Below are 144,179 nucleotides of genomic sequence, written 5' to 3'. Positions count from 1 at the left end.
AGTTTATACATGCAACCTAAAGGTAGTTTTATATAATTTTTAATAATTTTGTATACATAGTACCCTCAGAAAGAGTGTATTGTTATCAGAAATGTAATATATGTTGTTATAAACAAATATAGAGCATTTTTTAATAGGAACCCCCCCCCAAAGACACAGGCAGAGAAGACTGTAATTTTTGATAAATATTAATTAAAAAGTTTGGATTTCAGAATGTTTGGATTTTGGAATTCCGGATTTGGAAATTTTTACCTATATATACATGTTTTGTATTTTTGTATGTATGTTTATTTGTATTTTGATACATGTGTTAAGCCACATGCATTTGATTAGATCATATGATTGGGGATTGATAATCTTAATTGACCATGAAGTTTGAGTGAGCATGAATTTAAGGATTGAGACAGATCAGGTAGTTATCTGACCTTTCCCTCTTGAGAAAGTCAGTGAGAGCAGTGGATTAAACGCGTAGAGGTCTCTTGACCCTCACAAACCATCATATCCAAGTAAGACGCTGTTGCAGTAACTCATAGCTCTGGTTTTCCGTCAGATTAGCCAATCACGTCACTTCCGGTGACGTGAAATCAGCTGCATCACCACAAATTCACTCACTGCGCATGCACTCCATTGTGTCACCGCATTCCAATCGCCACACGTAACTGTGTTGTTAATCAGACATATATATGGCATACTGTGAATCCACCATCTTCACTATCTTTTTGCCTCTGCATGGGCGGTTTGCCCCCCTTGTAAACTTCATTCCCCGAGGTTCACTTGGAGTGGATGCCAGAGGATCAGCAATTTGCTCCCCTTGAACCCCCCAGGTAGAGTAAAAAAAAATAGTGAAGATGGGGGAATGGCAGTGCAGCGTATATATGTCTGGTTTACAGTGAATACAATGGTAGCAGGTGATCAGTTCCATTGTCAAGATTTGCTACCTGCGGTGGAGAGCATGCACAGTGAGTGAATTTATGGTCAGAATTGGCTGATCTGACAGACGTGTGGCGATTAAAATGCAGTGACTCGCTCTGGAAAGCAGTGACAGCGCAGTGAATGAATTTGTGGTCAGACAGCTGATTCCACGTCATCGGTAGTGACGTGGTTGGCTAATCTGATAAATTGGCTAATCTGTTAGAACACTGGATCACGATACAGAACTGCTGACTAGACTGCTATACGCAGGGTGAACAGGAGCCTAGATAAGAGTTTATGCTTGAGTCTATCTAGAGTTACAGGAAGTCGTGTGGAGATCTTGGCATTTTATGCTTTTAACTTCTGAAACTACTTATTGTTTGCAATATATTGTTAGAAAGAGTCCAAATAACATGAGTTTATTCTCATTCAATCCTATTTTTATTTCCTATTTAATAATGGGAAGGTTGGGCCCCCCATCTAGTTCTGTTCATGATCATAAAGCTTCTCCGTTTGCTCTGACTCAAGCTGAATGGGCCATGTACAGGCCCAGAATTATGGTAGTTATTCGGGCAGAACAGGAAGTATTTGAGGGTAGCAGCTAGAAAGTGCCAGTTTAGATAAGCAAAAGCTTTTTTTAGCGTTTGTGGTGACCAATACTGTTTTGGCGTTTGAATGTTTGACATATTCTATCAATTTAAGTAATCGAAGTGTTGTCCTTGGCAGCCCGGTCAGGTACAAACCCCAATTGGTAACATTAAAGGGACATAAAACAAGTTGGGATAGATACAAAATATAATAATATGCACTTTAATTACTTTACTTGCAAATTTATACTGCAGTGCCTCACCATTAACCCTTTCTTTTTAGTTTCTGAATTGTAAAGCTCTAATTCCCCACGCACATTTCTATAGCTGTATCTATATCTATTGTTGTTTTGGTAGAATGCAAAAGTGCATAGGGATTATCTGCTGGAGCATGCCTAGAAGCTGTGAACTCAGTTGAAATACAATGCCTGTATCTAAACACTGATAAGGGGGGTGGAGTAGACTGCTCCAGGCAGCATGACTTTGTAACTAATTTTGCTTATTTTTGACAAGTATTTTAAAATACTTGCCAGCAATTTTTAAACAAATTTTTAATGCAAACGTTTTACTTAATTAGTCCTTTTAAGATATGCACAGATTTTTTTTTTATTGAACAGATTTTTCATTACATGTCAAACAATAAAAAGAAAAAAAAAGGAAAAACAAAGGAAAAAAAGACATAGAGTACACAAATGACATAATCGACTTTACAGTAAACTAAAGCGATAACATAACTATTTACCGGGTAAAGGCTTAGAGGACGTTGAGGGAGGAAAGAGTTTAGAAAAGGAAGAAGATTACAGATGGAAAAGAGAAGAACGAGAAGGTAGAGGCGTAATTATCAGTGCTATGGTCTCGGTGGATTTATGGTTTCCCAATAAAATTTGACATTGTGGTAGTGGTTTAATTTATTGTTCTTAAAATAATAATATTCCTCCAATTGTATTAGCTCTTGCGTTCGGGCTTTCCAGGTCTCAATCATGGGTATAGTGGCCGTTTTCCAGGCCCTAGCAATCGGTGATTTAGCTCCGTTCAAGCATATCTGGAGGAGATGTGACCGTAATTTACAAAAATATTTAGGTTTATCATTAAATAATACCATGAACGGCATGAGTTCAAATGATACATCAAATAGTGGGGCTATAAATTGCTGTAGCGCTGTCCAGAAAGGTTGCAACTTTAGACACGACCACCAGATATGCGTCATGGTGCCAAGAGTCCCGCAGCCCCTCCAGCACTTGGGAGAGGAATTAGGGTATATAATCTTACCGGTGTTAGGTACCATCTGGAGATGATTTTGTAGTTCATCTCCAGAATTCGGGTGGATGTGGACGAACTGTGAGTGCATTGATATAATCGCTCCCATGTCTAGTCAGAGATCCCCAGGTCTAGCTCAGTCGACCAAGTCTGTGTAGATTTAGGTAGTTGTTTATATAAGCAAGTGTCTAAAATTCTCTTGGACACAGCCAATGTTCCCCTTAGGGCCTTCCCATGTCTACAAAGGGATTCAAAATGTGTGAGGGGGCGAAGAAGAGATTGTTTGTGAGGTGAAGTAGCCAGCAAGTGTTTTAATTAGGAGTATTTAAGCCAATGCGTAAAAGTGCCATTTAGTATATCTGACAAGTCGAGAGCAGGTTTCAAGGTGCCCAAGTGAATGAACTCACAGATTGGAGAAGAAGAACCTAGTTCAGAAAATCGAGTGCCCCTATCCGTTGTGTGCATGTTCTGTAACAGTTCTGTATTTTGAAAGATCGGTGACATAGGTGAAAATATAAGGGCGATACTTTCACTACTAGCGGTCGATAGGCAGGTGGTAGCCAACAGAGGGGACCAATTTGTGGGGACTGAAGTATGTATGTATCCAGGGATATCCATGCTTTATCCAAATGGCCCAAATGCCAATCTAAAACACGCTGCAAGGTGCTCGCTTGATAGTACTGAATAAGACAAGGAACAGCTAGCCCGCCCCTTACCTTTGGACGATAGAGAGTGTGTCTTGCTACCCTAGGTCTTTTACCTCCCCAAATGAATTTGTTAAGAAGTGACTGTAGTTGAGCTATGTATGTTTGGGGGAGGTGGATAGGAACTGTCTGTAGTGTATATAAGATAAGAGGTAAGATAGACATCTTGACCACTTGTATTCTGCCCCACCATGAGAAAGGTTTAGACTGCCACCTTTGACTATCAGTTTGAATTCTTTTAAGAAGCGGGGAATAGTTGGCTTGAAAGAGTGAGCTGATCTTGGGTGTAAGATTGATACCTAAATATTTTATCTGATCTCTGCAAAGCCGGTATGGGCAGATCTCAGACAGGGCTGCGAACTGTTTTGGGTTCATATGTATATTAAGTATATTAGATTTTTGATCATTTATATGAAAATGTGATAGCTTACCAAATTTATAGAATTCTGTTAATAGATGCGTAATCGAGCTGCGGGGGTCAGTCAGGGTCAGTAAAATATCGTCTGCGTAGAGGCTAATTTTGTATTCGTTGGGGCCTATTACTATTCCTTTGATGTCTGGGTTGTTTCTGATGTGTGCTGCTAACGATTCCATTGCCATTGCAAACAGCAACGGAGAAAGAGGGCATCCCTGTCGGGTCCCATTGTGAATCTGAAAGGGGTCTGAGAGAGTATTATTAACTTTAATCTTCGCAGAGGGGTCACTATATAAACTAAAAATTCTGTTTATGGTTGATTTACCAAAGCCAAATCCTGTCATGGTCGAGTGTAAATACGTCCAATTTAGTCTGTCAAATGCTTTCTCCGCGTCGGTAGAGACCAGGACTGAGTCAATTTTAGCCGTAGATACATATTCTATTAGGTGAGGTGTTCGTATAGTAATGTCTCGAGCCTCCCGACGCGGAATAAAGCCTGTCTGGTCAACATGGATAAGTTGAGGTAAGAGTTTGTTGATTCTGGAAGATAAGATTTTAGCAAAGATTTTTGCCTCTGTATTAATTTAAGATATAGGGCGATAACTACCCAGCAAGTTGGGTGGTTTGTCCTGTTTATGGATCAAAGCAATATTATTATTATTATCATTTATTTGTATAGCGCCGCCAAATTCCGTAGCGCTGGGTAAAATGATAGGGGTATACATGACAAATATTTGTGATACAATACAAAACATAACAAGACTAAACAAATCTAGCACAGGAGGAAGAGGGCCCAGCTCCGGAGAGCTCACAGTCTATAGGTTTAGGGTGCAAAGACATAAGGTTGGGGTAGCTTGTTACATCGGTTGTATTTGCAGCAGTGAGTCAGGCAGTTCATGTACATGTATTAGCTTGGTTCGGATGCAGGATGGAGGAGAGATGATAAGCCTCTCTGAATAGGTGGGTTTTCAAGGATCGTCTGAAGCTATACAAGGTTGGAGACAGTCTGATGGAGCGGGGTAGAGAGTTCCAGAGGACAGGAGCAGCACGTGCGAAGTCTTGGAGGCGGGAGTGGGATGTAGCGATAACAGGAGTGTAGAGACGTAGGTCAGAGGTTGATCGAAGAGGACGGGATGGGGAGTATTTCACGATGAGAGAGGAAATATAGTTGGGAGTTAGACTGTTGAGTGCTTTGTAGGTTAGGGCTAATACTTTAAATTGTATTCTGGAGTGTATGGGGAGCCAGTGTAGAGACTGGCAGAGCGGAGCAGCTGATGTAGATCGTCGACTTAGGTGGATGAGTCTAGCAGAAGCATTCATAATAGATTGGAGGGAGGAGAGGCAGTGTTTTGGAAGGCCAATTAAGAGTAGATTGCAATAATCTATGCGTGACAGGATGAGGGAATGAATAAGTATTTTTGTAATTTTTTGAGTAAGGAAGGGACGAATTCTGGAAATGTTGCATAGGTGTGAACGGCAGGATTTGGTAAGCGTTTGTATATGTGGGTTGAATGTGAGTTCTGAGTCTAGTATGACCCCAAGGCAACGGACCTGGGGTGAGGTGTTGAGAATAGAGTCTCCAACCATCAGAGAAATGTCAGGTGTCGGATGTCTCGAAGAGGGGGGATAAGAAGCAGCTCAGTTTTGGACAGATTGAGTTGGAGGTAGTGTGAAGACATCCAAGAGAAAATTGCAGAGAGGCAGTCAGAAATCTGGTTGAGTAAAGAGGGAGAGATATCAGGAGAGGAAAGATAGATTTGGGTATCATCAGCATATAGGTGGTAATGGAATCCAAAGGAGGCTATAAGTTTTCCAAGGCAGGATGTATAAAGAGAGAAAAGCAAGGGACCCAAGACAGAGCCTTGCGGTACTCCAACTGAGAGAGGCATAGGATCACAAGATATGTTAAAGGAAACTGAAAACGAGCAGTTTGAAAGATATGAAGCAAACCAGGAGAGGGCTGTGTCTCGGATGCCAAATGAATGTAGTATTTTTAGGAGGAGAGGATGGTCAACTGTATCAAAAGCTGCGGACAGGTCAAGAAGAATTAGTAAGGAGTAATGGCCTTTTGCTTTAGCTGATAACAGGTAATTTGTTACTTTAGCAAGAGCGGCTTTTGTTGAGTGTTTAGGGCGGAAACCAGATTGTAGTGGATCAAGTAAGGAGTTAGTTGTGAGAAATTCAGTTAGCCGATTATAGACTAGTCATTCCAATAATTTTGAAGCAAAGGGAAGTAAGGAGACCGGTCGATAGTTAGAAGGCGTGGAGGGGTCAAGCGAGGGCTTTTTTAGGATTTGTCAGAGTATATAAATATTATGATGAATATTACATATGTGTATATATATATATATATATATATGTATATTTTATACACTGTATATGTTAGATGAGACCTCAGGATTAATTAAACATGAGTTTGTTGAACACAGCTTCTAATACACGTCTATCAGGATTGACGATCAGTAGAGCCTTTTTGAAACACAAACATTTCTTTTCTAAAGGAAATAGCTCAGTGACCCTATTCATTTGACTATATATGCAGATTTTATAACCTCAGAACATTTGGTGAGGTGAGAAAAGAATGTGTTCAAGGACCCCTTTGGAATTTGACACGTGTGATACAACAGTTCTATCTCACTGAATCTCTATTTGAAGACTTACTGCAAAAACCCCTCTTGGGGGAAGGTGACACAAATAAAATCAAATACACATCTGCACTGCTGGCTAAACAGGAAATATGCTGTTTTAAAGACTCTTACAACTCCTCATGGATTGACCCCATGTGGAGCAATAAAGGCCTTGGAAAACACAGACAAATGCTAAGATGTGACTCTGGAAGTCACGTAAGCAGACAGCAAATAAACATTTTTTTTTTCTCTCTCTGTTTAAATACATGCCCCAGAATGTATTAAATATAGAAATTTGGGAAATTGTCTAATTCTATATTATTATTACATGGGTATTTGCTAAGCTTGGGAGGTAACTGTTTTAATCAGTCAAAAATGTGTAATAAATTCTGTTTTGTTTATATTTTTCAGACAGATAATCTCAAATCTACATAGAAGTGAATGTGCATGTATGTGTGTATATATATATATATATATATATGTGTGTATATATATATATATATGTGTATATATATTTATATGTTTTGAAAACATAAAAGATCTTACTTAGCCTCTGTGTGTTTAAAAACATGAATAGATGTTTATGGACCTGAAGAGAAGTGATTATTAACATTTATTTTCTTATTTCAGATCTACATAGACAGGATTCACTTGGAATACAGTACAATACTGAATTAAAAATAAGCTATTATTCACATATAAATGCCAGGATACCGATAAAATTGTAATGCATTTTAAGCTACTAATTAGCAGTATTAAATTGCCTTGATATAATAAAATGTTAATAATATAACATATTTGGTATCAGAATAATCAAAAAAAAAAATAACCTAATATTAACCATCTGTAATTGGGGTTATATATGATTAATGCAGAGAGTGTAATCTGATTAAATAACCATTTTATGAAAAAAAAAAAAAAAATTAACTTGCTTAAAAATGTCAGAAATGCTGTATTGTATTGCTATGTTGTACTGTATGCTGCCACCTGGTGTTATGTTGCGAGAACTACAGCCAGAAGGTTCTTTCTGGCTGTTAAAAATGAAATTTCCAAGGGCCAATCCGATTTAGACTTCCCAGATAACCAATGGGAAGGTCAGCTCCCGTAGTGCCACCCACATGATGTCATCAATGATTATATAATGGGAGTGTTGAATGCACAAGAGAGAGTTGTCTGTAACTTGTTGAAAATTAGTGATCTGATTTTGGCTGCGATATACCTAAAAAAAAAAAAAAAGTTCACTTCAGCAAGGAGCTTAAAACTTATCCTTGATTTGTGCAAAAACCTTCTTTCAAATGAGATGACCTAAAGACCGCTACGAATTGGATCTGTTGCAAAACATTGGGAACCGGATTGCTGTTTATTTGGGTGATGTATACAAGGGTTTTGTAAGATAAGTTATATGCATAGTCAATTTGTATTTAATAGATTTAAAGAAATAGTGTGTTTTAATTAGCATTTCACAGCCTATATATATATTGTTTAAATCTGCGTCTGATTGACCAAGTGACTCATCTATGCAAGTTCTGATATTGTCAGTTAATTTTGTATTAGGATAAATTGCAGTTAAATAGCAGAATATATATTATCCTATTGTTTTATAAACACTGTTTAGAATTGTATTGCTTGGATGTTAAAGGTTTTTAGTCCCATTGTGTTAAATAAATAAAAGGCTGAATTGTGAAGGTATATTTTTCTGGGTTTTGTAAGAAGGATAGCATATCTTAAGAGTTGGTTTTACGCATATAAACTTTTATTTAGTTTCCTTTTACTGCAAATATAGTTCAATATGTTTATGGATATTAACTAAATAAAAGAATTCAGATATTTATATTAATTGTATGGTCTAGTAGGTGCATGGTTGATAAGGGTTTCTATTTCTTTGTATGGTGTTTATAACCCTGCCATAAACTTATATATATTATTTGGATAGCACTGCTAAGATTTTCATAAATATACTGACATAATAATTGGAGGCATTGCATGAGATTTAATAATATCCATCATAATTGATATAATATATTTGTAAGTAAATAGAAATTATTATAAAAGAGAAAAAATTCATATTTCGATATTAATATTTTGAAGATATATTTTTTTTTTTAAAAGTTGAAATATTAATTTTCATATTTCGAGATTGACATTAACATCTTGAAATATTATTAAAGATTAATTTTGAAAAATTAATAAAAATATTAATTTTTCATATTTCAAAATTGGTCAAAAATATTAATTTTTCATATTTTCAAAATAAATCAAAAATATTAATTTTTTCATATTTCGGAATATTAATTTTTCATATTTCAAAATTAATAATATTTTTTTTGAAATATAAAATTTTTCCTTCTCTCTTTTTATTGGCAAAAATTGTATTAGCGTTTTAGTTAAATAAATACTAAACCAATACAATAATGTCTGTAGCCAGAAGTGACTCATTTAATTCTATACATAGCAATGAAATTGGTCCCATAACCATACCTATTACTAAAGGTCAGGTCCTTAAGAAAGATATCTTAAGTTACCTTAAAGGGAAGTTTAATATTGCGGGTGAATTAAATGATTTTATGGATATGCTTGAAACTAGGGCTAAAAATATTACCGTTAATAATAATATGTGGAATGAAGAGAATGAATTCTTCCAGGAATTATTAATGATTAATCAATGCGAAGCTCCCAAAAAGCGAGATGAACTAATACTAAAATCCTGGCCCCTTTTAATATGCATAATTGACGAAATGTCGTTTTGTGTCACAGACAAACGATTGCAAATACAGGAGCTAGAAAATAGTATTCGTTCCTCGCGCAGACGCGAAGAGGGTTTAAAAATAGCCAAAAATAAAATGGATGAATTTGCCCAAAACCTAGCCACCTTAGATAAGCACAATATGGACTTAATCGCGCAGATACAAGATTTAAATAAACAGCTTGCGCAAAGCCAGAGAGAATTAAGCGATTTAAAAAGGTCATATCGCCATAATGAAAACCCCTATATTAGCAATGAGAATAATACAGATAATGCTAACTCCTTTAGCGAACGCGTCAGGGACGAGGTACGAAAATATATAGAACAACATAGACAAATGACCCCTAACGGGTCAGAAGTAGATTTCCCAAATAGACAATCCCCTCAGGATGTAAATCCAGAGGACAGCTGTAGCGCAGCTGATGCGGGGGAGGGAAACTCTAACAGAGAATCCCAAAATAAGTCTGATAAAGTCTATGATTCCCATAAAATAATCACTTTCGTACAACGCGCAGTACCTATATTCTCCAATAAGGGAACAACATCTGTAATTGATCATTTACAGGCTTTTGAAAATGCGTTAGCTATAATGAATGTTACAAGTGAGAAATTGAAAATTGAATTTCTGCCTTGGGTATTTGACAGTAAGCATCACAAATTCTTTGCTTCACTAAAGGATATGAATATTCATTCCTGGAATGGGGTAAAACAACAATGCAGAAAAGAATTCGGGCAATATCGCACTAAAACTGCCGCGAAAATAGCGGTATATGGTTTAAAGTGTCGTGCGAATCAGAGTCCAGTCGAATTCCTTTCTGTATTGAAAAATGCGTACAGTATGGCTGAAGATAATCCCAGATTTGATGGCTCAGAATTTGTAAATTTATTTTTTGAAGCATTGCCTACACCCATCAAAATCAACTTAGCTAGAGATTTTGATGAGGACTGCTCATTGGAATGGCTGATCAAAGAGAGTACGAAGTTATACTCTATTCAGCAGTCCAGTGAGCAGGGGGTTAAAAAGGAGTCAAAACCCAAAATTGTGGCAGAAACTAGGGTGTCACCTAGCCCCCTCAATTTGGAGTCCAACAAGAGGACTTATGCAGAGGTGGCCAGTCAAAACAGGCCATCTCCACAGAGGTTTAATTCTGCCCCTCCCCCTACACAGGTTGAGGCGCAGGGAGACTATAACCAAAGTGGGGGACATAATCAGGTGAATAATTACTCACAAAGAGAATACTCACCAAATAATTGGTATCCGCGCAAGGGTAGATACAATAGACGGCGAAGATATTCTCAGGGTAACCAGACACCCCAGGTATATAATGCTCCCCAAAGTACTAATGCTGAACAAGCTGAACCCCAGGGGCAACCACGCCAGAATAGAAATAGTGGCCCTGATTCTGAGGGAACCCAATGGTCCAGGAATCAGTACAATGGGGCACCAAGAGATAGGCCCAGGGGTAGAGGTAACTTGTACAATCAGGTAGATATGCTGTTTACCCAATTAAATCGGTTGAGCGAACAAATCGCTAATATGAGTCAAAAATCTACGGCTCAGCAACCGAACAATACTTTTTTAGGGGTACAGCCAGTGGTCAGCAGTGGACCACAGGCACAGTCATAAATACTGCAGTATCACCTGAAGGGGAGGGGAGAGATATACAAAATGTAGTAATAAATATCAATGATACTAATCATGTTATCTCCCCACAGACCGGAAACGGACAAATTAGCTGTGACAATGAGCGACATCAGCCGGAAAAAGTTAACAAATCTCTTCCTTTGCAGCTCTCTCTTAACCTTGTTTCCACAGATGCAGTACAAAAGAATCCAGCCGACCCTGTCATAGAGGAAACAGGTAGGTATGAAGCTTCTTCTGCATCGGAAAGCATGGCAAACTCAGGTAATACGTGGCGAAGCCCACAAATGTATGAGAATGCAAATTTTATGTGTGAAATGATAGAAACTGCAGGAAGATATTATGTACTAGTTGAGCTGCAAGATTCAGTCTCCAACCCTATCAGGGGATTAATTGACACTGGGTCACAGGCAACTATCTTATCCCACAGATACTACACACAGCTAAATGAGCTAACACCCCACAAACCTAAAATAAAAGAATTTGACGGTTCTCTGATAGGTGTTGGGGGTGATTCCCTAAAAGTCTACGGTACTGCCTGGTTAAAATTTAAATTGGGGAACAGGGTCATAAGACACCCTGTCATTATAGTGGATCTGCCAACTGATCGTTTAATTATTGGTAGTGATCTCCTGAAACGATTAAGCACCATAATTGATTGCATAAATAATGTAATTTGGTCGCAAGTTAAACGGCCTATCAATTATGAAAAATCTGGTACATCTCGCGCCCGACATAGCTGTCACGTGGTGGAAGAGAAACCAGATGCTGTGGAGATTCATTTCAGAAATAACTCTGTACCTGAAATCACTATTCTACAAATAGATGATCAGACTCCTTTTAGTGGCTCTGATGGTAATACTTTTAAAATTTCGCCTGGAAAGATAGCGAATATTTCCCTAGATGGCGATGTATTAACCATATCACTCCACAAGGGGGATCATAAAATCCCTAAGGGGGGAGGCCACACTCAATACCTCACAGGGATTGAGAGAGTTAAAGAGGATCTATTTATCCCTATACAAGTGCATGACCTTGGTAAAACCAAGTATGCTAAAATAAATTTAAAACAGGAAGCTAGCTATATAAGCGAAGGTTTATTAGCGCAAATAGCTGAACCTAAAGTGATTAAATATCTTTCTCCCCAAGACCACTGTGTCAACGGCCTGGATGACAGGTCTGAAAGCTATAACATCACAGCTAAGTGCTTATTATCTATCTCTATTGGTAATAAGTCAGTGAAGCACCTGTTTTTAGTTTTAAATACTCCCCATAATCAAATATACATTGGCAATGATATCTTACATAGATATGCCATACAAATAGATTTGATTAATTCTTGCCTCTGGAGCAGGTTAAAGGGGGACCCTGAAGTATTTCAGGATGAAAATGCAGCCCTGAAATCAAACCAGCAATTGCCATATGCTGTGAATATGCAGGTATCTAGCGATGTTATAATTCCTGCTGGGGCTGATAAATTTCTTTTACCCTTACAGGTAAAGAGAGGTCAGAAATTAAAAACTTCTGAAACACTGATTTGCCTCTCCCATAGAATACAAAATCTGGGTGTCTCAGTAACCTACACTCCTATGGTGAATATTGGAACTGTTCCAATAAATATTATTGTGCATAACATGACCCCACAGGATATAACATTATCCAAGGGAACTACCATAGGATATGCACTGGAATCAAGTTATTACACTTTTGGATTCCAGAATAATGTAATTGGGCTAATACCTGAAGGATACCTAACTGAAGAACAATTAATAGAACAATCCTTTGCATCTATGCCAGAGGGTCTATTTAATATTCAGTCTATTTATCCCTTCAACTCAGAGGAAGGCATCTGTAAAATTGAAGAAGCCTCTCTAGTGTTTGATCAGCCAATCAAACAGCAAGATTACCCCAATCCCCAGAGTCATGGGAGCAATATAAATTATAATCAAGGGGATCTCACCTCTAGGTTGGAAGAAGCCTATGAAATAGGACAGCCTGAAATCTTTCCAGGATTTCAGCAAATAGTCGAAGAGCAAATATCCTTAGCCAATGGCTGTTCTAGCGATGATGAACGCCAACAGCTGCGAGAACTCCTGATGGAGTACAAGGATATTTTCGCTAAGGATTCCTATGACTGTGGTACTACAGACTTGCACATTGCAAGAATACAAACAGATCCCGATGCACCACCTGTATTTGTCAAACAATACAGACTTCCCTTAGCCTCATATGATTCTCTTGCAGAGATCATAAGGAATTTGGAAGAAAGAGGTATTATCAGACAGGTGCACAGCTCTTATAATAATCCTATTCTAGGTGTCCTTAAGCCCAATGGACAATGGCGTTTGTGTGCTGACTTAAGACAGCTAAACAAACGAGTATACATGTCTGGCTGGCCTGTACCATACATTGACCAGTGTCTAGCACAAATGCAGGGATCCAAAATATTCACTGCCATTGATTGTGCACAGGGATATTGGACCATAAAGGTACATGAAGAGGACCAATATAAGCTAGCATTCTCCTTCCAAAAGATTCAGTATGCATTCCAGAGACTTCCATTTGGATACATAAATTCTGGACATGAATTTGCTGTATTCATGCATAAGGCTATGCCTGACGCACTGGAAAGGGGGACCTTATCTTATGTGGATGATGTTTTAATCAGAAGCACAGACTTTGAAAAACACATTGCAGAGCTTAAACACATCCTCAGCCAACTTAAAAGGGCAGGTGTCAAATTATCCCTGCAAAAAGCTCAATGGTGCCGCACTCGTGTAAACTTCTTGGGACATGAAGTTACCTCTGACGGATTAAATCCCCAGAAGAAAAAGGTGGAAGCTATAGTGAATTCTAAAAACCCGACTAACTTAAAGGAATTGAGATCATTCCTGGGTATGACGAATTATTCTCGCAAATTCATTGATAATTATGCGGAATTAACTAAACCACTACTACTTCTTCTGAAGAAAGATGTGAAATGGCACTGGAGTGAGTCTCAAGAGACAGCCATCAGAGAGCTGAAGAGAAAACTCACTCAAGCACCTTGCTTAGCGTACCCTGAAGGTGGTAAACCTTTCTTCTTAGAAACAGGGTACACAGATGTAAGCATGAGTGCTGTGTTATACCAAAAGCAGGATAATTTGAACAAAGCCATTGCTTATGCGAGCAAAAATCTATCCCCAGTAGAAATAAAGTTTAACGATTGCGAAAAAGCCCTCTTATCTACTGTATGGGCTCTACAAAATTTCCGCAGCTATATACAGGGCGAGAAAATTATTGTAGAAACGGCCCACCAGCCTTTGCTATATTTGCAAAGTGAGAGAATAAGAGATGGGAATCTGTCTAATAGCCGCATAACAGCGTGGACTCTTTCCTTACAAGGCTGGCCCTTAGAAATTCGCTACAAACAGAATAAAAAGAATCCAGTCGCACAAGGGCTTGCTGAGCTCCACGACTGTACTGCTAGAGATCCTGGGGAAGAATTATCAGAAGATGATTTTCTGGAGGAACAATTGCTTTCCCCATATAAAATATACAATGAGGACCATTGTCAAACATTACCTTGGGTATATGTTGATGGTTGTTCTTACCATGCCACTATTGATAATGAGCGCAGACTAGTCGCTGGCATTGGTATAACTGGGGCAAATGGATTCTCAAATATATCTGTAGGTTTCAACATTGGACCAAGATCCAGTCAAGTTGCAGAACTAACTGCTGTTTTCAAAACCATTGAAATGGCTATTGAACATGGTATTCATGAATTTGTGATCATAACTGACTCAAATTATGTGCGTGACAGTTTTGTTGAATACCTGCCAACTTGGAAAAGAAATGGCATGCAGAAAAGCAATAACAAACCAGTCAAGCATGGCAAATTGTTCTGCGAGATTGATAATCTGGTAGTATCCAATGATTTAACCATACACTGGAAAAAGACCAAGGGTCATTCCAGAGTTTTAGGTCCTGATAAGGAAGGCAATGACCTTGCGGACTCATTAGCCAAACAAGGAGCCATAACTGGAGAACTCCTTAATATTGAACACTTAATGGGTGCAATTCAGGTAGAAGCCATTACCAGAAACCAGGCAAAACAACAGAGTGAGCCTAACTTGGTACAATGGAGTCAGGATTCTCCTAGTGAGGACCTGATCACTAGTCAAAAAGAAGACCCCATTGTAGGCATCTTCTATAAACACATAGAAGATCCTGAAAGCAACCCCATCTCAAAAGATGATTGTATTGGCAAAGAAGATCTGAGAATCTTAATAAAATCTAAATCACAATTCAAATTACAGGATGGTTTGTTAATTAGAACCTCCAAAACTGGCATCCAACAGTGGGTAGTACCCACCAAGTTCAGAGGTCTAATGCTTCAACATGCCCATGATGCTCCCACATCTGGTCATCGCGGTGCCAAACTCACGTACGAAATATTGCGTGACTACGCTTTTTGGCCACACATGTTGAAAGATGTTCAAACCTACTGTCAAGGGTGTTTAATCTGTCCACAGTTCCAACCCACTGCACCAACGCATAGAGCGCCATTGCAGAAAAGGGGGATGGTAATGCCATGGTCAGATATACAAATTGATTTTATTGGTCCGGTAACAAGGTCATCAAGAGGTAACAAGTACATGTTAACAGTGACATGCCTGTTCACTAAATGGGTAGAGTGCATTAGTGCACCTAACAATAGTGCTGAAACATGTGCAGCATTGCTCATCAACCATGTATTTTCCAGATTTGGTTTGCCCCAAAGAATCGAATCAGATCGGGGGACCCACTTCACTAGCGAAGTGATGACAAAAATGTGGAAAATACTAGGGGTTAAAAGAAAGCTCCATATTGCTTATAGAGCTGCCTCAAGTGGTGGTGTAGAGCGTTACAACCAATCCATTGTTAAAATCCTCAAAAAGTTTGTGAGTGAAACAGGTAAAGACTGGGATATAAAACTACCTCTAGTCTTAATGGCATTAAGAGCAACTCCAAGTAGTGCTACCAAGATGTCACCTTTTGAGCTGATGACTGGTAGAAGAATGGTTCTACCTCAGCATCTGCTGTACCGTACATCAGACCAAAACTTGATAAACGCTGCCAATACACATCAATATGTGGAAAACCTAAGGAAACACCTGCAACATGCCTTTGCATTTGCTCAAAGGAATTTAGAAAGAGCCGCAACTGCCACTAAAACCTATTATGATCTCAAAACATCCAAAAAGGAATATGAAATAAATGATAAAGTTTATCTTTATAACTTTGGAAGAGATCAGGTTAGGGAGAAGAAATTTCTTCCCTCATGGAAAGGTCCTTTTGTCATTACTGACAAAATATCTCCAGTGGCCTATAAAATACGGATCCCCAAAAATGAAGGTTTCATAGATAAATGGGTACATATAAATCAACTGCGGGCATGTCATCCCAGGTCCCAACTACAAGTCATAGAGGGAGAATGAAGTGTCATATCCCCAAATGCACTAAAGACATACTGTAATTTAAAGATGCCTAACTGATAAACATGAAAGCTCAAAATAACAAACTTTCTTCATAAGAGACTGTCTATGAGGTATACGGTTGATCCTCATCAAATACCACTGACTTTAAGCCAATTCAAATACATGTGTCCTACATCTATTTGAAGTTGGAAGGGGGATTTATGTCAGAGTATATAAATATTATGATGAATATTACATATGTGTATATATATATATATATATATATGTATATTTTATACACTGTATATGTTAGATGAGACCTCAGGATTAATTAAACATGAGTTTGTTGAACACAGCTTCTAATACACGTCTATCAGGATTGACGATCAGTAGAGCCTTTTTGAAACACAAACATTTCTTTTCTAAAGGAAATAGCTCAGTGACCCTATTCATTTGACTATATATGCAGATTTTATAACCTCAGAACATTTGGTGAGGTGAGAAAAGAATGTGTTCAAGGACCCCTTTGGAATTTGACACGTGTGATACAACAGTTCTATCTCACTGAATCTCTATTTGAAGACTTACTGCAAAAACCCCTCTTGGGGGAAGGTGACACAAATAAAATCAAATACACATCTGCACTGCTGGCTAAACAGGAAATATGCTGTTTTAAAGACTCTTACAACTCCTCATGGATTGACCCCATGTGGAGCAATAAAGGCCTTGGAAAACACAGACAAATGCTAAGATGTGACTCTGGAAGTCACGTAAGCAGACAGCAAATAAACATTTTTTTTTTCTCTCTCTGTTTAAATACATGCCCCAGAATGTATTAAATATAGAAATTTGGGAAATTGTCTAATTCTATATTATTATTACATGGGTATTTGCTAAGCTTGGGAGGTAACTGTTTTAATCAGTCAAAAATGTGTAATAAATTCTGTTTTGTTTATATTTTTCAGACAGATAATCTCAAATCTACATAGAAGTGAATGTGCATGTATGTGTGTATATATATATATATATATATATGTGTGTATATATATATATATATGTGTATATATATTTATATGTTTTGAAAACATAAAAGATCTTACTTAGCCTCTGTGTGTTTAAAAACATGAATAGATGTTTATGGACCTGAAGAGAAGTGATTATTAACATTTATTTTCTTATTTCAGATCTACATAGACAGGATTCACTTGGAATACAGTACAATACTGAATTAAAAATAAGCTATTATTCACATATAAATGCCAGGATACCGATAAAATTGTAATGCATTTTAAGCTACTAATTAGCAGTATTAAATTGCCTTGATATAATAAAATGTTAATAATATAACATATTTGGTATCAGAATAATCAAAAAAAAAAATAACCTAATATTAACCATCTGTAATTGGGGTTATATATGATTAATGCAGAGAGTGTAATCTGATTAAATAACCATTTTATGAAAAAAAAAAAAAAAATTAACTTGCTTAAAAATGTCAGAAATGCTGTATTGTATTGCTATGTTGTACTGTATGCTGCCACCTGGTGTTATGTTGCGAGAACTACAGCCAGAAGGTTCTTTCTGGCTGTTAAAAATGAAATTTCCAAGGGCCAATCCGATTTAGACTTCCCAGATAACCAATGGGAAGGTCAGCTCCCGTAGTGCCACCCACATGATGTCATCAATGATTATATAATGGGAGTGTTGAATGCACAAGAGAGAGTTGTCTGTAACTTGTTGAAAATTAGTGATCTGATTTTGGCTGCGATATACCTAAAAAAAAAAAAAAAGTTCACTTCAGCAAGGAGCTTAAAACTTATCCTTGATTTGTGCAAAAACCTTCTTTCAAATGAGATGACCTAAAGACCGCTACGAATTGGATCTGTTGCAAAACATTGGGAACCGGATTGCTGTTTATTTGGGTGATGTATACAAGGGTTTTGTAAGATAAGTTATATGCATAGTCAATTTGTATTTAATAGATTTAAAGAAATAGTGTGTTTTAATTAGCATTTCACAGCCTATATATATATTGTTTAAATCTGCGTCTGATTGACCAAGTGACTCATCTATGCAAGTTCTGATATTGTCAGTTAATTTTGTATTAGGATAAATTGCAGTTAAATAGCAGAATATATATTATCCTATTGTTTTATAAACACTGTTTAGAATTGTATTGCTTGGATGTTAAAGGTTTTTAGTCCCATTGTGTTAAATAAATAAAAGGCTGAATTGTGAAGGTATATTTTTCTGGGTTTTGTAAGAAGGATAGCATATCTTAAGAGTTGGTTTTACGCATATAAACTTTTATTTAGTTTCCTTTTACTGCAAATATAGTTCAATATGTTTATGGATATTAACTAAATAAAAGAATTCAGATATTTATATTAATTGTATGGTCTAGTAGGTGCATGGTTGATAAGGGTTTCTATTTCTTTGTATGGTGTTTATAACCCTGCCATAAACTTATATATATTATTTGGATAGCACTGCTAAGATTTTCATAAATATACTGACAGATTGGTATGATTGACGCATGCTTGAAAGTGTCAGGAAATGTGCCAGCAGTGAGAGATTGGTTAAAGAGATGAGTTAGGGTAGGGGTTAGTGAAGCAGAGAGAGAGGGAATAAGTCATGAAGGAATAGGGTCTCGTGTGGGCAGGTTGTGAGATGAGCCGATGATAGGAGTGCAGAGACTTCTTCCTCTGTTACAGGAGGGAAATAGCATAGATTTTTTTTTAATAGAAGGGGTGGGTAGGATCGCTGGGTTTGCGTGGTGCGAGGTGCAGATCTCTTTTCTAATGGTGTCAATTTTATTTTTGAAGTGATCAGCAATAATTTTAGCAGTGAGGTTAGTAGTGGGCGGGGGGGGCAGGCGGACGTAGAAGGGAGTTAAAGGTTGAGAACAGTTTTCTGGGGTTGGATGCGTGAGATGACACAAGGGAGGAGAAATAGATTTGTTTTGCCAGGCTGAGCGCAGAGTTGTAGGACTTAAGGGTGAATTTATAATGTTGGAAATCAGCAAAGGTGCGTGATTTCCTCCACTGCCGTTCAGCGGCCCGTGAGCATCACTGAAGATATCTGGTCTGTTTAGTGTGCCACGTCCCTGGAGAAGGATTTACTATCGTCTATCGTCTACTGATTTAAACAGAGCAGCTAAGTGGGGGGCTAATATGTGCTTGAAAGTTTTATAGTAGGAGTTAGACAGACCGTCTGGGCCTGGGCTTTTGTGATTTGAAAGGGATTCTATAGCTGATAGAATTTCAGTTACTTCTATAGGAGCATCTAATTGAGTTGATTCTACCTGTAACAACATTGGGAGATTTGCGCGCTGGATGTATCTTTCACATTCCGATTGGGCTAGACTATCATCAAAAGGGGAAAGATGGTACAAAGTCTTGAAAAATGTGTGAAAAACACCAGCAATACCTCTACTGTCATGGACATCAATGGATTCTGGAGTTGAAATTTTGTGAATGAAGGAATTGAGCGTTCTTTGATGCAATGCTCTAGCTAGTAAGGTGCAACTTGCAATGGTAGATGAATACAGCACTTAGTGTAAAGGTGGTGCACGGTGTGGGAGGTAGCTGCAATCGCCTCTGTGATAATGCATTCGTAGTAACACCAGCACCAATATCTTGAGTTCCAATATTTTTATTAGAGGTTACATAAAAAGCAACGTTTCGTGGTGAACCCACTTAATCATGCTGTTTGTATCACATTGTTTCAAACAATTTATATCTTTCTTTGGCGCCAACTGGCTTCAATTTTGGCAGTTTTACACCCCCTAGTGGTTACCAATAGTAATGTGTATACAAAAATGTTAAAAACAAATGTATATGACTAAACAGATTATATATGGCAATTATAAACGTACAAGTACTTTAACATTACTGTGCATACTTATATTATCACAAATATTTAACATACTTATATTGATTTTTCAATTTTAATATCTTGTTGTAATATAATTTCAAATAATGTAAACACATAGGTAAAGTATCTTTGTTGTTTTTGACTTATCATATGAAGAAAATTTCTATACCAAGAAATCTTTTCATATAGCGAACTCTTATCATATAGTGAATTTTAATTCTGCATATAGTTATAATTTGAATGGTAATAATGTTAAAGTTATAATTTCATGGTTTAAGGGAATTTCTTTAAGAGAAACAATTCAGATCAAAATCCCTGTTCAACCCCCTGGGAATAAGAGTATCCAATTGATATATCCATCTCATCTCTTGTTGTTGGAGGATTTTTTCTCTATTAGTCCCATTGCGCTGAACAGGGATATGTTGTATGATCTGCCAGCGTAGCTGGCTTACACTATGTCCTTTTTCTAAAAAGTGTTTGGAAAGGGGGGCCTCCAAATTCTTTTTCCTTATGTTTGACCTATGCTGACTCAATCTATCCTTTACTTTCTGTGTGGTCTCTCCTAAGTAATACATAGAACATGGGCATTTTATGAGATAGACTACGTAACTAGTGTCACAAGTGTAAAATCCCCTGATGTTGTAACGTCTGCCATTATGTGGATGATAGAAGTTTGGACCTTTTATAACTGAATTACAACTAACACATCCTAGGCAGGGGTAACAGCCATTCCTTTTTGCTTGCATGTATGTTTGTGTATCTTTTCTCTCTGATCCCACATCACTTCTTACAAGATGGTCCCGGATATTCTTTACCCTCCTATATGCCATTAAGGGATAATCCCTAAACTGTTCAATACTAGGGTTACAATCCTTAAGAATATGCCAATGCTTTTTTATGGCTTTTGCTACAGCTTGGCTGTGTGGGCTATGTTGAGACACAAATACTAGTCTATCTTGTTCTTTAGTTTTTTCTTTAGGTGCCCTAGGTGTGATGATATCTTTAATTGTTTCACTCAACAATTGTGTAGGATATCCTCTCTGTTTAAATTTTTTTGACATTTCCAACAGCCTTCTATCCTTCACTTCTGGTGTACTTACTATTCTCTGTACCCTTAATAATTGACTCTTGGGTAATGAATTGATAAGGCCTTTTGGATGGAAGCTGTTATATTCCAATAAGGTGTTCCTATCGGTCTCTTTTGTAAAGATATCTATATCTAGTCTGTTATGTCCTTTAGTAATCTTAGTGTCAAGAAATGTTATACTCTCTTCACTATATGTCAAGGTAAATTGTAAGCCCCTTACCATAGTATTAAGTTCTCTTGTGAATTCTTCTAGTTCTCCAATGCTGCCCCACCACACGCCAAACACATCATCTATATAGCGCCACCATACTGTGCCATACTGTCTAAATAGATGATTTTCATAAACTTGGCGCTCTTCAAACTCATTCATATAGAGGTTGGCGTATGATGGGGCAACATTGGAGCCCATGGCTGTACCCCTTATCTGTATGTACCAGTCATCCTGGAAAAGAAAGAAATTCCAGTATAGTACCAGACGCAGTAAATTTTCCAAAAAACAACATTGTATTTGTGAATAGCCACCACTGACCATCAGCACTTTTCTTATAATTGCAATACCTGTTTCATGACTTATAGAGGTATATAAACTCTTAACATCCATTGTGTAAAGTATATATCTATCAGACTGCAATTCTAAAGATTTTATTTTATCCAAAAAATGACCTGTGTCTTTCAGATAACTGGCCATTTTTACCACTTCTGGTTGTAGCAGTTTATCTAGGTACATTGCTATATTGGTATATACCGAACCTACACATGACACAATAGGCCTGCCTGGTGGTCTAGTGGGGTCTTTATGGATTTTGGGGACCGTATAGAAAATAGGTATTTTTGGGTCCTCTACCTGCAAATAATCTGCCAATTTCTTATCAATTATTAACTGATTTTCTGCCCATTTCACAATATGGTTGATTTCTTTTTGTATTGCTCCAAGGGGGTTACTAGATATTTTCCTATAAGTGGAGGTGTCACTGAGCTGGTCTCTTATTTCACTAACATAATAATGTTTATCCATCACTACTGTGGCACCTCCCTTATCGGCCCCCTTAAGTACAATACTATTATCACTCTTTAAACTTTTTAATGCCTGCTGATCCTGTTTAAAAAAATTGATAGGCTTGAACTTTACGTTGTTTTGTTTTTTTACTTTATTTTTGAGTGATGCAATTTCTAAATCCACCAGTTTAGTGAATGTATTAAGGCTATGGTTGGCTAAATTAGGGTTAAAGTGACTCTTCTTTCTAAGCCCCAAATTATCCAAATTTAACATGTTGTGTTCTTTATCTTTTTTTCGGTTGTCAATGGAAATATCGTGTATCTCATTAAACCAAATTTTTAGCTTTACATTTCTGTAAAATTTATGCAAGTCTTTAGTTAATTCGAAAAAATTTAAGTCCTGGTAAGGGCAAAAAGACAGTCCTTTGTTCAAGACATTCAATTCATTAGTGGTAAACGTATGCTTGGAAATATTTACCACTGTGTCTTGTTCTTGGATCACTTCTTCGGCTGCGGCTTCCGTTGTGATTTGCGCTGTTCCCCTTGGCCTCTCACATTCTTCATTTTCTTGCCTCCTCTGGCTCCTGTGTTTGCGGCCTCCCCGGCGGAATCGCTCTCTCCGCTGCTGCTGGAGTTTCCCAAAGGGGACTGTGTGGCGTCGTCTGATGACGTGTCGGTTCCGGTTCCGGTAGTGATGTTTGTATCACGTGGGTGCCGGTTTCTGTTTCTATTGGATCTTTTCGTGTTGTTGTATCTGCGGACCGATTGGTAACCATGGTTACCACAACGCCATCTATACACTCGTCCTGTGCGGTAATCTTCTTCATCACGTAGAAACTTGACTCGCTTAGTTTCCTGGATGATCGTTTTCTCAGCTGTGATTTTTTCTTCAATCTTGTCCTCCAATTTCTTCAGCTCCTCTGTGGTAAGCGTTGTATGTAATTCTGTGCGCTGTCTATTAGCTGTCTCAGTTTGTTTTTCGATCTCCTGTAGTAGTGCTTCTACCGTACAGACCATCAAGTCATAGGAGCATTTATTGATAATGGATTCGAATTTGTCACAGTAGTCCACATTGTCCCTAAGGAGAGTGGGTGTTGTACTCATCCTTAGGCCTCTTGGGATTCTTTTCACTCGGTAGTATTCTGCGAGTGTTATTGCATGCAGGTCCCAACGCATCAGTTTGACTTTTAGTTGTTCATAGTCCTTTGCTGTAGTGGCGGATTCTGTGGTTCTCAGGAATTCTCGTGAGCCTCTAGTTAGACTTGTGATGCGGGCAGCTTCAAGTTCACTATATGCAAACATTTTATTGCCATCAGTTCTGTTAGTCACCTCTTTATCCATTCTTCTTATAGTATACACTGTGTGCACGTAATCTTGCAGCCCAAGGTACAACTTGCAATGGTAGATGAATACAGCACTTAGTGTAAAGGTGGTGCACGGTGTGGGAGGTAGCTGCAATCGCCTCTGTGATAATGCATTCGTAGTAACACCAGCACCAATATCTTGAGTTCCAATATTTTTATTAGAGGTTACATAAAAAGCAACGTTTCGTGGTGAACCCACTTAATCATGCTGTTTGTATCACATTGTTTCAAACAATTTATATCTTTCTTTGGCGCCAACTGGCTTCAATTTTGGCAGTTTTACACCCCCTAGTGGTTACCAATAGTAATGTGTATACAAAAATGTTAAAAACAAATGTATATGACTAAACAGATTATATATGGCAATTATAAACGTACAAGTACTTTAACATTACTGTGCATACTTATATTATCACAAATATTTAACATACTTATATTGATTTTTCAATTTTAATATCTTGTTGTAATATAATTTCAAATAATGTAAACACATAGGTAAAGTATCTTTGTTGTTTTTGACTTATCATATGAAGAAAATTTCTATACCAAGAAATCTTTTCATATAGCGAACTCTTATCATATAGTGAATTTTAATTCTGCATATAGTTATAATTTGAATGGTAATAATGTTAAAGTTATAATTTCATGGTTTAAGGGAATTTCTTTAAGAGAAACAATTCAGATCAAAATCCCTGTTCAACCCCCTGGGAATAAGAGTATCCAATTGATATATCCATCTCATCTCTTGTTGTTGGAGGATTTTTTCTCTATTAGTCCCATTGCGCTGAACAGGGATATGTTGTATGATCTGCCAGCGTAGCTGGCTTACACTATGTCCTTTTTCTAAAAAGTGTTTGGAAAGGGGGGCCTCCAAATTCTTTTTCCTTATGTTTGACCTATGCTGACTCAATCTATCCTTTACTTTCTGTGTGGTCTCTCCTAAGTAATACATAGAACATGGGCATTTTATGAGATAGACTACGTAACTAGTGTCACAAGTGTAAAATCCCCTGATGTTGTAACGTCTGCCATTATGTGGATGATAGAAGTTTGGACCTTTTATAACTGAATTACAACTAACACATCCTAGGCAGGGGTAACAGCCATTCCTTTTTGCTTGCATGTATGTTTGTGTATCTTTTCTCTCTGATCCCACATCACTTCTTACAAGATGGTCCCGGATATTCTTTACCCTCCTATATGCCATTAAGGGATAATCCCTAAACTGTTCAATACTAGGGTTACAATCCTTAAGAATATGCCAATGCTTTTTTATGGCTTTTGCTACAGCTTGGCTGTGTGGGCTATGTTGAGACACAAATACTAGTCTATCTTGTTCTTTAGTTTTTTCTTTAGGTGCCCTAGGTGTGATGATATCTTTAATTGTTTCACTCAACAATTGTGTAGGATATCCTCTCTGTTTAAATTTTTTTGACATTTCCAACAGCCTTCTATCCTTCACTTCTGGTGTACTTACTATTCTCTGTACCCTTAATAATTGACTCTTGGGTAATGAATTGATAAGGCCTTTTGGATGGAAGCTGTTATATTCCAATAAGGTGTTCCTATCGGTCTCTTTTGTAAAGATATCTATATCTAGTCTGTTATGTCCTTTGGTAATCTTAGTGTCAAGAAATGTTATACTCTCTTCACTATATGTCAAGGTAAATTGTAAGCCCCTTACCATAGTATTAAGTTCTCTTGTGAATTCTTCTAGTTCTCCAATGCTGCCCCACCACACGCCAAACACATCATCTATATAGCGCCACCATACTGTGCCATACTGTCTAAATAGATGATTTTCATAAACTTGGCGCTCTTCAAACTCATTCATATAGAGGTTGGCGTATGATGGGGCAACATTGGAGCCCATGGCTGTACCCCTTATCTGTATGTACCAGTCATCCTGGAAAAGAAAGAAAAGAGTCACTTTAACCCTAATTTAGCCAACCATAGCCTTAATACATTCACTAAACTGGTGGATTTAGAAATTGCATCACTCAAAAATAAAGTAAAAAAACAAAACAACGTAAAGTTCAAGCCTATCAATTTTTTTAAACAGGATCAGCAGGCATTAAAAAGTTTAAAGAGTGATAATAGTATTGTACTTAAGGGGGCCGATAAGGGAGGTGCCACAGTAGTGATGGATAAACATTATTATGTTAGTGAAATAAGAGACCAGCTCAGTGACACCTCCACTTATAGGAAAATATCTAGTAACCCCCTTGGAGCAATACAAAAAGAAATCAACCATATTGTGAAATGGGCAGAAAATCAGTTAATAATTGATAAGAAATTGGCAGATTATTTGCAGGTAGAGGACCCAAAAATACCTATTTTCTATACGGTCCCCAAAATCCATAAAGACCCCACTAGACCACCAGGCAGGCCTATTGTGTCATGTGTAGGTTCGGTATATACCAATATAGCAATGTACCTAGATAAACTGCTACAACCAGAAGTGGTAAAAATGGCCAGTTATCTGAAAGACACAGGTCATTTTTTGGATAAAATAAAATCTTTAGAATTGCAGTCTGATAGATATATACTTTACACAATGGATGTTAAGAGTTTATATACCTCTATAAGTCATGAAACAGGTATTGCAATTATAAGAAAAGTGCTGATGGTCAGTGGTGGCTATTCACAAATACAATGTTGTTTTTTGGAAAATTTACTGCGTCTGGTACTATACTGGAATTTCTTTCTTTTCCAGGATGACTGGTACATACAGATAAGGGGTACAGCCATGGGCTCCAATGTTGCCCCATCATACGCCAACCTCTATATGAATGAGTTTGAAGAGCGCCAAGTTTATGAAAATCATCTATTTAGACAGTATGGCACAGTATGGTGGCGCTATATAGATGATGTGTTTGGCGTGTGGTGGGGCAGCATTGGAGAACTAGAAGAATTCACAAGAGAACTTAATACTATGGTAAGGGGCTTACAATTTACCTTGACATATAGTGAAGAGAGTATAACATTTCTTGACACTAAGATTACTAAAGGACATAACAGACTAGATATAGATATCTTTACAAAAGAGACCGATAGGAACACCTTATTGGAATATAACAGCTTCCATCCAAAAGGCCTTATCAATTCATTACCCAAGAGTCAATTATTAAGGGTACAGAGAATAGTAAGTACACCAGAAGTGAAGGATAGAAGGCTGTTGGAAATGTCAAAAAAATTTAAACAGAGAGGATATCCTACACAATTGTTGAGTGAAACAATTAAAGATATCATCACACCTAGGGCACCTAAAGAAAAAACTAAAGAACAAGATAGACTAGTATTTGTGTCTCAACATAGCCCACACAGCCAAGCTGTAGCAAAAGCCATAAAAAAGCATTGGCATATTCTTAAGGATTGTAACCCTAGTATTGAACAGTTTAGGGATTATCCCTTAATGGCATATAGGAGGGTAAAGAATATCCGGGACCATCTTGTAAGAAGTGATGTGGGATCAGAGAGAAAAGATACACAAACATACATGCAAGCAAAAAGGAATGGCTGTTACCCCTGCCTAGGATGTGTTAGTTGTAATTCAGTTATAAAAGGTCCAAACTTCTATCATCCACATAATGGCAGACGTTACAACATCAGGGGATTTTACACTTGTGACACTAGTTACGTAGTCTATCTCATAAAATGCCCATGTTCTATGTATTACTTAGGAGAGACCACACAGAAAGTAAAGGATAGATTGAGTCAGCATAGGTCAAACATAAGGAAAAAGAATTTGGAGGCCCCCCTTTCCAAACACTTTTTAGAAAAAGGACATAGTGTAAGCCAGCTACGCTGGCAGATCATACAACATATCCCTGTTCAGCGCAATGGGACTAATAGAGAAAAAATCCTCCAACAACAAGAGATGAGATGGATATATCAATTGGATACTCTTATTCCCAGGGGGTTGAACAGGGATTTTGATCTGAATTGTTTCTCTTAAAGAAATTCCCTTAAACCATGAAATTATAACTTTAACATTATTACCATTCAAATTATAACTATATGCAGAATTAAAATTCACTATATGATAAGAGTTCGCTATATGAAAAGATTTCTTGGTATAGAAATTTTCTTCATATGATAAGTCAAAAACAACAAAGATACTTTACCTATGTGTTTACATTATTTGAAATTATATTACAACAAGATATTAAAATTGAAAAATCAATATAAGTATGTTAAATATTTGTGATAATATAAGTATGCACAGTAATGTTAAAGTACTTGTACGTTTATAATTGCCATATATAATCTGTTTAGTCATATACATTTGTTTTTAACATTTTTGTATACACATTACTATTGGTAACCACTAGGGGGTGTAAAACTGCCAAAATTGAAGCCAGTTGGCGCCAAAGAAAGATATAAATTGTTTGAAACAATGTGATACAAACAGCATGATTAAGTGGGTTCACCACGAAACGTTGCTTTTTATGTAACCTCTAATAAAAATATTGGAACTCAAGATATTGGTGCTGGTGTTACTACGAATGCTAGCTAGTAAGGTGCCCACTTTATTCCCCTCTGTGAAATAGAGCTTTCGTAGGAAAAAAGCATGCTTCAATGCTTCTTTATTAAGGTAAGCATTGAGGTCATTTCTGGCTTTTGTCAGCTTGCCTGCTATTAGTGTATCGAGGGGGGAATGGGCGAAATCTATCTCGAGTTTGTTTAAGTTTTTTGTCAGTGAGTCAAATTCTCTTCTCCTTAGTTTGACTAAGTTTGCTTTATATTTGAGAAGTCCCCCCTAATAACCGCTTTATGTGCGTCCCACACAATATGGGGTTTTGTATCTCCATTGCTATTAAAGAGAAAGTATTCTGTTAATGAGTGAGTGACCTCTTCCGTCAATTGCACATTTTTAAGGAGTGAGTCATCAAGTCTCCAGCAATACTGGGACACAGGAGCTGTAGGCCATGAGATTTCTATGGTCACTGTAGAGTGGTCTGACCAAGATGTAGGAGTTATGTACAAGTGTTTCACTAGGTGTAGGTGATTCTGGTCTAGGAAAATATAATCAATCCTGGATGAGGATCTCTGAGGGTATGAATAGAAAGTATATGATTTTGTCTGAGGATGTTGAAGTCTCCAAATGTCTACTAATGATAGACTCTGCAATTTGTTTTGAATGAAGTGTAGTGTTGAAGAGGGTAAATGGCTACGCCCGTGTGAGCAGTCCTGCGTTGGTGACAAAGCGACATTAAAATCACCTGCTAGAATCACTAAGTCTGTGGCTATGGGAGTGAGCATGTCTAGGGCCTTTCTAAAAAATTTCGCTTGGCATTTATTTGGGGCATATAGATTTACCAGGGTAACTGGTTGATTGTATAAGGTGCCTGTTATTATTAGGAGTCTACCTTCTTCATCTTGGAGTTTAGATGTCACGGAAAAGGGTAATCTCCTATGGAGTAGTATACCTACACCGTTTGTTTTGGATTTATTGTGAGCAAAGTACCCTATGGGGTATGTGCTGGAGGAGCATGCAGGAGCCGCCAGCATGTTGAAGTGCGTTTCCTGTATAAAGATCACATCGCCTCCCTGCCTGCGGAACCAGTTTAGAGCTATAGATCGCTTGGTCGGAGAATTAAGACCTTTTACATTTTGCAGTAGGACTTTCACACTAGGAGGACTCATGGTGGATATGTAATGTGGCATTCACAGCATAACAAGATACCACGTCACGTGACATATGTGTTGTAGCGTGTATGTGGGTGAAATTGCATCCCTCTAAGAGGTACTTACTGGTATACCTGAGACCTTGTGGAAGGATAGAGATGGTAGGAGATAGTGTAGGGGAGGAAGAGGTAGAGAAGAGAAAGTGAGAGCCGGCATACTGTGGAAAAATAAAAAAAAACACAAAAATTAACCCATACAATAGGCAATGCTCATACATCATCAATCTTGGCATTATTGGGTAAAAAGCATAATAATAAACATCAAAGTTAGCATGAACAAAAAAAAGAAAAAAACTATGTGTTATCATCACACTGTATACGTACAGATTCCAAACAATGAATAGGGGGAAGTAACTTTAGGAATATAGAGCTATATTCAATGCAACGGTAGAACTATCTGAAAGATTCTATAAGAGACTATTACTTTGAGGACGGTATTGGGACAAAACTAGATATGTTTATTGGGATAAATAGCATAACTTCGTGTTGAATCCCTTTTAAGGGGTGTGTCTTTATATAGTATCTATCTGGGTGACCTAATGAAAATGCGTGACCTATATCTAACCTAAAAAAAAAACCCTATAAAAAACCCTCTTCGTATACTAGCTTACACATTTAAAAGTGACCTATAATTATCTGACTTAAGGAAGGAAAAGAGCATAACTTGGGTCCTGGCTACCTGACTCAATTCTGTTAAGTATGTACAATATAACATTTACAAGACAGTCTAAACATCAACAAGGAAAAACTAAGCATGTGCATATATTGTGGCATAAAGTTTGTTGCTCTTAGTGCAAAACCAGGCCTGAAACAACATATCTATCAGTAGGCTTGTTTTGAGTACCTCTCACACAGTAGATCTGGATTAACTAGTCCACATATTTATAGTCATTACTGTAACTAGAAAATAAACATCTAGGAGGGAAATAACTTAGATTTGTCTTAATACAGTAAACCTGCACTTTAAGGATTATACTTATAATTATTAAACTGCTAAAGTACTTATACGTAAATACTCCAAGGCCATCCTATTGGAGTGATCTTGCTCTGTGTATTAGGTAACTGGCTAACAATAAAGGTATATATCATACTGCACCATATAAGATGTAAAGAAGTTCAGTTCAATCTTCCAGAAAGGATGATTCAAGTAGGTAATGACGGAGAAAGAGAGGAAAGCTGTGGTGAATCACAGGTATTCCTGTTTCTTTTCCTGTTTACTTTTGTCCAGCTCTGCCGTTGTGGTTTGGGATGGGTAGTATCCAATGCTGCTGTGCGAAGAGGATGGTCATTCAAATTAGGAAGATCTGGCGGAGAGATATTAAGACCTTTACAAAAGGCCTCCAAGTCATCTGGTGTTCTGTAGGTGTAGGTTTGAGATCCTCTGATGACTCTGAGGCAAAAGGGGAAATTCCATCTGTACTGGATACCCAGATTTTGAAGGTGCTGAGTGAGGTACCTAGCTTCCCTTCTTTTAGCCAGGGTAATGGGGCTCAGATCTGCGTATATCTGAACTTTGGATCCGTCGAATAGGATGAACTGTGATTTCCTTGCAGCGTTGTAGATATTTTCCTTATCCTTATAGGTCTGGAATTTCAGGATAACATCCCTGTATCTTTCGGAGGAGGTCGAAGGGCTCTATGAACTCTGTCAAGTGGCATATCTGAGATTACCTCTGGATCTGTGAGGTGTTTAAAGAGCTTCTGTAAATATTCATCTAGTTGCTGATGAAGGATACTTTCTGGAATGCCGCGTATACGAAGATTATGTCTTCTGCCCCTATTATCGAGGTCTTTCACGTGGTTTTGTAAATCATCAATAATGGTGTTTTGCTGATGCAATTGTCTTGACATAATCTCATGTTCATTATTGATATAATCAGACCCTTCTCTAAGTATTCCACTCTATTACCTAGCTCATTTAGGTCTTTTCAACTTCCTTTAAACCCTCCTTGATAAGCTGACTGACATGTGTCATTAATGCTGCAAAGTCCTCTTTGGTAGGAAGTGTGCTTAGGTCTGCTTTAGTCAGGGTTCTAGGTGGCGTGTTTTGTATTTTCGCTACCATCATCCTGTGTACCCATGTGATCAGACGGCATAGAATCCAGCGGCTTAAAATAATCCTTCATGGCCAAATTGGGGCCTTGTGAGCTTTTAGGATTTTTTGAGCCTTTTAGTGACTTAGGGACCCTCCTGGTTGACATAGTGGAATAGATGAAAGATCTGACGTACAGGTGTGCTATCAGTAGTGAGTTTACCTACAACCCCAAAGGGAAGTCCTTCTGCTGTAGGCGCAGTTAGTGGGGGGGGTATGCCCTCTTTAGGCCTTGCTCTTAGTGTAAATATAGATGAGCGGTGAAAGGGTAGTAAAGCTTAATGAGCTGGAGGGTATATAATCGTGATATAGTGCTTGGCCGTATCTCAGGACCCTGCAGGGTATTATTCTTTTGCCCTTCTTGTTTGTGAGTGCTTCCGGCGGCAGTGGATGCGGCCACTGCAGATCGCTATGGGGATAAGTCCGCTAGAATGTAATTAAGCCTAGGTGCAATTTTATGGAGGCTGCTTATATCTGGCCACTTAAAGTTAGCTGTATAGCGATTCTCTGCTAACCCGGACGGCCACGTGGGTCTCTGACAGCTCCGGGTGTTATGGCGCAGTTCAGAGTCAGGTACCTGTGTGGCTGTACTTCTAACTGTTCCTCCGTAGCGATTTACTCAGGACTGTGATCCAGAGTATGTTCCCCAACACCGGGTATATTGGTTGCGGTCAGTTGTCTCTTCTCTGCAGCTGAATGTTGCATCGAATCGCACGGAGCTCACCCCAACACGACTTCCATGTTGGGCTGTTGGCTCCGCCCCCCCTCAACATGTTTTATAGCACTTGAAGTTTATTCTTTCAGCTAGAATTTTAGAAAACGTTTTGAGATCTGACTTTAGAAGTGATATGGGCTGTTTTTTCTAGTGACAGTTGGTGATTTACTTGGCTTTGGTAGGACTGTTATGTAAGCTTCTAAATGTGATGCTAAGTGGGGTGCAGGTATCTCCTTAATGAATTTATAATGTTCATTACTGAATCCGTCTGGGCTGTGCTTATCCCAGTTGGGAGGTTATCAATCACCTCAAGTACTTCCTGAATGGATATGGATTCTTCTAAGGCTTTGGCTTTATCCCTAGTTAGGGTCGGGAACTCTGCTTCTCATTTATAAGAATTCATTAGTGATTCTGTAGAAGACTGGCGTGATTGGGTAGTTGGTACAGATGCTCGTAAAAATTACAGAAAGAGTTGGCTATGGCTAAAATATCATGGATTTCACCAATAGGTTGTGTATATAGTTGCTAAAGGTTTTTTGTTTCATTAACTTGACTAGGACTGGGCCTATTTTATCCTCCTCTTTAAAGTTAATATTTTTGAGGAATAGGTCTCTTCTCTGGGTATCTTTCTGAAGCCACGTGTTTAAGTCAGCCCTAGCCTATTGTAGGGTGTTAGTGAAGGTTATATCTGTGGGGTCATTCTGGTGATCAAATTCCACCTAGTCATTTAATAGCTTTATGTATTTTGTTTTGTTGTCTTTTAAGAATTTCCCTTAGTTATATCAGCTCTCACTATAATACTGCCTTATGTGCTTTCGACAGGGTGAAGGGGTTATCTGAAGAGTCATGGTTAAGAATAAAAAATTCACACAATATAAAGACAACCTTTGCATTATTGCTGGGTAAAGTAGAAGCAACTCGTCTAGCTTCCAAATGTATGGCATCAGCGGGCCGATGACCATTGTATGTCTGACTTCACCATCACATGATCCGACCAAGTAATGTTATGAATAACAGACTTGGATATATGTGTAGGCTGGTTTGGTCTATAGAGTTAATCTTTGAATAGGATTTTCAAGGATTGAAATAGAATGTATATTTCTGTGTTTGTGGTGGATTCACCAATTATCTTCTAAGGGCATTGATGAAAGTTGCTCTGGAGGGTTGTCTTTGGGGTTTTGCTAAAGGAGCAGTTCCTTTGTTGTACTACTGCCAGATTAAAATTTCCTCCCTGTATCACTGTCCCAGTACAAACCTCCTGTAACTTATTGGATACCTTAGTGAAGAAGGGGTGACTGACATTTAGTGGATATACATCAACTATGGTGAATGGTATGTTGTATAATAGCCCTGTTAAAATAACATATTGGTCCTCCTTATCTCCATATTTTTGATTAATTTGAAAAGGGGTTAGCTTATTAATGAGTATTCCTACCCCATTTCTCTAACATCGGAGCAGAGGAAGCTGCTTGGATATGTTTTTAGGTAATTTTAGGTTCTGTGGAGAGCGTGAAATGCATTTCGTGTAGTAGAATGATTCCGGAAACCAATTTATGGCTAGGGAGCTTTTTGTGGGGGAAATCAGTCCCTTGGTATTTTGGGAGATTTTGCTAAAGGCATGTGATTTATGTGTATTGGACCATTCTGATGGGCGATCAATCTTTTGAACTACTATTACACTGGGTGTGAGGGTTGTTGGTGGTTGTAGGTGTTGTGTCACCCTCTATGTGACCACCACGGGCCACCAAAATCCTTATCTACAACACACACACAGACAACTGTACAACTGATTCCACATCCAGGCTACAGATGGGAATAATGTTCAGTTGGAGGAGAAGGGGAAGTAAGGGATACAGAATAAGAAGAAACTCTCCAGCTTGGTGCTGTCTGGGGTGCAAATAAATAAAATAAATTCCTTTTGGGAAGTGGAAAGAGTTACTTATAGCCGATGTAAGTCTGGTCCAAAGCTCCTATAATTTCTGAGTCATCCTAAGGCTAATTTTTTTTGACAACATTAAAATAAAGGGACAGTGTACTTGAGTTTTTTTTTTTTTTTATTGTTTAAAACGATAGATAACGCCTTTACTACCCATTCCCTAGCTTTGCATAACATTTTCATGTGTGTCATATAGATAACATTGTGCTCACTCCCGTGGAGAATAATAATGTTTATACAAGAACTACTACTGATTGGCCAAAATGCAAGATTGCAAAAAGCACTGAAATAAGGGGCAGTCTGCAGGGGCTTAGATACAGGTAATCATAGAGGTAAAATGTAGACCAAAAGTACCCCATTTCTGGTGGCGCCTACCTGTTGATGCCTCTCACCCAAAGGCAGCCAGTAATCCCCAGTCCTCCATGACCAAATGGTTAATTTGAAGAGGTCCAACATTCTATCTGTCAGCATATGATCGTTGAGGTCCTAGACATCATCAAAGTCCAAAGTATTCCACAGCACCAGGATTGTGAATCAAAAAAAACTTTTATACATCAGAGTCATCAGACAAACATGCAACATTTTGGACTCTCAACCCTTAATCATGCAGTGCTAATACACCTATGTAGGTGCCTTAAATACACCAACAATTAATCCCTGTTACCAGACCATATATCCTGTATAACAATACTACAATACTCTTATAGTGACCTCTAGTGGTTAAACATGCATATTACACTCATCAATACAATATATATAACAAATTGGAATTACTATGCTCTATACACAAGGTATTAACATAATATTCAAAGTTAAAGCAGCATATACAGTATATATATATATATATATATATATATATATATATATATATATATATATATAAATATATATATATATATATATATATATATATATATACACACACATTTTTCCACCTTAATTGAATACATCATTAGCAAACAATCAAGTCAGAAATTAATTTCCTCTAAAAAAATTATGGATGTTAACCGTGTTTAAATTGTGGTAACTGTAATTCAGTTATTAGAGGCAAAAAATTTCTACACCCCAGAACAGGACATAAATATTATATTAATGACTACTATAACTGTAATTCTACTTATGCCATCTATTTGATAAAATGCCCATGTTCAAAAGTGTACATAGGTGAAACGACACGTAAGGTACGGGATTGGATTAATGAACACCAATCTAATATAAGATGCAAGAATAAGGATGCTCTGGTGTCATCTAATTTTTAGAGGCTAGGCATGCTATTAGTCAACTGCGATGGCAGATTATGGATAGTGTTAAAAAACCCAGGAGGGGTGCTAATTGGGAAATGCTACTAAAGCAGAGGGAAGTTTTTTGGATAAGTAAATTGGACACCATGATCCTTAAAGGTCTCAATAAAGAAAAATATTTGTCAGTGTTTCTAAAGTGATGTATTAAATTAAGGTGGACTAATGTTTGTATGTGTATATATATATATATATATATATATATATATATATATATATATATATACTGCTTTAACTTTGAATATTATGTTAATACCTTGTGTATAGAGCATAGTAATTCCAATGTGTTATATATTGTATTGATGAGTGTAATATGAATGTTTTACCACTAGAGGTCACTATAATTGTAGTATTGTTTTACAGGATATATGGTATGGTAACAGGGATTAAGTGTTGGTGTATTCAGGTGCATTTAAGGCACCTACACAGGTGTATTAGCAGTCCATGATTAAGGGTTGAGAGTCTGAAATGTTGCATGTTTGTCTGATGACTCTGATGTTCCAATAAAAGTTTTTTTTATTCACAATCCTGGTGCTGTGGAAAAATGTAGACTTTGATACACTGTGGGGTGTCTGCAGTAACCCCTTCCAACGTGCACAGGAAAAGTGGTGAGGTGCTGTATCTATTGTGAACCTAGACATCATCAACCATGGCAGATCCCCCCTCTCCCGTGAAGTGAATAGCACTTCAGTTATGTCAGTACCTTCTGAGATGCAAGTCTGTCCCACTTCCTTGACAACCTGGCACAGGGATGTCAATGCAGTTTGAGTGAAAGTCTAGCTGAACACTGTGTGAAATACTTAAGAGGCATACCTGTGTAGGCAGCAATCAGCAGATAGCTCCCAGTAATGCATTGCTGCTTCTGAGTCTACTTAGTTATTCTTTTCTACAAAGGATAACAAGAGAATTAAGCAAATTATATAATAGAAGTAAATTGGAAAGCTGTTTAAAATTTTATGCTCTATCTAAATTATGAAAGAATTGGGGTTTAATGTCCCTTTAATCTGGTAGGACAGGTAGTCTTTATCTTTGGCCATGAACATTTTCATTCCCCCAGCTGCTCCGCTTTGTTACCAAGTTCAGAGATGTGTTTTCACTTCTGAGAGATATTCCTTGATCAATGGCTAACCTGTGTTAGGAAAGCAGTGAAGCCCGTCCTGGTGGGCAAAAAGCAGAGGTTGGTTTTTGTGAGAGGTGCATGTTGCCATTCTGTTATTATTAGGGTAGGATAACCGGATATATAAATTATTTTATATAAAGATGGAGGAAAAATCACACAGGCACACATAGACTTCTATGTCTTTATTTATTTTTTTTAAATAATTTTTTTATTGAAGTTTAACATTTAGATTAACAAACAAGCTTCGCCTTGAGGCCAAATTTACACCAGTGTAAATAATACATTGTCTATACATTGGCATTATTAGAAAGAGATAAACAAGAAATATATGTAGCAATATAATTACATATCAAATCGTAACCTGAAAATAGACAATAATTTTAGGCGAAGTGGAATATAACTTCATTTTATGTTATATGATTAAAGAATGATCTCCCCAGTCTTATAGAAAATAATCCATAGAGTATCAAAGTTAAAGAAATCTAACTGTGGAGAGTTAGCTTGAGCATCAGCCACTTTTGGGCTGAGATATATAGGGGGGGGAGGATATTCAGCGGGTGAGCACCGCTATACATATAGGAGAAGGGGGGGGGGGGGGGGGGGGAGCCTTATATGGGTATGTAAAGTTCAGAGTATGAGCTGGGAGCTTAGAAATATCCAAGACATGGGGTCCCAAGACTGTCTAGGGGTTATTATATCTAATAAATAGCGGATTTTGGTATGTCCTATCGAGAAGCATCCCCTCCATTAGCTGGGAGTTTAGAAATGTCAAAGAAATGGGGTCCCAAGACTGTCTAGGGCTACAATGTGCCATTGTTTAAAACCTGCATCTTTGAATATTATCTGTATAAGCTGTAGGGCGTCACTAAGAAATATCTACATTAATATAAACAGTCCTACTTAAGATTAGAAATCCCCTTACATACAAAACATTAAACATGAGTAATAGAATTATGAATTTGTTCATAAACTAGCTATAATGTCTAGCACGCTGACAATTGGAATCTAAAACATGTAGATGCCTTAAGGGAGCACATGCTTTGTATACCCACAGTGACAAGTTATGTCATAGCAATGACTAGTGAAAGATAAAAAGAACTGCAGGAGGGAGCTGTGTGGACGCACTAAAACAGTGATAGGGCATATACTTTAACCATATACATATTTCTAAAATAACATTTCACATATTGTAAAGGTCTGTGAAAGGAAAACATACATCCACATCTATGTACATCATTCTTTCAAAGCCTATAACCCTTGTAGTTATCTATTAACAACAGATAGAAAATCACACTTGGTATTGTCCCATATATTTGTAGGCTAGAGCAAATCATCAAAATGTGAGGCTCCTATTCTTAAAAGACAATGTGAATATTATAGGTACATCCAGCTAGCGTATAGTTAATAATCTCCAGGGATTTTCATTTGTGGAGGAATACATGTATTAACATTGAGCTAAAGCAAAGACATAACTGGGATGAGCAGTTCTAAAACCATTGTAAATCAGCAGTGAACATATCTTAATAAATTGAGTCCCTCATTTTTGTTGCTAATCTCTAGGAAGCTCTAATCACGATAGCTATACCAGTTCGGCATAGTAAAATACAAAGTTGTTGCTGAGCCATGTGGGAAGTAGGATAAAGTGTAGTATATTTATAGGCTATCTAGGACCTCTCAATCTGTTAATGGTCAAAATATGGCGTTAAGCAGGCATTAATAACATTGCATACTCTGCCAAACCATAGTAAGCCTTTAATTTGGAGTCTACATAAATCTACAGAAGGGTATAGTGAGGAGTGTTACTATATCTAACCACGTGACTAGCCTAGTAAACATAATAAAACATTTTTAAACCTATTTTAAATTGAGAATACATGGGAAAACCATAAAGATCAAATTTAAACTCTCGAGGCTGGTAGTTAGTGCAGCAGCTTGACCCTTCAGGTCTGTCCCGTTGTGTCCTATTTACAAGGAGTGCTACAGTGCTATGAGGGCAAAACAAATATGTATCATAGTAATGAAAGATTGTACAACGGTATTAAATAAGATATAAGCAATAACAGAAACTTGAGGGGCTATCTTACTGTGATGGAATGTATAGCCAGTGTAAAGTATATTAGTTTACCCATATCCTAGTTATCTCCATTACATAGTGAGCTTAATAACAGAACCCACATATATTAAAGCAGGCAAGCCCTCTGGGATGGGAGGTTGGTATGTGGGTGATTTGCCCTCTCTACGTTAATATAATCCCATATCATATTGGCGGTTGAATATGGCTGCGTGCAAAGACAAAGTTAGCATACTAGGGGTACTATAGTAGGAGGGTGCGGGGTGATCTATGTCTTTATTTTACTACACTGCTTCTGCTTCCTGTGTCAGGAGGAAGGAGGAGGTAACAACATAAAATAAACTTTATTTACCACTTCTGTTAACATACAATGTATATAGGCTACAACACTGTAAGAGCACTTTCAGTTTATATCTCAACAACCCCACTTGCTCTCAAGTGTTTAATTTTGCATGTTTGCCCCTTTTAAACATATTTATACATTACATGACTTACATTCCAAAAATATAACTCAAAAACTTTTCTAACTTGAACTTTGTTGCAGGCTTTGTCATAACATCTGCTACCATCTTGTCAGTTGGACAATACTCAAGAACTATGTTACCTTCACTGATCAAAAGAAGTGGTACTTGATATCAATGTGTTTACATCTGTGACTGCAAACAGGATTCCTTGAAAGAGCAATTGAACCCTGATTGTCTCCAAAGATTTGTATTGGTTCATAATGACACTCTTTATCCATTCCTTTGAGTAACTGCATAAGGTACAGACTTTCCTGTGTAGTCACAGCCAATGCCATGTATTCAGCTTCACATGTAGATAAAGCTACTGTGGGCTGTTTCTTTGATTTCCATGCACCAGTGGAACATTCTTGATTAGGCTAAAGCAGTATCCAGTCATACTCCTCCTATCATTCACATCAGAGGCCCAATCGGCATCACTATACGCCTCGAGTTTCAAGTTTTCACTACATTTTCTGTAGCATAACTCATAGTCAATAGTACGCTTTAAGTACCTCATCACATGCTTAGCTGTGGTTAGATGTTGTTCTTTTGGCTCTGATAGGTATTGTGACAGTTTACTGATCACCCAGCTTAAATCTGGCCTTGTACAGGTCATAACATACAGAAAGCTACCTACTATCTCTCGATATTTTCTTGCATCTACTGAATCATTGTGATCATTTTGGTCTAGTTTTTGCTCACATGGTGTCGATCTAGGTTTCTACCATTCCAAACTTCTCCAGAATCTTTAATATGTATCTCTTTTGATTCATCTTTACCAAACAATCACTTTGTTCAAAATCAATACCTAGGAAATGCTGTAAGCATTTTTTTCACGTCATTGAGTACTGTTTCTTCATTGGCACCGATAATTAGATCATCAACCCATTTTAACAGTATTACTCTATCATGTCCAAGTTTTTTGACATATACACAGTGGTCTGCTGGATTTTGTTCAAACCCATTCTCATTTAAATAATCATGCAGCATCTTGTTCCAATTTCTACCAGATTGTTTTAGACCATACAATGACTTCTTCAATTTTAAAACTAGTTTCTCATTTTGTTTGCACTTTACCTCAAATTCTACAGGTTGTTCCACATAAATCTCACAATCAATTGGGGCATGTAAGTAGGCTGTTTTCACATCCATCTGGTGAAGAAGTAAATCATACTGTGCTGCCAGTTGCATTAAAATACTTACTGATGTAATATTTGCAGTTGGAGAAAAAACTTCCTTGTAATCAATTCCCTTTACTTGACTATAACCTTTAGCAACATATCTGGCTTTGTATGTTTCTGATCCATCAACATTGTTTTTTAACCACTGAACGTTTACCTTCTGATAAAATGATCAAAGTGAATGTGTAATTCTCTCTTAGTGAATCCATTTCCTCTGTCATAGCATTAAACCAATTCTGTGACTGAGGTGTGTGGTACATCAAACACTCTGTAACAATAATCAATGTTTGTTAGTATCTGATCATCACATTCAAAATCTGATACATAGTCTTCCAAGTATTGAGAAGTTTTTCTGTCTCTTTTAGGGTAACATGTATTATGGCCACTCCCTGCCTGTCCATTGTTCTCACTCTTCAAGGTTTCTATTTCAGAAATTTGGGCTATCTCTGGACACTTAATTTCAGTCTGATTAGTCTTTAGTATAGTGGGTGCATAGCACCCCCTATGGCAATCATCATTATCATGTAACAGATCAGTTTGAGTCTGTCTTTAAACAACTTTCTTTGTGATAAACCTCACAAGCCTGTGTTTAAGGACCTTTCCAGTGTCTGGATAAAACACTAGATAAGAGGGGCTGTTCTTGTCATATCCAATAAAAATCCCTCTCTCAAAATTTGAATCTAGTTTCTTTCTGTCATATTTGTATGCAAAACATTCTGACCCAAAGACTCTCATCTTAGAAAGGTTAGGTTTTTTTGCTTGTCAAAATGTAATAAAGGGTTTGTGCTAACCAGTTATTAAAGCACCTGTTTTGAATATGAGCGGCAGTCATTACTGCATATGTCCATAACTCTTTTGGTAATTTACTCTCAACTAACAGACATCTTGCCATTTCAAATAGTGTTCTACAATTTCTCTCAGCAGTCCCATTCTGATAGGGTGAGTAAGGTGCTGAGGTCTCATGTCTTATGCCTCGCTTACTTAGCAGTGACTTAAAACTATTTGCTGCAAACTCAGTACCATTGTCAGATCTTATACTGTGTCAGCAATAAACCTTTCAGTGGCTAACACTGCATCACTCTTGTTTTTTAGAAAATATACAAATACTGCACCAGAATAATAATCAGTGAATGATATTGTGTATCTGAAACCTTCTCTAGCTTGTGGTTCTATAGGACCTGCTAAATCATGTACTAGTTCTAATGTAGCTGTGGCTAGTGTATCAGGTTCTCTGTTCCTACTCAAAACAAATTTTCCCTGAGTGCAAACTTCACAGTTTAGACTAGACTAATCAATCTTACCTTTAATTGTCATTCCTTCTACCACATTTTGTAGTTTTGCAATATCATCATAAATACAGTGACCTAAAATTTCATGCAACATTTGAATATCATAACATCCATGACAACTGTCATAATTTTCAACAAAAGTATTCAGATAGTAAAGTCCACTGTATTTCTGGATCATGAATTTGGTACCGTTCTTATGAATGAGTTCATTCCTGGCTTGCTGGAAATTAACTGTTGCTGTCTATACAGAAAAGATGTCTTGAGGGTATGTAGGTATGTACAACGTATTATTCAGTGTCATCATCATTCGGTTCCCCTCGCTGTCAAGTAGACAAACCTCCGCATCGCCTCAGTGCCACGCCTGTTGTCTTTTTCCCATCTGTGGGCTCCATTGTATGTTTCTCCAGTTTAAACGTTTTGTCAAAGTTCTTAAACTTTCCAATATCAGTAATTATATGGGATGTTGCTTCTGTATCAACTAGGGTTGCACCGATACCATTTTTTTAAGACCGAGTACAAGTACCAATACTTTTTTTCAAGTACTCACCGATACCAAGTACCGATACTTTTCTATTGTCATGTGACAGTTTCCCAAGCACATTACAACAGAGTCAGACTAACTAATGTTTTAAGATAGCTTCTTTATAAGTATGAAGAACTGTAACTCAAAATACATTATGAAATATATAAAAAAGGCAGCTTTATTGGCTTGTTGTAACAACTCAAGTAAATTTCACAGAACATGTTAAATAAAACATAAAAATAAATATATAGCAAGCCCCCACTGATTCTAATAAAATAAAACACAAATACTACCTTATTTACTGCACGTAATTAAACTTCGTATTCTAAAATATTTAAGCATTCAACAAGCGTACGATCACTGGAAAATAGGTTTGTTGTATGTGGTTGTGCAATAAAGCTACTTTTTTTTAATGTGACTTTAGTGGGAAGCTACATTAATGATAAGTCTCTATCTTATTTAGGGTTTCAAGGTGTCCAATATATAACTGGGAGGGGGGGGGGTAGCTAGGGTTGCCACCTGTCCTTTAAAATATAGAACACTAGTTATAAGTTACACATGCTGCAGGTTGTGCAGGAATGAATATGAATAGTGCTGTCCAGAAACACAATACATTTTCCTCCCTGCACACGCTGCAGCATGTGTAACTCATAAGTGTCCAGGAAAACATGGCTGAGGTGGCAACACTAGGGGTAGCGGCGGCGCAGTAGCGGGTGGAGCCACCTCCCTGAAATGAGCTTTTGCAGGTTGGAATGTCTGTGATGGGCACAGCATTCTTCAAGAAGATATAAAACATGCACAGTAATGCACTGGGAAGGAGCACAAACAAATCACCAGACTATATTAGAAGAATGGCCAAGCCACTGCCTTTTGTTATATACTTTTTTTTTTTTAACTTTCCTCCATTCTCTGTTCAAATCTTACTACACTACTTGTGTAAATGGAATGGTGTTCCTCAATCTACAGCACTTAATCAACCCCTGCACTAGTATAAGCTAAATTATATGGAACTGATCACTTTATATTTGTGTTTTAACTTAAAACACAAATATAAGGGGGGCGTGTCCGTGCAGCGTTCTGGTTAGGACGCATCTTCTGAATGCTCCGGCAGAAAAACTAATAATCCGCTGATTATTATTAACAACAGCAAGATTAATACCACATTACATCAAGGCATCACTAAGTCACTAATTGTGGCCTGGCATTTGAATTCTTGCCTGTTTATATGACCCCGGGGACACAGATCGGAATAAGGAGGCCTAGGGCGGCGGCCCACTATTAGGCATACACTCCCCCCCCCGAGAAGAAACGGGGTATCAGCGCTGTCGGTATAACCCGGCTTGCTGAAATTTCTTCACTGCATATCAATAACAGGAGGGTGGGTTGTACTGGGGGACAGCGGTATCAGCACCCTTTTTTCTCTGGACATCCAATGTAATGGCCATGGCAGAAGTATGTCATATACGGCAGCCAGACAACCACCTACAGAAATTTGAGCTTATCATGCAAAAATTAATAGACAGGGCACCATATGACTACCTGATACAACGCATGCAAGCAAGCCCACCCAAACCTCTAGAAAAAGAAAACCTTGTTGGTACAGCACCTCCGACTCCAATAAGTATACCAAAGATCCAGCATGGCCATCCGCCATTACAGAGAGCCCTCATGGAGTACAGCAAAACACCTTGCAGAGTACCGCATACGAGACCATTCTCACTGCTGTTACCTTCTGCCGAAATTATAAGGAAGCATTATCACCACATCACCCAGCCACAAAAGACGCTTCCAACAGTAACCCCGGGGCCCCGGGTGGGCAAGAAGAAGACGACACGCATTACAGCAGAGGGGACAGCAGGACAACGCAACTTCTTAACGCCGGCAACGCAGCTGCCAGTTGAGAAGGTGAGGAGACCCGCGACCATATTTCAAATCAGCTCCTGGCGAAGCATTTTCTACTCACATTGCGGCGGTCATATGCCGAAGAAAGGTGTGGGGTAGCTTGCAGATGCCCCTCTGAGACAGCATGGGGCTGGTTTTGCCCCTCAGTGCCACAGACGCCTTCAGCCAACGCTTCACAAAATGGACTCTGGTAACCCCATAATAGTTCTGTCTACTTTACATGAGATGTTGTAATGTTTGACGTTTATATTTGAGTGAAAGACACACTTCTCATTGATTCTCATCTTTTCCTTCTCCTGCTTGGGGACGCATAAGTATCACCATCAAGAAGCTTATCGATATATTAAATGTTTAGATTAAGCCAGCAAAATACTGGGGAATGATAGTGATCATTCCTATCTAAAGCCACATTAAATGGCCGTTAATAAAATTAAGATGGAGATGTCATACTGTATGTTGAAAGTGTTAGATGCGTATTAAGAATATTTTTATGTAAATATTGAATAAGGTGTTTATGTTTGGTTGTATGGGCTCTAAAGTATGTTTTGAACTATGGGCAAAATGATTTATGACTTTAGCGACTAGCACCTATCACATGAATAGATATAACACCCCATTTAGATCATGTCGCTAAATAAGTAATCAAGACATACCCCAGGATATATATTGAGAGGAGCTAACCTGGAGCATAATTCCTAAGCTCCTTTCGTATTTTGTAGCTAATGCTCCCTAACTTCATATCCACTCATCTATGCATACTTCTGACAGCGAGATAGTCATACTCGAACACTGCTTATTAGGAATTATTTACTGGGTATGGTTACTCGCTATAGTAAAACTGCTATACTTAAACTGTTTGTCTTCCTTGCCCCCAACTCTCTTCCTCATCCATGTATCTGTCACAGACCCCAGAGTGGTCTATATAGTTTTAAAAATGGGGAACAATTTACTATACTAAAATTGTTATACTTAAATGTTTTGTTTTCCTTACCCCCAGCTCTACTCCTCACCTCCACATATTCCCAATACTATTCATATGTCTACTTGTCACAGACCCAAGAGTGGTCTATATAGTTAGAAAACTGGGATCAATTCACTATCTTAAAAATGTTATACTTAAATTGTTTGCTTCCCTTACCCCTAGTTTTCCCCCTCACCGCTATATATTCTCAATACTGTTCATATGTGTATCTGTTACAGACCCAAAAGCGGTCTACATAGTTAGAAAATTGGGACCAATTGAGACATACACTGAATTTAATAGGTGTCTTCAAATGCTGAAATGAATGTTCCTAAGCATTCCTCACAACTTTATACAGCTTGTACAATGGATTATTGTGACAAAGCATTTTACTGTAATAGCTTTGATGTACTAAGTGCACATTTAATTCATGCCGTGTATGTATTGTTTATCAAAATAAAGCTCTTTTGAAAATAAAAAAAAAAAAAAAAAAAAAAAAAAAAAAAAACACAAATATAAAGGGATCAGTTCCATATAATTTAGCTTATACTAGTGCAGGGGTTGATTAAGTGCTGTAGATTGAGGAACACCATTCCATTTACACAAGTAGTGTAGTAGAAATATATTTTTGCAGACTCACTTCTTTTGCAAATCACAGCATCAGCACTGAGCACCAAGCAGCTCCTTTCCACCTCTGAGCTACATGCTAGGGGTAGAACTCACTCATTGTCCTCCAAGACAGCTCCAAGTAATACACACAAATACAGTTAACCAAATAGCTGCCAGAAAAGCTGCTATGCACTGTAAAGTGTAAAGCAATTCACTGCAGTCCTCTGGTGGTCAATGGGTTAACAATTGGATTATTTGAAACTGTCTTGGAGGACAATGAGTTCTACCCCTAGCATGTGGTGCAGATGAGAGGAGAAAGTTATTTTCTTTTGTGGCAAATGTCTAAAAAAGAAGTTTAATAGTCAACTCCTTGTCTAACTAGAAGAAATGCCTGGCCACTTTTGTATCAGCTAATCAGACCAGTCAGTGAGACATTTGGATGGGAACATTGGGGGGGAAAACATTATGCAGTGGGACACATTGGGGCATCTACCTTGAAATCCTAAACAGCTAGCAGGCAGCAGCATTGTGTTCCTGTTCCACTTCCTAGTCAGTCTGGGCTCACAGTATGACACGGTAAGTCACATGGGGCAGAGGCACAGGGGAGGAGCACATACGGAGGGGAGATGCTGCACAGTGTGTTACTGGGCAGTGAAAAATAAGCTCACTAAAACGTTTTTATTTAAACAAGAAAGCATTTTTTAAAAAAGGTTAAACATTAGTATTTTTATTGTACTATGTGACTTTGATGCAATGTGCCCTTCTCTGTGTACTGTAACAATAAAAATACTAATGTATAACGTTTTTCAAAAATGCTTTCCCTTCGTTCTCCACCCTGGTGTCAGACATAGTTTCAGAGCACTTTAACATAGTCCCAGGAGTTGGAGGTACTTAGTCTTGTTTATTAATTATGCATTAAAAACGCCTAAGCAGCGTAGCAGACATAGCAATTTCCACTGATTCTAACACCGGAGTGTGCAGCCAGAAGCATCACAAGTACTGGCACACTCCGGTGTTAGAATCAGTGGAAATTGCTATGTCTGCTACGCTGCTTAGGCGTTTTTAATGCATAATTAATAAACAAGACTAAGTACCTCCAACTCCTGGGACTATGTTAAAGTGCTCTGAAACTATGTCTGACACCAGGGTGCAGAACGAAGGGATTCACATCACGCAACTCGTATGGATTACGTGTGTGTCTTGATTGGGAGTTGGTCTGCATGAGCTGGAGCCGCTGGGACTACGTATTGCAGAGAGACATGGGGGTATTTATATATTATTTTAAGCACTAAGCACTCATTCATTGATGGCTGAAAAGATAGCAGCCAGGTTAGGGGATATTGTTGCTTAAGCCATTATGTCTTGCAAGTCCGTTATTAACTGGAAACAGGGTTGAAAAACACAAACAGCCTTTGAACTTAAGCTAACAGTTCAAACGCTGTTTGTGTTTTTCAACCCTGTTTCCAGTTAATAACGGACTTGCAAGACATAATGGCTTAAGCAAAAATAACCCTTAACCTGGCTGCTATCTTTTAGTAACTGCTGATGGCTGCAATATTTAAATAATAAAATAATGCACACATAAGCAAAATCCCCTAACCTTGATACAGTCTGACTCCTCCACACGCCGTCGATCTCTGAGTGTCTGTCTACCTTGTTAGGCGTTAGCTCCCTGCTGCAATAGCGCGGTCCCTGCCCCTCTCTACTGTAGCTCTCTCTGATTCTATTAGCACAGCAGGAGCTTCCTCACGCAAGGCTCCCTCACGTCCCTCCTTCCCCCACAGGGTTCAAAAAGTATCGGCTGAGGCATCGGAGCATTGTAAACAAGTACAAGTACTTGTGAAAATGCTCAGTATCGGCACCGATACCGATACTAGTATCTGTATCGGTGCATCCCTAGTATCAACCATTAGTCCTTTTGGTATTATCCCATCTAGCTGGTTATCTTTAATTTTGAAAGCAAATTAGTGTCTGTTGTCTGCGTCATCTGTTGCTTGCCTGACATTGTCTCTCTTTTTGCTCCTGCAATTTGCATCTTTGTGTGTTGAGCTCTTGCAATACTACACCACAGTGATTGACCTTTATTTGTATTGTTTGAACACTCTCTGGCCCTGTGTCCCTTTTTTCCGCAATTGTAACACACAATGTTAGTGTCATTTCTCACTTTAAATCTTGAAGTTGTGTTACTCACTTTTAACACATTATCTTCATTTGTACTAGTGCGGTATTTTTCAGTATCCTCAAAACTTCTCAACTGTGTTTTAAACCCTGCAAAGGTTACTTTTCCATCACCATGTGTAATGTGTATGGCAAACGGTTTAAATGATTCAGGCAAACCTTTCAAAATCATTGCAATCAGCAATCCGTCACTTAATGTTTCTCCAGCATTTCTCAGTGCTGTAATGGCTGTCTCTGCACGTATAATATAGTCTGTCACACTCTCATTTACAGTTTTCTGAAGATATGTTAGTTCAGTGTATAAACTAATTATGCGGGGCTTTCCTTTACCTGCATAATAGTCTCTCAATATTTGAAGAGCCTTTCTTCCATCATCAGCTGCTTCTCTCATAATCAGAGACAAACTTTTATCATCTAAACACTGAATTAATTCAGCATAAGCTTCCTCATTCTTATTGTGATCTTCATCCTCTTCTTCACTGTCTGCAGGCACACTCAGGATGGTTTCTTTCAGCTTCAGCAATCTCAGATGCCCCAAGAATTTAGTCTCCCAAAGTTCATAATTCTTTTCATCTCCATCAAAGCAAAGTCTGCTCCATCGGTTTCCTGCATCCCTCCTGGGCCCATAACCTGTTGCCATTCTATTATTATTAGGGTAGGATAGCCGGATATATAAATTATTTTATATAAAAATGGAGGAAAAATCACACAGGCACTTCTTGCTTCTATGTCTTTATTATGCTACACTGCTTCTGCTTCCTGTGTCAGAAGGAAGGAGGAGGTAACAACATAAAATAAACTTTATTTACCACTTCTGTTAACATACAATGTATGTATTGTGCGCTACAACACTGTAAGAGCACTTTCAGTTTATATCTCAACAGTACAAAGTCATCTGCTGCCTGTGCCCTTCCTCGTCTATCACCTCCTGCGGGTCACAAATCAAACCAGTGTTCATTTATGATGAGTAGGTGAAGTATCTTAAAAAAGGAGTTTAGTTTTGGGCCTGTGGTGACTATTCCTTTTGTTGCTTTGTCTATGTCAGGGCATCTGTAAATGTCAGTGGACAATACATATAAATATATATATATATATATATATATATATATATATAAAATATAAGATAAAATAAGTATGAAATCTCTCAAATAGTAAGTTTGAGCATGCTCATTTTATCCCTGAGTACATCCTGTGTATTCAGTATCTGAAATCAGACATAAGGCACTTTTTCCTGATTAACATAGCATTTGAAACAAAAGGTTTAGCTTTTGAAGCCCACAGCCCTGCAGGGGGTAGCAATCAGGGGCCTGATAATCAAGCAAGCCAGCATACATCATGGAATGTTTGGAGACGACATTCTGTACATAAAGTCAGATAAGCAAATAAAATTCTGACTGTATAGTGATTAGCATAGACTTGTTAATAACCCTAGAGTTTGAATCCACAAATTCTGGACAATGAAAGTTGGCCAGGCAGAGACACATATGACATTACAGCCATTAAATTCATTTTAAAACTACAGCCTGCATAATTTAAATAATATATAACAATGTGTAATCTGCTGTGTTTTTATATGAATATAAGGGAACACTCAAATAAATAAATATATATATATATATTTATATATATATATATATATATATATATATATATATATATATATATATATATATATTCAGACAACATATTAAATATAAACAAGTCTTAACCTATGTATTTTCTTTTTAAACATAGAATATCTTAAGGATTAAAAATGTCTCAAAATTAATAACACTATTATTTTCATTTCAGATCTGCATCTGGTATTGCCATGCATTCAAAATTCATTAGAAATATGAAATACATTGCATTCCTATTGAGACGCAATAAAATGCCAGAATGCTGTGATTATAGGAAGAGTAAATGATTAATAGTGTAACTGTTTATTAATATGATTATTAAAAATATGCTTATGTCTGGTATTGAAGTGATCAGAGAAAATAACACAATATAATCCTATGAATATTAAACACATAGTTTAATAATATCAAATTATAGTGTACATATTAAAAATATACAAGAATCTGTAATTTTACTGTATAGAAATAATTGAATGAAACTGTTTGTCTCTGTCTGCTGCCCCCGGTGTTGTGATGCGAAAATTACATCCAAAAGATTTGACTGTTAACAAAGATGCGTTTCCCTAGTAACCATGCATTGCCAGGGAACCAATGAAGGGTGGCGTCTCCCAAGTTGACCTATGAGATGTTCAGATCCAAAGGGCCTAAACAATTAACAAATGATGGTACAGAACAAAAAGGGGTGGGGTTATATCACATGATTTAACCCCAAGCATGGAGATAGTCTGGGAGGCTGGCTAGACTTTTTGCTGAACCCCTGGACTGATAACTGCTGCGTAGGGACACAGTTATTATAAGCAAAATAGCTACCCTTTCTTTTCCACATGCAAAATACTCCTTTTGTATTCTGAGGTGAATTGGATATACAGTGAAAATTCTGGAAATTGGAATATTCATTGGTTATCATCTGGTAAAGTATAAGAGGTTGCTAAATATAGTAATATTTAAAACACACATCCATTGTTGCTGTAGTTAGCAGTCTTAAAGGAATAAATTGTATTTTAACCTTGTATTTCATAGCCTGTGTATTTTAAAACTAATCCTTAGTGCTAAGTAATTTATATTTGCAAATATATATATATATTAGAATTGGTCTTAATTGTAAGTAACTAAGAATTTATTTCAGCTTAGATAAATTGGCATAGGAGTTTGGTTGTTGGCACAAATAATATATACAATTTCTTATGTTTTAAATTGGAATTATATAAAATGAATTGTGGCTATATAGCTGATTGTATTGCTTGAATGTTAGTGGCTCAGATTCCGGTATATTATTGTGGTATTTTAAATGCAACTCTGATTTGAGAGACTATTGTGAATAAGTCAACTTTTATGATCTTTGCATAGCATATTATAATAGTTTAAATGTTTATAGTATTGATTCATATCTGGTTTCCTACAAATATATTTCAATGTATCTATACATTTTTACTAATATAAAGAATTTAGGAATTTACATTAATTTATTGTTTGGTATATGCACATTTATTGGGGGTTTATTTCAAAGGATAATTATTAAATATATTGTATCATAACCCTGCCATATACTGACATATTATTTGAAGGCACTTGCATGAGATATTATTAATATTTATCACATTGATATGATATATTTGTAGTAAATAGAAATTATTAAAAAGGAAAAAAAAATATTATTACATTTTTTTGTGATTAAATATTTCAAAATTAATATTAATACCTTGAAATATTATTAAAAATATTTTTTTGAAAAATTTATAAAAATATTGATTTTTCATATTTCAAAATTAATATTAATATCTTTAAACCTCTTTTTTTCTTCTTCTCTCTTATTGGCCAAAATTGTATTAGCATTTTAATTTAACTAAATACTGAGCCAATATAATAATGTCTGTAACCAGAAGTGAATCTGTACATAGTGTTGAAATTTGTTCCCCGAAATTACCCCTTACTCCAGGCGATGTCCTTAAGATGGACATTATAGGCCACATTAAAAAGAGGTGTAATATTGTGGGTAATTTTAATGATTATATGGATATGCTTGAAATTAAGGCTAAAAATATTGCTATTGATAATGGAAGGTGGAATGAAAAAAGTGAATTAGTCCAAGAATTATTAAAAATTAATCAATGCGAAAATTTAAAAAAACGCAATGAACTAATACTAAAATCTTGGCCCCTTGTAATATGCATTATTGACGAAATGTTGCAAAACCTCAAAGAAAAGGAATTGAAAATGAAGAGAATTTAAATATAGCCAAAAATGAAATTGTCACATTGAAACAAGACATGGCCACCTTAGATAAGCATAACCAAAAATTACTAGCTCAAATAGAAGATTTACATAAGCAACTTGCCCAAAGCCAGAGACAGTTAAGGGGTTTAAATAGGCAGTATCATCATAGTGAAAAAACCCCTCTGTTAGCAATGGGGGGGAAAGCTCTAGTAGTGAGTCAGAGGGCAGAGCTAGCTACCCACATAGCCCACGCAGTACTAATGTACGTAGGGGGTCTCCCCATAATAAATATAGGGAAGATAGGGAACATTCCAACCCAAAAATAATGTTCCTAGGAAAGGCCGAGATACGTCTAATATGGTATATGACACCCCTAAAATAATTGAAATTTTAAGTCTTGCAGTACCTATGTTCTCCAACAAGGGAACCAATTCTATAATTGACCACTTAGAGGCCTTTGAAAATGCTTTATCCATTATGAATGTTAAAAGTGAGCAGTCAAAAATTGACTTTCTACCATGGGTATTTGAAGGTAAATATCACAAATTCTTTGCTTCACTAAAAAATATGAATATTCATTCCTGGAATAAGACAAAATGACAGTGCAGAAAAGAATTCAGGCAATATCACAGTAAAACTGCAGCGAAAATAGCTGTATACGGTTTAAAATGTAGTGCAAATCAAAGCCCTATAGAAATCATTTCTGTACTGAAAAGTGCGTACAGTATGGCTGAAGATTATCCCATATTATGAATGCTCAGAATTTGTGAATTTATTTTTCTAAGCATTGCCCGCGCACATCAAAGTTAATTTAGCTAGAGATTTTGATGAGCACTGCTCATTAGACTGACTGATCAAAGAGAGTACAAAGATTTACTCTATTCAGCAGTCCGGTGAACAGGGGGTTAAAATGGAATCAAAACCCAATCCTAAAGTAGTGGCAGAAACTAGGGTGTCACCTAGCCCCCTCAATTTGGAGTCTAAAAAGAAAACGTATGCGGAGGTGGCCCGAGAAAACAGGCCATCCCCACAAAGTTTTAACTCTGCCCCTCCTCCAACACGGGCTGAGGCGCAGAGAGACTATACCCAAAATGGGGGGCATACCCAGGTAAATAATTACTCCCAAAGAGAAGAATACCCACAAGATAATAGGTATCCCCGCAAAGGTAGATACAATAAGTGGTGAAAATACTCTCAGGGTAACCAGACAACCCAAGTAAATAGTGCTCCCCAAAATACTAACACGAGACAAGCTGAACCCCAGGGGCAACCACCCCAGGATAGAAACAGCGGCCCTGATTCTGAGGGGACCCAATGGTCCAGGAATCACTACTATGGGACATCAAGAGATAGGCCCAGGTGTAGAGGTAACTTGTACGATCAAGTAGATCAGCTTAGTACCCAGCTAATTCGGTTGAGCGAACAATTCGCTAATATGAGTCAAGCGTTTATGGCTCAGCAACCTAACAATCCTTTTTTAGGGGTACAGCCAGTGGCCAGCAGTGGACCACAGGCACAGTCATAAATACTGCAGTATCACCTGAAAGGGAGGGGAGAGATATACCAAATGAAATGATAAATGTCAATAATGGTACTAATCGTATATTCTCTCCCTACAGACCGGAAACGGACGATTTAGCTGTGATGACAAGCAACCTCAGCCGGGAAAGCATTAACAAATCTCTTCCTTTGCAGCATTCTCTTAACCTTATTTCCACAGATGTAGTACACAAGAACCCAATCAGCCCTATTATAGAGGACATGAATGTAAGAATGAAGTTTCTTCTGCATCAGGTAACACGTCGGATTCAGATAACACGTGGCGAAGCCCACAACTGTGTAACCATGCCAGTTTTATGTGTGAAATGGTAGAAACTGCAGGGAGATATTATGTATTAGCTGAGCTGCAGGATTCAGTTTCCAACCCTATCATGGGATTAATTGATACTGGGTCTCAGGCAACTATTTTATCCCACAAGTACTACACACAGCTAAATGAGCTAACACCCCACAAACCTAAAATAAAAGAATTTGATGGTTCACTAATAGGTGTTGGGGGTGACTCTCTAAAAGTCTACGGTACGGCATGGTTAAAATTTAAACTGGGGAACAGGGTCATAAGGCACCCTGTCATTATAGTGGATCTGCCAACTGATTGTTTAATTATTGGTAGTGATCTCCTGAAGCGATTAAGCACCATAATTGATTGCATAAATAATGTAATTTGGTCACAAGCGAAAAGGCCTATTAATTATGAAAAATCCGGTATATCTCGCACCCGACATAACTGTCACGTGGTGGAAGAGAAGCCAGATGCTGTGGCGATTAATTTCAAGAATGACTCTATACATGAAGTAACTATCTTGCAGATGGATGATCAGAATCCTTTAAGTGGCTCTGATGGTAATACTTTTAAAATTTCGCCTGGAAAGATAGCGAATATTTCCTTAGACGGCGATGTATTAACCATATCTCTCCACAAGGGGATCATAAAATCCCTAAGGGGGGAGGCCACACTCAATACCTCACAGGAATTGAGAAAGTTAAGGATGATCTATTTATCCCTATGCAAGTGCATGACCTTGGTACAACAAAGTATGCTAAATTGAACTTAAAACAGGAAGCTAGCTATATAAGCGACGGCTTATTAGCGCATATAGCTGAACCTAAAGTGATTAAATATCTTTCTCCCCAAGACCACTGTGTCCACGGCCTGGATGACAGGTTTGAAATCTATAACATCACAGCTAAGTGCTTATTATCTATATCTATTGGTAATAAATCAGCGAAACACCTGTTTTTAGTTTTAAATACTCCCCATAATCAAATACATGTTGGCAATGATCTCTTACATAGATATGCCATACAAATAGATTTGATTAACTCTTGCCTCTGGAGCAGGTTAAAGGGGGACCCTGAAGTATTTCAGGATGAAAACGCAGCCCTGAAATCAAACCAGCAATTGCCATATGCTGTGAGTATGCAGGTGTCTAACGATGTTATAATTCCTGCTGGGGCTGATAAATTTCTCTTACCCTTACAGGTAAAGAGAGGTCAGAAATTAAAAACTTCTGAAACACTAATTTGCCTCTCCCATAGAATACAAAATCTGGGTATCACAATGACTTATACCCCTTTGGTAAATATTGGAACTATTCCAATACATGTTATTGTGCATAACATGACCCCACAGGATATAACCCTATCCAAGGGAACTACCATAGGATATGCGCTGGAATCAAGTTATTACACTTTTGGATTCCAGAATAATGTAATTGGGCTACTACCTGAACGATACTTAACTGAAGAACAATTAATATAAATTTACTATTCAGTCTATTTATCCATTCAGCTCAGAGGTAGGCATCTGTAAAATTGAAGAAGCCTCCCTGGTGTTTTATCAACCGATTAAACAGCAAGAATACCCCAATACCCAGAGTTATGGGGGCAATATAAATTATAATCAAGGGGACCTCACCTCTAGGTTGGAAGAAGCCTATGAAATAGGACAGCCTATTATCTTTATATATTTAGCTAATGGCTGTTCCAGTGATGATGAACGCCAACAGCTACGGAACTCCTGATGGAGTACAAGGATATTTTTGCTAGGGATTCTTATGACTGTGGGACTACAGACTTACACATTGCAAGAATTCAAACAGATCCCAATGCACCACCTGTCTTTGTTAAACAATACAGACTTCCTTTAGCATCATATGATTCTCTTGCAGAAATCATAAGGAACCTGGAAGAAAGAGGTATTATCAGACAGGTGCACAGCTCTTATAACAATCCTATTCTAGGTGTTCTTAAGCCCAATGGACAATGGCGTTTGTGTGCTGACTTAAGACAGCTAAACGAACGAGTGTACATGTCTGGCTGGCCTGTAACATATATTGACCAGTGCCTTGCGCAGATGCAGGGATCTAAGATATTCACTGCCATTAATTGCGCGCAGGGATATTGGACCATAAAGGTACATGAGGAGGACCAGTATAAGCTGGGATTCTCATTCCAAAAGGTCCAGTATGCATTTCAGAGACTTCCTTTTGGATACATAAATTCTGAACGTGAATTTGCTGTATTCATGCATAAGGCTATGCCTGATGCACTGGAAAGGGGGACCTTATCTTATGTTGATGAAGTTTTAATCAAAAGCACAGACTTTGAAAAACACATCGCAGAGCTTAAACACGTCCTCAGCCAGCTTAAAAAGGCAGGTGTCAAATTATCCCTACAAAAAGCTCAATGGTGCCGCACTCATGTAAACTTCTTGGTTCATGAAGTTACTTCTGAAGGGCTAAATCCTCAGAAGAAAAAGGTGGAAGCTATAGTAAATTCTAAAAACCCAACTAACTTAAAGGAATTGAGATCATTCCTTGGTATGATGAATTATTCTCACAAATTAATTGATAATTATGCAGAATTAGCTAAACCACTACTACTTCTTCTAAAGAAGTATGTGAAATGGCACTGGAGTGAGACTCAAGAGACAGCCATCAGAGAGCTGAAGAGAAAACTCACTCAAGCACCCTGCTTAGCATACCCTGAAGGTGGTAAACTTTTCTTCTTAGAGACAGGTTACACAGATATAAGCATGAGTGCTGTTTTATACCAAAAGCATGATAATTTAAGCAAATTTATGCGAGCAAAACTCTATCCCCAGTAGAAATCAAATTTAGCGATTGCGAAAAAGCCCTCTTATCTACTGTATGGGCTCTACAAATTTTCCGCAGCTATATACAGGGCAAGAAAATTATTGTAGAAACGGCCCACCAGCCTTTGCTATATTTGCAAAGTGAGAAAATAAGAGATGGGAATTTGTCTAAAAGCCGCATAACAGCGTGGACTCTTTCCTTACAAGGCTGGCCTTGAAATACGCTACAAGCAGAATAAAAAGAATCCAGTCGCACAGGGACTTGCTGAGCTCCACGACTGTACTGCTAAGGATCCTGGGGAGGAATTATCAGAAGATGATTTCCTGGAGGAACAATTGATTTCCCCATATAAAATATACGAGGACCATTGTCAAACATTACCTTGGGTATATGTTGATGGTTGTTCTTACCATGCCACTATTGATAATGAGCGCAGATTAGTCGCTGGCATTGGTATAACTTGGACAGGTGGATTCCCAAATATATCTATAGGTTTCAACATTGGACCAAGATCCAGTCAAGTTGTAGAACTCACTGCTGTTCTAAAAACCATTGAAATGGCTATTGAACATGGTATTCATGAATTTGTGATCATTACTGACTCAAATTACGTGCATGACAGTTTTGTTGAATATCTGCCAACTTGGAAAAGGAATGGCATGCAGAAAAGTAACAACAAACCAGTCAAGCATGGCAAGTTGTTCTGCGAGATTGATAATCTGGTGGTGTCCAATGATTTAACCATCCACTGGAAAAAGACCAAGGGTCATTCCAGGGTTCTAGGTCCAGATAAGGAAGGCAAGGATCTTGCAGATTCATTAGCCAAACAAGGAGCCATAACTCCTTAATATCGACCACTTAATGGGTGCAATTCAAGTAGAAGCCATTACCAGAAACCAGGCAAAACAACAGAGTGAGCCTAACCTGGTACAATGGAGTCAAGATTCTCCTAGTGAGGACCTGATCACTAGTCAAAAAGAAGACCCCATTGTAGGCATCTTCTATAAACACATAGAAGATCCTGAAAGCAACCCCATCTCAAAAGATTATTGTATTGGCAAGGAAGATCTTAGAATCTTAATGAAGTCCAGATCACAATTCAATTTACAAGATGGTTTGTTAATTAGAACCTCCAAAACTGGCATCCAGCAATGGGTAGTACCCACCAAGTTCAGAGGTCTCATGCTTTAACATACCCATGATGCTCCCACATCTGGCCATCGTGGTGCCAAATTAACATATGAAATATTGCATGATTACGCCTTCTGGCCACACATGTTGAAAGATATTCAAACTTACTATCAAGGTTGTTTAATCTGTCCACAGTTCCAACCCACTGCACCAACGCATAGAGCGCCATTGCAGAAAAGAGGGATGGTAATGCCATGGTCAGATATACAAATTGATTTCATTGGTCCAGTAACTAGGTCATCTAGAGGTAACAAATACATATTAACAGTAACATGCCTGTTCACTAAATGGGTAGAGTGCATCAGTGCACCTAACAATAGTGCTGAAACATGCACAGCATTGCTCATCAACCACGTGTTTTCCAGATTTGGTTTACCCCAGTGAATCAAATCCGATCGGGGGACCCACTTCACTAGCGAAGTGATGACCAAAATGTGGAAAATACTAGGGGTCAAAAGAAAGCTTCATATTGCATATAGAGCTGCCTCAAGTGGTGGTGTAGAGCGTTACAACCAATCCATTGTGAAAATCCTCAAAGTTTGTGAGTGAAACGGGTAAAGACTGGGATGTAAAACTACCCCTAGTACTAATGGCATTAAGAATAACTCCAAGTAGTGCTACCAAGATGTCACCTTTTAAACTGATGACTGGTAGAAGAATGGTTCTACCTCAGCATCTACTGTACCGTACATCAGACCAGAACTTGATAAATGCTGCCAATACAATCAATATGTGGAGAACCTAAGAAAGCACCTGCAATATGCCTTTGCATTTGCGCAAAGAAACTTAGAAAAGTCTGCAACTGCCACTAAAACCTATTATGATCTCAAAACGTCCAAAAAGGAATGTGAAATAAATGATAAAGTTTGTCTTTATAACTTTGGAAGAGATCAGGTTAAGGAGAAGAAATTTATTCCATCATGGAAGGGTCCTTTTGTCATTACTGATAAAATATCTCCAGTGGCCTATAAAATAAGGATCCCCAAAAATGATAGCTTCATAGATAAATGGGTCCATATTAATCAGTTGCGAGCGTGCCATCCTAGGTCCCAACTACAAGTTATGGAGGGAGAATGAAATGTCATATACCCAAATGCACTAAAGAAATGCTGTAGTTTAAAGATGCCTAACTAATGAGCATGAAGGCTCAAAAATGATGGACTCTCTTCATAGAAGACTGTCTATAATGCATACTGTCAACATCCTTACCAAGTACCGCTGACTTCAAGACAATTCAAATACACGTATCCTACATCTATTTAAATTGGAAGGGGGAATTATGTCAGGGCATCTGTAAATATCAATGGGCAATACATATATATATATATATATATATATATATAATATAATATAAAATAAGTATGAAATCTCTCAAATAGTAAGTTTGAGCATGCTCATTTTATCACTGAGTATATCCTGTGTATTCAGTATCTGAAATCAGACATAAGGCATTTTTTCCTGATTAACATAGCATTTGAAACAAAAGGTTTAGTTTTTGAAGCCCACAGCCCTGCAGGGGGTAGCAATCAGGGGCCTGATAATCAAGCAAGCCAGCATACATCATGGAATGTTTGGAGATGACATTCTGTACATAAAGTCAGATAAGCAAATACAATTCTGACTGTATAGTGATTAGCATAGACTTGTTAATAACCCTAGAGTTTGAATCCACAAATTCTAGACAATGAAAGTTGGCCAGGCAGAGACACATATGACATTACAGCCATTAAATTTATATTAAAACTACAGCCTGCATAATTTAAATAATATATAACAATGTGTTATCTGCTGTGTTTTTATATGAACATAAGGGAACACTCAAATGAATATATATATATATATATATATTCAGACAACATATTAAATATAACCATGTCTTAACCTATGTATTTTCTTCTTAAACATAGAATATCTTAAGGATTAAAAATGTCTCAAAATTAATAACACTATTATTTTCATTTCAGATCTGCATCTGGTATTGCCATGCATTCAAAATTCATTAGAAATATGAAATACATTGCATTCCTATTGAGACGCAATAAAATTCCAGAAAGCTGTGATTATAGGAAGAGTAAATGATTAATAGTGTAACTGTTTATTAATATGATTATTAAAAATATGCTTATGTCTGGTATTGAAGTGATCAGAGAAAATAACACAATATGATCCTATGAATATTAAACACATAGTTTAATAATATCAAATTATAGTGTACATATTAAAAATATACAATAATCTGTAATTTTACTGTATAGAAATAATTGAATGAAACTGTTTGTCTCTGTCTGCTGCCCCCGGTGTTGTGATGCAAGAATTACAGCCAAAAGATTTGACTGATAACAAAGATGCGTTTCCCTAGTAACCATGCATTGCCAGGAAACCAATAAAGGGAGGCGTCTCCCAAGTTGACCTATGAGATGTTCAGATCTGAAGGGCCTAACCAATTCACCAATGATGGTACAGAACAAAAAGTGGTGGGGTTATATCACATGATTTAACCCCAAACATGGAGATAGTCTGGGAGGCTGGCTAGACTTTTTGCTGAAACCCTGGACTGATAACTGCTGCGTGGGGACACAGTTGTTATAAGCAAAATAGCTACCCTTTCTTTTCCACATGCAAAATATTCTTTTTGTATTCTGAGGTGAATTGGACATACAGTGAAAATTCTGGAAATTGGAATATTAATTGGTTATCATCTGGTAAAGTATAAGAAGTTGCTAAATATAGGTAATATTTTTTTTAAAAATCCATTGTTGCTGTAGTTAGCAGACTTAAAGGAATAAATTGTATTTTAACCTTGTATTTCATAGCCTGTGTATTTTAAAACTAATCCTTAGTGCTAAGTAATTTATCTTTGCAAATATATATATATATATATATATATATATATATATATATATATATATATATTAGAATTGGTCTTAATTGTAAGCAACTAAGAATTTATTTCAGCTTAGATAAATTGACATAGGAGTTTGGTTGTTGGCACAAATAATATATGCAATGTCTGATGTTTTAAATTGGAATTATATAAAATAAATTGTGGCTATATAGCTAATTGTACTGATTGAATGTTAGTGGCTCAGATTCCGGTATCTTATTGTGGTATTTTAAATGCAACTCTGATTTGAGAGACTATTGTGAATAAGTCAACTTTTATGATCTTTGCATAGCATATTATAATAGTTTAAACGTGTATAGTATTGATTCATATATGGTTTCCTACAAATCTATTTCAATGTGTCTATAAATTTTAACTAATATAAAGAATTTAGGAATTTACATTAATTTATTGTTTGGTATATGCACGTTTATTGGGGGTTTATTTCAAAGGATAATTATTAAATATATTGTATCATAACCCTGCCATATACTGTCAGTCTATTTTGGCTAAACATTTTGAAGCCATTGTGATTGATAGAGGCACAAAACAAACTAGTCTAGGAATAAAGCAGCATTGTGAAAGGGATAAAAGGGATCTCTTTGGATATAGTGTGTCCACCTCATATTGTGCGCACAATTTTGTGTAATAGGCCTCAGGGTTGGATTGAGCATCTGAGGGGTATGGGAAAAGGGCATTATAAGGGTATTCTAAGCACTTTGGATGTTCTTCCCCCATTTAGGAGTAGCTGCAATATTCAAGGATGGCAATTTATCACTGTATTCTGGTCATACTTCAGAAATGTAACTGATCTTATCAGAAACATAGACAGTGCTGTATTCAGGACATAGCTTGTTTATTATCTGTTTTGTGCATCCCACAGGGGTGATATATGCATACTGTTCTTGACAAAGTGATGCTGTTTTGTTAATATATAACCCCCTATTGACCAATAGGGATGTCCCTTATGTGTTTATAGCATGTGAACATTATCCCCTCTTTAAGGTGCTGGGCCTGAGTCTATATCTTTTAAGTGCAACATTACAATTGTGAGGTCAATCTGCCTAGGGGTCTCCTTGTCCCCACAGCTGCTAGGCACTATATGGGTGTGATTTATCTGTGGGGGAGGCTAGTTCTGACTTTACTTGTTGGCAGTTTAATCTTGGTGTAAATGAAAAGCTTCAAGACAGCGGGCACCTGTTTTGGAGAAAAGAATAACTACTTGGGATTAGTAGAAAAAGGGCTCCAAATCTTTCCCCTAAGCACCTCTCCTGTTGCAGTCTCTTTGTGAGCTCTCGAAGGTAGGGGGGAATTGTTCCTGAAAATGCTTCAATCTTAGATGTGCCATGGGCCAGTGTTGAGTACGCCGGGGCCTTAACTGAGCCGCTTGCTGCATTGGGAGATACTCAGCTTTTAGATCTTCACCTGAGGGGCATACCTCTCCTCTTTTGACCTCTCAGCCTCATGGTTTATTTATTAGATGGTAGTTTCCTTTGGGTCCGTTTTAGACCACGCCCATGACGCACATGCGTGGTGGCTTGGTGATATGCAATGATTCCGATATGTTCCTCTTTTGTCATAGTGAGTAACACCATTTTAAGATATTATTGTTTTTACTAGTAGCATGGATTGTGGAGGCTGCTATTTGCTGCAGTGTGCAGCAATATATAATTTGATTACTCCAATTTCCACTATACATTAGGGCACCATTTGCTCTTTCAACTTTATATAAACACAAGGGTATTATCACGGTTTATATTAGGTTTGTGCTTTATCTCAGCTCCTGTATAATCATACACACTATTACTTAAAGTACCACATTGTTTGTATTAATGATATTATTATTATTATTATTATACTTTATTTATTAAGCGCCAACATATTCTGCAGCGCTGTCCATGGATACAATTCATTTAAATAAAACAATACAAGAATTGTAAGATACAGGACAACATTTACAAACACATACAGGAGGGATATTCACTTTTTAGTTTTTGTTTATATGAATATAATATAGACTTTGTCTATGATTCATTTTTTGAATGAATCTAATTGAAATATGTGGGGGGTGGCATTTTTTTATTATAAAGTTAGATTGACAGAAATTGTGAGATGTCAATTTTCTAATAAATTATTCATATCACATGTTCTAACAGGGGGCTGTCTTGTTCTGATTGGTGGGAGGGGTTTACACTTGATTTAAACACTTGGGCCTAGACTTAGAGTTTGGCGGTAGCCGTCAAAACCAGCGTTAGAGGCTCCTAACGCTGGTTTTAGGCTACCGCCGGTATTTGGAGTCACTCAAAATAGGGTCTAACGCTCACTTTTCAGCCGCGACTTTTCCATACCGCAGATCCCCCTACGCCATTTGCGTATCCTATCTTTTCAATGGGATCTTTCTAACTCCGGTATTTAGAGTCGTTTCTGAAGTGAGCGTTAGAGCTCTAACGACAAAACTGCAGCCGCAGGAAAAAAGCAGGAGTTAAGAGCTTTCTGGGCTAACGCCGGTTCATAAAGCTCTTAACTACTGTACCCTAAAGTACACTAACACCCATAAACTACCTATGTACCCCTAAACCGAGGTCCCCCCACATCGCCGACACTCGATTAAATTTTTTTAACCCCTAATCTGCCGACCGCCACCTACGTTATACTTATGTACCCCTAATCTGCTGCCCCTAACACCGACGACCCCTGTATTATATTTATTAACCCCTAACCTGCCCCCCACAACGTTGCCGCCAGCTACTTACAATAATTAACCCCTAATCTGCCGACCGCAAAGCGCCGCCACCTACGTTATCCTTATGTACCCCTAATCTGCTGCCCCTAACACCGCCGACCCCTATATTATATTTATTAACCCCTAATCTGCCCCCCTCAACGTCGCCGACACCTAACTACACTTATTAACCCCTAATCTGCCGAGCGGACCTGAGCGCTACTATAATAAAGTTATTAACCCCTAATCCGCCTCACTAACCCTATCATAAATAGTAAAAACCCCTAATCTGCCCTCCCTAACATCGCCGACACCTAACTTCAATTATTAACCCCTAATCTGCCGAACGAATCTCGCCGCTATTTTAATAAATGTATTAACCCCTAAAGCTAAGTCTAACCCTAACACTAACACCCCCCTAAGTTAAATATAATTTAAATCTAACGAAATTAATTAACTCTTATTAAATAAATTATTCCTATTTAAATCTAAATACTTACCTGTAAAATAAACCCTAATATAGCTACAATATAAATTATAATTACATTGTAGCTATTTTAGGATTAATATTTATTTTACAGGCAACTTTGTATTTATTTTAGCCAGGTACAATAGCTATTAAATAGTTAAGAACTATTTAATAGTTACCTAGTTAAAATAATAACAAAATTACCTGTAAAATAAGTCCTAACCTAAGTTATAATTAAACCTAACACTACCCTATCAATAAATTAATTAAATAAAATACCTACAATTACCTACAATAAAACCTAACACTACACTATCAATAAATAAATTAAATACAATTTCTACAAATAACTACAATTACATAAACTAACTAAAGTACAAAAAATAAAAAAGAACTAAGTTACAAAAAATAAAAAAATATTTACAAACATAAGAAAAATATTACAACAATTTTAAACTAATTAGACCTACTCTAAGCCCCCTAATAAAATAACAAAGACCCCCAAAATAAAAAAAATGCCCTACCCTATTCTAAATTAATAGAGTTAGAAGCTCTTTTACCTTACCAGCCCTGAACAGGGCCCTTTGCGGGGCATGCCCCAAGAAAATCAGCTCTTTTGCCTGTAAAAAAAAACATACAATACCCCCCCCCAACATTACAACCCACCACCCACATACCCCTAATCTAACCCAAACCCCCCTTAAATAAACCTAACACTAAGCCCCTGAAGATCTTCCTACCTTGTCTTCACCTCAACAGGTATCACCGATCCGTCCTGGCATCCGGTGCTGAAGAGGTCCAGAAGAGGCTCCAAAGTCTTCCTCCTATCCGGCAAGAAGAGGACATCCGGACCGGCAAACATCTTCATCCAAGCTGCATCTTCGATCTTCTTCCATCCGGTGCGGAACGGGTCCATGTTGAAGCATCCGACGCGGATCCATCCTCTTCTTCCGGCGTCTCCCGACGAATGACGGTTCCTTTAAGGGACGTCATCCAAGATGGCGTCCCTCGAATTCCGATTGGCTGATAGGATTCTATCAGCCAATCCGAATTAAGGTAGGAATATTCTGATTGGCTGATGGAATCAGCCAATCAGATTCAAGTTCAATCCGATTGGCTGATCCAATCAGCCAATCAGATTGAGCTCGCATTCTATTGGCTGTTCCGATCAGCCAATAGAATGCGAGCTAAATCCAGTGAGTGCAAGCCTTTTCATTCCTATACTGTAGATATATATAATGGTATTTTGGTACAATATATATGTATACTTTATATATATATATATATATATACGATCGACTGGGGTTGCCGTGTTCCTTGTTCAGAGAGAAATTGCCTGGTATTTTGACGCTGGATTGACCGTAATAGGCGGCATCCGACTGATATACTACAGGAAAGTTCTACTCTGTGAAAAGCATTATTGAGCTAAAAGAAGCTGCACCCAGGTGGTAAATTGCCATAGAACAGGCTAACAATGGTATTGAGCCGGTTGTTCGTTCCTGTGAGAGTGCTTCTCTCTGTATGTATTTAGTCTCCCTATGGGAAAAAGGGGAATTCAGACGCGAACTCCTTGCTCAGTGTGCTTAGAGGAATATGGCTACACCTCACTGACGAGGCCCAATGAAGGCTGAAACGAACATCTGGGGTTTCTGTGTTCCTTGTTCAGAGAGGAATTGCCTGGTATTTTGGCGCTGGACTGACCGTAATAGGCGGGATCAGACTGATATACTACAGGAAAGTTCTACTTTGTGAAAAGCATTACTGGGCTAAAAGAACCTGCACCCAGGTGGTAAATCGCCACAGAACAGGCTAACAATAGTATTGAGCCGGTTGTTCGTTCCTGTGAGTGTGCTTCTCTCTGTGTATGTGTATATGTGTATATATATATATATATATATATATATATATATATATATATAAATATACATATACATATACACACACACACATATATATATACACATATATACATACACACATACACACGATTATATATAGGTATAGATATATATACAGGGCATATACATATGTATACACTATATAAACATTCTACATCTTGATGTATATGTATGTATCTCTATGTTAAAGCCCTTTGTCTCCCTCATATCTTTAAGCCCTTATAACTTTTTTATTAGATGGCGTTATAAATATAACTGTACTTTGCAATGTATTTTTGATGTGTTTTGTGACACCTTTTTGTATCACAAAACAGTTGACCAGAGCTCTGAGATTGTACTAACCCAACGCACGTTAACTTCAATTGCGTTCAAGCAATCGCGTTTACTTTCAATTTGTAATATGAGTGAAAACAACCAACAAGCTCAAACAGCCGCGATAAACTCCTCTCTGCTTGCGCACAGTAAGCGTGCCACTAGTATTGTAGCGCTAAAATGTGCAGTTTTTTTTCTCAAACCAGTGTATGGAAGTAATTGGATTAATGGTAGCGGCAATGGACATCATTCCGTTTGCTCGCTTTCATCTCAGACCACTGCAGCTGTGCATGCTCGGTCAGTGGAATGGGGATTATGCGGATTTATCTCCTCAGATAAATCTAGATCAGGAGACCAGAGACTCTCTTCTTTGGTGGTTGTCGCCGGATCATCTGTCCCAGGGGACTTGTTTCCGCAGACCCTCGTGGGTGATAGTGACAACGGACGCCAGCCTTCTGGGCTGGGGTGCAGTCTGGAACTCCCTGAAGGCTCAGGGTGTTTGGACTCAGGTGGAGTCTCTACTTCCAATCAATATTCTGGAACTGAGAGCAATATTCAATGCGCTTCAGGCGTGGCCTCAGTTGGCTTCGGCCAAATTCATCAGATTCCAGTTTGACAATATCACGACTGTGGCTTATATCAATCATCAACGGGGAACAAGGAGTTCCTTAGCGATTAGAGAAGTATCCAAGATAATCAGTTGGGCGGAGGCCCACTCTTGTCATCTGTCAGCGATCTACATCCCAGGAGTAGAGAACTGGGAAGCGGATTTTCTAAGTCGACAGACTTTTCATCCGGGGGAGTGGGAACTTCACCCGGATGTATTATTTGCCTCATTGATTCTCCGATGGGGCAGACTGGAATTGGATCTGATGGCATCTCGACAGAATATCAAGCTTCCAAGATACGGATCCAGGTCAAGGGATCCACAGGCCGAACTGATAGATGCCCTGGCAGTGCCTTAGAAGTTCAGCCTAGCTTATGTGTTTCCACCGTTTCTTCTCCTTCCACGCGTGATTGCTCGAATCAAACAGGAGAGAGCTTCAGTGATCCTGATAGCGCCTGCGTGGCCACGCAGGACTTGGTATGCGGATCTAGTGGACATGTCCTCTCTGCCACCGTGGAAACTTCCTTTGAGACAGGACCTTCTCATTCAAGGTCCTTTCCAACATCCAAATCTAATTTCTCTGCAGCTGACTGCGTGGAGATTGAACGCTTGATTTTATCGAAGCGAGGATTCTATGATTCGGTCATCAATACTTTGATACAGGCTAGAAAGCCTGTCACTAGAAAAATCTATCATAAGATATGGCGTAAATATCTTTACTGGTGTGAATCCAAGGGTTACTCATAGAGTAAAGTTAGGATTCCTAGGATTCTGTCTTTTCTCCAAGAAGGATTGGAGAAAGGGTTATCAGCAAGTTCCTTAAAGGGACAAATTTCTGCTTTGTCAATTCTGTTTCACAAACGTTTGGCAGATGTGCCAGTTGTCAGGCTCTATCTAGAATTAAGCCTGTATTTAGACCCATTACTCCTCCCTGGAGTTCTTCAAGGGCTTCCGTTTGAACCCATGCATTCCATGGATATCAAATTGTTATCTTGGAAAGTTCTGTTTTTAGTTGCTATTTCTTCTGCTCGAAGAGTTTCTGAGCTTTCACCGCTACAGTGTGATTCTCCTCTCATTTTTCATTCTGATAAGGTGGTGTTACGTACCAAACCTGGATTCCTTCCTAAGTTTGTTTCAAATAAGAATATTAATCAGGAAATTGTTGTTCCTTCCTTATGTCCTAACCCTTCTTCTAAGAAGGAGCGTATGTTGCATAATTTGGATGTGGCAGTTTTAAATACTACAACACTATGATATATTTAAAATTGGAACTACACTCTAGTTCTATATTTGTGTTCACTTGTCAAATGACTTACAGCCATGTAGTTTGTAAAATGTTTTTATAAGTTTATAGCCTAGATGCCCATGTTCATGTTATGTTGGTTGCTAAAATACTCTATTACAGTTCAAATACATTATGATCACTGCCTTTTAGGGGAGTATATGCCATAGCTTAATTGTTTACTTTGTGTCTGATATATATATATATATATATATATATATTTATATATACATACTGTGCTAAATTTTTGACCACTGACAAGTTTAAGGGTACTTAAATAAGGCACATCCAAAACATAAAAACAACTTCTAATCTGACACTATAGTCATATCCCATAAGAATTGGCGACTGAACTCTTGCTACATCTAGCTTAATCTCTCACGATCACAAGACCTTTATCAATTTGTTTTGTGTATAGATTCTATAGATAAGCTGTTAACGAGCTAGCCCATAGCAGTAATGGGTCTTATCATATATTATAGTTTATTCGTACTCAATAACACCACTGATCATAACTTTTTTTTCTAATATTACGGAGAGACAAAACACCCTCTTTGCTTTGAGAATGTGACAACTGATGTATTGTAAAGACATAGATAGCAACTCCTACATCAGCCCATAACTCTTGGCCTGTGGCCGGGACTGTGAGAAGATAATAATGCTATACATTGAATATCTAGAGTAGTCGTCCATTCAAATGCACTTGAGGTTGCTCTTTTCTACTATACTGTTTATTTTCCATCCGGGTTCACAAGATGGCAGCGTATCCATATAAGAAAATTCTGAAATGCTTCACTCAGTGGTGAAAACAAATTTTGTTTCCAACAGTTTCTATTAAGACAATCTACTCAATAGGAATATATATTGTTGAGAGTACTAGTGCTAAGAAATTACACTCCCTCCTTAAAGATATGGCCTGGACGTCAGACCTATACCTTAAATAATTTCATTTAACCTCCTGCTGGTTGTGTTTTATCTTTTTTTTTCTTTTTGAGCGTTAACAATATAACTACTCAGTAGTTTGTCATATCCACTACAGAACTCCTTGAGTTAATGTTAGTAGAATTATATTTTCTGTTAATAATACACAATTACATAGCTATATATATATATATATATATATATATATATATATATATATATATATATATATATATTGATAATGGTGAGTTCTACATCTGTGTGCTATCTTTATTTAATCTTTAAGCTAAAATCTTTATGCACACAGGGTCTATGTTGATAGTTTACTTCTCTGTTTGTTTAACCATATAGTACTAAGGGTCCAAGAGTGGCCCTATATGCTCTGTTTTATTACATGCCCCTACCAAGCTCCCCTGTTAGAGCATATAGGGCCACTTTTATCTACTGTTATATTACATGCCCCCTACCAAGGTCCCCTGTTAGCAGATGTTAAAAGTCAAGGTCCAAGAGTGGCCATTGTTTTCCTTACGGGACTTCCTTATAAGTTATGACGACTGAAAAACGGGGTTAACCGGATTAAAAAAAAAAAAATTGAATCCACAATGGTGGCACCTTTTTCCCTGCAGGCAATAATTCACTGCTCCAGAAACAGTATACCTAATCAAATCTTTAGTCTGTCTATATTAAAGTACCCTGTTATGACCTGGCAATATTACTGTAGGGAGCTTCAAGTTAACCATCAATTATCTTAATGTTTGCCTATTGTAGGTAACCCAGAATTCAAACCAGGACTTTCTTCCTCTGTCTTTAACCAGTGGGCCGTTTTAGGTCTTAAATATGTGTTTCAAGTTATGGATGAGGGTCTATAATATATCAAATCCTTTAGGGTACTTTGTTTGGAGTTCTCTCTCCACAAACATGGCTTTTTTTGCGTATTAACAAGTGAGACACTACCTTACTGAGTTAATAAAAAAAGCATAATCTTAACTGGGGATTAGGAGATCTGGAATCTGCTATAAGGTTCTATAAGCAAGGGAAACACTCCATCTCCTTCCTTTATAATATCTTGATAAATGGCCTGGTTAAAAAATATTTGAATATGCTTTCTTATCGTTGGGGAAAAGACTTCCCTTTTGGAAGTGATACAGAAGATATCAGTTGCATGGAGAGAATCCCATTGTAAACTTGTAAAATGGATGTATCTGACCCCCTTCCAGATAAGTAAATGGTTTCCAAATAACCCCAGGAAATGTCCCAAATGTAGTAATATTAAAGCAGACTTAGTCCACTGTTTTTGGTTATGCCCAAGAATCAAGCAATTGTGGGCTAAAATTAACTTCTGGTTGAAGACAGCATAGGATCAAGAAATTCATAGTGACAAGATATATATATTTCTTTCATGTAATTAGCAAGAGTCCATGAGCTAGTGACGTATGGGATATACATTCCTACCAGGAGGGGCAAAGTTTCCCAAACCTCAAAATGCCTATAAATACACCCCTCACCACACCCACAATTCAGTTTTACAAACTTTGCCTCCCATGGAGGTGGTGAAGTAAGTTTGTGCTAGATTCTACGTTGATATGCGCTTCGCAGCAGGTTGAAGCCCGGTTTTCCTCTCAGAGTGCAGTGAATGTCAGAGGGATGTGAAGAGAGTATTGCCTATTTGAATACAATGGTCTTCCTCTAGGGCAGAGCTTTCCAAACTTTTTATGTTGGTGACACACTTTTTAGACCTACATCATTTTGCGACACAGTAATTAATTCAGTTGTACTATCAAAAAGGAGGTTAAACTAGCTTGTTTTAAGACATACAGACACATACATAAATTATATAATAATGAAATTTACAAGTAACAGTATGTATGTGCAAGAATTAAAAAAAAGTTTAATAACACCAATAGCTACTTACTATTTTAATGGGATGTATGAGGTTGATGGGATGAACACAATTTCTTAATATTTGGTGGAATATTAGATAAAGACACTTGCATTTCATCATCAAGCATTTAAGTTTCCACTTCCTATCCATATATCAAGAGCAGAAGCAGCAATGCACTACTGGGAGCTAGTTGCAAAAAAACCCCACTGACTTCTGACTTCAGCTCAGCGTTTAAGCTGCCGGCCTCAGAGCTCGGTGAGTCCGATTGACTACTGCCCGCGCTGCAAACACACTGCTGTCCCACTCACTGACTACTGCCCGCACTGCAAACACACTGCTGTCCCACTCACTAACTACACATGCAGTCACGAGCCAATTAAGGAGACTACACGTGCAGTCAGGAGCCAATGTGCCACCAAAGCCGCCAATGGGAATGGTTTCAGTTCCCACTGAGCTGCACCAATTGGTTAAGATGATCTGTGACCCACATGGTATCAATCACATGTCAACCATGTGATATGCGTAGCAGGCAGGCGGAAATTCAGAAACAAAAAAAATAAATACATTTAAAAAAAATTGTGCTGAAGCAGGGACACACCAACACACTCCTGCCGACACACTAGTGTGTCCCGACACACAGTTTGGAAAGCACTGCTCTAGGGGATCTATTTCATAGGTTCTCTGTTATTGGTCGTAGAGATTTCTTCTCCTACCTCCCTTTTCAGATCGACGATATACTCTTACATACCATTACCTCTACTGATTCTCGTTTCAGTACTGGTTTGGCTATCTACTATATGTAGATGAGTGTCCTGGGGTAAGTAAGTCTTATTTTTTGTGACACTCTAAGCTATGGTTGGGCACTTTATATGTAAAGTTCTAAATATATGTCTTTAAACTTATATTTGCCATGATTCAGGATAATCAGTATTCCTTTATTCAGACTGTCAGTTTCATTATTTGGGATAATGCATATGAATAAATATTTTTTCTTACCTTGAAAATTTTCAATTGACTATTTTTCCCTGCGGGCTGTTAGGCTCGCGGGGGCAGAAAATGCTTCATTTTATTGCGTCATACTTGGCGCAAACTTTTTTGGCGCAAAATTCTGTCATTTCCGTCGCCGTAGTTGACGCCGGAAGTTGTTTTCAGTTAACGTCATTTTTTTGACGCATGTGTATTCAGACTTTTTTTGCGCCAAAAAATGTGGGCGTCGGTTTCGGCGTCAGAGGATGTGGCGTCATTCTTGGCGCCAAAAAATATGGGCGTTGTACTTGGCACCAATAATGTGGGCATCATACTTGGCGCCAAAAATGTGGGCGTCTTTTTTGTTCCACTTTTTTCTCACATTATTTAAGTCTCACTTTTTCATTGCTTCTGGTTACTAGAAGCTTGTTATTTTGCATTTTTTCCCATTCCTGAAACTGTCATTTAAGGAATTTGATAATTTTGCTTTATATGTTGTTTTTTCTATTACATATTGCAAGATGTCACATCCTGACCCTGGATCAGAATCTACTACTGGAAAGACGCTGCCTGATGCTGGTTCTACCAAAGTTAAGTGCATTTGTTGTAAACTTGTGGTAACTGTTCCTCCGGCTGTAGTTTGTGTTAGTTGCCATGATAAACTTTCCAATGCAGATTGTGTCTCCATTAGTAATAATCCTTTACCTGTTGTTGTTCCTTCAACATCTAATGTTCAGGATGTCCCTGTTAATGTAAAAGAATTTGTTTCTAATTCTATTAGGAAGGCTCTGTCTGTTATTCCTCCTTCCAGCAAACGTAAAAGGTCTTTTAAAACTTCTCACATTTCGGATGAATTTTTAAGTGACCGCCATCATTCTGACTTATCTGTTTCTGATGAGGATCTATCTGGTTCAGAGGATTCTGCCTCAGATATTGATACTGATAAATCTTCATATTTATTTAAAATGGAGTTTATTCGTTCTTTACTTAAAGAAGTGTTGATTTCATTAGATATGGAGGAGTCTAGTCCTCTTGATACTAAATCTGCTAAACGTTTAAATTCGGTTTATAAACCTCATGTGGTTATTCCAGAAGTTTTTCCAGTTCCTGATGCTATTTCAGAAGTGATTTCTAGGGAATGGAATAGTCTGGGTACTTCATTTACTCCTTCTCCAAGGTTTAAGAAATTGTACCCTGTGCCATCTGATAGATTAGAGTTTTGGGACAAAATCCCCAAAGTTGATGGGGCTCTCTCTACTCTTGCTAAACGTACTACTATTCCTACTGCAGATAGTACTTCCTTTAAGGATCCTTTAGATAGGAAGCTTGAATCCTTTCTAAAGGAGAGCTTATTTATGTTCAGGTAATCTTCTTAGACATGCTATTTCTTTGGCTGATGTTGCTGCAGCTTCAACTTTTTGGTTGGAGGCTTTAGCGCAACAAGTATCAGACCATAATGCTTATAGCATTGTTAAACTTCTTCAACATGCTAATAACTTTGTTTGTGATGCCATTTTTGATATCATTAGAATTGATGTCAGGTATATGTCTTTAGCTATTTTAGCTAGAAGAGCTTTATGGCTTAAATCTTGGAATGCAGATATGACTTCTAAGTCAACCTTGCTCTCTCTCTCTTTCCAAGGTAATAAATTGTTTGGTTCTCAGTTGGATTCAATAATTTCAACTGTTACTGGGGGGAAGGGAGCCTTTTTGCCTCAGGACAAAAAATCTAATGGTAAATATAGGGCTGTTAATCGTTTTCGTTCCTTTCGTCAGAATAAGGAGCAGAAGCCTGACCCTTCCTCTAAAGGAACGGTTTCCGTTTGGAAACCTTCTCCAGTCTGGAATAAATCCAAGCCTTTTAGAAAGTCAAAACCAGCTCCCAAATCCGCATGAAGGTGCGGCCCTCATTCCAGCACAGCTGGTAGGGGGCAGATTACCATTTTTCAAAGATGTTTGGATCAATTCGATTCACAATCTTTGGATTCAGAACATTGTTTCACAAGGGTAAAGAACAGGTTTCAAGGTAAGGCCGCCTGTGAAGAGATTTTTTCTCTCACACATTCCAGTAAATCCAGTGAAGGCTCAGGCATTTCTGAAATGTGTTTCAGACCTAGAGTTGGCTGGGGTAATTATGCCAGTTCCAGTTCTGGAACGGGGTCTGGGGTTTTACTCAAATCTATTCATTGTACCAAAGAAGGATAATTCCTTCAGACCAGTTCTGGATCTAAAAATATTGAATTGTTATGTAAGGATACCAACATTCAAAATGGTGACTATAAGGACTATTCTGCCTTTTGTTCAGCAAGGGCATTATATGTCTACAATAGACTTAAAGGATGCATATCTTCATATTCCGATTCATCCAGATCACTATCAGTTCCTGAGATTCTCTTTTCTAGACCAGCATTACCAGTTTGTTGCTCTTCCGTTTGGCCTAGCAACAGCTCCAAGGATCTTTTCGAAGGTTCTCGGTGCCCTTCTGTCTGTAATCAGAGAACAGGGTATTGCGGTATTTCCTTATTTGGACAATATCTTGGTACTTGCTCAGTCTTTACATTTTTGCAGAATCTCATACGAATCAACTTGTGTTGTTTCTTCAAAAACATGGTTGGAGGATCAATTTACCAAAGAGTTCCTTGATTCCTCAGACAAGGGTAACCTTTTTGGGTTTCCAAATAGATTCAGTATCCATGACTTTGCCTCTAACAGAAAAGAGACGTCTGAAATTGGTTTCAGCTTGTCGAAACCTTCAGTCTCAATTGTTCCCTTCAGTAGCATTATGCATGGAAATTCTAGGTCTCATGACTGCTGCATCGGACGCAATCCCTTTTGCTCATTTTCACATGAGACCTCTCCAGCTTTGTATGCTGAACCAGTGGTGCAGGGATTATACAAAGATATCACAATTAATATCCTTAAATCCCAATGTTCGATCTTCTCTAACTTGGTGGTTGAATCACCATCGTTTAATTCAAGGGGCCTCTTTTGTTCGTCCAACCTGGACTGTGATCTCAACAGATGCAAGTCTTTCAGGTTGGGGAGCTGTATGGGGATCTCTGACAGCGCAGGGGGTTTGGGAATCTCAGGAGGCGAGATTACCAATCAACATTTTGGAACTCCGTGCGATTTTCAGAGCTCTTCAATTCTGGCCTCTTATGAAGAGAGAATAGTTTATTTGTTTTCAGACAGACAATGTCACAACCGTGGAGTATGTCAATCATCAAGGTGGGACTCACAGTCCTCAAGCTATGAAAGAAGTATCTTGGATACTTGTATGGGCGGAATCCAGCTCTTGTCTAATTTCTGCGGTTCACATCCCAGGTGTAGACAATTGGGAAGCGGATTATCTCAGTCGCCAGACGTTACATCCGGGTGAATGGTCTCTTCACCCAGAGGTATTTCTTCAGATTGTTCAAATCTGGGGTCTTCCAGAAATAGATCTGATGGCCTCTCATCTAAACAAGAAGCTTCCCAGGTATCTATCCAGATCCAGGGATCCTCAGGCGGAAGCAGTGGATGCGTTGTCGCTTCCTTGGAATTGCCTATATCTTTCCGCCTCTAGTTCTTCTTCCAAAAGTGATTTCCAAAATTCTAATGGAGCGTTCGTTTGTACTGCTGGTGGCTCCAGCATGGCCTCACAGGTTTTGGTATGCGGATCTCATTCGGATGGCCAGTTGCCAACCTTGGACACTTCCATTAAGACCAGACCTTCTATCTCAAGGCCCATTTTTCCATCAGGATCTCAAATCATTAAATTTGAAGGTATGGAGATTGAACGCTTGATTCTTAGTCATAGAGGTTTCTCTGACTCAGTGATTAATACTATGTTACAGGCTCGTAAATCTGTCTCTAGAAATATTTATTATCGAGTTTGGAAGACTTACATTTCTTGGTGTTCTTCTCATAAATTCTCTTGGCATTCTTTTAGAATTCCTAGAATTTTACAATTTCTTCAGGATGGTTTGGATAAGGGTTTGTCTGCAAGTTCTTTGAAAGGACAAATCTCTGCTCTTTCTGTTCTTTTTCACAGAAAGATTGCTAATCTTCCTGATATTCATTGTTTTGTACAGGCTTTGGTTCGTATCAAACCTGTCATTAAGTCAATCTTTCCTCCTTGGAGTCTTAATTTGGTTTTGAAAGCTTTACAGGCTCCTCCGTTTGAGCCTATGCATTCTCTGGACATTAAATTACTTTCTTGGAAAGTATTGTTCCTTTTGGCCATCTCTTCTGCTAGAAGAGTTTCTGAGTTATCTGCTCTTTCTTGTGAATCTCCTTTTCTGATTTTTCATCAGGATAAGGCGGTGTTGCGGACTTCATTTCAATTTTTACCTAAGGTTGTGAATTCTAACAACATTAGTAGAGAAATTGTTGTCCCTTCATTGTGTCCTAATCCTAAGAATTCTCAGGAAAGATCTTTACATTCTTTGGATGTAGTAAGAGCTTTGAAATATTATGTTGAAGCTACTAAAGATTTTAGAAAGACTTCTAGTCTATTTGTTATCTATTCTGGTTCCAGGAAAGGTCAGAAGGCTTCTGCCATTTCTTTGGCGTCTTGGTTAAAGTCTTTGATTCATCTTGCTTATGTGGAGTCGAGTAAGTCCCCGCCTCAAAGGATTACGGCTCATTCTACTAGGTCAGTTTCTACTTCCTGGGCTTTTAAGAATGAAGCTTCTGTTGATCAGATTTGCAAAGCAGCAACTTGGTCTTCTTTGCATACTTTTACTAAATTCTACCATTTTGATGTTTTTTCTTCTTCTGAAGCAGTTTTTGGTAGAAAAGTACTTCAGGCAGCTGTTTCAGTTTGATTTGTCTGCTTATAATTTCAGTTTTTTTCATTATAAGATTAAAACTTTTTGATTTGGGTTGTGGATTATTTTTTCAGCGGAATTGGCTGTCTTTATTTTTATCCCTCCCTCTCTAGTGACTCTTGCGTGGAAGTTCCACATCTTGGGTATCTGCTATCCCATACGTCACTAGCTCATGGACTCTTGCTAATTACATGAAAGAAAACATAATTTATGTAAGAACTTACCTGATAAATTCATTTCTTTCATATTAGCAAGAGTCCATGAGGCCCACCCTTTTTATGGTGGTTATGATTTTTTTGTATAAAGCACAATTATTCAAATTCCTTATTTCTTATGCTTTCGCTCCTTTCTTATCACCCCACTTCTTGGCTATTCGTTAAACTGAATTGTGGGTGTGGTGAGGGGTGTATTTATAGGCATTTTGAGGTTTGGGAAACTTTGCCCCTCCTGGTAGGAATGTATATCCCATGCGTCACTAGCTCATGGACTCTTGCTAATATGAAAGAAATGAATTTATCAGGTAAGTTCTTACATAAATTATGGGTTTTTTTTTAATGTAATCCAGACAGATATAGGAATTCTATAACTATTAACTTGTTTATTCTAGCAGGGTGAAACCTGATTATTTCCAATTGGAAGGCTAAGAGAGCTCCCTCCTTTGTATCATTCAAGAAAATTTCGATCAATAATTTTGGAACAACTTTCGCTTCCTAATTGCTCTGATAAAAACTTGAAAAACTATTTGCATAAATGGGAATGTATTATAACCTATCCGCTGGAAGTTCAGCTACAATTGATTACTGCTTTAAAGAAATCAAACCTATTTACCCTTCTGATCCAGGAAGGGAATTACCTTTGGTGTGGGCTAGTAGCAGAGGGGTGAGATTTCTAGATTTTTTTTTACTCTCTCTATAGAGATAGAGTTATTTTCAGTTCTTGCCTGTTGATTTTATGATATACGAAGCTATATATATATATATATATATATATATATATATATATATATATATATATATATATATATATATATATATATATATATATATACACATACACACACACACAAATGTATTAAGTACTGGAGTGTTTTCAACACTATTACAAACAGATGAAGTCCGTAAATAATTGTAAAAAAATCTAATTAATTGTGGAGTAAATACCTCACTGTACCGTTCTGCTAATATAGCAACAGAACCTAAGTCGTGCCCTCCAAAGGATACTCAGAGGCTCCTTCCAAACACTTCAGCTCATGACAACGGCTCCTAGATCTGGCCGGAAGAGGACGTCACTCGGTGACAGGTATAGTGTCCGAGATGCTGCTCCTACGAAGCTGAAATCAATCCTCTCAGCAAAATAAATATTATTGGGTTTGATTTATTTTCCTTAAAAATAACAACACTCTGAATCTAAATATAGTACTCAGAGGTATGCTGTGTATCTTATTTAGATAGTATTTGATGTGCAGTTTAGATCTTGTTAATACACAGATTTGACTGATGTAACCTGTTGTATAAATAGCACTTCTGGTTTTCTCTGTAATCGTGTTACACCATGTTGTGTTGCTATATGACAAAAGTAAGTCTGTTTTTCTTTTTTTCTGTATTGAGTGTTGAATAATAAATAAAAAAACAAAACTTGACTATAATCTCTACGGATCCAGTTTTAGTATGGTTTTTGGATCAGTTCAGAGTAGGTGGGGTCCTCAAGAACAAATATTTAGATCTCAGTTTTTATTGCTCAAAAACCTGTAAACCCCTTCTCAGTCAGTCTTTTGTTTCTTGAGTTGTCAAAAGACCATCCCTGGAAGTGGTTTCCAATATGTCAAAAAATTGTTGTAACAGGGAGTACAATTATCAGAATGTGCCCTATTGTATTTATTTCCTATTGTTAGATTTTTAGTAGGAGGTGTGAGGTATTAAAGAGATAAATTCTTTCACGATTCAGATAGGGCATACAATTTTAAGCATCTTTCTAATTTACTCCTATTATCAATTTTTCTTAATTCTATAATATACAGAATAAAATTCTCATTGAATAGCACCAAAAAATGTTTCTTTATTAAATTCAAATTTCCATCATTACAAAAACAAAACAAAAAAAGCACAAGAAAAATTTACATCCTCTTTTTGACCAACCTGGGATATGTTTGTTAATGCTCACCTGAGGGACACGCCCCCTCCTTGGAGTGGGCTTAATTTATGATTTGGGGATAAAGTTGGACATTCTTTGGTTCTTTCCTGCCACATCATGCTTCCATACGCTTTAAACTAGTGTGTTAAACTGACACGTGTGCCTTAAATAAAGAGGATTCATTAACTATTCTATGTACTACAAAATAAAAAAAAAAAATACTAAAAATTGAAAAATGTGCAACATTAGTTTGCTACCTGCAGCAATTGACTATGAATAGGGCTCTGGAGTGCAGCCATTTAAAAGGATTTTAACACAATTTCTGAAGCACTAAGTCTTTTAGCCATCAAAGAGTGACTATCTCTGACAGCACAATTGCAAGATTATATAGTGTATATTTTTTTTACACTTCTGGTGTATAAAACAAGCATAATCATACAACTAGATACTATTTCTCTTTAGTCAACAGGAATAAGCAAGTTATTTTCCTTTTGTTTTTCTGGATGCTAGCTGCACCATTGAAGATTACTGCAATTGCTACCCTGTTCCAAAAGTCAGGGTGAGGAGGTGTAGATGATGCCTTTTTATTTCCTAATTTGAAAGTGTAAAATATAGAATAATTAACACCTCAGACAGGTACATAATCTTGCATTTACAGTCTAAGAATCTTGGTGGTTTACCTACTCCTGGTTTGCCACTGGCTAATTCAGTGCACTGGAGAGGCAGATAGTCTTAGCACATAATGGGTAAATACCACCACTGTAATTTTGAATAATTAGGCTGTCAACCCATCTAAAACCATAGGAGCCCACAATATTTTGGTTTCAATTTGCTGCATAATGTGTGGCCGTTACTGTATTAAGCAACCACACAAGCCACAGCCCAAAGCTCCATATACAATAAGGTAGTGTTTGTGTGGGTTGTAAAGCCTGAAAGAATTGGCACTCTTAACAAGGCCTGAACAAAAGTTCATGCCGCAGTCCATTCCTGTGTCCACTAGAGCTCCTCATGGACTCGCTCCTCCTCGGTCTTCAACTTGAGCTCCTCCGCAGTGATCTTCCCATCCTTGTTACGATCTTGATTGTCAAACATTTCGGTAATAGATTTTTCTCTGTCCACTCCAGGCAAAAAGCGTCCTTTTCCCTCATCGACCTGGGCCTTCAGAAAGGTTGAAAACTGAAGAAAATGATAACAAAAAGGAATCGATTACAAAAAGAAAACATGCCTGTTATGCTAAACTGAAACATTTACATAATTAAACAGATGCACTATATAACAATACATTAACCGGGCAGTGATTTTACAAATTCTGATTAGGTTTTGAAAGTTTCTGTATTATTTTTATACTTTGTAAAAGATACACAGAAATATAATATAAAACAGTGCAATGTAATTTTTTGTATAACAGAGAAAATACAAAGTGGGAGGGACAGGAGAGTTCCCAGGGTATGTCTGAAGCTCTATCACAATTTTAAAATGAAATGCTGTAAGCATTTTACACAAGCTAGAGTCCCTGAATTATCTTGCCAGCTGTATGCAGGATACGTTTGCTCAAAATTCACAATACACTTATTAAACTGACAGAAAAGTAATGTACACTAAACTAGAGGCAAACAAAAGTTAAATTGGAGTGAAAACGTTTCAGTTTAAATTTATATTTGCTGCAAATTCAGAGGGAATCAGAGTAATGGGTAGTGGCACAATTTTAACCAATGGAAGTTAGTCACAGGGCTGCCGCAGGTGTTGTGGAGACCAGTCCCTAGCATCCTCGTGTTGGAACATAGTTATACTCCACATACAAAACAAATCATCTGCTGTCATGCGTACAGCACTGGATTGTCTGTCCTTTTTCTGCAAAGTCCAGTAGTTTGGGTTCCTATTAGATAAGAATGGGGTTTATAAAAAATGTAGGCACTCATGTTAGCCTATACGCTATTAGTAGGTATACTTGATGTACATAGTAGTCTGGACACTATTTTGACAGTCATCTTTATTTTGAATTGGGCTGCAAGAACCTTAGATTACTTTTACACCCTAGGTTTTATTAGCATGCACCTTTGTTGGGAGCATTAAGGTTTTTTTAGTGCTCATCAGTTCTTCCTTATTTTATGTGTAGTGCTCTATATAAGGGGTCTTCATGTAGATTTCTGTTTAGCTCACATCGGCTTGTTTTCACGCTTCATTTGTTTAGCGCACGTCAGCATTTTTTGTGCCCGTTAGTATGTGGTGTTTTTTTTTGCGCCTAGTTTAATTAGTGCGCATCAACTTCTTGTTGCACCTTGTTTGTTAGCGTGCGTTAGGTTAGTTTACTTGCAAATAGAGAGTTCTGTTGCGTGCTGCTTAGATGTATGCGTGTCACCCTTTTTTAGCACGTTGTTTTTCCCAACTAGTTTTTGGTTATCATCTCTGCATTATTGTGCTGTGTCAAGTTAGCACTCCTCCACTGCTGGATGGATGTTTAACGCTCCTTTGCTTGCTTTAGCCATATCTGGTGGAGGGGGTAAGATTTTAAAGACTGACAAGAGCTGCTTTTTGGGTGTAAGGTTCTATGCGTATCTTGCCTATATTCCTTATTTAAAGATTGTAATGCTTAAATCATCCTATATAAGGCCAGGTTTGTTTGTCCAAAGCCGTCATGCGCAGTAGAGAAGGATCAGTCAGTGAGGATCAGATAGCAGACTGTGGGCAGGGGAGCGGGTGTGGCAGGGCCGTGGCCAAGCGGGTGCGAGTGAGACCGCAGCACTGCAGAAAATGGCCCGGGTTTAAGGACTAGTTAATTTATATTTGGTAACCACATTAAATTTTTCTGTGGTTTTCATTTTTAAGCCTGTTTTTCTCCCCTACATAATGGAGCATACCACTAATGTTAGTTTCCTAGAAGCTACACCCACTGAACACTTTCCTACTAATATTAAGTGTGTTTTTTGTAAGCTTGTTGATAGAATACCTGCTGCTCAGCTTTGCAAATTTTGTATGGATCATCTAATGCATTGTAAAATCAGACTAACGCTGCTCTTCCATCTAAGGGTATCTGCCATCCTTGTTTGTTCTATACCAGGGAAGTCACCAGAGGTTTTTCCAGTCCCTGATGCTATCTCAAATAATTTCTAAAGAGTGGTCTAAGCCTGGTATCCCCAGGGCCGGCGTTTGGTATCAGGCAACCAAGGCAGCAGCCTTAGGGCGACCCAGCAGGGGGGCGCAATTTAGAGCAAGCAGCCCGATTTTTTTATTTCTACTTTTTACGTCCCACTCCCTTATCTTTTTTCGATCAGGCTCAGCCAATTTGCATTCATTTCTAAGGCAAATTTGGTAAAAGTGCACCATCGCAGCGCATGGCACACCCCCTACGGTCCCGATTCCCGACCAACCAATACCGCACTGAACACCGACCCAGACCCACCCACGCAGGGTAAACTCCCGGATATGCAGGATTTCATAAACTCTGACTGGGAGGACAATAAGTTTTACCGGTGAGTCTCCCCAAGCTGCAGACATGCAGTGACAATCCAGTTGTTTGATGTTGACGTAGTATATACCACTCAACAGTAAATATACTAAATAATATAAATTACAGAGATTACCGACCGTGCACAGTACCACAGTGATCATTTCCATGGGCTACCTTGCTTCAATTTTTTTTATAGCGGAGCTTTATCAGGAGAAATTAGTGCAAGGGAAGTAATTAAGGAAGCTGCATTTGCTCAATATTTGAGCAGCAATATGAGCCCATGCTTGATATTGACAAGAGAAACTCATTTCCAGCACAATCACCCCTGGCAGTAATTATTGTGTTCAGCGGCAATAGAAATTCTTCCTTTGCTGCTGCACTAGATCTAAGCATTGGAAGTGATTATTGGGAGTTAGATGGTTTCTGGCTATTATGTTATACTTTATATTAACAAAACAATTTCTGCATTATTGTAGGATTGAAAGTGTATAGGATGTTGGCATGGTTACCTTGTAAGTAAATAACCAGTTGATTGCTAAAGTGGTAGCCTGTGGGTTTTATTATATATGATTAGGTATGAGAAATTTATATATATATATATATATATATATATATATATATATATATACACACACACACACACACCTTTTTTAGTGCTTGTGTAAGTTTATAGATGTGCTCTGTGTCACTAGCATCTTGTGATGTACTAATTAACTGTAAAATAATCAAAATCAGATTAACAGTATGATTTTATGGGGTATATTTCTTCATTAAAGTATATCTAAAGAATAAAGCAAATTAGGTAATAGAATTGGAATGTTGTTTAAAATTATATTACCTACCTTAATCATGAAAGAAAATGTTTGGGTATAGTGTCCCTTTAAGATCAATGCCAAGAATATGGCATTAGCAGTTCTGAACAGGAGAGCTTTATAGTTTAAATCATAGTGAGCTGATATGGTTTTTAAGTCTAGGCTTTTGTCCCTCGCTTTTTAGGTGGAAAAAAAAAAGTCTTGTTTGGGCCTGGTCTGGATGCTATTATTTGTACTGTGACTGAAGGTAAGGGAGCTTTTCTCTCTCAGGACAAGAAGTCTAAGGGTAAATTCAGGGCTTCTAAACATTTTCGTTCGTTTCGTCAATCTAGGAACCAAAAAGTACTCTTCCTCCTCTGAAAAACAGGGTTCTTCCAGATTTTCCTGGATACCAAATCCTAATTGAACAAGTCAAAACAGCCTTCTGTTAGGTGGCAGATTACGCCTTTTTCCGGGAGCTTCGCTTCAATCCGTCCAAGATCCATGGGTTCTAAATATACTGTAGTTTCCCAGGGATACAGAATTGGTTTGAAATTGAAGTTTTTTTCAGTTTCATATTTCAAAAGAATCCTGTGAAGGCAAAAGCCTTTTATCAGTTAGTTATCGATTTGGAATCTATAGGAGCAATAGTCCCAGTTCCAAAGTTGGAACAGGGTCAGGGGTTTTCTTGTTTCATTGTTTCCAGTGACAACAGCTAGGAATTATACGAGCCATGGAAAACATTAATGGTCTACCAGCCATATGTTCTATAGCATGGAAGTCCAACTTTTAAATATGGTTTGCAGATTTCCCCCCCCCCCACATGCTAGTGAGCACATTTTAGAATTTCTACTAAGCAAAACAAAAATGTTAATGCCTATTTAAGCTCCGATTTTGTTGTTGTTTATTTTAGAAAGAAATACATCAAAAGACTACAGATACAAGCACAGCCATTTAAAGAGAGACGTAGGTAGGTGTTCACATATACAAAAGCAATAGCTGGGCTCCCTTTCAATGTAGGGCATCCATTCTATGAGGTGCTAGCAGGTTATGCCTAGTTAAATAAATAAAAAACTTGTGTAGTTTGCTAAAATTCTTAGCGGTGTGTTCTATTTGTTTTTTTTATTATTTAAATAGAATTTTTTTTTAATAAAGCTTTTTGAGAGGAAAAATAAAAATATATTTTCTATTTAAGACACAATTATAATCTAAATGTTATTTGTCCTGAAATAAAGATTAGTTTTTAATTATATAGCAAGCTGCTGTATATGCATGGCTGTAATGTTTTATTTTATTTTTTGGTAAATTAATCCATTAACAATGTCATGCTATCCCAGAGGTTTCTGTAAGATTATTTTGGGCAATTAAAAATCTTGAAGATATCAAATATTATTGGTTTTGTAGTTGTCAAAACTGTGAATTTGTATGTGCAGAAATAACATGCCCCTTCTTCACAGCAGAATGTTATAAAATAAACAAACATACAGAGTTGAGAAATAGACTGTAAAGTGACATAACCATGAAAGAAAACTTTTGGGTTTCAAAGAACACAAATTTTTAAATTTACTTCTATTATCAAATTTGCTTCGTTTTCTCGGTATCCATTGTTGAAAAGCATATATAGGTAGGCTCAGAAGCAATGCTCTACTGGAGACTAGCTGAACATTGGGTGAGACATTGACAAGCAGCTAGCTGACAGAGCGTTGCTTCTGAGCCTACCTATGTATGCTTTTAAACAATGAATACCGAGAGAACAAAGCTAATTAGAAAAGAGAAGTAAATTTGGAAAATTGCATGTTCTTTCTGAATCATTAAACGTTAATTTTGACTTTACTGTTCCTTTAATGCCATTGCTCCCTGCAAATCTATGTTCACAGGACCAACCTATACTAAATTTCAAGGAGCTCACTAAATAGAAGATTGTTTTGAGTGTAATAGATCTGCTCAATGACCTAAGTGTGAAGAGGGGTAAGCATTAAAATAAGGTTATTGTTTTACTTAAGTAATACTAATAATTCTTATTATTAAAGGTAATTTTCTTTCATGTAATTATCAAGAGTCCATGAGCTAGTGACGTATGGGATATACATTCCTACAAGGAGGGGCAAAGTTTCCCAAACCTTAAAATTCCTATAAAACAGAATTTATGCTTACCTGATAAATTACTTTCTCCAACGGTGTGTCCGGTCCACGGCGTCATCCTTACTTGTGGGATATTCTCTTCCCCAACAGGAAATGGCAAAGAGCCCAGCAAAGCTGGTCATATGATCCCTCCTAGGCTCCGCCTACCCCAGTCATTCGACCGACGTACAGGAGGAAATATGCATAGGAGAAACCATATGATACCGTGGTGACTGTAGTTAGAGAAAATAATTCATCAGACCTGATTAAAAAAACCAGGGCGGGCCGTGGACCGGACACACCGTTGGAGAAAGCAATTTATCAGGTAAGCATAAATTCTGTTTTCTCCAACATAGGTGTGTCCGGTCCACGGCGTCATCCTTACTTGTGGGAACCAATACCAAAGCTTTAGGACACGGATGAAGGGAGGGAGCAAATCAGGTCACCTAAATGGAAGGCACCACGGCTTGCAAAACCTTTCTCCCAAAAATAGCCTCTGAAGAAGCAAAAGTATCAAATTTGTAAAATTTGGCAAAAGTGTGCAGTGAAGACCAAGTCGCTGCCTTACATATCTGGTCAACAGAAGCCTCGTTCTTGAAGGCCCATGTGGAAGCCACAGCCCTAGTGGAGTGAGCTGTGATTCTTTCAGGAGGCTGCCGTCCGGCAGTCTCATAAGCCAAACGGATAATGCTTTTAAGCCAAAAGGAAAGAGAGGTAGAAGTTGCTTTTTGACCTCTCCTTTTACCAGAATAAACAACAAACAAAGAAGAAGTTTGTCTGAAATCTTTAGTGGCCTCTAAATAGAATTTTAGAGCACGGACTACGTCCAAATTGTGTAACAAACGTTCCTTCTTTGAAACTGGATTCGGGCACAAAGAAGGTACAACTATCTCCTGGTTAATATTCTTGTTGGAAACAACTTTCGGAAGAAAACCAGGCTTAGTACGCAAAACCACCTTATCTGCATGGAACACCAGATAGGGCGGAGAACACTGCAGAGCAGATAACTCTGAAACTCTTCTAGCAGAAGAAATTGCAACCAAAAACAAAACTTTCCAAGATAATAACTTAATATCTACGGAATGTAAGGGTTCAAACGGAACCCCTTGAAGAACTGAAAGAACTAGATTGAGACTCCAGGGAGGAGTCAAAGGTCTGTAAACAGGCTTGATTCTAACCAGAGCCTGAACAAACGCCTGAACGTCTGGCACAGCTGCCAGCCTTTTGTGAAGTAAAACAGATAACGCAGAAATCTGTCCCTTCAGAGAACTTGCAGATAATCCCTTCTCCAAACCCTCTTGTAGAAAGGATAAAATCCTAGGAATTTTTATCTTGTTCCATGGGAATCCTTTAGATTCACACCAATAGATATATTTTTTCCATATCTTATGGTAAATTTTTCTAGTTACAGGCTTTCTAGCCTGAATAAGAGTATCTATTACAGAATCTGAAAACCCACGCTTTGATAAAATCAAGCGTTCAATCTCCAAGCAGTCAGTTGGAGAGAAACCAGATTCGGATGTTCGAATGGACCTTGAACAAGAAGGTCCTGTCTCAAAGGTAGCTTCCATGGTGGAGCCGATGACATATTCACCAGGTCTGCATACCAAGTCCTGCGTGGCCACGCAGGAGCTATCAAGATCACCGAAGCCCTCTCCTGGTTGATCCTGGCTACCAGCCTGGGAATGAGAGGAAACGGTGGGAAAACATAAGCTAGGTTGAAGGTCCAAGGTGCTACTAGTGCATCTACTAGAGTCGCCTTGGGATCCCTGGATCTGGACCCGTAACAAGGAACCTTGAAGTTCTGACGAGACGCCATCAGATCCATGTCTGGAATGCCCCATAATTGAGTTATTTGGGCAAAGATTTCCGGGTGGAGTTCCCACTCCCCCGGATGGAATGTCTGACGACTCAGAAAATCCGCTTCCCAATTTTCCACTCCTGGGATGTGGATTGCAGACAAGTGCCAGGAGTGATCCTCCGCCCATTGAATTATCTTGGTCACTTCCTCCATCGCCAGGGAACTCCTTGTTCCCCCCTGATGGTTGATATAAGCAACTGTCGTCATGTTGTCTGATTGAAACCTTATGAATTTGGCCTTTGCTAGATGAGGCCAAGCTTTGAGAGCATTGAATATCGCTCTCAGTTCCAGAATGTTTATCGGGAGAAGAGATTCTTCCCGAGACCATAGACCCTGAGCTTTCAGGGGTTCCCAGACCGCGCCCCAGCCCACCAGACTGGCGTCGGTCATGACAATGACCCACTCTGGTCTGCGGAAGCTCATTCCCTGTGACAGATTGTCCAGGATTAGCCACCAACGGAGTGAATCTCTGGTCCTTTGATCTACTTGAATCGTCGGAGACAAGTCTGTATAATCCCCATTCCACTGTCTGAGCATGCACAGTTGTAATGGTCTTAGATGAATTTGTGCAAAAGGAACTATGTCCATTGCTGCAACCATCAATCCTATTACTTCCATGCACTGCGCTATGGAAGGACGAAGAACAGAATGAAGAACTTGACAAGAGCTTAGAAGTTTTGATTTTCTGACCTCTGTCAGAAAAATTCTCATTTCTAAGGAGTCTATTATTGTTCCCAAGAAGGGAACTCTTGTTGACGGGGAAAGAGAACTTTTTTCTATGTTTACTTTCCATCCGTGAGATCTGAGAAAGGCTAGGACGATGTCCGTATGAGCCTTTGCTTTTGACAGAGACGACGCTTGAATCAGGATGTCGTCCAAGTACGGTACTACTGCAATGCCCCTTGGTCTTAGAACAGCTAGAAGGGACCCTAGTACCTTTGTGAAAATTCTCGGAGCAGTGGCTAACCCGAATGGAAGTGCCACAAACTGGTAATGCTTGTCCAGAAAAGCGAACCTTAGGAACTGATGATGTTCCTTGTGGATAGGAATATGGAGGTACGCATCCTTTAAATCCACCGTGGTCATGAATTGACCTTCCTGGATGGTAGGAAGGATCGTTCGAATGGTTTCCATTTTGAACGATGGAACCCTCAGAAATTTGTTTAGGATCTTGAGATCTAGAATTGGTCTGAATGTTCCCTCTTTTTTGGGAACTATCAACAGGTTGGAGTAAAACCCCATCCCTTGTTCTCTTATTGGAACTGGATGAATTACTCCCATCCTTAACAGGTCTTCTACACAATGTAAGAATGCCTGTCTTTTTATTTGGTTTGAAGATAATTAAGACCTGTGGAACCTTCCCCTTGGGGGTAGTTCCTTGAATTCCAGGAGATAACCTTGAGAAACTATTTCTAGTGCCCAAGGATCCTGAACATCTCTTGCCCAGGCCTGAGCAAAGAGAGAAAGTCTGCCCCCCACCAGATCCGGTCCCGGATCGGGGGCCATCCCTTCATGCTGTTTTGGTAGCAGTGGCAGGCTTCTTGGCCTGCTTACCCTTGTTCCAGCCTTGCATCGGTCTCCAGGCTGGTTTGGGTTGAGAAGTATTACCCTCTTGCTTAGAGGATGTAGAAGTAGAGGCTGGTCCGTTTCTGCGAAAGGGACGAAAATTAGGCTTATTTCTAGCCTTAAAAGACCTATCCTGAGGAAGGGCGTGGCCCTTTCCTCCGGTGATGTCTGAAATAATCTCTTTCAAATCAGGCCCAAACAGTGTTTTGCCCTTGAAAGGGATGTTAAGCAATTTTGTCTTGGAAGACACATCCGCTGACCAAGACTTCAGCCAGAGCGCTCTGCGCGCCACAATAGCAAACCCTGAATTTTTCGCCGCTAATCTCGCTAATTGCAAAGCGGCATCTAGAATAAAAGAGTTGGCCAATTTAAGTGCATGAACTCTGTCCATAACCTCCTCATACGAAGATTCTTTATCGAGCGACTTTTCTAGTTCTTCGAACCAGAAACACGCTGCCGTAGTGACAGGAACAATGCATGAAATTGGTTGAAGAAGGTAACCTTGCTGAACAAACATTTTTTTTTAAGCAAACCCTCTAATTTTTTATCCATAGGATCTTTAAAAGCACAACTATCTTCTATGGGAATAGTAGTGCGTTTGTTTAGAGTAGAGACCGCCCCCTCGACCTTAGGGACTGTCTGCCATAAGTCCTTTCTGGGGTCGACTATAGGAAATAATTTCTTAAATATAGGGGGAGGCACAAAAAGTATGCTGGGCCTTTCCCATTCCTTGTTTACTATATCCGCCACCCGCTTGGGTATAGGAAAAACATCGGGGGGCACCGGAACCTCTAGGAACTTGTCCATCTTACATAATTTCTCTGGAATGACCAAATTTAAACACCAAAAAACTCTTAGCCATCTCCGTGGAGATGTTGCCTGTGCAACGGCAAAGAGAATGACTGGGGTAGGCGGAGCCTAGGAGGGATCATATGACCAGCTTTGCTGGGCTCTTTGCCATTTCCTGTTGGGGAAGAGAATATCCCACAAGTAAGGATGACGCCGTGGACCGGACACACCTATGTTGGAGAAATACACCCCTCACCACACCCACAAATCAGTTTTACAAACTTTGCCTTCCATGGAGGTGGTGAAGTAAGTTTGTGCTAGATTCTACGTTGATATGCGCTTCGCAGCAGGTTGGAGCCCGGTTTTCCTCTCAGCGTGCAGTGAATGTCAGAGGGATGTGAGGAGAGTATTGCCTATTTGAATTCAATGATCTCCTTCTACGGGATCTATTTCATAGGTTCTCTGTTATCAGTCGTAGAGATTCATCTCTTACCTCCCTTTTCAGATCGACGATATACTCTTATATACCATTACCTCTACTGATTCTCGTTTCAGTACTGGTTTGGCTACCTACTATATGTAGATGAGTGTCTTAGGGTAAGTAAGTCTTGTTTTATTATGACACTCTAAGCTATGGTTGGGCACTTTCTATGTAAAGTTCTAAATATATGTCTTTAAACTTATATTTGCCATGATTCAGGATAATCAGTATTCCTTTAAAATTCAGACTGTCAGTTTCATTATTTGGGATAATGCATTTTAATTCAATTTATTTTTCTTTACCTTGAAAATTTTCAATTGATCATTTTTCCCTGTGTGCTGTTAGGCTCGCGGGGGCAGAAAATGTTTCTTTTTCTTGTGTCATTCTTGGCGCGGACTTTTTGGCGCAAAAATTTCGTCATTTCCAGCGCCGTAGTTGACGCCGGAAGTTGTATTCTGTTAATACGTAATTTTTGACGCATGTGTATTCAGACATTTTTTTGCGCCAAAAAATGTGGGCGTCGGTTCTGGCGTCAGAGGATGTGGCGTCATACTTGGCGCCAAATATATGGGCGTTGTATTTAGCGCCAATAATGTGGGCGTCATATTTGGCGCCAAAAAATGTGGGCGTATTTTTTGTTTCACTTTTTTTCCCCTCACATTATTTAAACCTCACTTTTTTATTGCTTCTGGTTTCTAGAAGCTTATTATTTTGCATTATTTTCCCATTCCTGAAACTGTCATTTAAGGAATTTGATAATTTTGCTTTAAAAATATTGTTTTTTTCTATTACATATTGCAAGATTTCACTGTTCCTGTTTCAAAACAATCTAAGAGGATTCCTGTTGACTGAGTTCAGTTCTACCAAAGCTAAGTTCATTTATTTTAAATGTTATGAATGTTTATCTTTAGCTATGGTTTGTAATAAGTTATCATGGTAAACTTTTACATGCAGAATCCATTAGTATTTATGCTTTATATATTGCAATTATTTTTACATCTTATGTACAAGAAATATTTAGAAGATTTATAAGAGATATTTTTCTGATTCTATTTTAAAGGCTTTGTCTGACATCATGCCTTCTAATAAAATTTTTAGGTCTTTTTCAAACTTCTTTTTTAATTATTGAAGTTTCAAATGACTAACATACTGATTTATCCTTCTCTGATGATTTTCTTTCTCATTCAGAATTTTCTTCATCAGATATTAACACTAACAAATCTACTTTTTTATTTTCTTTATTTTCTTTTTTATTTTATTCTACATTTGTTCTTTGTTGAAAAGGTGTTGATTATTTTGGATATTAAGGTAACTAGTTCTTTTTCAAGACTAGCTAACACTATTTCTGCTTATTTATTCTTCTGTGTTTTCAGAGGTTTTTTTCCCAATTCCTCATACTAGGGAATGGAATAGGCTGAAAATTTTCTTCTTCAAAAGGTTTTAAACTATATTCTTTGCCGGCAGTTAAATTCAATTTGGAGGGTTCTCCAATTTATTGGGGCTCTCTCTACTCCTACTAATTATGCTATTGTTTCTATAGCAAAATAGTATTTATTTTCCTTTAGATGGTTGTATCTTATTTATGGAAAATTATTTAGTTTCAGGTACTTTTCTTGGACCTGTGATTTATTTGGATGTTGCAATTGCTTAATTTTTTCTACTTTAAGATCAAGTATCAGATTATGATTTATTTTAGCATTGTTAAAGGGACAAAATTTACTAGACTAGGTGCTGTTGCATTTGTCTTGTTATTTTGCATTTATTGATTATGCAAGTCCACTGTATTGACTGGTCCTTTAACTGGACTATCATGCTAATAATTTCATTTTTGTCTTCATTTTATTGAATATTTTTCGCAAATGAGGTTTAATCTATGTCTTTAGCTGTTTTAGCTAGAAGAATTTTGTGATTTCTAAAAATCCATATTTCTTTTGTTCTAAGATAATCAATTATTTGTTTTATAATTGGATTCAATTCTTAACTGTTACTCTGGGCTTCAAGATTGAGTTCTAAGACTAAAACGTTAAGCTTATACTAGTTTGGTTACGAATTCCTGAATTCTTTCCCAAGTAACATGTTTTTAATTGGAAATTTCGAAATCAGCTCCCTAAAATTGTGATGTACGTGCCGTATTCCAGCTTGGCTGGCAAGGGGCAGGTTAAGACTTTTTTTAAATTTATTTGGTTCTATTCGGTCCAAATTTCTTTGATTTTATTCCAGTAAGGCTAACACTTTCTTTAAGTGTGTTTCAGTCCTATATATTTTGGGTACTGTTGAAGCATGGCTGATCACCCGTGGGGTTCAAGCGCTGCTCAGACCTGGAATCTTCTGGGGTATTTCTTCCAGTTCCATTTTTAGGAACTGGGTTTTGGAGTTTTATTCAAACTATTCTGCCTTTTTTTTTTTGGTCAGTGATAGCATTATTTGTTTTCATTAGATACAATAAATGCATATTTTCATTTTTCTGTTTTCATTCAGATTATTTTCTGAGGATGCGGAATCTCATATGATTCACTTTGTTCTTCCAGGACATAGTTAGAGGATCTTTTTTTCAAAAGCTCTTGATTCCTCACACAAGGGTCACCTTTTTTAGGTTTCCAGATAGTTTGTGTCACTGTCTTTGTCGCTATCAGACAAGGGACAATTTTATTGGGTTCCGTCTGTCGGTACCTTTAGTCTCTATTATTTCCTTCAGTTGCTATATATGCATAGAAGTTTTAGGTCTTATGGCCACAGCATTGGATTCAATTCCCTTTGCTCATTTTCAATAGAAACAACCTTTCCAGTCTTTTAGGCTGAATTATGGTGCAGGGATTCTAGGATTTCGCATTTTAAATCTTCGAATCCTAATATTTATCTCTCTTGATTTGGTGGTTAAGATCACCATCATTTAGTTCTACAGGTCTCTTCGTTTCTTTCAACCTGGACCATGATCTCTACAGATGTGAGTCTTTTTGGTTGGGAGGCTGTCTGAGGATCTCTGTCAGCACAAGGGGTTTGGAAATCTCAGGAGGCGAGATTACCATTTGATATTTTAGAACTCCGTGCTTTCTCAGGAGTTTTTCAGTTAGTTTCTTTTTGAAGAAGAGACGTTTATTGTTTTTCAGACAATATCACAACTATGGTGTATGTCAATCATCAGGGTAGGACTATCAGGCTGTAACAGAAGTGTCTCGGATATTAGCTTGGGCTAAATCCAGCTCCTATCTAAATTCTGTGTTTTTTTTCCCCAGGTATAAGATATTTGGGAAGCGGATTATCTCTGTTAATCAAGCTTTACTTCCGGGAGAATGGTCTCTCTTACCCAGATATGTTTTTAAATTTTTCAGATGTGAGCATTTCTAGAAATAGATCTGTTGGCATCTCATCTGAATAAAGATCTTCCCAGGGGCCTATTCAGGTCCGGGGATCTTCAGGCGGAAGTAGTGTATGCATTGACATTTCTTTGGAATTATCTTTTTGCCTATTTCTTTCCGCCTCTAGTTCTTCTTCCAAAGTGATTTCCAAAATTCTTATGGAGTATTTGTTTGTTATGCTGGTGGCTCCAGCATGGCCTCTCAGGTTTTGGTATGCGGATCTCATTCGGATGGCCAGTTGCCAACCTTGGACACTTCCGTTTAAACCAGACCTTCTTTCTCAAGGCCCATTTTTTCCATCAGGATCTCAAATCATTAAATTTGAAGGGATGGAGATTGAACGCTTGGTTTTTAGTCATAGAGGTTTCTCTGACTCATTGATTAATACTATGTTTCAGGCTCGTAAATCTGTCTCTAGAAAGATTTATTATTGAGTCTGGAAGACCTACTTTTCTTGGCATTCTTTTAAAATTCATAGAATTTTATTATTTTTTCAGGTTGGTTTGGATAAGGTTTTGTCTTCAGTTCTTTGTTAGGACAAATCTCTACTCTCTGTTCTTTTTTCACAGAAAGATTGCTAAACATCCTGATATTCATTGTTTTGTACAGGCTTTGGTCCGTATCAAGCCTGTCATTAATTCAATCTCTCCTCTTTGGAGTCTCAATTTGGTGCTGAGGGCTTTACAGGCTCCTCCGTTTGAAACTATGCATTTTCTTAACATTACATTACTTTCTTGGAAAAGTATTGTTCCTTTTGGTTATTTCTTCTGCTAGAAGAATTTTTGAGTTATCTGCTCTTTTTTGTGAATATCTTTTTCTGATTTTTCATCAGGATAAGGCAGTGTTACTTCCTGATATTCATCATTTTGTTCAGGTTTTGATTCGTATCAAACCTGTCATTAAGCCAATTTCTCCTCCTTGGAGTCTTAATTGGGTTCTGAAGGTTTTTCAGGGTCTTCTATTTGAGCAAATGCTTGCTCTGGACATTAATTGCTTTCATGGAAAGTATTGTTCTTTTTGGACATCTCTTCAGCTAGAATAGTTTTTGAATTATCTGTTCTTTCTTGTGAATCTCTTTTTTCTGATTTTTTTTCATCAGGATAAGGTGGTTTTTGCTGTCCTCATTTCAATTCTCAAACATACATAAGGAAAAAGAACTCAGTAGTGCTGAGAAACAAATACGTGAGTAACCACTTTAGGTCAGCTAATATTATGGTAGATTCCAAACGGTGTACCAGCTTTAGGAAACTTTCATAAGTGGCTGCAGAAGCAATTTATCAAAATCAATCCCCCACTGTTGCCCAAGCCTGCTTACTCTACCGGAAACTTTGGGATCTGCGATGCACGGGTACCTTGTACCATCTCCAAGTGCTCGTCTCTCCACCGGCTCAGCTGCTTGGCGTCCTCGTGGGTCTGCAGATGTACGGCGTCTCTCCTTCTCGATGAGCGCTAGATCCTATTTGCTGGTATAAGTGTCAATCAGCAGTAACCAATCCGTGGTAAGAAACAATGCTGAAAGTTCACCAATGTCTATTAGCTGCAAACACACACCTCCCCACAGCTCAACAATCCAGGATTCACTGGCAAAATAGTGAAATATAGAAAAGCGGTAGTCCTGGAGAGTATAATTAAAACGTCTTTATTTCAAACTCAGATTAAAAGCGAATGGCAAACACAAGTAAAAGCATAACAGGTGTGGCACTGTCTGGCTTACGCGTTTCGGCTAGGAGCCGTAGTCATAGCCTATAGTGCTATGTGACAGACCTTTCTAAATACCCATACCTAAAATCCCATTGGTTAAAAAATAAAACACACCTGTTAATTACCTACTCTATACATAGTGAAACTAATTTATACAAAACCTCCAAAGCAATTAAGCACTAACAAAAGTGCCAGTTACACGATTCCATATGACAGGGAAATAGACATAGTGAAATGAGAAAAATACACACAATAAACTCAATAGAACAATGCTGAGTAATGATTAACAAATGAAGACAAAATAATGGTAATGCGATATACAATCAGAAAGACCAAAAAATGCAAAAACCAAAAGATCAAAAATGTGTACCACAGTCAAATGTACAAGTGATCAATACATCAAAGAGTATAAGGGGTCAGAGGGCAAACATAAACGTGTATTGCACATTGAAAGATATATTTAAGATGGACCCTGACCCTATAGCATGATTATAAGTAAGATAATGATATGGAGTAACGGAGGGTGAAATTTCTAATACAATAATGCATGATTGTCCTAAATATTGAAGGATAAGGTATATATGTAAGGTAAGACTACCTAAATAGCACAAATCATTACACAAGTTCTTAAAATGGTATGTGTGACATGCATGATAGTGGCTCCCAGAGAGCCGGTATAAAGAAATGCCCTAAGCAATTACCACAAATTCATGATATCATACTTGGAGTTGAGACCATTTGGAATACGAGTGCCCATTGTAAAAATCCAATGTGCCTCTCTCAACTCCAGTATGCGATCTATGGAGCCACCCCTTTTGGGTCTGTGAACCCTTTCTATAGCACTCCAGGAAAAGGAAGAAAGATTCCCTCCATGGTATACCCCAAAATGCTGGACTACAGGGGTACTCGATTTAACTGTAGTGAAAGAGGAAAGGTGTTCCCTAATTCTGGTGTTTACTTCTCTGGAGGTGAGACCTATGTATTGAATTTTACATGAGGAGCAATTAAGTACATAAATCACATTGGTACATGTACAATTTAAGAGTGTTTTGATGTTAAATGTTTTTCCTGTAACATAACTGGTAAATGTGTTTCCCGTGCGTGCAAAATCACACGGTTTGCACTTCCTATGGCCGCATTTATGCATGCCCTGATGTCTGATCCAAGCACAGGCATCATTAGTCTTAGTGGGCAGCATAGTGGGAGACAGCAGAGAGCCCAATGTAGGACCTTTCCTGTATGCACACCTAACACCACTTTTAACCGTTTCAATTAGTTTATCATCAGCCTTAAGGATCTTAAAGTGCTTGCGTATAATAGAACAAATATCATTATATTGTCCACTGTGTGTGGTGACAAAAGTCACTCCATCAAAGGGCTTAGAATCAGTTTTCTGTCTGTCTACCAAGAGACTGTCTCTGGTTTTGGAGCTCACCAAGTGTTTGGCCTTACGAATGGCTTTTATTGGATATCTGCGTTGTTGTAACCTGGATTCAAGATCCCTGGCTAAAGTCTTAAAGTCACTGTCATCTGAGCAGTTTCTTTTTAGTCTGATCATCTCCCCTTTAGCAATTGCTTCTGGGACATGTTTCGGATGGCAACGTGTGCCAAACAGGACTGAATTCCCTGAGATGGGTTTCCTATAGGAAACTGTTTTAACTTTTCCATCTGGGAGCCCTATGAGGGTAAGATCTAGGAAATTGGCACTTTTGTCATTAAATTCAAATGTAAATTTAAGATTCATGTCATTCGAATTGAGGGATGAACAGAATTCTATAGCTTGCTGTTGGGTTCCTGTCCATATGAAGATCAAATCGTCTATATATCTCTTATATGTGGATATATAGACACGGAAAGGGTTACTATCTCCAAAGATGTGAAAGAACTCCCAGAATCCTAGGAACAGATTTGCATACGAGGGGGCAAATTTTGCCCCCATCGCTGTTCCACACCTCTGGAGATAGTATACCCCCTCGAACACAAAAAAATTGTGTGTAAGGAGGAACCCCACAACCTTCACAATGAAACAATTGAAATCATCAGTATAATTGCCAAAGTTGTCTAAGAAAAAACAAATTGCCTTCAAACCTGTGTCATGGGGTATACAAGAGTAGAGTGAGACAGCATCCACAGTCAACCATCTGGATTGTGATGTCCAGACAACATTTTCCATTAACTGCAGAACATGTTTTGTGTCTCGCAAATGCGAGGGTAATGAAGTTACAATTGGCTGTAGGATGCTGTCCACCCACTCAGATAAATTACACAGCAGGGAATCAACCCCACTTACAATTGGGCGACCCTTGACTTCCTGGAGGGACTTGTGGACTTTAGGAAAATGATGAAAGGCAGGAATTTTTGGAAAATCAGGAACCAAATATGCAAAGGTAGTTGGGTCAATAAACCCTGATTCCACACCCTCATCCAAAAGATCCACAAGTTCCCTCCTGAAGATAGAGGTGGGATCACCTTTAAGGATGGAATATTCATCCCTATTGTTGAGTTGCCTTAATGCTTCAGCCACATAAGCTTCCCGGTCAAGAACAACAGTCATACCGCCTTTATCGGCTTTTCTTATGGTAATGCTGGAGTTATCTTTTAACTCCTTGACTGCTGCTCTTTCCCTGAAACTTAGGTTGTTCTTGGGTCGTTTATTGGACTGTTTAAGAGCAATAAGATCTTGTTCAACCCTGTTGTAAAAAGTTTCTATAACATTACCCCTAACCTGTATAGGGTAAAAGGTGGACTTACCCTTCATCAGGGAGCCTCTACTAAGAGTGCCTTGCGAATTGTGAATAGATTCTGACTGTAATTGTTGCAAAGAGACCACATCACATGTTTGTGAGAAGGAGAGAGACTCAGTATAAGTCGAAGTCCCCTGTTGTTCATTATCACTGACTTCACTAGTAGTGGAAAAAATTTTTTTTAAAGTTATATTCCTGGTAAATTTATTTAGATCCAATAAGGTTTTAAACACATCAAAGTCATTGGTAGGTGAAAAGTTAAGCCCCAGACTAAGTACTTTTAATTGATCAACAGTAAGCAATGTGGATGATAAATTAATGACATTGTTATATGTAGCATTTATTTGTACTTTGAGATTGATTTGGCTTGTCTCAGCTGGTATCTCTGCTGTCCCTGCGAGTTGTGATAAGTCTGTGTCTTGGACTTTTCCCCTCCCCCTTTGTGTGAGATCTGATCCTGGGGAAAAACCTGTTCCATAAGGCCTATGTTTCCTGTTTGTATAGCATTAACATGTAGACCTGACTGGGGTACAGGTATAGGATACATGGAGTAATTAGAATTGTGTTGGGGAGTTATATTGTGAGATGTCTCAGCTAAGTGTAATAGGGGAGTGGTTACAGACCTATGTACAGGTTGTGAATTGCTTTGTATCTCTCCTACACACTGAGGTTCAGTAGTAATAGTACTGACAGTTAAACCTGATGTTTGAATATTTGATATTTCATCACTGCCATCAGTACTATACTCAGTGTCACTTCCAGAAAACGTTACATTTCTATTATTATTTGTCTGTCTTTGTCTGTTCCTGCGTCCCCTTCCTCTCCCCCCAAATCTAGGCTGATTTTGTCTTAATGTGGACCTTTGTTTTTTACTCCATATATAAACTGTGTTGTTAAGATAATCATTCTTATCTCTCAAAAATTTAGTGTGTTTTCTCTCCATGATTGTTGATCTGCTGGTAGCTAAAATACCTCTAAGGATATTGTCAAATTTAGCAAAATCTGATACTGTGCTACGTAGGTTAAGTTCTGCCTGTAATTCTGCAATTTCTAACTTAATTTTGTCAAGTTGCTTAACTTTATATTGTAACATAAGAAGCATCAAGTTCAGTGAGCAGTTAGATAATACTTTGTTCCATTCTTCCACAAAGTCTTTATCATTACAATCCACATCAAAGGTGGGGAATTTAAAAATTCGTAGACCTCTAGGGATCATTTGTAATGACCGATATTTTTCAATTGTCCAAATGTCCCACTGAATTTTGGACTCCTTAATAAGCAGATCCTCCATCATGTCAAAGAGTGAACTGAGTGCTAGTACACTTTTATCCTCAGAAAAGATCACTTCACTATTAACAGTCCCTTCTTGTCTTGCTGAATAAGGCATCAAAGAGTAAAATTGCTGTATAGGAGGCTGTATAGAGGTGTGAGCCATTTCGTCCATATTGCTGTGGGGAGCTTAAGACTGTAATTTGTGTGTGTGACAAGCGCTGCTACTGAGTGTTGGTACTGCCAGTAAAGTACCCAAATAATCAAACATACATAAGGAAAAAGAACTCAGTAGTGCTGAGAAACAAATACGTGAGTAACCACTTTAGGTCAGCTAATATTATGGTAGATTCCAAACGGTGTACCAGCTTTAGGAAACTTTCATAAGTGGCTGCAGAAGCAATTTATCAAAATCAATCCCCCACTGTTGCCCAAGCCTGCTTACTCTACCGGAAACTTTGGGATCTGCGATGCACGGGTACCTTGTACCATCTCCAAGTGCTCGTCTCTCCACCGGCTCAGCTGCTTGGCGTCCTGCCTTTCATCATTTTCCTAAAGTCCACAAGTCCCTCCAGGAAGTCATGGGTCGCCCAATTGTAAGTGGGGTTGATTCCCTGCTGTGTAATTTATCTGAGTGGGTGGACAGCATCCTACAGCCAATTGTAACTTCATTACCCTCGCATTTGCGAGACACAAAACATGTTCTGCAGTTAATGGAAAATGTTGTCTGGACATCACAATCCAGATGGTTGACTGTGGATGCTGTCTCACTCTACTCTTGTATACCCCATGACACAGGTTTGAAGGCAATTTGTTTTTTCTTAGACAACTTTGGCAATTATACTGATGATTTCAATTGTTTCATTGTGAAGGTTGTGGGGTTCCTCCTTACACACAATTTTTTTGTGTTCGAGGGGGGTATACTATCTCCAGAGGTGTGGAACAGCGATGGGGGCAAAATTTGCCCCCTCGTATGCAAATCTGTTCCTAGGATTCTGGGAGTTCTTTCACATCTTTGGAGATAGTAACCCTTTCCGTGTCTATATATCCACATATAAGAGATATATAGACGATTTGATCTTCATATGGACAGGAACCCAACAGCAAGCTATAGAATTCTGTTCATCCCTCAATTCGAATGACATGAATCTTAAATTTACATTTGAATTTAATGACAAAAGTGCCAATTTCCTAGATCTTACCCTCATAGGGCTCCCAGATGGAAAAGTTAAAACAGTTTCCTATAGGAAACCCATCTCAGGGAATTCAGTCCTGTTTGGCACACGTTGCCATCCGAAACATGTCCCAGAAGCAATTGCTAAAGGGGAGATGATCAGACTAAAAAGAAACTGCTCAGATGACAGTGACTTTAAGACTTTAGCCAGGGATCTTGAATCCAGGTTACAACAACGCAGATATCCAATAAAAGCCATTCGTAAGGCCAAACACTTGGTGAGCTCCAAAACCAGAGACAGTCTCTTGGTAGACAGACAGAAAACTGATTCTAAGCCCTTTGATGGAGTGACTTTTGTCACCACACACAGTGGACAATATAATGATATTTGTTCTATTATACGCAAGCACTTTAAGATCCTTAAGGCTGATGATAAACTAATTGAAACGGTTAAAAGTGGTGTTAGGTGTGCATACAGGAAAGGTCCTACATTGGGCTCTCTGCTGTCTCCCACTATGCTGCCCACTAAGACTAATGATGCCTGTGCTTGGATCAGACATCAGGGCATGCATAAATGCGGCCATAGGAAGTGCAAACCGTGTGATTTTGCACGCACGGGAAACACATTTACCAGTTATGTTACAGGAAAAACATTTAACATCAAAACACTCTTAAATTGTACATGTACCAATGTGATTTATGTACTTAATTGCTCCTCATGTAAAATTCAATACATAGGTCTCACCTCCAGAGAAGTAAACACCAGAATTAGGGAACACCTTTCCTCTTTCACTACAGTTAAATCGAGTACCCCTGTAGTCCAGCATTTTGGGGTATACCATGGAGGGAATCTTTCTTCCTTTTCCTGGAGTGCTATAGAAAGGGTTCACAGACCCAAAAGGGGTGGCTCCATAGATCGCATACTGGAGTTGAGAGAGGCACATTGGATTTTTACAATGGGCACTCGTATTCCAAATGGTCTCAACTCCAAGTATGATATCATGAATTTGTGGTAATTGCTTAGGGCATTTCTTTATACCGGCTCTCTGGGAGCCACTATCATGCATGTCACACATACCATTTTAAGAACTTGTGTAATGATTTGTGCTATTTAGGTAGTCTTACCTTACATATATACCTTATCCTTCAATATTTAGGACAATCATGCATTATTGTATTAGAAATTTCACCCTCCGTTACTCCATATCATTATCTTACTTATAATCATGCTATAGGGTCAGGGTCCATCTTAAATATATCTTTCAATGTGCAATACACGTTTATGTTTGCCCTCTGACCCCTTATACTCTTTGATGTATTGATCACTTGTACATTTGACTGTGGTACACATTTTTGATCTTTTGGTTTTTGCATTTTTTGGTCTTTCTGATTGTATATCGCATTACCATTATTTTGTCTTCATTTGTTAATCATTACTCAGCATTGTTCTATTGAGTTTATTGTGTGTATTTTTCTCATTTCACTATGTCTATTTCCCTGTCATATGGAATCGTGTAACTGGCACTTTTGTTAGTGCTTAATTGCTTTGGAGGTTTTGTATAAATTAGTTTCACTATGTATAGAGTAGGTAATTAACAGGTGTGTTTTATTTTTTAACCAATGGGATTTTAGGTATGGGTATTTAGAAAGGTCTGTCACATAGCACTATAGGCTATGACTACGGCTCCTAGCCGAAACGCGTAAGCCAGACAGTGCCACACCTGTTATGCTTTTACTTGTGTTTGCCATTCGCTTTTAATCTGAGTTTGAAATAAAGACGTTTTAATTATACTCTCCAGGACTACCGCTTTTCTATATTTCTCATTTCAATTCTTACCTAAAGTTGTAAATTCTAACAAACATTAGGGAGGAATTATTGTTTTCCTAAGACTTCTTTGGTGAGATTCTTACTTTCTTTGGATATGGTAAGAGTTGTTGTAATTCTATGTTGAAGCTATTCAGATTTCAGATAGACTTCTAGTCTATTTTTTATCTTTTCTGGTTTTAGGAAGGTCAAAAAGCTTCTGCCATTCATTTGGCATCTTGCTTAAACTTTTGATTCATCATGCTTATTTGGAATCGGGTGGATTCCCGCCTCGGAGGATTACGGCTCATTCTACTAGGCAAGTTTCTACTTCCTGGGCTTTTTAAGAATGAAGCTTCTGTTGATCAGATTTGCAAAGCAACGACTTGGTCTTCTTTGCATACTTTTACTATGTTCTACCATTTTGATGTTTTCTCTTCTTTAGAAGCAGTTTTGGTAGAAGGGTACTTCAGGCAGCTGTCTCAGTTTGATTCTTCTGCTTATAATTTCAGTTTTTTTCATTATAAAAATTGAAACTTTTTTGATTTGGGTAGTGGATTAATTTTTCAGCAGAATTGGCTGTCTTTATTTTATCCCTCCCTCTCTAGTGACTCTTGCGTGGAAGTTCCACATCTTGGGTATTTATTATCCCATACGTCACTAGCTCATGGACTCTTGCTAATTACATGAAAGAAAACATAATGTTACATTTATGTAAGAACTTACCTGATAAATTCATTTCTTTCATATTAGCAAGAGTCCATGAGGCCCACCCTTTTTTGTGGTGGTTATGATTTTTTTTTGTATAAAGCACAATTATTCCAATTCCTTATTTTTTTGATGCTTTTGCTCCTTTCTTATCACCCCACTTCTTGGCTATTCGTTAAACTGAATTGTGGGTGTGGTGAGGGGTGTATTTATAGGCATTTTAAGGTTTGGGAAACGTTGCCCCTCCTGGTAGGAATGTATATCCCATACGTCACTAGCTCATGGACTCTTGCTAATATGAAAGAAATGAATTTATCAGGTAAGTTCTTACATAAATTATGTTTTTCTTTCTTTAGTTAAATAAAGCTATTTAAATTGTTATTTATGTAATTATTATTTGTCTCCTTCCAATAAAGTACAACTGAAAAGTTGATCCAATATGAATTATTAACCTACTAAACTGGAGATAGTTCACCTCCCAATAATTTAATTCATTAATTTAACGTCTATCTATGCAAATATAATGATATATAACTAATCAGTAATCGTTTCATATAACCAGAAAAATAATCTGAAAAGTTATAAGTGAAAACCATGATTTAAAGGGACAGTCTACACCAAAATTTTTCTTATTTATTTAAAAAGATAGATAATCCCTTTATTACCCATTCCCCGTTTTTGCACAACCAACAGTTATATTAATACACTTTTTACCTCTGTGATTACCTTGTATCTAAGAGCTTTTGACAGACATGCAGTGTAGTCAATCAGTGAAGACTCCTAAATAACTTCACAGAAGTGAGCATAATGTTATCTATATGACACACATGAACTAGCACAGTCTAACTGAAAAACTTTCAAAATGCTCTGAGCTAGGAGGCGTTTTTCAACGGTTTAGAAATCAGTTTGAGCCTAGCTAGGTTTAGCTTTTCAAAAATACCACCAAGGGAACAAAGCAAATTTGATGATAAAAGTAAATTGGAAAGTTGTTTAAAATTGCATGCTCTATCTGAATCCTGAAAGTTTAGTTTTGACTTTACTGTCCCTTTAAATCAAATCCACCCTGCTTGAATAAAAAAAAAAAAAAAAAAAAAAAAGTCAGATATCTCCTCACCTCTTCTGCAGGAACTTCTCCATTCTTGTCAAGGTCCATAGTTTCAAATAGGTTTTCAGGGGTGTCTCCCAGCCAGATAAACAAATACCCTTCTGGTACACCCTCCTCCACATGGATAAGCTCTAGGTCGAATCTAATCACTGCGCTTGAAGGGACATCACGAGCTGCAGACAGGAAGAAAATGTTGCAATAAAAAACAAATAATAATAAAAAAAAAAAAAAATCTGTGAATAGATAGTGACAAAAAGAAATAGATTTGACCATTTGATTATTTAATCTTGATTCTGAATTTGAGTCATGGATCCCTCATTAGACAGTGGTAGTTTAGTTGGTGGTTTAGTTTGTAAATTCTTGAGACCTTAATCTTAGGACCCTGCATCCAAGATTATGATAAAATTAGTGAACCAGAACAATATTTTCTTATGTAGTACATAATTTAAACACAATAATTGTCATATATTGGCAGTGCTCAAAGTGATATCAACGAAGTCCAGGGCAGCTCAATCCTAGCACCACCTAAGTATCTATGAGTACGGGACACACCTGAAATGTGTCAGATGCAGGCGGGTGCTAGACACTCCTTAGACTTTTTTTTTAAAATGTGTCATTTTATATTTTTTTACACTTTCACTGATAATTTGTTTTATTTAGCAATGACAATAAAACCGTAAAAAATTATAACATTTATACCGGATTGAGCTGCCATGGACTTTGTTCATATTGCTTGAATAGGACTAAATCCGTTGGGCTCTCCGGTATCTACAATGGATTAACCCGGAAGCAGTCTTTAACGTCAATGCAGAGAAGTCGTCTATGAAGTATTCAACATCTGAGTGAGTACTCTTGCTTTCTATACACTATCTTGGCTTTATGAGGACTGTCAAATATACACTTTTGTGATTCACTACAGTGGATTTCTGGTCTGGTGCACGATCGCATTTGTTGTTTTGAGTGCTCAAAGTAATCATAGTAGTAGCAAAATTCATTAACTATATTGCAAAAAATAAATTCTTATAGTATTTAAAATGTGACCTCAAACAAGCAAATTTATTATATCAGAAAGATGGGCCACTAAGGTAAAAATGCCACATAATCCAGGTCACTATCAAAAGGATTCCAAATCACTGATGTAATTATATAAGGTTTTGACAGTTCATCGAATTTAGGTCTCTTTTTTGCTTTTACTACCACAGTATTAATACCCCCCCTTTCAGGATTGGTTGAGTTACCAATCCACTTACCTCCACTTTCTCCATGTCCCAGATGGGGTGGCACAAATATTGTCCTCCTTTCCCCAACACACATTCCCTGCAGACCAATATCCAGTCCTTCAATAATTTTATTATTTCCGAGAGTCACTTGTTGAGCATTCTGATAGTCATTCCTAAAAGCCATTGTGATATAGAACAATTACCATTGCCTTCATTTTGAGGTTTATATATTCAATAAGTCTAGTTTATCACATGTTAGCAATAAATGGTTAATAAATTAAAAAAAAATCCTAATTGTTTAGAGTTGGGGGGGGGGGGGGGAAGGGGGACAGAACACACATATACAATATATATATATATACATATATATATATATTTTTTTTTTTTTTTGTGTAGACAATCTTCAGGTACGTTTGATGAACGTAACAAGCATTCTATAATTTCTTTCCTGTACAGATCTATATCACTTATGTAAAAAAGGCTCTCATTTACTTCTATAAGCGCCACACCAAGATGTTCTCTTTATGTACTGGTATGCATCTTCACATACTTTTAAAACTTATTTATCTTTTATCTCCCATATCATTTTTTTCTGTCTCCTTATTCACATTATCATTTTTTCCATCATATACTCTGTCCACTTTTTTTTTTTTTTTTTTTTTTTTATCTAATGCACCCACAAGGGTGCTAAGCTAAAAATAAATAAATTTTATTTATTTATTTTTTAGGTTTTTACATAAAAAAAAAAAAAAAAAAAGTTAAATGATTTAACAGGCCTTTCCAACGGTGGGTCTTGGGGGTCTGTAGCTGCTTAGATGCCTGAGATACTGGCTTCTAAGCAGCATGCTCCCTTTCCCTATACTTTGCATTGTCCATTTTAAATAAAGTTTGCGCGGTGATGTCATCACGTCATTGCGCGTGATGTCACCGCGCAAAACATGAAGCCTCGGCGATGCCTGTCACTATACAGGCCCGATCGCTGGATAGGAGCAGGTGGAAGCCTCCAGATCTCCTTCAATGTGGGAGAGTGCTAGTGACAGCTCTGAGCCGTCGTTAGCACCCGAGTGAGACAATTTGCGATGGCTCAAAGCCGTCGTTAGCACTCAAGAGGTTAAGGGGTCAATCACAATCCTGAAAAAAAAGGTTATCTACAAAAAGCTCCCTAGACTTCAATGGTGGTTTTCTGTAGAAAAACCATTAAATGGACACTGAACCCAAAACATTTTTCTTTCGCGATTCAGATAGTGCATGCAATTTTAAGCAACTTTCTAATTTACTCCTATTATCAATTTTCCTTCGTTCTCTTGCTATCTTTATTTTAAAAAGAATGCATCTAAGCTAAGGAGCCAGACAATTTTTGGTTCAGACCCAGGACAGCACTTGTTTATTGGTGGGTGAATGTATACACCAATCAGCAAGAACAACCCAGGTTGTTCAAAAATGGGCTGGCATCTAAAATTACATTCTTGCTTTTCAAATAAAGATACCAAGAGAATAAAGAAAAGTTGCTAATAGGAGTAAAATAGAAAGTTACTTAAAAACATAAACTATGCTTACCTGATAATTTCATTTCCATCTGTGGGAGGAGAGTCCACTGCTTCATTCATTACTTGTGGGAAGAACCTGGCCACCAGGAGGAGGCAAATGACACCCCAGTCAAAGGCTTAAATACCTCACCCACTCCCCTCATCCCCCAGTCATTCTGCCAAGGGAATAAGGAACAGTAGGAGAAATATCAGGGTATAAATGGTGCCAGAAGAATAAAATTAAATTTAGGTCCGTCCACGGGAAGCAGTGAACTCTCCTCCCACAGATGGAAATGAAATTATCAGGTAAGCATAATTTATGTTTTCCATCTTAATGGGAGGAGAGTCCACTGCTTCATTCATTACTTGTGGGAACAAATACCCAAGCTCTAGAGAACACTGAATGAAAAAAAAAAAAAAAAAAAAAAAAAAAAAAACACACAGGAGGGTAAAAGGAGGCTGACCCTAAACTGAGGGCACCACAGTCTGCAGAACCTCTCTCCCAAAAGCTTCTTCCGCCGAATCAAAAACATCAAATTTGTAAACTTTTGCTAAAGTATGTAAGGAGAACCAAGTAGCCGCCTTACAAATCTTCTCCATAGAAGCCTCGTTCTTAAAGGCCCAAGAAGAGGCCACAGCCATAGTTGAGTGAGCCGTGATCCTAAGGCTTATGTCCCGTCTGGCCTATGAGACAGCGGATCATGCTCCTCAACCAAAAAGACCGAAGTGAAAGAGGCCCTCTGCCCCCCGCGCTTCCCCGAATACACAACAAATAAAGAAGAAGTCTGTCTAAAGACCTTCGTGGCCTGAAGATAAAACTTCAAGGCCCGAACCACATTCAAATTATGAAGCAACCTTTCCTTTGAAGAAGAAGGGTTAGGACACAAAGACGGAACTACTATTTCCTGATTAATGTTATGATTCGATTCGACACAACCTTGGGAAGAAAACCCAATCCAGTGCGAAGAACAGCCTTATCAGCGTGAAAGACCAGGTAAGGAGGCTCACATTGCAAGACCGCTAACTCAGACTCTGCGAGCCGATGCAATCGCCAGTAGGAATAGGACTTTCCAAGAAAGAATTTTAATGTCAAGCACATGCATAGGCTCAAACAGAGCCCTGTGCAAAATCTTAAGAACCAAGTTTAAGCTCCAAGGAGGAGCAGAATTTTTAAAGACAGGACTGATCCTAGACAGAGCCTGAACAAAGGACTGAATATCAGGAAGCTCAGCTAGATTCTTGTGTAACAGTACAGATGAAGCTGAAATCTGTCCATTTAAGGAACTGGCAGCATCCTGGAGAAAAGCCAAAATCCTGGATACCCTAACCTTGTGGCAGGGATATTCACATTCCTCACACCAGGACAAGTAGGTCCTCCACACCTTATGATAGATGCGCAGAGTGACCGGCTTCCTGGCCTGAATGAGAGTATAAATCACTCTCTCCGAAAATTTTCTCTTGGCTAAGACTAGATGTTCAATCTCCACACAGTGAGCCTCAGAGAATCGAGATTTTGGAGTAGAAAGGGACCCTGAACCAGCAGATCTTTGCGACAGGGTAACCTCCATAAAGGAGAGGACATCCACACCAGATCCGCAAACCACGTCCTCTGCGTCCACGACGGAGTAATCAGAATAGCCGAAGCTTGCCCCTGCTTGATGCAGGCTACTACTCAAGGTAGAAGAGGCAGTGGTGGAAAAATGTATGTTACACTCCCAGGGCACCGCTAAGGCATCTATCAGCTCTGCCTGGGGATCCGTGGACCGCGATCCTTATCTGGGTAGCTTGAAGTTGAGTCTGGACGCCATGAGGTCCATCTCCGGCGCCCCCCCATCTGTTGCAGATCTCAGCAAACACCTCGGGATGGAGAGACCATTCCCCAGGATGAAACGATTGTCTGCTTAGAAAATCTGGTTCCCAGTTGTCCACACCTGGAATGTGGATCGCTGAGAGCGAACAAATGTGGATCTCTGCCCATTCCAGAATCCGAGATACTTCCCTCATGGCTAGGGAGCTTCTCGTTCCCCCCTGATGGTTTATGTAAGCCACCGAGGTAATGTTGTCCGACTGGAATCTGATGAATTGGGATGACCCCAGGAGGGCCAAGCCCTCAGAACGTTGACTATCGCTCGAAGTTCCAGAATATTTAATCAGTAGACTCGATTCCTCTCCAGTCCACCTGCCCTGTGTCTTTCTGGCACCCCAAACAGCTCCACATCTTGATAGACTTGCGTCCATGGTCACAAATTTCCCAGGATGGTCTCAAGAAGGACATCCCCTGGGACAGCTGTCCTGGACTGATCCACCAAGAGAGGGATTCCCTCATTCAGTTGTCCAGAGATATCTGTTGGGATAGATCTGAGTGATCACCATTCCATTGTCTCAACATGCACCTCTGAAGAGGTCCGAGATGGAACCTGGCGTATGGAATGACATCTATGCTGGAAACCATGAGCCCAATCACCTCCATACACCTGGCCATAGATGTCCTTAAAAGGAGGTCTAAATGGCAAGACAGTTGGATGCAACCTTGCAATGTCTCTGATCTGTCAAGAATATCTTCATGGATAAGGAATCTATTATCGTACCCAGGAATTCCACCCTGTTGCTTGGAACCAGGGAACTCTTTCCTTCGTTTATCTTCCATCCATCGGATCGAAGAAGTAGAAGAGCCCTCAATGTTCCTCCATGAGACTGCAGGACAGAGACTGGACCAGGATACCGACCAGATAAGGAGCCACTGCAATACCTCTGGCACTCGCTACCGTGAGCAGCACTCCCACAACCTTCGTAAAGACTCTTGGGGCAGTCGCCAGACCGAACGGTAGGGCCACAAACTGGAAGTGTTGGTCCAGAAATGCAAATCTTAGGAACCTGAAGCGATCCTTGTGGATTGGTACGTGAAGGTAAGCATCTTTCAAATCTATTTTTGTCATGAATTGTTCCTCTTGAACTAGGGGCAGAATCGACCTGATCGTCTCCATTTTGAACGATGGGACTGACAGAAACTTGTTTAGGCACTTTAGGTCCAGAATTGGGCGAAACACGCCCTCCTTCTTTGGGACCACGAAAAGGTTTGAATATCATCCCAGACCTCTTTTTTGCTAGAGGGACTGGACTGATTACTCCGAGAGAGGAAAGATCGCTCATCCATCCTAAGAAGGCATCTCTTCTCTGGACTGGTGATAGGTTTGACAGGAGGAACCTGCCTCTGGGCGGATGAGTCTTGAACCCTATCCTGTAACCCTGGGCTACGACCTCCAGAACGTCTCTTATCTAGGCCTCTACAAAAAGAGATAGTCTGCCCCCTACACGATCCAGAGACGGATCAGGGGTCGCCCCTTCATGCCGATTTTGTCTCGGCAGGCTTTTTGTTCAGCTTGGTTTTGTTCCAAGAGTTAGCTTGTTTCCAAGATCCCTTGGACTGCTCTGTCTTCACAGCAGGCTGCTGGCGATGAGACTTGTCCGCACAAAAGGGATGAAAAGTAGACCCCTTAGGTTTATTCTTCTTACCCTGCGGCAGGAAAGGACACTTGCCACCCATGAGCATGGATATGATAGAGTCTAGGCCTGGACCAAAAAGAACCTTCCCTTTAAACGGGAGGGAAAGTAATCTAGACTTGCAAGTCATGTCAGCAGACCACGACTAACCACAGAGCCCTATGGCTAAAAAACAGAAAAACCTGATGTCTTGGCATTCAGGCGAAAAATCTGAATATTTGCATTACAAATGAATGAATGAGCTACCCTTAAGGCCTTAATTCGTTCCTGTATCTCTTCGAGGGGAGTCTCCACCTCGACCATAGCATCACACCAATAGGTAGCAGCACCAGCCACTGCCGGTTGAAAAATGAACCCTGTGAGTTGGAACATCTTTCTCAACATGGACTCCAACCTTTTATCCATGGGCTCCTTGAACGAAGAACTGTGGCCCCCCCACAGCTCCAGCTGCGATTCCGGAAAGGGGAACAGCTTTTTAAAAGAAGTAGAAGGGGAAAAGGACGAACCAAGTTTCTCCCATTCGTTTTTAATAATATTAGCCATTTTAATGGGGACCAGGAAAGTCTGAGGCACCACCCTGTCCTCATAAACCCTATCTAGCTTAGGGATCGAAGTTTCCTCCGGTAGTTTCGGTTCAGGAACCTCCAACGTAGCAAGCACCTCTTTCAGCAGAGAGCGCAAATGCTCCATCTTAAATTTAAAATCTAGTTCATCCGCAGATGGAGGTCTAGAAGTCGCTGAAGCCGACCCAGAAAAAAACATCCAACGAAGAGTCTGAGTCGTCATCATCAGCCGATAATCTGTCAGACACATCCAGTGGAGTAGATGACCCCCCTGGGACGGATAGCTATGTTTCACCCTTTGGTTGCGCTTAGCAGGATGTGGTAAGGCATTGAAGACCGCAGAAACCGCTGTTTGTAACTGATCAGCGAAATCTGGCGGCCAAAGGGCCCCTTCCGCTGGAGGATTAGTAGTGCCCTGGAGAGCTGCATGGGCAATTGGAGACTAGTGTAGGGCACACTCTTCGCGGGACGGAGAACCCTCAGAGGTGGATGGCTCAGTTGTACTAAATATCATATTCTTTTTAGATATTGCCATTTTGTCAAAGCATGTGGAACAGAGTTGAGCAGGCGGATCAACTAGAACCTCCTCACAATAGACACAGTTATTAGGTTTAGTTAAAGAGGGAGTATCCTCTAACATATCAGGGTCCTCTATAGCTTGCGCTTTTATTGTGGACTAGATAGAAATTAAATGGCACCTTTATATCCCAATGGCCAGGGCACTCACCACCTCCCATGACCCAGACAACAGAGAAACAGCTTTGTCTCCTACAACCGCCGGTCAAAAAAGAGGAAGTTAAAAAGGCCACACCCAGTCACATGGAGTGCCATGCAGGACCGCCTCTGCACTAGAGAGAAAACGCGCCAAAAGGTCTGCATCGATATCTCGCTAAAAAACTGACTGTTCACACACTCCTCATCTCACACATGACGCAGCATTAAAACACAATAAATATTATGCACAAATCCCCCCTTCAATAACTCCCTTTCCGAGGGTATTACCCTTGATTCTATACAGATAAAACGAGAGACACACTGTGACCCTGTCTTCTTACGTTATCATATATGTATAAATGAAACGATCTCACCACAATCTATGCTGTGGAACAGGAACATGGCCTCTCAAGTGTGACAGGATAATAGCATCGCTCCTGACATAGACTTGAGAGCAGAAAAGCAGGCAGTGAAACTTGTCAACGCTGATTGCTAATGGAGCTGTTAACCTGAGTCAGAATGATTTAGCAGAAAGACTCTCCCTGCATCTCCGGACTCTAACATTCATCCATGCTCTCACTGAGAGGCTGACAGGACTACTTAAAACTCCAGTCCCATTTTGAAGAGTACTACCCTCCATAAGAGACTATTCCGAATCTTCTGACACTTCTCCGACAACCTCCTGTGACGAAAGACAAAGAATGATGCATGCTCTATCTGAATCACGAAAGAAAAAATAAATTGGGTTCAATGTCCCTTTAAGATATTAAAGGATTGTGATTGACCCCTTATTTCATATGATCCTTATATCAGGCATTCTTAAAATCTAAGGGCCTGATGATAAAAGATTCTCCTGCTTGGATAGAAATTGTAGTGCAATATTCACAGGGGATAAACTCACTGAATGATAAAAAAAAAAAAAAAAAGTGGTGAAACTCTCCAGAACGAAGATCTCTCACAAGATTATAGATGGGCAAATGTTGCTATACTTGTCAAAGGGCTGTTCTCTGCATTTTTGTATGTGAAGGAGACAAAGCCCAATGCAATATAGCACTGCATTATGAGAGTTTTGTTACACTTATACTTTGTATTTTATATTACTTTACACTTTTGATTTGGGTCCTTTCAGTATAATTACATTCAAGTGTTGCACTCTCTTTAATACATTTAGATCCAGCAGTGATTTTACAAATTCTGATTAGGTTTTGAAAGTTTCTGTGTTACTTTAACAAAATTAGGATCTTTATATTTCTGTGCATCTTTTACAACTTACATTGCACACTATCTATTGTAAAATAGCTTCAAAAGTATGGGAGGGACAGAGTTTCCTGGGCAAACCAGAATTCTTGTAAAATGCTGTAAACAGTTTACAAAAGCTGGTCTCACTGAAATATTTTGCCAGCTGTATGCAGGTGATGTTTGTTCAAAATTCACAATACTTATTTGACAGAAAAGTTAAACTAAACTATAGGCAAAAGCAAGTCAAATTGTAGTGAAAACATTTCAGTTTAATTTGTATTTGCTGCAAACTGAGCCTTTATATCAGACCACTTACCTTCTCTCTTCCCTGTGAAATTGTGTATCCCAGAAAGACTCATTACTTTCTGTGGAAAGCATCTCTCTGGGACTTCCAGGTGCAGCTTCTGAAGTCTGCACTATAATTTTTCTTCAGACTAGAGAATCTTTGCTTAGCGGGCCCAAAGAAAGTAATGAAGTGCTCTCTCAGGGACATTTAAGCTTTCAGTTTTATTTTAAAATATAAGAAATACAAAGTCCAATGTAATTTGTAAAATACACAAAGTATGACCCTAATTTGTTAAAAAGTTACACAGAAATGGTCATACCATAATCAGAATTTGTAAAATCACAATCTTTAATAAACGGTTGTATACAAAATAAAAAAGTGCAAAGTTAAAAAAAAAAAAAAAAACAAAAAAAAAAACAACTTTATATGAAGTGTAAAGTAATATAAAATACAAAGCAACATGTTTGCAGCAGAACTGTCATACAGTGCTATATTTCACTGGGCTCGTCTTTCCATCACATAAAAACAGGGAACGTCACTTGGAGAAATATAACACAACCTGCCTTTTAAGAATTTCACTAGGGATCTCCCATTCTCCTTGTAGCCCTTTCAACAGAGCAAATAAAAAAAAAGGTATTTGATAATATTGTAGCTGCATAAAAATGCACAGGTTAAGAATTATAATTAATGTGTACTTAGATTTACCATTACTTTAACTAACACTGTAATGAAATCTGTCCCTTTGGAGCATTACAAATATTATGTTGCTACTCACGATGAGAAAAGATGGGTCCCATCCAGAAGGGAACAGTTGTAATGATACTTAATAAAATCCCCTTTTTTGGTTGTCACGTTGCACACTTCTGGTTTGTGCGTCACCTCAATCTCTACAGCGTCCTTAGGGTTGTGAAAATCAATGATATGGACATCAAAAACCAAGACTGCTGATCCAGGAATACTGTTTGCTGATGAGAGAATAGGTTTGATACAATCAATTAAATTCTTGGCTTGAAAACAACTTATTTTCAATGGACAACTGAGTTAATCCCCCCCCAAAAAATTATATATATATATATATATATATATATATATATATATATATATATATATATATATATATATATATATATATATATATATATATATATATATATATATATATATATATATATATCTATCTATCTATCTCTGGAACAGAAGAGGGAAGGGCGCACAGCAAAAGGAACCTCCTGTTGTAGTATATCACAATACTTGCTATTTTTTCTGCAATAAATTGCCAAATGAAAACTCATGTGCTTTCACCTTAATTTATATGAGGTATAGATAAGACTCTGAGGAAGGGGATGTAAAGTTCCCGAAACGTTACACTTGTCACAGTAAATTTGATCTTTGAAATACCCATCGAGTGCAAGTCTTTATTTTTTGCTACTATGTATATTACTAGTGGCCCTATTTGAGAGGGATGGAGAGGGATATATATCTCCCAAATGGCCCTATTTGAGAGGGTTGGTCCCCGATTCTGAGTTCATATGTCCCTATGTACAGAATGTCCCTTAGCCTCATCTGTGGAACACCCAGAGATCCATAACCACACCCACTAACCACCCACAAAATGGTGATGCCCCCCCCAATAAACCTGTGTCCATGATACAGAGCCACAAAGGTTGGGAGGTATGTAGCTATTACAAACATACAGGACTGGAATAGAAGCGTAGTACAAAAATGTTGGTGTTATGGTGCGTTAACATTGCTCAATGGAAACCTACACCTCTTCCATTTTTTACAAGTCCAAAGTTATTTTTTTTTAACCACTTAAGCAACAGTCTAGTGTGCACAAACCTCTTATTGGATAGAACAGATAAGTTAAATCCCTCACATAAAAAGGCATCTATGAGAGAGAGTGTAGTAAAGTAAATAGCTTGTTCTATGGCTACCACCAAGGAGCAGCGTCTTAACCAGAGGAAAACTTTCCTGAAGTATATCAGTACGATTCCGCCGAGTAAGGTCAGTCCAGCCCCGAAATACCAGCCAATTCTTTCCTGAAAAAGACGTTGACTCTTTGCCTAATGTGCTTAGAGGAGTATGGCTGATGAAGTTCAGAGGAGAATTGCCTAGAATTTCGGGGCTGCTCTGACCTTACTCGGCAGGATCAGATTGATATACTTCAGGAAAGTATACTGAGCTGCTCGTTCCTGGTAGAGCGCTTCTCTTTGGATGCATTAGGATAATGCTCAAGCAATATGGTGATGGTGTGCAAAAAACAAACAATCAAAAAAAAAAAATCCTTTATTTCCACTGCATTTTCAAACTAGTAAGAAATTATTGTTCCTTTCAGGTCTCAAAATGTGGCATTTTGTTTTGCGCTTGAGCTCAAAGCCTAAAATTCACACCTTGTAATACAAGATCAGTGAGAGTGTTTGGTTACAAATTTTAATCCCACTTATAATAGCAGATTGTGTGTTATTTTTTGTGCAAAGGCCGAGCACAAGATAATGCACCCTGCACTATCCAGTGGGCTCCATTTGTAAAATAGAACATAACGGTTCCACCAACAAAAAAACTCAACTGACGTACCGATGCCATTTTCCCCATAACCTAGGTGTGGGGGTATGATGATTCTTCTCCTTTCTCCTACACAAACCCCCTGCAGTCCAGCGTCCATTCCTGGTATAACATAACCCATGCCGATGTAGGTGTTGTATGTGCTGTTCCTTTTATAGCTGCAAATGAAATGATCACAGGTTAAAAAGGAGTATCCTGCAAGTTTAGATTCATGTAATCTTTCAAAAACAAAAAGGCAGACTCATGATACAGAACTAAATACTATTTATATATCATAGTATTAAATAATATATAAATATATATATTTATTTTTACTTTTTATTAAGATATAGCACCATAATAAAAAATCTCATTTAGATAGGTAGATGTAACTCGCATATACAATCTACTTAATTTTTTTATTGTTTAAAAGAAAGCAACTACCCATTGCCCCCAGCATTACATAATCAACATTGTTATATTTATATACTTTATAACCTCTAGCCTATTTCTATGCCCCTGCAGGCTGCCCCTTGTCTCAGTGCTTTTTTCCAGCTTTTTACAATCTTGCACTCCAGCTAGACAGTGCTAGTTTATGTGTGCCACTACCATGGAGAATAATGGGTTCAGAAGAACCAGCACTAATTGGAGAAAATGCAAGATTTAAAAAAAAAAAATGGAAGCACTAATATAAGGAGCAGTATATATATATATATATATTCATCATTTTGTGCCTAGGGTATAGGGACTGGAAAGTCAAAATGATACATTCATGATTCAGATAGAGCTGGTAATGTTAAAACAACTTTTCAATTTACTTCTATTATTAAAATTGTTTTGCTCTATTGTTATCTTTTTTTTTTGAAGAGTTCATCTAGGTAGGCTGATGTGAGCTCATGAGCGTGCAAGTGTCTAGCAGTCTATGACAGCAGTGTTTATAGTAATGTTAAACTTGCAAACACTGCTGCCAGGTCGCTAAAGACACTTGAACCCTCCTGAACGCACCCAGGATTACACTGTATAATAAATAATACCAAGAGAACCAAGCAAAAACTGATAAGTAAATTGGAAAGTTGTTTAAAATGTTACGCTGCATCTAATCCATGTAAGTTTATTTTTTACTTTAAGGTCTGAGATTTCAAGATACTGAATTATCCACCAGGTGAATGATTTTTCTGATTAGCAGGCGTTTGATACTCTAATATGACGAGAATCTTATAAATGTTTGAGATGAAAATGAAGACCAAGTTGGCCTCTCTTTTTGAGTTTTTTATTTTTCAGTTTTCAAATTTGTGTGGGTGCGATTTCATAAGTTGTTGTAATTTATCATCTAACTATGGTTACAGTTTTGTTACTGTGTTCTATCGAGAACTCCAATCTAACGTCACTTCTGGTGATTCCACACATCTGATTGGTCCGTGTCTCAGTGAGTGACAGGATTCACAACCAACCAGATGGGCACTGTAATCGCCTATCTTCACTATCTATTTTGGCTCTGCATGGGGGGGTGTAAAGGGGGGCAAAGTCCCCCTTGTAAACCTCATTCCCTAAGGTTTACTTGGGGTGTATGCCAGAGGATCAGCGGTGCGCCCCCCAGGACAGGCAAAAACAGATAGTGAAAATAGAAGAGTCACCGGAAAGGGACATCAGATTGGAGTTCTCTTCAGAACAACTGCACTACGTAACACTAAATGTTCTCTGGCTCTCTAAATGACACAGCAATTTCTGTAGCCTTCAAGGAAGAACCAAGCAGGATATGCTGAACCATCAACAACTTTCTTTTATGCAGCTTTTAGCCTCATCCTCACCAGGCTATGGCACAGGGCCTGCATTTATGGAGAGGGATATAAAATCAGTGGCCTATAATGTTATTTATTAGGAGCAAAAACATGTAAAATGGTTGCTTTAAAAATGAAAAACAGTTATAGATATGAATAGACAAGTGTGTTAAAGGGCCAGTAAACCCACCAAATAATGTTATGTAATTCTGCACATAGTGCAGAATTATATAACATCAGGTTAGCGCCAGATTTCTAAATCAAAGTATGTAATAGATATTTTCCTATAAAAATGTATTTTACAGACCGCCACTCCTGGGTCTGCCAGACCAGAACGAGCTATATTCATTGTAATGGTGCGATTTGGAGGGCTGTGACTAGACAGCGTGCCCGATGCGCTTAGAAAAAAAACAACAGACCCACTCAGTAGAGCCAGGAGCGGCAGTCTGTAAAATACATTTTTGTAGAAAATATCTGTAACATACTTTGATTTAGAAAGCTGGTGCCAACCTAATGTTATACAATTCTGCACTATGTGCAGAATTATATAACAATATTTGGTAGGTTTACTGGCCCTTTAAATGTAGAATAATTACCTGGAATCAAACAAAGCTCCATCCAAGAGGGTTCCATTGTAGTGGTAACGCACATAGTCTCCAGTTACTGCCTTACGCTTACATGACTGGGGAATGACCTGGTTATCTATTTTGATCCCATCCTTGGGGTTATGAAAGTCTATTAACAGGACATCAAACACCAGAGAAGAATGTGGAGGAATCACAGTACCTGAAAAAACAAGGCAGATCCCGTGAAAGACTCATCAGTATGCAGCAGTTTCTACCCCACCAAGCATCAGTGACCAAATGTAAATAAAGATACACTCGGCCTTCATTTATTCACTCCTTCCCATGTGTGTTGCTTGTGACCATTAAAGATTGACAAGCTCAGACTCACCATAACCCTTCTCTCCATAAGCCAGATAGGGTGGGATAGTGATCTTCCTCTTCTCTCCAGCACACATGCCTAAAAGACCTTGATCCATGCCTTTAATAAGCCAGCCGGATCCTACGTATGTGTCATATGTACTAGAACGGCTGTAGCTACAAGGAAGGAAAACAATGGGCATCAATTAACACAAGGTTTTAAATGCCAAGTATCAATACATTTTTGTTTTAATATTAAGATATACATACATCTACAGGTTAAAACCACAGGCTATAATAAACAGCACATATACTTGTTTTACAATATATTGTCATTAAATTTAAAACAAAAAAAACACAACAACCTCTTCCCTTACACAGCTTGTTTGTTCTGCCTTTCTCCAGCATCCCCCCACAATTTAATAAATAAAAAGCCATTTTCCCTGATATTTTGTTCCATAATACATTTAGAGTTCTTAAAGGGAATATAATCTGCTTTTGTTTGTTGGATGGCTGCAACTTAAAGGGATATGAAACCCAAAAATTAATTTTTCCGAATTCAACACTGCTGCCGTATAGTGCTCCAGAAATGAGCCAGCTGCTTAGCTTACGTCTGCTTTTCAGCTAAAGATATCAAGAGAACAAATAAAAAAATAGAAGCAAAATTAGATAGTTGTTTAAAATCACATGCTCTACCTGAATCATGAAAATAAAATTTTGAGGTTTTATATCCCTTTAAGAAAAAAATTTATATATATATATATATATATATATATATATATATATATATATATATATATATATATATACACATATATACACGGTATATAAAAACATAGAAGTAGTCTCAACACTGTTTTATCCAAAATTATCCTTTATTGAGGTAAATAGGAAGACAGCAAACAGCTACGTTTCGGGCCTACATAGCCCTTAGTCACGCTATAGTACCTGTGAACAAACTGATTAACTCTTTCATTGCCATATTGATCACAATTTGTTAGTCTGGCACCATCTAGTGGACATAGTAACAAAAAAAAAAAAATTAAAAAAAAAGGGACAGTAAAGTCAAAATTAAACTTTCATGATTCAGATAGGGCATGCAATTTTAAACAACTTTCCAATTAACTTTTATCATAAAATTTGCTTTGTTCCCTTGGTGGTATTTTTGAAAAGCTAAACCTAGACAGACTCAACCGATTTCCAAACCGTTGAAAACCGCCTCTTAGCTCAGAGTATTTTGAAAGTTTTTCACAGCTAGACAGTACTAGTTCATGTGTGTCATATAGATAACATTGTACTCACTCCCATGGAGTTATTTAGGAGTCTGCACTGATTGGCTAATTTGCATGTCTGTCAAAAGCACTGAGATAAGGGGGCAGTCTGCAGAGGCTTAGATACAAGATAATCACAGGAGGTAAAAAGTATATTAATATAACTGGGTTGGTTGTGCAAAACTGGGGAATGGGTAATAAAGGGATTATCTATCTTTTTATACAATAAACATTATGGTGTAGACTGTCCCTTTAAAATGTCAGAGATACCTGTAAGATTACATTTACACAAACTAGTTAATTTAAAAACAAGCATTTTACAACCATAATATCCAAGTACATTAAAGGATTATTACAAACTCCATCTATATTAAAACCAATTTAATAAAAATAAAATAAAGAAACAAAATGTAAATCATAATCTTTATTTTGGAATTCAAAAATGAGGGACTATACATCCAGTAGGTTTGAATAAAGACTATGGATTTACATTTTTTTTTTATTTAATTGTTTTTTATATAGATTTAGTATGTAATAATCCTTTAATGTACTTGGATATTAAAGGTTGTAAAATGCTTAAAAGGGACAGTCAACACCAGAATTTTTGTTTAAAAAGATAGATAATCCCTTTATTACCATTCCCCACTTTTGCATAACCAACACTGTTATATTAATATACTTTTTTACCTCTGTGATTAACTTTTATCTAAGCATCTTCTGAAAGCCCCCTGATCACATCAAATAATATCTATTGACTTTCATTTTAACCAGTTAGTGCAGTGTCTGCCACAAGCGTGATCAAAATGTTATCTATATGGCTCACATGAACTAGCTCTCCACTGTTATGAAAAGCAAATAAAAAAAGTATGTGATAAGAGGCGGCCTTCCAGGGCTTAGAAATTATCATATGAGCCTTCCTAGGTTTAGCTTTCAACTAAGAATACCAAGAGAACAAAGCAAAATTGGTGATAAAAGTAAATTGGAAAGTTGTTTAAAATTGCATGCCCTATTTGAAACATGAAAGTTTTTTTGGACTCTGTCCCTTTAATGTTTTTTTGGTTACTATGTCCACTAGATGGCGCCAGACTAACAGAAATTGTGACCAATATGGCAATGAAAGAGTTAATCAATCAGTTTGTTCACACTATAAAAGGAGGTTGTTACCTGTAAACTATAGCATGACTAAGGGCTAGTTAGTGTGTGAGCATTATATATATATATATATATATATATATATATATATATATATATCTATCTCATATTGTTCAAATATTAAATATTCATTCAACTGCTTATTAGAAAGTCTGAAATCTTGGTGAGCTGATTGTTTTTCCATAACTTAATTATAACCAAGTTAACGGTAATACATTTTTACTTTTTTAAAACTTTATTTTTGAATTTTTTTTTACAGGTAAACCGAAACACTGCCACACAGCATTGCACAGTGTTTTATCATCATAAGGCAATAACAATATGAGGTGTAATATAGTCTTTTCAAGGAATCCGAGTCTGAATTGTGTCCATCAGATTTTCTCGGAGCCATGTGGAGTGGTCAGGCCCCCTGCATAATTAAAACGTTTAAGAAAACACAACCATACAAAACAAAACAAACTCATAAATAGATATTGGCTAACTGCATCAATGAGTCTAGGGGATGCTGGAAGGTGATATCGTACCAAGTATGGAAAAATTATGCTCGGAGGCGCTAATTGCACTATATTGAGGTTTACTTTCACACTCCAGTAGGGTTCTTTTGCAGTTATAGTATTAGTGCGAAGTCAGGCCTTCCGTAATAGTCATTAATGTTGTACGATTGCAATTATGTCAATAGGCTGATGCAGTCATGCCAACTAATAACATAAAACATAAACTCAAGACAACTTAAGTACCTTTGATATGTGGATAAAGGAATATTCAGGTTGTTGCGTCGACGGATGGATGTGCTCACGTTCCAAGGGCCCCTATATGTAGCCACCAGAACTTCTAGTGATGTAGTGGTTGTGTCAGTCCATATTAGTAGTGAATTAGTTAAGAGTCAGGGTCTGAGTCCGACTCTGGTACGCACCAGCGTCCTTGTAGGTTCTCATTTAGCATGAATATGGAATGTTGGAAGGGGCGCAGGAGTTTCCTCCTCAGCCTCATTGGTAGATGCAATATGTACGGTTCCCACTTAGTCATAAATGATTTAATTCTAACATCACGGTTACTCTGTGTGTCTGCGTGCTCTGCCAGAAACTGTTGATGTATAGCATGGACGGTAATACATTTTTATTGAGAAGTCAAGTAAGGCAGAGCAGTCATATTGAGGTATAGGGGGATATTTGTAGGGACATCTGTATGTTACTAAACAAGGGCAAATTCTACGGACTTACCTGGAGTCAAAATAGGTCCCATCCAGCAGGGTTCCATTGTAATGGTATCTCACAAAATCTGAGTCCTGTACTGTCCTGTTGCACCCACTGGGTTTCTCAATGGTTGTAATTTGCACCTCGTCTTTCTTGTTCCAAATATCCACGAGAATTATATCAAAGTACAGAGTGGCGTCAGCAGGAATCATTCCGGCTAGAGGAGAAAAAAAATAAAAATAAATAAATAGGGTCACAGTGGGCTTAGTAATTCACAGAAAAAAAAATGTAAATCAGGATGTTATTTTCAGTTTTGTATTCTATGTTGATCTCTAGGAGTGGTGGGATATATTAAACATAGGGTAAAAAGTAGAGGGGCACAGCACTGAATGACCTGCAGGCTAACAGCACATGTATTGCAGAGAATGGACTAGTTTTGTGTGAGGTTGATAAAAGATAACATCTGAGGACTAAAATGGGCGGGGGACCAGAACAGCACAAGGGTTCAGGTAATAATTTAATACAGAAAGACTTGTCAGTCATTTAATAAAAACAGAATTTATGTTTACCTGATAAATTTCTTTCTCCAACGGTGTGTCCGGTCCACGGCGTCATCCTTACTTGTGGGATATTCTCCTCCCCAACAGGAAATGGCAAAGAGCCCAGCAAAGCTGGTCACATGATCCCTCCTAGGCTCCGCCTACCCCAGTCATTCGACCGACGTTAAGGAGGAATATTTGCATAGGAGAAACCATATGGTACCGTGGTGACTGTAGTTAAAGAAAATAAAATATCAGACCTGATTAAAAAAACCAGGGCGGGCCGTGGACCGGACACACCGTTGGAGAAAGAAATTTATCAGGTAAACATAAATTCTGTTTTCTCCAACATAGGTGTGTCCGGTCCACGGCGTCATCCTTACTTGTGGGAACCAATACCAAAGCTTTAGGACACGGATGAAGGGAGGGAGCAAATCAGGTCACCTAAATGGAAGGCACCACGGCTTGCAAAACCTTTCTCCCAAAAATAGCCTCAGAAGAAGCAAAAGTATCAAACTTGTAAAATTTGGTAAAAGTGTGCAGTGAAGACCAAGTCGCTGCCCTACATATCTGATCAACAGAAGCCTCGTTCTTGAAGGCCCATGTGGAAGCCACAGCCCTAGTGGAATGAGCTGTGATTCTTTCGGGAGGCTGCCGTCCGGCAGTCTCGTAAGCCAATCTGATGATGCTTTTAATCCAAAAAGAGAGAGAGGTAGAAGTTGCTTTTTGACCTCTCCTTTTACCTGAATAAACAACAAACAAGGAAGATGTTTGTCTAAAATCCTTTGTAGCATCTAAATAGAATTTTAGAGCGCGAACAACATCCAAATTGTGCAACAAACGTTCCTTCTTTGAAACTGGTTTTGGACACAGAGAAGGTACGATAATCTCCTGGTTAATGTTTTTGTTAGAAACAACTTTTGGAAGAAAACCAGGTTTAGTACGTAAAACCACCTTATCTGCATGGAACACCAGATAAGGAGGAGAACACTGCAGAGCAGATAATTCTGAGACTCTTCTAGCAGAAGAAATCGCAACTAAAAACAAAACTTTCCAAGATAATAACTTAATATCAACGGAATGTAAGGGTTCAAACGGAACCCCCTGAAGAACTGAAAGAACTAAATTGAGACTCCAAGGAGGAGTCAAAGGTTTGTAAACAGGCTTGATTCTAACCAGAGCCTGAACAAAGGCTTGAACATCTGGCACAGCTGCCAGCTTTTTGTGAAGTAATACCGACAAGGCAGAAATCTGTCCCTTCAGGGAACTTGCAGATAATCCTTTTTCCAATCCTTCTTGAAGGAAGGATAGAATCCTAGGAATCTTAACCTTGTCCCAAGGGAATCCTTTAGATTCACACCAACAGATATATTTTTTCCAAATTTTGTGGTAAATCTTTCTAGTCACAGGCTTTCTGGCCTGAACAAGAGTATCGATCACAGAATCTGAGAATCCTCGCTTCGATAAAATCAAGCGTTCAATCTCCAAGCAGTCAGCTGGAGTGAAACCAGATTCGGATGTTCGAACGGACCCTGAACAAGAAGGTCTCGTCTCAAAGGTAGCTTCCAAGGTGGAGCCGATGACATATTCACCAGATCTGCATACCAAGTCCTGCGTGGCCACGCAGGAGCTATCAAGATCACCGACGCCCTCTCCTGCTTGATCCTGGCTATCAGCCTGGGGATGAGAGGAAATGGCGGGAACACATAAGCTAGTTTGAAGGTCCAAGGTGCTACTAGTGCATCCACTAGAGCCGCCTTGGGATCCCTGGATCTGGCCCCGTAGCAAGGAACTTTGAAGTTCTGACGAGAGGCCATCAGATCCATGTCTGGAATGCCCCACAGGTGAGTGACTTGGGCAAAGATTTCCGGATGGAGTTCCCACTCCCCCGGATGCAATGTCTGCCGACTCAGAAAATCCGCTTCCCAATTTTCCACTCCTGGGATGTGGATAGCAGACAGGTGGCAGGAGTGAGACTCCGCCCAAAGAATAATTTTGGTTACTTCTTCCATCGCTAGGGAACTCCTTGTTCCCCCCTGATGGTTGATGTACGCAACAGTCGTCATGTTGTCTGATTGAAACCGTATGAACCTGGTCCTCGCAAGCTGGGGCCAGGCCTGGAGAGCATTGAATATCGCTCTCAGTTCCAGAATATTTATCGGTAGAAGAGATTCTTCCCGAGACCAAAGACCCTGAGCTTTCAGGGATCCCCAGACCGCGCCCCAGCCTATCAGACTGGCGTCGGTCGTGACAATGACCCACTCTGGTCTGTGGAACATCATCCCTTGAGACAGATTGTCCAGGGACAGCCACCAACGGAGTGAGTCTCTGGTCCTCTGATTTACTTGTATCTTCGGAGACAAGTCTGTATAGTCCCCATTCCACTGACTGAGCATGCACAGTTGTAATGGTCTTAGATGAATGCGCGCAAAAGGAACTATGTCCATCGCCGCCACCATCAACCCGATCACTTCCATGCACTGAGCTATGGAAGGAAGAGGAACGGAATGAAGTATCCGACAAGAGTCCAGAAGCTTTGTTTTTCTGGCCTCTGTTAGAAAGATCCTCATTTCTAAGGAGTCTATAATTGTTCCCAAGAAGGGAACCCTTGTTGACGGGGATAGAGAACTCTTTTCCACGTTCACTTTCCAGCCGTGAGATCTGAGAAAGGCCAGGACAATGTCCGTGTGAGCCTTTGCTTGAGGAAGGGACGACGCTTGAATCAGAATGTCGTCCAGGTAAGGTACTACTGCAATGCCCCTTGGTCTTAGCACCGCTAGAAGGGACCCTAGTACCTTTGTGAAAATCCTTGGAGCAGTGGCTAATCCGAAAGGAAGCGCCACGAACTGGTAATGTTTGTCCAGGAATGCAAACCTTAGGAACCGATGATGTTCCTTGTGGATAGGAATATGTAGATACGCATCCTTTAAATCCACCGTGGTCATGAATTGACCTTCCTGGATGGAAGGAAGGATAGTTCGAATGGTTTCCATCTTGAACGATGGGACCTTGAGAAATTTGTTTAAGATCTAGGATTGGTCTGAACGTTCCCTCTTTTTTGGGAACTATGAACAGATTGGAGTAGAACCCCATCCCTTGTTCTCTTAATGGAACAGGATGAATCACTCCCATTTTTAACAGGTCTTCTACACAATGTAAGAACGCCTGTCTTTTTATGTGGTCTGAAGACAACTGCGACCTGTGGAACCTCCCCCTTGGGGGAAGTCCCTTGAATTCCAGAAGATAACCCTGGGAGACTATTTCTAGCGCCCAAGGATCCAGAACATCTCTTGCCCTAAACACTAAAAAACTCTAAGCCATCTCCGTGGAGATGTTGCCTGTACAACGGCAAAGAGAATGACTGGGGTAGGCGGAGCCTAGGAGGGATCATGTGACCAGCTTTGCTGGGCTCTTTGCCATTTCCTGTTGGGGAGGAGAATATCCCACAAGTAAGGATGACGCCGTGGACCGGACACACCTATGTTGGAGAAAAAGCTTTTTGAGCATAGGATAGCAGAACATCTAAGAGTCCACAACATGACTTCAGAGTTTGTACAGGAATAGCAGAAATGGTTGCAAATACAATACAAATATGCTAGATGGGGGAGGGGGTAAGTGGAAAAATGTCTTAATGGTAAGCAAAGAGAAGTACAGAGACAGTTTGTCAATAAAGACACCACAGCAGTGAATCTACTTACGTACTCCTATGCTGCCATATCCCAGGTGTGGTGGCACAATTAGTTTCCTCCGTTCGTTCACACACATACCCAGAATGCCTCTGTCCAACCCAGTGATCAGACGTCCCACTCCCACAAATCCAGCCACAGCAATTCCCCTATCATAGCTGTGGGAAAAACATATTGTCACAAAATACATATAAAAAGAAAGAATAGTTGTAAAATGCTCACACAAGTATACAGATATAGGTGTAATAGTGGAACAGAAGGTGTTTAGTGAATGTGAAATGACATAGAATATTGCCCACTAGTGAAGATATGGGCATAGGCAAGATTTGAAGTGAACTACCAGGACTGGGAGCAACATCAGCAGTTTAGAAGAGGTAAAGCGAAAGGGGACAGGTGGGGGTTATACAATTATATTCTTTTTAATTTTCATAAGACCGTATTATTTTATTATAACCATATCAGTTTGTCTCTGCCGATTCCTAAATCTATAACTTTGTTGATTAACCTGTGATTTGTTTGTTTCTTAGAAAATTAGCAAGTCTAATATGTCATGTTAGTGGTGCCTAGCTAGTCTATAGACCTTTCTTGTCATTTAAAAGGGGCATCCAACACTTTTTTTTTTTTATAAATACCACTGTATGAACTAAGCATATTGTACCAATATTTAGAGAAACCACTGAACATAAAGATCTCCTCCAACTCTCTTCCATTTTCAGCAGTGCACTTTTGCTGCATTTCATATATTTAGAAGTTTAAAGTGCTGAGTATTTCCTCCCTGATTCAGACACATATTTATCAACTTGTGGAAGTTAATGACCTCATAAAAAACACTGGATGTTTTTTTTCCCCAAACAATCAAGGCAAATACACCATTGATAAAACGCAAAGCTTTCAATTTTTTTGTTATGGAAATTGTTAACAGAATTTGATGGGAGAAAATAACTAAATTGGCCATCTAATATTTCTACGCCTTTAACCCTTTAAGGACACAGCTTTCAGTTTGCTCAATTGTTTTATGACGGAAAAATTCTGTCATATGTCCTTAAGAGGTTAAAGTGAAGGTCCATTATGATGAATTAGTGCCCGGTTTTTAATAAACCTATTAAAAACAAGGGCACTTTAATTCATTAAAATTGACATTATATATATATATATATATATATATATATATATATATATATATATATATATATATATATATATATATATATATATATATATATATATATATATATATATATATATATAAAATAAACGCTCCATTCAGGTAACCAGTCATATGTCAGACCATTAACTTAGGAGCTCAGGAGCAGCAATACAGTACTGAGAGCTAGCTGGTGATTGGTGGATGCACATATATGTTTTTTGTCATTAGCTCAACTAGGGTTGCCATATTGCCTCTTTATGAAAGGAGTGGACAACGAAAAAGAGGAAGTACTGGCGCTGTACAGCTAGGGGGTGACCTATATAAATAATAATAATAATAATAATAATAATGTAATATATTGATGGATATCTCCAACGAAAAGTTTAAAACTCAGGGAAGGCTATATACACCAAGGGACTGAATAGTAAGTAAGTATTAGCAAGATAATATGTATAAGATCATAAATATAGTCAGCCTAACACTAAAAGACGAGCTCGTTGAAAGAATCCTAAAGTGTGTGTAGGTCTATATAAGAATGAATCAGAAATCGGTGAACAAATATTAGTATATTAGTAACAAGTTAATATGGATAAGAATAATATATATATATATATATATATATATATATATATATATAGTCAGCCTAACACTAAACGACGATGGGTGTGGGTAATTCACATTCGACCTTGGAGGTGTGTAAACAGTACACAGTGGCTGGTCTTGGAGGAGAGTTCTTTTCCTAGAGTCAGCTATGTGACGTTTGAGTCAGTAGGTGAAGTCTTGTTCCTTGCGTCACCTATGTGGTGCTTAGCTCCTTGGTGCACACAGTGTGTTTGTTAGGTAGGTTTGGTAGCTCAAATCCAACGCGTTTCACCCCACGCCGGGGTCTTTATCAATATTCTTGGGGTGAAACGCGTTGGATTTGAGCTACCAAACCTACCTAACAAACACACTGTGTGCACCAAGGAGCTAAGCGCCACATAGGTGACACAAGAAACAAGACTTCACCTACTGACTCAAACATCACATAGCTGACGCTAGGAAAAGAACTCTCCTCCAAGACCAGCCACTGTGTACTGTTTACACACCTCCACGGTTGAATGTGAATTACCCACACCCATCGTCGTTTAGTGTTAGGCTGACTATATATATGATCTTATCCATATTATCTTGTTACTAATATTTGTTCACCGATTTCTGAGACCTACACACACTTTAGGATTCTGCTTTCAACGAACTCGTCTTTTAGTGTTAGGCTGACTATATTTATGATCTTATACATATTATCTTGCTAATACTGACACTAGGAAAAGAACTCTCCTCCAAGACCAGCCACTGTATACACACCTCCACGGTCGAATGTGAATTACCCACACTAAGGACAGACCGGGAATACATACAACAATACACTCCTTGTCAGCAGAGCAGCCACTGCCAGAACCGCACCACGAAGTACATCTAACAGCAAAGGAGTCTCGATAAGCCTCTGACAAGACACCCGCAGGAGCGGGAAGACACACCACCTCTAACATTGAGAGCCGCAATCCTGTTTTGATATTAAAAACACTAAGACGACTGTAAAGAAGCAGACTGCTATCGTTAGTCTCCTCCTCTTTTGAGAGCCGCCTATCAATTCTGGGAATTTACTTTACACAGACGATTCTCCTTAGAGAATACTCAGGTTATTTAGCCGTAGCTCTTACACATGAGAGCGGATCTACTCCTTACACATCTAAACCTCTCCCTCTAGACGTAGAGAGGAGGGGGATAAGGTACTGTGATATTTTTCCTTTAAGATCTATTAGACAACCGTTAGACTCTAGCTCATACTGCTGTTTAAAAAAACTTTAGCCCTTTTTTTTTCTCTGGACGTCCAGCATTGTATTTTATTTAAATTCTGCCAATTATCTCTGTCTGTATATATTTTAACTTTTTTTTTATGATAACTTATAACTGGCTCACATATGAATTTGAACCAATAAGTTTTTACAATCAATTGTCTAATAAATTATATATTTACTCCATTTATGAATTTTGATATGGGTAATTTTATGTGACATTTAATATATACAATACATATTTGTGCACCGAGTTCTGATTAATTAATTCTTTTATAGACCTATACACTTTAGGATTCTGCTTTCAATGAGCTCGTCGTTTAGTGTTAGGCTGACTATATATATGATCTTATCCATATTAACTTGTTACTAATATTTGTTCCCCAATTTCTGATTCATTCTTATATAGACCTACACACACTTTAGGATTCTGCTTTCAACGAGCTGGTCTTTTAGTGTTAGGCTGACTATATTTATGATCTTATACATATCTTTCTAATACTTACTATTCAGTCCCTTGGTATATAGCCTTCGCTGAGTTTTAAACATTTCGTTGGAGATATCCATTAATATATTAAATATTATTATATAGGTCACCCCCTAGCTGTACAGCGCCTGTACTTCCTCTTTTTCGTTGTCCACACATTTCCTTGAGGATCTTAGTTTGGGGGATCCTCCGATACTTGGCTTTAGGATTCCAAAAGCGCCTACTCTCGTCTTTTTTGTCTCTTTACAAAGGAGGCCACACATGAAAAATACATGTCAATACTCAAAACATTTCTTTAAACAGTCCCTGACATATGTATTTTTCTTAAGTGTCCTCCCTTAAAGCGGCATAGGACAACCCTAGGCTCACCAGATGCGTTCCGCAAGTGTGAGCCTAGGGTTGCTGTGCATTGCTGCACTGAAGCTTAATTGTGTGTTTAAGCAAGTAACAGAGCAATAATCAAATGCTTTAATACATTAAAGCATTTCTATTTGCACTTCAAGGGATATGAAACCCAAATTTTTTTTCTCTTTCATGATTCAGAGAATACAATATTACATTTCCCCCCCCCCAATTTACTTCTATTAAAATTTGTGTCATTCACATGTTATTCTTTGTTAAAGAGATATCCAGATAGGTAGAGTGCACGTTTGCAGAACTACAGCACCTAGTGCTCTAACATTTGGTAATAGAAGTAACATGGAAAGTGGTTTAAAATTGTATGCTCTATTTGAATCATGAAAGAACATTTTTGGGTTTTATATCTCTTTAAGTCCCTTTATTTCCCCCCCCCCTTGTGATGCCTGATATGGCTATATTATAAATAGTTGGTGTATGTTACTAAAGAATATTCCCATTACAAGATAATGATATGATCAGAAATAGAACTGCAAAAACACAGCACATGGTCATGAATTGGAAAAGATTCTCTCACATAAGCAAATACGTTAGTGAATCTATGTCACTGTCTGCCACAGGCCCCCCGAGTTATTTTCCTAGACAGAAATCGGACTCAAAACCCAATATATATAGAATTCTCCATACTTATGTAAATAATAAAACTGATAAATTGGAATACAGCGTTTACCTACATGCAAATCAGATTTCAGCTGCACTATTAAAAGGCTACATGAATATTTTTTAATCCATAAAAATAATGCATGTTTGACCAATGAATTTACAGTGTATATTTCTGATTGAATCTAACAGGGTCAAACGGCTGTAAAAACAATGTGCCTGCCCCTGAGGCTACAATGACCTGAGCTTTGATCTTTAGTTCTTCCTTATCTTCAGCTAGTGTTCACAGCTGAGCATGTTGGTAGATATAATGGGAAGCAATGTGCAGGTTACTACATGCGCTCACCACTCCTAGCTCTGGCATTCCTAGCGAATAACTGTACAAATTCAGTCTCTAGGGACTACCACTGCAGATATGGATTGCTATGACCGTCCGTTATCAATGGCAGAAATGGTGAATAAATTAAACTGCAGGTTTAATTAGTTAAAATGTTTACTAGTCTATTCAAAGTGTAAAGAATTAGTTTCTATAAAGTAAGGAGTGTCGCCATTTTGGAACCTAGGCTTTCCCCTTATATATTAAGGCCTAAACTGAGCTGAACAAAGCCAGTGATTATTGGATATGCACATATGCCATCCTGGGTTGTCTGGAGCTGGGCACTGCTGCAAAGCCAAATCATACAATGTCAGTAGGTCTTTAAAAGGGATACTACACCCACATTTTTTCTTTAATGATTTAGATAGAGCATGCAGTTTTAAGCAACTTTCAAATTTACCCCATTATCATTTTTTCTTCCTTCTCTTGCCATCTTTATTTGAAAAAGCAAGAATATAAGGTTATGAGCTGGCCCATTTTTGGTGCAGCACCTGTGTACAGCTTGCTGATTGGTTTGCTACATTTAGCCACCAATCAGCAAGCACTACCCAGGTAGTGAACCAAAAATGGGCCGGCTCTTAAAGCTTATAGTCCTGCTTTTTCAAGTAAAGATAACATGAAAAACAAAGAAAAATTAATAGGAGTAAATTAGAAAGTTGCATGCTGTATCTGACTCATGAAAAAAAAAAAAAAAAAAAAAAAAAAAAAAATTGGGTTTAGTATCCCTTTAACCCCCTACATATGGGTTCTGTACAAGCACATTACAGCATTTTATAGCTCCTGTATGTACCTTTAGTGCACAAATTGAGTAAAGGGTACTAAAGCGCAGCTCATCTCGTGTGATATAGCTCCCTCTATAGGTCTCAAATGGATACAAGTGGATTATCCACACATACACTTTCACCTAAAATGTATTCCTTATGTGTCTAATTAATGAAGATATTCATTAGGACAACCACACCATACTGGTTACATGTGGCAAGCACATGGTTGAGTTAAGTTTTAGAAGGGGTGTCCAACCTTTTAAAAAGAAGGGCCACTTTTTGTTTAACAAGCAAAGGGGCTAAATAAAACTTTCAAATCCATATATTTAAAAAGTATTCTTATCTACAAAAAAACAAAAAAAAAAAACGCAGTTAGGTACTAGACAAACACAAATCCTTAATATTAATTATTTTAATTGGATCTACACAAAATGAACAAGCATGTTCCAACAATATGCATTTTGGAGATTGAGAGATGTAGAGGTTAAATATGGGATAAGTGGTCAAGGCAAGATTTAGAGAGAGAAGGAAAAAAAAAAAAAAAAAGAAGGGGTCCCTGGAGTGTGCACTGTGGCCCCTGGGCCATGGGTTGGACAAACATGTGTTATAGTGATGTACACGTCTGCAGCACAAGGTATGCTAAGCAATGCCCCTCTGTTCTAGAATTGGCTTATTGTTCGTCTATGGGGAGCAGTCATTTGTAGAACTAATGTATTCATAATTCAGTTCCAAATATCTTACTAAAGCTTTGCTCATTAGATATTTGTTTATATGCAAGTACATCTTCTGCATTAATCAATCATGTTCCAAAAATGTATCTGTAGCCCCTCAAGAAAAATAAATACAAATTTAGTGTGGCCTCTCATTTGAAAGAGTTGGAAGTCCAGATTTATTCATATCCAGCTCATCACATCAAAAGCTTGTTGTACTGTGCATTCAAAAGGAAACATTCTGTAATTAAACAGCAAATCAGGTCACTTAGCAAACATAGATACATTGTGTGAAATTCTACATTAGGGTGGTCTGCAACTGTCGCACACTCATGAGACATGTAGAGCCTGTGTGAATGATAGCAGCTACTTGGCTTAGCCACGTCTACAGAGTTCAGAGCCCACCCTGCCACACGCCCCCATGTGCACTTAAAAGTTATTCATATAAAAAGTTTTACACACACACACACACATTATATATATATATATATATATATATATATATATATATATATATATATATCTCATTTTAGCAGTAAAATTAATGGATATATAGATTTTTTTTTTTTGCTCTGAAATACTTTAAAACAACTTTTTTTTGTACTACAGAACAGTATTATAATGCAAGCTTTACTACTAAATTAGAAGACAAAAAAAAACAAACATGCAATGCTAATGCGAAGATGGAATTTTTCTAAAAATAAAGATGGCTGATTTAATATAAACAGGAAAGGTTTGTTTTATACAACTGCGTAACTATAAGAGCACTTAAAAATAAGCAGTTCTGTACAACATCTATAAAGCACATTTTCCATATATCAACCACTTTGGCAATGTAGTAAATCTTTGTAGTAAACTCCAGAACTTGAATTCAACAGTTTCAGTGCATGGTAGTTTACTCTTGTGATTTTCTCCCACACAAACATTCTGCACTTTTTTCTATTATTATTATTACAAACTAAAATTGATTATATTTGTGCAGTAGAGTTAGCACATTATAAATATATGAACATAACATCAGTTGAAATACCTTGCATCAAACTTCTGGCCATCCTTTAAGGTACCGTTGTAGTGGTATCTGACAAAGTCGCCCATCTGCACCTCTCGGGGGCAGATTTTGGGGATTTCATACCGGTCTATGACTACATCTTCCAGGGGACCAGAATCACAGGAGACATAGAGGATCAGAAATTGGAACCAAAGGAGAAAGCTGTTGAAAATCATGGCTGAATGAGTGTTCTTTTGATGCAGCAGTTCCACTCTCCAGCTCCTACAGTGATGTTCCTTCATTGACTGCCAAGTATCTGGTTTATAAAGGAATTTTTGTTAACGTGGAAAGTGGGGCTTCAGGCTGAGTTTTAGCTGTCTGCAGATATTTGAGTAGGGGGGAGGAGACCAGGAATTCTTTGCACAAAGAAGGGTTGGGGGGAGAAATTTACTTCTGTAATGAAAACTATTTTGTGCAGAAACAAGGATGAAAAAGTCCATTTTTTTTTCAAATCTTTAAAATAAAAAGTTAAGGATTATTTTTAGGGAACTAAAAACAAAGAGGGGCGGATATGGGAGTCTAGGAAGTTATCCAAAAATGTGATTAGATTATGCAGTCTGCTGGGTCCTAGTGCAAGTGATCTAACAGAATCAGTGCTACCATTTTGAGTATAAGGAAAAATGTAAACAATAAAAGTCTATACAAAAACTTATACTAATAAGATTAGTAATTGATGTATGTGTATTGTATTTATAATTCAAATACTCAGGGCAAATAATTTTGCTCAGTGACATAAACAGCTCTCAAGCTCTTATACAAACAAATGCTGTTTAAATGCCACTCTGGGTTCTGACATTTTCCCTTCCTCTCTCTCTGAAATATTATTTTAAGATCCAATTACTTCTAGTTTTTTGCAAATGCTGAACTTTTTTTTATAAAGCAATCAAACTGTGTATTGTACATCAACTTTAGAGAGCGAGATAACTTGCATCATTTGCTGCCTATCACATAGTTTGCGGATTTGTCAAACATTGAGTCATTAACACAACGTAACACATTTTCCATAAGCAGAGCTATATTAAAGGGATAGCAAGGTCAAAACGGAAATGTGCATTTCATTTTTAAATAGAAGCCTTTTTGCAATACACCTCCATTAGCAAAAATGCTTCTGGTAAAAGTTATTACTGGTTTTCTGCTGCAAACGCAACTATATCCTGTGAGTGCCTCATACACCAGCATTCAAACACCACACCTTCTCAGAGAGTCAATAGTTGCTGACAACTCAGCTGTGCGACTAGCGCTGCTAATTGGATCAGCAGTGCTCTGCGGGTCCAGAGTGGTACTTCCACTGTGTGCTTAACCCCTTTTGTGAATTAGACTGTACATTTTTTTGATCATTATAGCCCTTTAACTCTTTGCTGACACAATACACACCACTTTGTATTTATTTCCATTCACACATATTACATTTGTTTATTATTGGAGTGCTGCAGTGATCTGATTGTTATTTATTTGATTAAGACTGACAGTAGTAATTTTTACTAGACGCATTTTTTATAGTGGAAGTATATTGCAAAACCACTTGTATATAAAATTTAAATGCATTCATGCACATTTCAGTATCTGTAATTCAAGCATTTTAAAGGGACATGAAACCCTAAATTTTTCTTTCATTATTCAGATAGAGCATACAATTTTGAAGAACTTTCCAATGTATTTCTATTATCAAATTTGCTTTGATCTCTTGGTATTAATTGTTAAAGTAGCAGCAATGCACTACTGGGAGCTAGCTGCTGATTGGTGGCTGTACATATATGCCTCTTGTCATTGGCTTACCTGATGTGCTCAGCTAGCTCAGCTAGTGCTTTAATGCTCCTGAGCCTACCTAGGTTTTTCTTGCCACAAAGGATAACAAGAGAACAAAGCAAATTTAAATGATGAAAGAACATTTTTGGGTTTCATATCCCTTTAACTACTTTACCCAATGTGATGTATATACTGTATACGTCATGCGGTACGAAGCTGATCATACTACATAACATATATATATATATATATATATATACACGTCGGAGCTCGAGTTCCTGAGCCCCAGGCATCTGCCTGCATATGGAACTCCATATGAAGGCAGATGCCTTATCGTTACAGACAGTGACACTGTGTGTGTGTCACCATCCGTGGCGATAAGCTTCTTGACTTGTGCTGGCGGGATGTGTGTGAAAGAAGGCGGGAGGCAGGTGAGCGGCACAGTGGTGGGGGGATGGAATGGGAGGGGCCCTACACTACAGAAAAATGTTTTAACGGAGGGATGGGAAGCTACACTAGATAAAAAAGTGGTGCACCCTAACTATATATATATATATATATATATATAGATATATGTGTTTGTGTTTTAGGTACTGGCAGACAGCTGCCAGTACTAAAGATGGCCACCACTAGTTGGAGGTGGATGGCTAGAGAGCTATTTGAGGGGATCACTACACTGCAGGAGAATATATATATATTATATATATATAGTATATATTTAAAAAAAATGTAGTAATAATAATAAAAACCTAAACTGCATACTGGCAGACTGTCTGCAAGAACGTAAGATGGTGATAACCAAGGGATCAGGGAGTGGGAGTTGTCAGGTGGGAGGGTAATCTCTACATTACAGCTAAAATTATGCTTACACTGATTAAACCCTGCACTGCCAAGAATAATAGAAGTATGGTGCACAACTGCAATTAGAGGACATCTAATTACCAAAACGCAATGGCAATGCCATGTATGTTTGCTATTTCTGAACAAAGGGGATCCCAGAGAAGCTTTTACAACCATTTGTGCCATGATTGCACAGGTTGTATGTAAATAATTTCAGTGAGAAACCCAAGTTTGTGAAAAAGTAAATTTTTTTATATGGCCGCATTTGGCGGTGAAACAGTGGCATGAAATATACCAAAATGGGCCTAGATGTGTACCTCTAGGCCATTGTTTTGACAGGTAAAAAAAAAAAAATTCTGTTTAAATGGAGTGATAGCAAAAATGCTAAAAATTCTGTGGTATTTTCAGCAAGTGCTCTTAAATTCCCAGTAGCGAATGGGTTGTGTTCTCAACAGGCACCCCCTGCACGTCTAGCCCTGTCCATGAAAATAAACCTGACAATCACATACAGTAGGCTTGTCTAACCTAAAGCCTGGAACTAGCTTTTTTTTTTATCTGTCTCATTTATTTCACATAATTCACATAAAACACAAAATGGTCTTTTTCTCTGCATGAAGATCTAATGTATGTGTGTCTGTATTTTGTATAGGAGTAGTTTTGTGTCATTTAAAGGAGACATAAAACAAGTTGGGATAGAGACAAGCTATAATAATATGTACTTTAATTACTCTACCTGCAAATGTATACTGCAGTGCCTCACCATTAACCCTTTCATTTAAGTTTCTGAATTGTAAAGCTCTAACTCCCCCCAAACATTTCCTTCTATGGCTGTATTTATATCTATTGCTACTTTGGTAGAATGCAAAAGTGCACAGTGATTATCTGCTGGAGCATGCTTAGAAGCTGTGAACTCAGTTGAAATACAATGCCTGTGTCTAAACACTGATAAGAGGGGGCGGAGCAGACTGCTCCAGACAGCATGGCTATTTAAAGGGACACTGAACCCAATTTTTTTCTTTCGTAATTCAGATAGAGCATGACATTTTAAGCAACTTTCTAATTTACTCCTATTATCAAATTGTCTTCATTCTCTTGGTATCTTTATTTAAAATGCAAAAATGTAAGTTTAGATGCCGGCCCATTTTTGGTGAACAACCTGGGTTGTCCTTGCTGATTGGTGTATAAATTCATCCACCAAAAAAAAATTGCTGTCCAGAGTTCTGAACCAAAAAAAGCTTAGATACCTTCTTTTTCAAATAAAGATAGCAAGAGAACGAAGAAAAAATGATAATAGGAGTAAATTAGAAAGTTGCTTAAAATTGCATGCTCTATTTGAATCAGAAAAAAAATGGGTTCAGTGTCCCTTTAAGTATTTTCACTTATTTGTGAAAATTATTTTAAAATACTTGCCAGCAATTTTTAAAAATTTTTTATGCAAACTATTTTTACTTAATGTAGCCCTTTTAGGATATGCACAGATCTCAACATGTTTTATGGCAATTTAGCTTGCTATATAATTGCTAATTATGGCACTTGCCTATAAAGTATATATTTTATTCTGAGTCTTCACATAACACTGTGCATGAAAAGAAATGTGGCCCCTTTAAAAGAAAAAGTTGGACATTTCCCCTTAAAAATTATATCAGATTCAGATAGGGCATGCAATTTTAAACAACTTTCCAATTCACTTTTAGCATCAAATTTGCTTTGATCCGTTGGTATTCTTAGTTGACAGCTAAACATAGGTAGGCTCATATTCTAATTTTTAAGCCCTTGAAGGCTGCCTCTTATCTCAATGCATTTGACATGACAGTTTTTCACAGCTAGAGGGTTTTAAATCATGTGTACCAAATAGATAACATTGTGCTCACGCTCGTGGAGTTACATATGAAAGGACACTGACTGGCAAAAATGCAAGTCTGTCAAAATAATTTAAATAAGGGGACAGTCTGAAGAGGCTTAGATACAAGGTAATCACAGAGGTTAAAAAGTATATCAATATAACCGTGTTGGTTATGCAAAACTGGTCAATGGGCAATAACATAAATTATGCTTACCTGATAATTTCATTTCCATCGAGGGGAGGAGAGTCCACGGCTTCATTCATTACTAATGGGAATTAAGAACCTGGCCACCAGGAGGAGGCAAAGACACCCCAGCCAAAGGCTTAAATACCTCCCCCACTTCCCTCATCCCCCAGTCATTCTGCCGAGGGAACCAGGAACAGTAGGAGAAATATCAGGGTAAAAAAGGTGCCAGAAGATGACTAAATTTAGGGCTGCCCAACTGAGATCATCCCCTCGATGGAAATGAAATTATCAGGTAAGCATAATTTATGTTTTCCATCTAAAGGGGAGGAGAATCCACGGCTTCATTCATTCATTACTATTGGGAACATATACCTAAGCTCTAGAGGACACTGAATGAAACCGGAAGGGTAAAAGGCGTGACCCTAATCTGAGGGCACCACAGCCTGCAAAACCTCTCCCAAAAATAGCTTCCGCAGAAGCAAAAACGTCAAATGTGTAAAACTTTGTAAAAGTGTGTAAGGAGGACCAGGTAGCCGCCTTACAAATTTGCTCCATAGAGGCCTCATTCTTGAAGACCCAAGAAGAAGCCACAGCTCTAGTTGAATGAGCGGTGATCTTCTAAGGAGGCTTATGTCTCGCTGTCTCATAAGCCAAGCAAATCAAGCTCCTCAACTAAAAAAGACAAAGAAGTAGCAGAGGCCCTTTGCCGCTTGCGCTTTCCAGAATACACCACAAAAAGAGATGTAGACTGTCTAAAATCCTTTGTAGCCTGAAGATAGAACTTCAAGGCACAAACGACATCCAGGTTATGAAGTAACCTCACCTTTGAAGAAGAAAGGTTAGGACATAAAGACGGAACAACTATTTCCTGATTGATGTTACGGTTAGACACCACCTTGGGAAGAAACCCCAACCCAGTGCGAAATACCGCCTTATCCGCATGAAACACCAGATAAGGAGGATCACATTGCAAGGCAGCTAGTTCAGATATTCTGCGTGCCGATGCAATAGCCAACAGGAAGAGAACCTTCCAGGACAGAATCCGTTTGTGTTTAGCTGTAATCAGCCAATAGAATGCAAGCTCAATCCTATTGGCTGATTGGAAGTGATCACAATCACTACCAGCGTTTAAAAACACTGAGGACGTGCAGGGAATGTCCTTGGTCATTAATGACCGTTTTTTGTAGGATGTACCCTGCACGTCCTTGGTCGTTAAGGGTTTAAAGGGATATGAAACACAATTTTTTTTTCATGATTCAGATAGAGCATGCAATTTTAAGAAACGTTCTAATTTACTCCTATTATCAAATTTTCTTTATTCTCTTGGTATCTTTCATTCTCTGGTATCTTTATTTGAATCCTGACTTCTGTGTTCCTGTAACATCTAGCTAGACCCTTATGCTTAAAGGGATATGAAACCCAATTTTTTTCTTTCATGATTCAGATAGAGCATGCAATTGTAAGCAACTTTCTAATTTACTCTTATCGATTTTCTTCGTTCTCTTGGTATCTTTATATGTAAAGCAGGAATGTAAGCTTAGGAGGCGCACATTTTTGTTCAGCACCCTTGGTAGGGTTTGCTAATTGGTGGCTACTTTTAGCTACCAATCAGCAAGCGCTACCTAGGTGCTGAACCAAAAATACTCCGCTCCTAAGCGTACATTCCTTCTTTACATATAAAGATACCAAGAGAACGAAGAAAATTGATAAGAGTAAATTAGAAAGTTTCTTACAATTGGGTTTCATATCCCTTTAAGCATAAGGGTCTAGCTAGATGTTACAGGAACACAGAAGTCAGGATTCAGATAGAGTGTACAATGTCACTGCTTCTATTAACCCCTTAACAACCAGTGCCGTACCCTGTACATCGCTGCAGTCCTCGGCATCTCGCTGCCGTGATTTCGCTCAAAATAGCGAGATTGTGCTATTTCTGCATGCTCCACGATTGGGGCACTGCAGAAATAGATTTGCAGAGTTGTCGATGTGGCCCTCTCTGCATCGCACATCGGTGATGCCGATCGTTGGTGGGTGGGACTGTAATGAGGGAGGCGGTGGGTGGCCCCAGGCGGGAGGAGGGCGGGAGTGGGTGGGACCACTCAGCCACGGTACAGGGAAGCCCAAAATATAAAAATAAAAACTGCGTCATTGAGGGTGAAGGAGGGAGGAGGGGCAATGAGGGGGATCCCATGTCGGATCCGTTAACAGAAAGGATCTGGGAGGGGGGTAGTGTATTGAGTGGGGGGCAGCTACACTACAGAAAAAAATAGGACTTTTATTTTTTTTAAATTGCCAATTTTGCAGCAAACTGGGTACTAGCAAGCAGCTGCCAGTAACTAAGATGGTGGCAAATTGGTAGAGGGGAGGGTTAGAGAGCTTTTTTGGGGGTGATCAGGGAAGTTGGGGGGTTATGCGGGAACCTACACTGCAGCAAATATATATATATTTAAAAAAGGCTTTTATTTTCATACTGGCAGACTTTCTGCCAGTACCTAAGATGGCGGTGACAATTGTAAGGTGGGGGAGGGAATAGAGCTGTTTAAGGGGGGTCAGGGAGGGATCAGGGGTGGGATGTGTCAGGTTGGAGGCTGATCTTTACACTAAAGCTAAAATTAACCTTACAAGCTACCTAATTAACCCCTGCACTGCTGGGCATAATACAAGGGTGGTGCGCAGCGGCATTTAGCGGCCTTCTAATTTCCAAAAAGCAATGCCAAAGCCATATATGTCTGCTATTTCTTAACAAAGGGGATCACAGAGAAGCATTTACAACCATTTGTGCCATAATTGCACAAGCTGTTTGTAAATTATTTCAGAGAGAAACCTAAAATTGTGAAAAAGTTAAAAAATTTTTTAAATTTGATCGCATTTGGCGGTAAAATGGTAGCATGAAATATAACAAAATGGGCCTAGATAAATACTTTGGGTTCTCTGCTAAAAAATATATATAGTTTTGATAGGTACATATATAAAAAGGTTCTATTTCTGTTTAAATGTGATGGCAAAAATGTTAAAAATGCTGTTTTTTGGGGGAAGTTTTTGTCTGAAATGCCGGGTCCTTAAAGGGACATGAAACCCAAAATTTTTCTTTCATGATTCTGATAGAGAATACAGCTTTCCAATTTACTTCTATTATTTAATTTGCTTTCTTCTCTTGTTATCCTTTGCTGAAATGTTTATCTAGGAAAGCTCATGAGCAGCAAAGAATATAGGTTCTAGTTGCTGATTGGTGGATGCATATATATACAGATTGTCATTGGCTCACGCATGTGTTCAGTCAGCAACCTGAAGTGCATTGCTGCTCATTGAACAAAGCATATCAAGAGAACGAAAAAAAATTGTTAATAGGAGTAAATTAGAAAGTTGCTTAAAATGTCCTGCTCTATCTGAATCATTAAAGACAAAAATTGGGTTTCATATTCCTTTAAGGGGTTAAAGGGATTTGAAACCCAACATTTTTCTTTCATGATTCAGAAATAAACTTTCCAATTTATTTCTACCATATAGAGCCTGCGATTTTAAACAACTTTGCAATTTACTTCTATCATCAATTTGTCTTTGTTCTTTTGATATCTTTTGTTGAAAAGCAGGGACATATGCTTAGGAGCCAGCCCATATCTGGAGCACTATATGGCAACAGTTTTGCAAGAATGTTATCCATTTGCAAGAGCACTAGATTGCAACACTATTTGCTGCCATGTAGTTCTCGAGATGCCTACCTAGGTATCACTTCAACACAGAATATCGTGGGAACAAAGCAAATTTGATAATAGAAGTAAATTGGAAACTTTTTTTAAAATACTACGCTCTGTCTGCATTAAGAACAGTTTTGGTTTTCATATCCCTTTTTTAAGGAACGTGTTTGGAGTCCTAAATGGCCGCAGTTTTGCAAAAATGCTTATATAGATTTGCAAGAGCACTAGATGGCAGCAGCATTTGTTGGCATACAGTGCTCCAGAAATGTGCACACTACCTGCCTAGGTATCCTCTTCAACAAAGACATACCAGAAGAACAAAGCAAATTTGATAATAGAAGTTAATTGGAAACTTTTTTTTTAATTTTATTAAATTCTGTATTCTATCTGAATAATGAAAGATTTTTTTTTTATTATTTCCCTTAACACATTTACCTCTTTCACTTGATATCTTTTAATGAAATTTAGCTCCTTTTCATAATAATGTAGGTTCAGGAGTGTGCACTTATTTTCAGCACTAAATTCAAAACACTGCTGCCATATAGTGCTCAGGACACATGAGATAGACTCATAACATGCAAAGCAAGATAGTACAAGCCGTGATTTGTCATAATTGTGATGATTATGGCTTACAGCTCATGAAAACCCCAAATCCACAATCTCAGAAAATTAGAATATTGTAAAAAGGTGCAATATTCTAGGCTCAAAGTGTCCCACTCTAATCAGCTAATTAAGCCATAACACCTGAAAAGGGTTCCTGAGCCTTTAAATGGTCTCTCAGTCTGGTTCAGTAGGAATCACAATCATGGGAAAACTGCTGACCTGACAGTTGTGCAGAAAACAATCATTGACACCCTCCATAAGGAGGGAAAGCCTCAAAAGGTAATTGCAAAAGAAGTTGGATGTTCCCAAAGTGCTGTATCAAAGCACATTAATAGAAAGTTATGTGGAAGGGAAAAGTGTGGAAGAAAAAGGTGCATAAGCAGCAGGGATGACCGCAGCCTGGAGAGGATTGTCAGGAAAAGGCCATTCAAAAGCGTTGGGGACTTTCACAAGGGGTGGACTAAGGCTGGAGTCAGGGCATCAAGAGCCACCACACACAGACGGATCCTGGACATGGGCTTCAAATGTCGTATTCCTCTTTATCAAGCCACTCCTGAACAACAAACAACGTCAGAAGCGTCTTACCTGGGCTAAAGAAAAACAGACCTGGTCTGTTGCTCAGTGGTCCAAAGTCCTCTTTTCTGATGAGAGCAAATTTTGCATCTCATTTGGAAACCAAGGACCCAGAGTATGGAGGAAGAATGGATATGAGCTCTATGGGGATGCTGACTTAATTTTCCAGCAGAACTTGGCACCTGCCCACACTGCCAAAAGCACCAAAACCTGGTTCAATGATGGTGGGATTACTGTGCTTGATTGGCCAGCAAACTCGCCTGACCTGAACCCCATAGAGAATCTATGGGGCATTGCCAAGAGAAAGATGAGAGACATGAGACCGAACAATGCAGAAGAGCTGAAGGCCGCTATTGAAGCATCCTGGTCTTCCATAACACCTCAGCAGTGCCACAGGCTGATAACTTCCATGCCACGCCGCAGAGGCAGTAATTGCTGCAAAAGGGGCCCATACCAAGTACTGAGTACATACAGTATGCATGCTTATACTTTTCAGAGGTCCGATATTGTTCTATGTACAATCCTTGTTTTATTGATTGCATGTAATATTCTAATTTTCTGAGATTTGTATATTTGGGGTTTTCATGAGCTGTAAGCCATAATCATCACAATTATGACAAATCACGGCTTGAACTATCTTGCTTTGCATGTAATGAGTCTATCTCATATATTAGTTTCACCTTTTAAGTTGCATTAGTGAAATAAATAAACTTTTGCACAATGTTCTAATCTTTCGAGTTTCACCTGTGTGTGTATATATATATATATATATATATATATATATATATATATATATATAGGTAGATAGAGAGCACTCTCACTTACAAATCTTGATGCCAGGGTGCCAGCAGTTAAATATACACGATGAAGGAAGGCACTCACTGGTCTTTAATTCAAAAGAAAACTTTTAATAAGCGTGACGTTTCGGGGACACACTCCCCTTCCTCAGACGTCTGAGGAAGGGGAGTGTGTCCCCGAAACGTCACGCTTATTAAAAGTTTTCTTTTGAATTAAAGACCAGTGAGTGCCTTCCTTCATCGTGTATATATATATATATATATATATATATATATATATACACATACACTCACCGGCCACTTTATTAGGTGCACCTGTTCAATTGCTTGGTAACACAAATTTCTAATCAGCCAATCACATGGCAGCAACTCAATGCACTTAGGCATCTAGATGTGGTGAAGACGACTTGCTGAAGTTCAAACCATGCATCAGAATGGGGAAGAAAGGCGATTTAAGTGACTTTGAACGTGGCATGGTTGTTGGTGCCAGACGGGCTGCTCTGATTATTTCGAAAACTGCTGATCTACTGGGATTTTCACGCACAACCATCTCTAGGGTGTACAGAGAATGGTCAGAAAAAGTGAAAATATCCCGTGAGCGGCAGTTGTGTGGAAGACAATGCCTTGTTGAGGTCAGAGAAAAATGCTGACTGATTTGAGATAATAGAAAGGCAACAGTAACTCAAATAACCACTCGTTACAACCAAGGTATGCAGAATACCATCTCTGAAAGAACAACACATCGAACCTTGAAGCAGATGGGTTACAGCAGCAGAAGACCACACACTTTGTGACCCTTTGTACCAATTGAGCATTGTTTAAACACCACGGCCTACCTGAGTATTGTTGCTGAACATGTCCATCCTTTTTTGACTACAGTGTACCCATCTTCTGATTGCTACTTCCAGCAGGATAATGCACCATGTCCCAAAGTTCAAATAAACGTCAATGAGTTCACTGTACTCCAGTGGCCTCCACAGTCACCAGGTCTCAATCCAATAGAGCATCTTTGGGATGTGGTGGAACAGGAGATTCGCATCATGGATGTGCAGCCAAGAAATCTGCAGCAACTGCGTGATGCTATCATGTCAATATGGACAATGTCTGATGAACGTTTCCAACACCCTGTTGAATTTATGCCACAAAGAATTAAAGAGACAGTCTACACCAGAAATTT

At 38.2% G+C, this 144,179-nt stretch overlaps 1 protein-coding gene across 1 annotated transcript; it reads right to left on the bottom strand.

Annotated features, from left to right (window-relative positions):
• Positions 1 to 78,189: 78,189 nt before the first annotated feature.
• Positions 78,190 to 132,987, bottom strand: FKBP10 (FKBP prolyl isomerase 10). Its single transcript, XM_053698844.1, has 10 exons — positions 132,704 to 132,987; positions 125,347 to 125,492; positions 121,137 to 121,326; positions 117,525 to 117,670; positions 117,167 to 117,356; positions 114,826 to 114,971; positions 113,027 to 113,216; positions 104,453 to 104,595; positions 103,212 to 103,375; positions 78,190 to 79,460 (listed from the first exon to the last, which is right to left on the bottom strand). Exons 1-10 carry the CDS (start codon positions 132,961 to 132,963, stop codon positions 79,281 to 79,283), a joined length of 1,755 nt encoding a protein of 584 aa, XP_053554819.1. The 5' UTR covers positions 132,964 to 132,987; the 3' UTR covers positions 78,190 to 79,280.
• Positions 132,988 to 144,179: the final 11,192 nt, after the last annotated feature.

This window comes from Bombina bombina, chromosome 1 (genome assembly GCF_027579735.1).
Source record: "Bombina bombina isolate aBomBom1 chromosome 1, aBomBom1.pri, whole genome shotgun sequence".
Classification (NCBI taxonomy): Eukaryota; Metazoa; Chordata; class Amphibia; order Anura; family Bombinatoridae; genus Bombina; species Bombina bombina.
Note: the sequence above shows the minus strand (reverse complement) of the source record. Positions and strands in the feature narration are given on the sequence as shown.

What these genes read in the sequence shown, in the direction of transcription:
- FKBP10 (XM_053698844.1), bottom strand. Translation starts at nt 132,963, where the DNA reads ATGAAGGAACATCACTGTAGGAGCTGGAGAGTGGAACTGCTGCATCAA. An exon ending in TTATGGAGAGAAGGGTTATG is followed by an intron (nt 117,357 to 117,524) that starts GTGAGTCTGAGC and finishes TTGTTTTTTCAG; the next exon opens with GTACTGTGATTCCTCCACAT. An exon ending in TTATGGGGAAAATGGCATCG is followed by an intron (nt 113,217 to 114,825) that starts GTACGTCAGTTG and finishes TTCTCTCATCAG; the next exon opens with CAAACAGTATTCCTGGATCA.